At 42.7% G+C, this 121896-nt stretch overlaps 3 protein-coding genes across 5 annotated transcripts; all 3 read right to left on the bottom strand.

The window, feature by feature from the left end:
- Positions 1-382: 382 nt before the first annotated feature.
- On the bottom strand, positions 383-28390 carry LOC134299370 (CD209 antigen-like protein C). 3 transcript variants are annotated; one of them, XM_062982100.1, is made up of 7 exons: positions 28227-28390; positions 26629-26838; positions 24618-24725; positions 12729-12815; positions 8814-8974; positions 7378-7481; positions 383-663 (listed from the first exon to the last, which is right to left on the bottom strand). In XM_062982100.1, exons 2-7 carry the CDS (start codon positions 26834-26836, stop codon positions 498-500), a joined length of 834 nt encoding a protein of 277 aa, XP_062838170.1. In that variant the 5' UTR covers positions 26837-26838; positions 28227-28390; the 3' UTR covers positions 383-497. The 3 variants fall into 3 exon arrangements, with proteins under 3 accessions (XP_062838170.1, XP_062838169.1, XP_062838171.1); XM_062982099.1 differs by lacking the exon at positions 28227-28390 and adding an exon at positions 27880-28114; XM_062982101.1 differs by lacking the exons at positions 12729-12815; positions 28227-28390 and adding an exon at positions 27880-28122.
- Positions 28391-49417: 21027 nt separating this feature from the next.
- Positions 49418-76603, bottom strand: LOC107983591 (C-type lectin domain family 4 member F). The gene is made up of 7 exons (XM_016997774.2): positions 76420-76603; positions 71056-71307; positions 66843-66950; positions 61833-61919; positions 60122-60285; positions 51590-51693; positions 49418-49680 (listed from the first exon to the last, which is right to left on the bottom strand). Exons 2-7 carry the CDS (start codon positions 71303-71305, stop codon positions 49485-49487), a joined length of 909 nt encoding a protein of 302 aa, XP_016853263.1. The 5' UTR covers positions 71306-71307; positions 76420-76603; the 3' UTR covers positions 49418-49484.
- A 5371-nt stretch (positions 76604-81974) lies between these two features.
- LOC100559162 (homeobox protein not2-like) lies at positions 81975-89317 on the bottom strand. Its single transcript, XM_003228097.4, has 2 exons — positions 87918-89317; positions 81975-85107 (listed from the first exon to the last, which is right to left on the bottom strand). Exons 1-2 carry the CDS (start codon positions 88251-88253, stop codon positions 84967-84969), a joined length of 477 nt encoding a protein of 158 aa, XP_003228145.2. The 5' UTR covers positions 88254-89317; the 3' UTR covers positions 81975-84966.
- Between the last annotated feature and the right edge of the window lie 32579 nt (positions 89318-121896).

The following is a 121896-nucleotide window of genomic DNA, read 5'->3' as shown; positions in this document are numbered from 1 at the left end:
CGATCGGATAAGCCTAATAGTCAGACTTTCAATTTTAGACATGAAATCCCCACATCGAAACAGCATTTCCTTCTAGAAAGTTTTTAAAGGGTTCCCAGTCCTTCCTGAATTCTGAAGGGGTTTTTTTGACAAATCTTTTTGTAGTCCATTCTGCAAAAATTGGTAAAACTTGATTCAAAGTCAAATCCTCTATCTGCACTCCTTTCGCTGCACTCCAACTTTTGAATGTTTTCCACACCCAGGCATACAATGCCTTCTGTGATATGATAAGCATGATAGGCATGCCTTCTATCAAGGGGGAAAGCCGGAGAAAGGACCATATTGGCCCAACCCGCCCACTCCTCTCCCTTGCCCTCCAGGCAACGAAGGACCTAAACCTGCACCCAATCGTACATTTATTCTGTGATGAGTAGATTTTCCATGCGGTTTGATATGGAAATGAAAAAAAAACCACTCTGTCGGCTAGTGTCACTTCAGGTCTGAGGGTGAGGCAGGCTTCACAGTCCTTCAACCCTGAGGCTCTCCTTGCAGACCCATTGCTTCAGGTCGTGGCAGTTGGCTTCTTGCCAGCTAGACCTGCTGTGTGAAGGCTCCATGGAAGTGCAATCCTTTTCCTCGCTGCCTGAGATCCTGGAGATAATCGCGTGGCTGCTGGACCAATACCTAAAGAAGACACAAAAAGGTGAAAGGATCTTTTATCCACGCATGGTAGACCTTCAATTTTTGATGCCTGTGAAGGCTCTGAGGATGACTTTTTGTTTTTGTTTTTTAAAAAAATATATTGGTGTTTTCTTAACAATGTGATACACAAAAATATGCACTAAAAAGAATATAAACTAACAAACAAACCAAGATCGGCAACATACTGCAGACCACGTAGTGTCTCCGGTGGAACAAACAACGGTGAAGAAGAAAAGAGAGCCGGAGAAGATACAAAGTAAAAGAAATAAAAAGAAAAAAAACTGAAGAAACAAAGTGGATTAACACTGACTTACACATGATGAATAAATGAATCAATACTCCTACCCCCAGTTGTGCACATAAAAACAGACTTCCCTCTAATGCCTGAAGTCTATCTTTTTTATGTCTACATTGGTTATTATCTGGTAGTATTAACCCAGTCACTTCATTGCCCTTTCTTTGGTCTCTGTGTATCTGTGTATGTTTGTTAAATCACAAACTTGATGTTCACACTCTTCAAATAACTCTTAATTGGCTCCCAGTTTGTTTCTTTTGCTGGTCTCCCCTAATTGTTTGCCAATAAATATGTTAATCTATCCATTTTCATGATCTCGAATATTTTATTGTACCACATGTCAATATCTGAGGATGACTTTTTTGGTGGAGTCTGAGGTTTTTGCTTCTAAAGCTGTTACTTCTCTGAGGGGAAATGAAAGTGTTCCTCTTGATAGTGGGAATGTTTCAGTTAGATCTGTTGTTAGGTAAACATAAAGTGGTTCTCATGAGAATCTGCCAGGGATTGACTCTGAAAGGAATGTGAAAGAGGTGAGAGCTCTGCCTATAACTCAACAATTACAGTTACAAAGAGATAGTGCAAAGCAGAGACAAATTTGTTCTCCCCAGAGGCTAAAAAATAGAAAAGAGAACCCAGGTGTGACAAAGAGTGAAGTCATGGGTAAGATTTAGAATTCTTAATTTGATATGAGTCTGGTGGGAGGAGGCTGATAGTCATGCAGTGGGTGGCTTTCACAATGTTCGACCTTCTTTCTCTCACCGTTAGCAGCAACGTCCCGTCACACATCAGGAGGGGCAATGCCAGCTAATTTGTAGAGTTTATCAACAGGTGTAGGTTTAAGGCATCCTGTAATGATTCTGCATGTTTCGTTCAGTGCTATGTCCACCTGCTTTGCATGGGCAGACTTGTGCCAAACAGGACAGGCATACTCTGCAGTTGAGAAAGACAAGGCCAGGGCTGATGTTCTTATTACTTGTGGGTCTGCACCCCATGCACTGCCATATTATTATTATTAGATTATATCCAAATGGCCAAGCTGACATATAGTAGCAGAGGAAGAAATTATGAAGAATTTGAATGGATAAAACTAGAAAAAAAGACTATTAGATTTGGAAGAATATGAATTAAGATTCGGCTGGCATGCATATGTGTGGTATGATGGAGATAAATTAAACGAAGACTTTAATAAACATATATAATTAGAGAGGGACTCCAGTTTGTCTATGGACCTTTCCAAGCGTGCTTATTTATTTTTATTATTTTTATTACTTTTTTCAACATGTATAGTAGGGACGAGGGGGAGGGAATGTATTATTTATTCATGTTGCTGTTAGTAATTTAATAGATTAGTTTAACAGATTTTAACAAATGTCTGATAAATCATCCCAGTGGTGAGGGGAGTGGTAGGTAGGCAGCCTTTTAAAATGTTATATTGCATTACATTTAGTTTTTGATCTCTATTAACAGAGATCTCTATTGATCTCTATTCATTGTTTACATGACTAAAATTTTTGGAAATTCTGTTTTTTCTATATCAGGCATGTGCAAACTTGGCCCCTCCAGGTGTTTTGGACTTCAACTCCCACAATTCCTACAGCTGGTAGGAAGTCCAAAATACCTGGAGGGCCCAAGTTTGCCCTTGCCTGTTCTATATAATAGAGGGATCTTATTGCTCTTTAAACCTAATTATTGTGTCTTCTTATGCTGGATATTTTATTCCAGTTGGTTATCCTCTTTTCTTTTTTGCTTGAAGATTCTTCTTCATTGTTTCTGTTTGGTTGTTTCTTTTTATTGCTAAACTGGTCTTAGAAAACTATTACTTAAATCTATTTGTTAGTAAGTTGGTATTATAGATACTTATATATACTTAATCTATGGATCTTTTTCAATCACCCCCTCTTTTTTTAACTACACAACCTACTATCCAATATCTTGTATCTGAGGGGTTTAACCACATTAGCCACATTATTTAAAATATATGAGAATCAATACTCAAATCACCAAGTTTACATAACATTCTTCTTGATCTTATATTACCAAATAATTCCTTCCCCCCACCTCCCCTTTCTCTTCCACTCAGTCCCAAAATTTTCTGTTAACAATATTTATTTTATTTACCGTATTTATTTACCGTATTTATTTACTATATTTCTACCCTGTTTTTCTCACCCTGCAGGGGACTCGGAGCAGATTATATGTGTGACAAGATACAATGCCACATTGCAAATATAAATAACAATAAACACATAGAGTTATAAAACAGATAAAATATATAAATACAATTAAAAGATTTAAAAAGAGTAAATCTGTGGTATATCTGTTGTATACCATGCAGCTGTGGACAGGTCTACATAGGGACCACTAAACGAAGCAGCATTTCCCAAACCCAAATCAAAGAACACGAACGTCACTGCAGACTAATTCAACCAGAGAAGTCAGCCATAGCAGAACACTTGATAGACAGGACAGTAAAAAAATAACAACACTCAGAAAACAAGGGAATTCCAGACTGGAAATGGTCAGGGCCAGGTAATATTTCCCAGCAAAGGATTCCCACAGGAAGGAAGCATCCAAGCTTTGAAGCTGAAAGGCCATTCGATGCTAATCAAGGTGGCCAATGGCAACATTTACACTTGCCTCAAACAGACAAGTGTTCTTTCTCCCACCATGGACATCATTCCACAGATATACAAACACCACTTGCCTAGTTTCCAAAAGATCTCACAACCTTGGAGGATGCCTGCCATAGATGTGAATGAAATGCCAAGAGAAAATCCTTCTGGAACATGGCCAGGCAGCCCAGAAAACTCACAGCAACCCAATCGTACATTTACTTCATCCATTAATATATTTATTTTCCTATCCGCAATGTAATCTTGAAGCATATACTCTCCTATATCTTCGTACCACTTTTGTGTGTCCCATTTTTATACTCTTTTCATTCCAGGGAGACCATACCTTGTGCCACAGCTAGCATATATTTTATCATCTCGGCTCCATCTCTATTATTGCTTTTTGCTACCAATTTCAGGGATTAAAAGGTGTTTTTTGTTCAACTTGCCCTAAGATTAGCTCCATTTCACGCATTATTTTCCTCTAGAATTCTTGCATCTTGGCACAATCTCACCACACATGGATAAAAGTTCCAGTCTCCCACATTCATGCCAACAGAATGTAGGCGTACTTTAGTAATATAGGATAATTTTTGGGGGGTTTTATACCATTTAGTCAGTATTTTCCATTATATTTCTTTGATCTGTCTCAAATTGCACTGAATAAGTTAAAGGTCTCTGCAACTGAGGAACAGATTTTGTGAAAAGTCAGACGCCAATTAGAGAGCAAAACAGAATTTATTCAAGAAATAGCCCAAAAACCAACACTAAAAGACCAGAAAACACTGACCCCGGAAGGCTTCGATTTAAGAAGAGGCTGGCATGCCTACATTTGGTATAATAAGATAAAGATAGAAAGAAATTTTTCAAATCATTTCGTGAGAGCCAGCCTCATTAAAATATGGGACCGATACAAGTTAAGATTTTACAGGTGTGGATTTCTTCCCTGGAAGCTTTCCAAAGAAGAGAACTTGGCTGGCAATTATGGCCCACTTATGAAGACTTACTAACAAAACAAAAAAGTCAGATAGAACTAAAAGAGGAACAAGAGATTAAAACTAACTTTCCTAATTGCTCATGGTTTCAACACAGACAAACAAGAGAAGCATTCAGAAAAGATAAAGAAATAGGCTTTGCAGAGAAAACGGGTTTCTGGGATAAGATTATGAGGACAGAAAAGAAGCTAATTTCTAAAATATATAGAAAATTACTAGAGTGGGCGACTGAAAAGGAACAAATAAAAGATTGTATGATTAAATGGGCCCAGAATATTGGCCACCAAATTGAACTCAAATAGTGGGAAAAGACGTGGAACCAAAGACTTAAATATACCTATTCATATGACATGAAAGAAAACTGGTTTAAAATGCAGTATAGATGGTATATTACACCTTATAAAATTTCAAAATGTTTCAAAAATATCTCCAACAAATGTTGGAAATGCGGCCAACTGACAGGCACCTTTTCCCACACTTAGTGGTCTTGCCCAAAAGCACAACAATATTGGAAAGAAATAAATGAAGGCATCCAGAAAATACTCAAACTGAAAATTCGGAGAGAACCGGAATATTTCTTACTAGGAATGCTAGACATAGAAAAAGACAAAAATAAGGAGATTCTATTCAATTTCCTGGCTACTGCAGCTAGAATAGTTTATGCCAGGAACTGGAGACAAAAAGAAATACCGAAAAAAGAAGATTGGTTACACAAAGTGCTAGAGATTATGAATATGGACCGTCTTACATATTGGTTAACGCCCAACCACGGTTTACCCAAGAAAGAAACGAACTGGGACCTTGTAAAAGATTATCTGAAACAGATGAAGATAGACCTCATTTGTTGAAAGAATGCAATCTCAAGGAATAGAAGAAGACAGTGGGGAAGCAGAACTGAAACAAGAATATTTGGACCGGATTTAAATTATAGGACCATCAAAGTAAGAAGGAAGTCAACAAACCATTTTTTTAAATCTTTTTTTCTTTTTTCTTTTTCTTTTTTTCCTTTTAGAATTCACTATTGTTAGATAGAATCTTCATTTTAAATTAACACTTGTATATATCTTTTTTCTTATTTTTTTCCTTTTTTTCTCTTTTTTTAGTCTCTCTTTTCTTTTGTATTCCTATTTTCTATACAACCAAAATGTTCTCACTCTTTCGTTGTAACCTTATTTTATTCTATAAGATTAAAAGCCCAATAAACAATTTTTTAAAAAAAGAAATAGCCCAAAAACTAGTCACAAACATAAAAGATGGCTTAAAACACTTAACCTTCAGTGTTTTAAGGCAGTCTAAACAAAAATATATCAGAAATATGCTTTAACAAATAAACAGGATTATTCAAGCAAATAATCCAGATTAAACTAAAGGTTCTTCAATTCAGCTCAAAACGTTCTGAGTTGGCTTGGAATAAGCAGCCAAAACAAAGCAAAGACTTGGAAACTCCCAAAAAAACTCCCCAAAGTCCCAAACTTAGCAGTTCAAACTTAAAGCCTCAAACAGAAACTCACACTGGGCAAAGGAGCTCCCCAGTGAGAGTAGCTTGTAAACAAACTTGGAAGCTGGTGCAAAAGGAGAGAAAGCGGCTCCAAGTCTTTACTGCAGCCAGCACCAGGCTTTGGGATTTAAAGGGACAGTGCAAGGAGATGTCGTCAAACCAACCCGGAGTCAAAACAGCAGGGGCAGCAATAATCCACTTCAAGAGTGCAGACAATGCCAGGAGCTCAAGGAATAAAGCGAAGAGACGTCGTCAGGTCGATCCAGGGCCAGGAAAGGAGACAGCAGCAAGGTCGGGAGGCAAGCCAGGAGTCAAGAGCCATGGGTAGACACAAATCAAAGAGCGAAGGCAGAAGAAGAGTCGAATTCCAGTCCAAGGTCCAGGGCTTGTAGTGATCAATTCAAGGTCCACGAAACGGAATGGCACAAAGAGCCAAGGCAACAGAGGCAACAGCAGCTAATGCAAAACAGCAATAACAGTGCAGTCCAGGAAAACCCACACAGTTCCAGCCCTCCATTGCAGAACAACCCAGATTAACTTACATCTGAAGCAAAGTCCCACATACAGGAGTCCCAGTGGCGCCCAGCAACACCTTGCCACATGCAAAGTGAAGTGACTAAACATTCCCAATTTATCCCAATTTTCCCTGGGTGTCCAAACACCAACGCCCAAAGAGCAGGTGTCCCAAATCCTTAATCCGAATCAGAACTCCACACAGCTAAAGCTCGTGGGTCGGGCGTGCCTAATTCTTCATCAGAATCCCAATCAACCTGCCCATGCCCAACACCGTGCACACCTGAGGATCCATCCTCACTCCTCCAAGCAGACCAAGTGGGGTCTGCTTCTGAAGACACCCAAGCTTCCCCAGTGTCAGCAGTATCCATGGGCCCCGATTCCTCCCCAGGCATCTCCGGCGCCCATGCCCAGTCAGTGCCCACTTCTTCAGCCACCACCTGTTCCCCAGCATCCATTTCTTCCACAAACTCCCCATCTGAATCTTCCTCAGAAGACTCCCCATTGAGATCCCTAATTCTTTTTCTGTACAAATCTTCCAACGAGCCCTCCTTGCAAGGGTTTTTCCTTCCTCTCCTGATCCCACCACCATCATCCACAGTCCCCAAAGGCGCAGTCACAACAAATTTATTTGTGGGACAATATCCTCATTCCTGCTCCTCTCTGACTACATGTTGACTACTCCAGGGTAAGTGCTGCAAACTATTATTTTTTGTTTCTAGAAAGAACACAAGGATATGCATTTGGACGCATCACCTCCTGCACATGCCTTGGCAGACTCACTGTATGGTTAAACTGGAGCCATCGGTCCATTCCCAGACACCTTCCTCCTCTTCATCCGAAAGACCAATCCAGGTGGAACGGTTGAGTTGAGAGTTGATGTAATTCTAGAAAAAAAGAAAGAAAGCAAAAGTCCACAGCATGCATTTCCTGGCCAACTCATAGTAGTCTTAGGGTTCATCTGCACTGTAAAATGAATGCCGTTTGACCTCACTTTAATTGCCCTGGCTCAATGTCATGGAATCCTGTTACACAAAATATAGAGAACCGATGTGCATTAAGGGCTTCCTTTTGTGCCTTTTCCTGGGTATTTGCTGTCCAGTTTGACAGTGACTTTGAACTGCGATAATTGGTCAGTTACTGTATCCCATCTCCCATCAGCTCTAGTCATGACGTCTAATTATGAGCAAGATAGGATTTGTAGTCCAGTATCTGGGGGGCCACATAAAAGGACATGGAGGGCCACATTCATCCCATGGGCCTTGAGTTTGACACATGTGAAGCAGAGCATCATGTTGACCTTAATATTAATGGTAGGTAGGGAAGACCACCAAAGATCCTGGCTGTCGCATCTCAGCCTTGATTCACCTTGCTCTAACACACAAACTCCACAGCAGGTTTGAGTCGTTTTAGTTTATTAAAGAGAGATAGTAAAAAGTTATTCAAAAAGCAAAAGTCAGTTACAAATATGGTCTTGAGATATAAGTCAGGAACTCACAAGGAATAAACAACATCCAAAGATAGCATGGCAAATTCCAAGGAACATGGATACATGGCTGCAATATAATCCAAAGCACAGCAGAAAAACTGGTAAAAGAAAGTTGCTTTGACAAAAGCTTTTCCCCGAACGCACCCCTTTTAACACTCTTTGCAAAACAAGAAAGCATTTCTCTGCCCCCTCATCTCCCCCCACCTGTCTGCAATTCTCACACTATGCGGTACCCTCAATTCCAAATGCTCAGCTCTATCTAAGGAGCCCATCCCATCAAGGTCAGCTTGCTAGTTATTTTGCTGAGACTCATTAGTATGCTGGGAACCTTCCATCCTCCCTTCTTCCGTTTCCTTGTTAGTGTGCACCTGGTTGGCTTCAGAGGCTTCAGGGTTATCTACTCCAATCCTCCCTGTGGGAAACTGAACCTGCACTCTCTCTTCCTCGTCTACCAAATCTACAGGCCTTTCAGGGAGATTTGGATCCTGAATCCCTCTTTCCTCATCAGAGTCAATCTGAGGTTCAAGCTGAGTCACAACACTGGCTTTGCAGCTCAATTCAGGATGGGAGGGCCATGCTGCAGATTCAGCAGACAGGATAGACTTGCGCTAGGAAGTGATCACGATAACACTTGAAAGATTTTGTGAGATATTGATACAATGGGGAGGTAGAAAGAGCCAAGATTGGACAGGAAAATAGAGCAGACGGGAAAGAGAGCCAGATACCACACCTGTTCTTCTTCACTGAGGATGGAGGCCAAGTGGGCATGTCTGGACACGCAGAAGTTCTCGGCGTCGTACCAGGTCTTCCGTCCCTTTGAAATATAGTAGAGATTTCTCCCAAAAAGTTGCCAGCGTCCAGAAGACGTCAAGCCTTTTTTAAAGAGTAATTCTGAGAATCAGAAAGTAAAAAAAGAGAGAGAAGTCAATGTAGAAGATATTGTATTGTGTCCATGTTGGGAATAGCTAACTTCACATCCATGTTCAGCTACCAAGCAATGAGTCACTCAGGATGCATTCATACTGAAAAGTGTGTGTCTGACCATGCTTGACTTCCTCTTTCCTCTGTATAATAAAATCTAGAAGAACATGATCATTTCCATCTAAGAAACCCGCTACATCCACCCCATTTACCAGTCATCCCTGTTGGTTAGAATCAGATTACTATCACATCTCTCCTTTCTGAATGTGTGGTCATCTGTTCCAGGAAGGCATCCTCAGGTGTAAACTTCCTTGATATACAATGGTACTACTGCTACTTTCCTGTTTGGTCTATTTTTCCAAAATAAGTTACACCCGTCTACTACTACATTCTAATCATGAGAGTTATCCCACCAGGTTTCAATGATGCCAATTATATTGTATTTGTTTTGATGTATTAAGAGTTCAAGTTCATCTTGTTCATTTTCCATGCTTTGTGCATTAGTTTAGAGACACCAAAGACCATGGGCCATCCCCCAGCTGCTTATTTTTTCCTTCTCTTTCTTAAGTTTGTGTACTTCTTGTCCAGTTCTCTCAATAATATTTAAAACTCCTGCCTACCCAAATGCCTTCACCTCCCCACCACCACTTTTACTGCCATGGCACAATACTATGCGATCCTGGGATGTGTAGTTTGGTAAGGCACCAGCACTCTCTGGCAGAAAAGGCTTACGATCTTATAAAACTGCAACTACTATGAATCCATAGCATGGAACCATATCAGTTCTAAGCAGTGTCAAACTGCATTAATTCTACAGTGTAAATGCACCCTCACTATCTTACACCTATGATTTGAATAAATTAGCTGATTCAATGGGTGCTGTCTTTTCTCATGTCCTGAATAAATGTATTATGTATTCAAATCTTTATATGATAAGGCTTCTGAGAAGCACACAAAGCCAGGCTTCAGGGAGACTAAGAAATGAAAGTATCTTAGTGCATCTCGCTGTCGTGTTCTAGTAACTAGGGCAGAGTTTTATCCAACAAACACAGAATGCGCCCAGACCATATTTACATGGATAGAAAACTAAAGCTTTGAGTCTTTCAAAGGGAACAAAGCAGAAATATAGCACATAGCTGCGATAACACAAGCAAGGTCAAAAGTCCAATTAACTCAGAGACTACTAAAAAGCCAGTTCAGGAGCAAGAATAAACAGCCCAGTTTGCAGTCCCAAAGTCAGATGCCAAGAGTTCCAGAATCCAAGAGTACAAACTGTAGCCAAAGTCAAGCCAGGTTAGGCTCCAGAGGTTCAGGGTACAGGGTTCTAATCCAGGGGCAGCAGAGGAAAGATCCAAGACACAAGGACCAAACTACGACATTATCTGCTACCAAAGAGCTATTTCTTCCAAACCCTTTTTTATCCAGAGATCTCAGCTGCTTCTCATTTCAGCAAGCTTACACAGATCATCCCCGGAGCTTTGCTTGGAGCAGAGGTCAGATTAAGCCCTTCCAGATCCTCAGCAGCAGCCGAGCCTGGCCAGACAAACTGCTGGCCATGACACTCCCCAGAATTTGCATTGGTTTCATCCAAGCCATATACACACATATTAAGAATTTCTCGCCATTTTTAAGTCTTTTTTTTAAAATTAATTTGGGTCAAACAAGTAGACCACATTTAACATAACCACATATAACATAACCACATTTTCTTATGAGGAAGTTTAAAAGATAACATAGGCAAAGTATACAGTATAGGTGTTTTAACACTTTAACAAAAAAAAAAAAAGAGAGCAAAATTCATAAGTAATCGCCCTCGTCCTCTACTTGTACCCATCCCTTTTCCATTGTCTTACCCCTTCCTCCTCCCTCCGGGAACAACAGTACATTTCCTTTATCGTTTATTCTATTTGTTAGATTGTAAAGAAGGTCTGGTTTAATTCCTTATATCTTCTGTTGCCCTTTTCCTTAGCTATCATTTTCCTTATATTCCTTCTCATTTCCCCCTGGGGTATCCATTAGTATATTTATTTTTCCTATCCATGATGCAATCTTGAAGCATATGGTCTGCTAAATATTCATATCATTATTGTATATTCAGTTTCTTATGTTCTTCTCATCCTGAGGCAACCATAGCTTGTGCTGCAAGTAACATATATTTCTTTTAGAAGTGGTGTGCATTTGTATGGAATTGCTGTTCATTTTGTTTAGTTTCATTCGTTTCGGCTCATTTTTGTTTCTGTCTCTGCTTCCGAAAACGGGGCACCCATCTGAATGGAATTTTTATCTTGTGTCCAAAAAACCCAAAAAAATTTGGACCGTTGGGAGAAAATAATTATAGTTCTCCTAAGGGCCAGTTTTAGAGAGAGACTGAAAGTTTGAATAGAGACAGGAGCCCAAAAATGTCTTTGCTTTCAAAAATATATGTAATCTATAACAAATAATAAGTACTGTATATACTTGAGTATAAGCCTAGTTTTTCAGCCCTTTTTTTAGGACTGAAAAAGCCTCCCTCGGCTTATACTCGGGTGAGGGTCCTGGTTGGCTTATATTTGGGTCAGCTTATACTCGAGAATATATGGTACATTTATTATTTTTCTCTATTATTATTGGTATTATTACATTTATTATTTTTCTCTATTATTGTTGCTATTATTACATTTATTTTACTCTATTTTTATTATTATTATTAATACATTTATTATTTCACTTTGATCTTATTGTTATTATTATTATTATATTTATTATTTTACTCTATTTATTATTACATGTATTATTTTACTCTGTTATTATTAAAAGGATACATAAGCATATTTACATTGAAGAAGATGAGAATAACGATTTAATCAGAGTTGGACAATCTTATCTTAAATTAGAGCTTTATGTAAATATTCAAAAACATTTAACCTACTGATGCCTCAATTAATGTAATTTTATTGGTATCTGTTTTTATTTCTGAAATTTATCACTCTCGGCTTATACTGGAGTCAATGTTTTCCCAGGGTTTTTTTTGGGTAAAATTAGGTGCCTCGGCTTATATTCAGGTCGGCTTATGCTCGAGTATATACGGTAATAAGTATATTCTATTGTATTTATACAGCCCAGAGGAGAGGGAGGACCAAGCCACAGGCAATATGGAGAGATAGGGAGAAATAAGAGAGAGAAACAGGTTTGATTTCTACACAGAGAAAGGAAGCCCAAGAATTTCTTTCATTTGAATTTTTTTCTTTTAAAAAAAAACACAAGGGGGGAGGAAGAAGCGGGTTTTATACAAATAATAAAGAAGAAAAGCCCCCCACGCACTCCCCAGCCAAACCCACCCCTACCACTTCAAAAATTCCATTCTTTATTATGACTTTTCCCTTCCAGTTTCAAGCTGAAACCCATTTCTTGTTCAACCCTATTTTTGCCCTAATAACTCCTCCATTTCCCCCTTTATTTTTCTATAGGATGTTTGTACCTTGTCACAGTCCTACTACTTATGGATAAATGTTCCTCCCACAAGGATGGTAAAATGATCAAACATCCGGGCGTCCCCCTGGGCAACGTCCTTGCAGGCGGCCAATTCTCTCACACCAGAAATGACTTGCATTTTCTCATTCTTTTAAAAGTCAGGCTAAAAGCCGGAATAGAGTTGTTACCCTAAAGAGGTAAAAGCCACCAATAGAAACCATTGGCATTCATAAATCCAAGTCTAATATTTACAGTAAGTATTAAAAACACTCACGGTACTTTTTTTTCCGTTCCATGTAGAGTTTTTCTGCTTCTTCTACGTGGTAGGGCAATTTCATTACTTCGTCTGCTACCTTGGAGGCTAAAAACATGACTGGTGTCAGACGAATGGCTTCCTCCTCCTCACCCTCCTTGTGCATTTCTATGATTTAAATACTTTTGACATCCAGCCTCCTTATCTCCCAAAAACAAAGCACAAAGTTGAAGGGGAAAAGCAAGAACAAAAAACTCTCCCAAGCTCTGTCCTTTTGTGGAAAGGAGAAGTTGCTGAAGAGACTCCAGGCCCTTCTACACTGCCATATAATCCAGAATATCATGGCAGATTATGCACATTATCTACCTTGGATTATCAGAGGCTCCTTCCAAACAGCTGCATAAAATCCAGCTGGATTATATGGCAGTGTGGACTCAGATATTCCGGTTCAAAGCAGATATTGTGGATTATCTGCCTTGATATTCTGGGTTATATGACTGTGCTAAGAATCCAGAATCTACACTGCCAGATAATCCAGTTCAAAGCAGATAATCTGGATTTTATACAGCTGTGTAGAAAGGGCCTCCCAAGGTCGCCCATTAGGTTTCCACGTCCTTTTTTAAAAAATTATATATAGACTAGCTGTGCCCGGCCACGCGTTGCTGTGGCGAAGTCTGGTGGTATGGGAAATAAAGTATTGAGGAATTGGTGGTAGTTAAGGTAAAGGGTAAAGGTTTTACCTTACATTAACTCCATTATAAATGGGTTATATAGCTGTGTGGAAGGGCCTTGAGTCTACACTGCCATATAATCCAGTTCAAATCTGATAATCTGTATTTTATAGGCAGTGTGGAAGAGGCCTAAGTGAGGCCTAACTCTGCCTGTCCCCTGGGCTGAGTGGGTTGCTAGGAGACCAAGTGGGCGGAGCTTAGCCTTCTAACTGGCAGCAATTGGATGAAAACAATTATTCCCCTCCCTCTAATTAGGACTTAATTTTTCTTTTCTTTTTGTTGTATGAACGTAGAGGCATGGATGAGGGGTTGTGCTGCCAAGTTTAGTGTTTCTGGGATGTGTAGTTTTGTCGTTTTGTCCTAGGCCGAAATTTCATTACCCTTTTATATATATAGATTTATCAGTCAAAATGTATAAGTATACATCCTTTCCCCTTTTTACAATATCTTAAATAAGGGGGTATGACATATTGTATACAATCCAACAGTAAAAAAAATCAAACACACTTTGAGCATACTTCCTTTCAGTTTTTAACTTTCCCCCATTACAACTTATACTACATATACCTCTACTACACACCTTTTATCTACTTGTACATGTTTTATTTCATTATTATTGTTGTTGTTGTTGTTGTTATACCTTTTTCCCCTTTCTCTTATTTCTCCTTCACCAGGACCAACCAACTCATATTGTTTCACAAGTCCAAAGTTTCATTGCTTCTGTTGCCGGCTTGTACCCCTTTCCCTCGTTAAAGATATACCGTATATACTCGAAGATAAGCCAAGTTTTCAGCCCTTTTTTTAAGCTGAAAAAGCCTCCCTCAGCTTATAATGGGGTCAAGGCCGGCAACAGAGCCTGCAGGCTGTTGCTTGCAATATGTGATCTATTTCTCTCTTCTCCTCCCTTATCAGTGTGTTTGCTTTTGCAAAACCTCCCTCGCTCTTAATCAAGGGAAAGTTTTGAAAAGAGAAAGACACCCTTGCAAGTCAGGAAGAAGAAAAATATATATTCATTAATCTTATGAAAGCATTTTCCCATGAAATATTTGTTAAACTCTCCTACAGATATATAGGCATTAACCCCTTGCAAGCATTTGCAATCCTTATGTACCTATATATCTTTAACTATCTATCTATCGCCATTAATTTTATATATGAATTTTCCCCTCATATGTTTGCAGGTCTTTACAAATCCTATATACACATAGATCCATGTATCTGTATTTCTGTAGCCATACGTATACATTATTTTTATATATGAATTTACCCTCATGTGTTTGCAAGTCTCTGCAAATCCTATATAGATATAATTATCTATATAAAGAGAGATGTCTGGATAGATATGGATATATTCTTACCTACCTATATACAGGGCTTGCAAATATTACAGAGGGAAAATATATATAGACTTGTCTAGATTTATATATGTAAATATTGTAGGGGAAATGCATGCGCGTACACACACACACATACACACACACACAGAGAGAGAGAGAGAGAGAGGATTTGCAAACGTTTCAGGGGGAAATGCATATGTGAAATTAGTATCTATAATTATAGATCTAAATCTAGCTCTGCATTGTTTATATAAGCATTGAATGTTTGCCTGTTACTATGTTGTCAGCTGGCCTGAGTCCCCATGGGGAGAGAGGGTGGGATCCAAATGAAGTTTATTATTATTATTATTATTATTATTATTATTATTATTATTATTATTAGGTTATTGTTGATACCATATTGTTTTTGTTGCCCCTAATTTTCCACTTATAGAGCTAGTTTATTGTTTTTCTTTGAAATACGGTAAATATTCAAAGACATTTAACCTACTGATGCCTTGATTAATGTAATTTTATTGGTATCTATTTTTATTTTGAAATTTACCAGTAGCTGCTGCATTTCCCTCCCTCGACTTATACTCGAGTCAATAAGTTATCCCAGTTTTTTGTGGTAAAATTAGGTGCCTCGGCTTATATTCAAATTCGCTTATACTCGAGTATATAAAGTAATAGTACTCAATAAATTTTCCCCATAGTTTCCAAAAATCTGTTTGTTTCCATATTTCTTTTTTAATTTTAATATTGCAAGTCAGCTTGTCATTAATACCTATCTTCCAAATTTCCCTGTACCACAACTGGCATGATAGGAGAAATATCTCGCATTAGATTTTTTTTATATCTCCGCCAAATCTCCAGAAGATTTTTTTAAAAGAGGGTTGTTTAAATTGTTATGCCATTTATTTTTACCCTTTTCTTTATTATCCCTATAAAATATATTCTAATTTCTAGGCTTGAGCGATCCATGAAAAAATTGATTCTAAACTCGCTTCAAAAGTAGGGGGCACTAGCGTTTCGTTTCTGATGTCATTTCCGAATTTTGCCCCTCAAAAATTTCGAAATTTAACGAAAATTCGTTAATTTCAAAAGTAATTCGTTAATGGCGGACGCGCATGCGCAGTGGCAAAAAAAAGCACAGGGGGGGGAGACTTTACAGGTCTCTCCTGCCCTCATTTTTTTAGCTATCTTCTTCAAACTTGGTACAGTGGTAGAACACATTTAACACTGATAGCTTACCAAAATTTAAAACATTTCCCTTATCCTCTGATGTTTGGTGAATTTTTATAGCTTTTATAATAAACCATTTTATAATAATGGCAGAAATCTGTTCCTGGTTTGGAAGTCTTATTTCCTGTTTCATTGGGTTGTCTTTACTTTGAAAGTCATTGTTCTACTTCAGAAACTTTGTTTTTGTGGCTGAAACTTTGTTAAATTGGTGGACTCAGGAAACCATAATGCACTACACCAGGAGTCCCCAAACTAAGGGCCGTTGGCCAGATGCGGCCCTCCAATGCCATTGACCTGGCCCCTGTCCTAAACTTTACACTTAGGGTTGACTTAAGTCTGAAATGACTTGAAGGCACACAACAACAAAAATCCTAATTTTGGACTATTTCACCACAGTCTGGCCCCTCAACAGTCTGAGGGACTATGAACCCCTGCACTACATTACACCATGGTGTCTCTCTCTCTCTCTCTTTTTTTATGAATGCTCCCATGAGAAAATGTATGGATGAACTACAATTCCCAAAAGTCTTGGGTCAACCATCCAAAAAAACCCCTAGGATTCACAGCTGGTGTGTGCCAAGCTTGGTCCAGATCCATCACTTTTCTTCTTATCCCAGATTATCTGCAGAGAGAACTCATATAATCCAGTTTAAATCAGATAATCTGAAACTAGATCCTGGGATATAGGTTTAAAGCGCCCCAATAGCAAGCAGCCAAGCACTCGAGGACGCCCTGACCTCTCTCCGCTCGTTCTCCAAAGCGGATTAAAGCGGCCCAGTGCAAACAGCCAAGCACTCGAGGACGCCCAGACCTCTCTCCGCTCGTTCTCCAAAGCGGATTAACGCGCCCCATTGCAAACAGCCAAGCACTCGAGGACGCCCAGACCTCTCTCCGCTCGTTCTGCAAAGCGGATTAACGCGCCCCATTGCAAACAGCCAAGCACTCGAGGACGCCCAGACCTATCTCCGCTCGTTCTGCTAAGCGGATTAATGCGCCCCATTGCAAACAGCCAAGCACTCGAGGACGCCCAGACCTCTCTCCGCTCGTTCTGCAAAGCGGATTAACGCGCCCCATTGCAAACAGCCAAGCACTCGAGGACGCCCAGACCTCTCTCCGCTCGTTCTGAAAAGCGGATTAACGCGCCCCATTGCAAACAGCCAAGCACTCGAGGACGCCCGGACCTCTCTCCGCTCGTTCTGCAAAGCGGATTAACGCGCCCCATTGCAAACAGCCAAGCACTCGAGGACGCCCAGACCACTCTCCGCTCGTTCTGCAAAGCGGGTTAACGCGCCCCATTGCAAACAGCCAAGCACTCGAGGACGCCCAGACCACTCTCCGCTCGTTCTGCAAAGCGGGTTAACGCGCCCCATTGCAAACAGCCAAGCACTCGAGGACGCCCAGACCACTCTCCGCTCGTTCTGCAAAGCGGGTTAACGCGCCCCATTGCAAACAGCCAAGCACTCGAGGACGCCCAGACCACTCTCCGCTCGTTCTGCAAAGCGGGTTAACGCGCCCCATTGCAAACAGCCAAGCACTCGAGGACGCCCAGACCTCTCTCCGCTCGTTCTGCAAAGCGGGTCAACGCGCCCCATTGCAAACAGCCAAGCACTCGAGGACGCCCGGACCTCTCTCCGCTCGTTCTGCAAAGCGGGTTAACGCGCCCCATTGCAAACAGCCGAGCACTCGAGGACGCCCGGACCTCTCTCCGCTCGTTCTGCAAAGCGGGTTAACGCGCCCCATTGCAAACAGCCAAGCACCCGAGAACGCCCGGACCTCTCTCCGCTCGTTCTGCAAAGCGGGTTAACGCGCCCCATTGCAAACAGCCGAGCACTCGAGAACGCCCGGACCTCTCTCCGCTCGTTCTGCAAAGCGGGTTAACGCGCCCCATTGCAAACAGCCAAGCACCCGAGAACGCCCGGACCTCTCTCCGCTCGTTCTGCAAAGCGGGTTAACGCGCCCCATTGCAAACAGCCAAGCACCCGAGAACGCCCGGACCTCTCTCCGCTCGTTCTGCAAAGCGGATTAACGCGCCCCATTGCAAACAGCCAAGCACCCGAGGACGCCCAGACCTCTCTCCGCTCGTTCTGCAAAGTGGATTAACGCGCCCCATTGCAAACAGCCAAGCACTCGAGGACGCCCTGACCTCTCTCCGCTCGTTCTGCAAAGCGGATTAACGCGCCCCATTGCAAACAGCCAAGCACTCGAGGATGCCCAGACCTCTCTCCGCTCGTTCTGCAAAGCGGATTAACGCGCCCCATTGCAAACAGCCAAGCACCCGAGGACGCCCAGACCTCTCCGCTCGTTCTGCAAAGCGGATTAAAGTGCCCCATAAGCAGTCAAGTAGTCCAGGAGCCCTTTGCAAATGCTTGCCCCCTCCGAAACATTCGACACCATTCGAAAAATTGGCAATCAAGGGTTCGATATCATGGGATACATACGACAGGATAACCTTTTTCTAAACACAGTTCAAAAGTGACAAAACATACGAATTGGATACGACATCAGAAGGATTCGAATTTTTTGCCCAACCCTACTAATTTCATTTCTCATTTTTATAATCCTCTTCTAGCCACTCCGAGCTCTTTTGTTTTGCTAAGCTTTCTACTATATATCTTAATTAGAATGATAATATAAGTTGAGATTTGGAAGTTCAAGACCTCCTTCTTTCTGTGGTTTATACCATAAGCTTTTGTTTATTATAGATTTTTTGTTCCCATCAGAATGGGAGGAAATTAGAATTGAAACGATAACAATGAAGATAATTGAGTATATATATATATATATATATATATATATATTTCACCTTTTATATTGAAAAAAGTAATACTCTAGAAATAAATAAAATAAATAAATAAATAAAATAAAAATAAACAAATTGGAGGGAAAAAATACAAATTTAATATAGAATCCTCAGGAGGTTGTGGATTGGTTGCCGGTTGGGAGAAGAGTGGATCTGCCCCTACCCCTCTGAAAGGCTATCACCGGGGCTGTGGCGCAGACGGGAGAGCAATGAGTCACTGACCAGGAGGTCATAAGTTCGAGGCCCGCTCGGAGCTATGTTGTTCGTCTTTGTCCTGTGTTAAAAAGGCATTGAATGTTTGCCTAATATGTGTAATGTGATCCGCCCTGAGTCCCCTTCGGGGTGAGAAGGGCGGAATATAAATGATGTAAATAAATAAATAAAAGCTACAAGACTCAGGAGGAGGGGAGGGACATTGAGGAAGGGGGGGATAACACAGTGGGGTGTTTTTCTTTACAGGGACCAACCAAAAAACAGAAGAATGCAAACAAATGCTGGGCCAAGTTAGGCTGATATAATGGAACTGCCATGGTCTCGGATCATGCCATAAAAGGAGGAGGATTACAAACCAGATTCTTAAAGCTAAAGGGGACATTATTTTTTTGCAAGAAATACATCAATTAAAAGAGGGCTTAGATTAACAGAAATTAAAAAGAAATATAATATATTAAAAAGCTACGAACACTTTGAAGCAAAAGGGATAGCAATTACAATAGAGAATAGCAGTGGTACAAACAAAAGAGATACGTGATGATTCAGGGATCAATGGGAAAAGAAGATTACACTTTGGTTAATGTTAATGCATCAAATGCAGAACAGAAGAGATTTTGTGATGACTCATGGGCCATGTAGTCCCGTTCCTAGTACTGTTGTGACAGATGAAGAGGAAAACTTGGGTTTCCCACCGTTTCTGCCGGATTTGGAGCCCTTGCAGCTGCAAGATGTTTGCCCACAAGAAGTCAGGCAAACAAGCCTTGAGCAGAAATCTCCCCCATTTTCTCGCCGCCTTTATTATAATCAAGATAGAAGCGCTCGGGAGGCGACTCGCAGGAGCGCCAGGATAGCTGCCAGACAATTAGATGATTAAGTCTGTTTCCCTTGGGAAAGTTTAAGGAGTCCTGCATCTGGACACAGAATAGGTTTCGTTTCTTGTTCCCCAGAGAAAGTGTTCTTTGGCGGGAAAACAAGATCCTATATAGGTGTTTGGCCACTAGGATTCCATGCGGAGTCAATTCGTCAGCTTCGGGAGTAGATTGTGTGTGGACTACGCTACTCCAGTTTCCAGGACCTTGCTCTCGTTCCAGCCCTGCCTTGTTCCCCGGACCCCGCCACGGATTTCGCCACGGACCCTGTTCTTGTTCCTCGTTTCTTGTTGCCTTGAATCAAGCCTCGTTTGCCGGATCTAGTTTGCTCTCCAGCCTTGCATCAAGTTCCATGGACTAAAGGACCTTGTCATTTCCCCTCACTTTGCTTGGCAAAGTGTGTGTTTCGGTTATTGGATTACAACTTTGGACTTTAATATCTCATATTGGACATTGTTTTCCTGGACTATAATTGACCTTTCCTGAAAGGTCTACTTCTGAACTATATTCTACACTTGTTTTTATTGACTTTATATATTTCTTTAATAAAGATATTAGATAGATTCTGGCCTCTGCGTATGGTTATTGGTGCTCTGCTGCCTGGGTCCTGACAGATTTTATGAATTGATTTTTAAAGAGTTTCTAAAACTCAAGAATGCATTATAATACAAATAAAAAATATAGATTAGTTAAAAGATGGAGAATTGATAATAGAGTACTAGAAGATCAAAATAACAGGAAAGATAATAAAAGAATTAAAGGAAATTTGTGAGATAAATAACAATAATCAATATGCTGCCACAATAGTATGGGACACAATGAAGACAGTGGCTAGGAAACTCTTCATTAAAGAACATAATAACTTTAAAAAGCAACAGGAGGCAGAAGAAAAAAATAGAGATAGAAATCAAGGAATTAAAGAGATATACAATAGAACAAGATGGAATGAGTTACGCAAAATTAATAGCAAAGAGGAAAGAATTTGAAAAAAGGAATTGAAAAGGCAGAGAGATCTGATGTATTTAAACAGAAAGTATTTTGAGTATAACAATAGAAACTAAATTATTAGCAAAAGCAACACAAACTAGGAAACACAAAAATCTAATAACTTTGATTAAAGATAGGGATGAAAACAATGTATGAGAATGGAGGATAAAATACTGATCTTTCAGGAATTTTATCAGGATTTATATACAAACAATGAATGCCATAGAACAAAATTTGAAAAGTATATAGATAAATACTGGAAAGTAAAGATCCAAGAAACAGAAAAATTAATTAAGGAACAAACTATATCAAAGAAAGAAACTGAGGAAATTATAGATAATTTAAAACCTGGAAAGATCCCAGGAATTGATGGGTTGTGACCAGATTATTACAAAAAATATATAACAATATTGATACCTAAACTAAAAGATCTATATAATAGAATAATAAAAGGAGAAAAAATTCCACCATCATGGGAACAATCATTGATTACTTTAATTTTAAAACTCAATAAAAACCCTACAGACCCAGGAACGTATAGACTCATCTCATTAATAAACCAAGATGCAAAAATCTTAACTGCCATATTGGATAAAAAGATGAATACATTTATATATACATATATCAAGGAGAGGGCCCCCTGGTGGTGGCGCAGTGTGTTAAAGCGCTGAGTTACTGAACTTGCAGACCAAAAAGTCCCAGGTTCAAATCCTGGGAGCGGAACGAGCACCCGCTGTTAGCCCCAGCTCCTGCCAACCTAGCAGTTCAAAAACATGCCAATGTGAGTAAATCAATAGGTACCGCTCTGGCGGGAAGGTAATGGCGCTCCATGCAGTCATGCCTATGGCCACATGACCTTGGAGGTGTCTACGGACAACACCGGCTCTTCAGTTTAGAAATGGAGATGAGCACCAACCCCCAGAGTTAGATATGACTGGACTTAACGTCAGGGGAAACCTTTACCTTTACCTATATCAAGGAGAATCAGGGTGTATATCTAGCAGGAAGACAAATGTCAAATTTAATGGATAGGGTATTAAACATAATTCATAGTATTAAAAAAGATATTTAGTGACTGGAGTATTAGCTTTGGATATTTATAAGGTATTTGATAGTGTCTCCTGGCAGACATTGAAACTGATACTAGACAAATTTGGATTTGGAGAAAATTTAGCAACCTAATTGATAAATTATATTCAAAAATTATACCTAAGTAATGCTGAATGTTGATTTAACAGGGAAAATAAATATAACATGAGGCACAAGGCAGGGATGTCCCCTTTTCTCAATCTTAATTGTAATGGAATTATTAGCAAAAGTAATAAGAGAAGAGAGTAGTATAAAAGAAATAGGAATAAAAGATAAATATAAAATAAATCTGTTTGCAGATGATACCCTTTTACCAATGGAGCGTCCAATGATACAATGGGAGAAAACTGAGGCTCATCTAACAGAATTTGGATTAATAACAGGTCTACAAATTAATTGAAATGAATCAGAAATGATTATATTTAACTATCAAAAGGAAGAAATAAAAAATAAAACAGGAAGGGAAAATAAAAATAAAAATTAAGAAACAATTAAATTTTTAGGGATAAATATAACTAAAGAACTAAAAAAATAGAAATAAACAATTTAACCAAATTAAGAAAGGAAATTAATAAGGAATTATTAGAATACAGAAAACTCAAATTATCATGGTTTGGTAGGATAGCATTAGTTAAAATGAAGATATACTGTAACGCAAATTAAATTTTCTATTCAGAATGCTGCCTGTAGAAATTTCAGATCAAGAAATTAAAACTGGGAAAGCGGGGGTTTCCACGTCCAAGCCTTGGTCTCTAGAGTCATACTCTGATGCTCAAACCACTAGGCTACATTGACTTTTCTGGGGGTGCATCTCCAGAGATATCATTGCAAATATGCAGGTTCTAGACTGTGGAATGAATGCAGTTTGACACCACTTGCTGCAGCAACTAAAAAAGCCAATGAGATTCTAGGCTGCATCAATAGGAGAATAGTGTTGAGTAGAAGGGAAGCTATAGTCCCACTCTTTTGCTTTGGCCAGACTTTATCTGGAATAACCCTGTGTTCAGTTCTGGGCACCACAAGAATTTGGGTGGCCCATCTGTTGAGAGTGCTTATATTATGTCTTCCTGTCTAGCTGAAGGGGGTTGGACTAGATGGCACCAAGGGTCTCTTCCAAAGGCCCCTTCTACACTGCCATATAATCCATATTATCAAAGCAGATAATCACATTATTTTCTTCAAAATAGAGTCTACACTGAGTCTACACTGCCATATAATCCAGTTCAAAGAAGATAATCTGGATTTTATATAGCAGGGTGGACGAGGTCTAAGATTCTATTATTTTAATTGCTGTATGTCAATGCTATTGAATCATAGCGAGTCTTTCGAGAGATGGAGCGGGGTAGAAATAAATTATTATTATTATTATTGTATGACACAGCAAACAAGATAGATCTGCTGGATTTTGTATCACAAAATCACAAGTCAAACACTTCCCAAGTGTCTAGGACTGTGTGATATATTTTCGGATGATGCGTGCAGATCCCAGCAGGGTGGCCTTTTGCAGTTGGCAGATCGTAATTTTGTCAATGCCTTTTGTTTCCAAATGCCGGCTGAGATCTTTTGGCACGGCACCCAATGTGCCCATCACCACCGGGACCACCTGCACTGGTTTCTGCCAGAGTCTTTGAAGTTCAATCTTGAGGTCCTGAGAGCGGCTGAGTTTTTCCTGTTGTTTTCCGTCAATGCGACTGTCACCTGGGATGGCGACATCAAAGATCCAAACCTTTTTCTTTTCCACAACTGGTGTGTTGTGTTGTGTTCCAGAACTTTGTCAGTCTGGATTCGGAAGTCCCACAGTATCTTTGCGTGCTCATTTTCCAATACTTTTGCAGGTTTGTGATCACACCAGTTCTTTGCTGCTGGGAGGTGGTATTTGAGGCATAAGTTCCAATGAATCATTTGGGCCACATAGTTGTGCCTCTGTTTGTAGTCTGTCTGTGCGATTTTCTTACAGCAGCTGAGGATATGATCAATGGTTTCATCGGTTTCCTTGCACAGTCTGCATTTTGGGTCATCAGCTGATTTTTCGATCTTGGCCTTAATTGCCTTTGTCCTGATGTCTTGCTCCTGGGCTGCAAGGATCAGGCCTTCTGCCTCCTTCTTCAGGGTCCCATTCGTGAGCCAGGTTTTCTCCTTGTCAGCTTTTCCTTCAATTTTGTCAAGGAACTTTCCGTGCAATGTTTTGTTGTGCCAGTTGTCAGCTCTAGTTTGTAGTGCGGCTTTTTTTGTAGGATGATGATGATGATGATGATGATTATTATTATTATTATATTAAATTGACAAGGACTTTAGCCTTCTCTGCCCAAGAAAGCTGGTGCCCCACCAAACCAGAACTCCCAGGATTTCGCTACATTGAGTCATGGCAGTCAAAGTAAATTCTGTTAATTCTAAAGTGTAGATGCAACCTGGGTTTGGCTTCAGACCAGACAGCCTTAGGTCCATGTTATGGGACTCTGGGAATTGTAGTTCGGCAAGGCCCTAGCACTCCTTGGCAGAGATCCTGTTGAGTGACAGCTCCATCGTATTGAGCTATTGCAGTCAAAGTGGGGACCACCCACATTAATTCTACAGTGTAGATGTACCCTATGTGTATGTATGTATATATGTATGTATGTGTCTCTGCATGTCACCAAGCCATTCTTCCCCCTTCCACTTACGATTTTCGTAGTTGAGCTTTGGGCTTCGGAGTCCTGTGGCCATTGTGTTCCTCAGTTTCTGCATGGGCTCCTCCAGAGGGTGACTCTTTTCATCTTCCAACATAACATCTAGAGTGATCAAGGAAGGATAGATGCAGAAAACTCGCAGCTGCTCAGCTAAGCTACCTCTACACAACTAAGGCTGTATCTACTCGTACATTGCCCTATATCCCAGGATCTGATCCCAGATTATCTGCTTTCAACTGGACTATGTTGTTATGGTGGGTTTTTAGGAAACACGCCAAGCCTTACTTGAATTGGGAAACAAAAAATGCAGATTTATTTCAACTGGACGGGCCTCTGGGTGGAATCACTCCAACTCAAATTCCTGAAAACCCCGTGGCCCATTCACAATAAACATTTATACTGTTGGCATACGTTCAAAGCATTCCAAGGAACTATGTAACTTATTGGTTCAGAAAAATCATGTGAGATGGCACATACAGAACATTAACTTTTCTCTTGATTTAAAACTGCTTAAGCCAGCAAAATGGAACATACTATTAATATCCTGATCACATGGCACCCCATGGCGCCTCAAATAACATCACGCCGGCAAAATGTCTGTATGATCTTTCTGGCACCCTCTCAATGGGAGTCTACACTGCCAGACAATCTGGAATAAGAAGATAATGTGGGGTCAGATCCAATCTACGCTGCCATATTGCCATTTGGAAACTGGTTGACTGGTTAATATTAGACTAATACAAGTTAAAGACAAGAGAGGAGCCATCGACAAAGGGTTTTGCAATATTATGGTTTGCCCATAGATGCAACACTGAGCAGTTTAAGAAGGATAAAAACTTTGTTGGATTTGTAACCATCAAACTAGATTTGGAGGGGCGATGAGTGACAGGATGATGGGGGACCCATATTCCAAGGGTGCTATAAATATTCCAAGGGTGCTATAAATCACCCATATTCCAAGGGTGCTATAAATCCCAACAATGAATCTGGACCAAATGTGACACACATACCCATCATGACCAACTTTAAATACAGTAGAGTCTCACTTATCCAACATTCACTTATCCAATGTTCTGGATTATCCAACACAGTCTGCCTCCCACTCGGATCCACAGCTGTTTCTCTAGGCAGCAAGAACTGAACTTTTTATGGATTTAACTTCCGACAATGTTGTTACTGAAAGTTCATTTTCTGCAATTCTATCTTTATTTGTAGTCAATTTGTTAGCTGCCAATTTTTGTCATCAATGTTTTCAATACATTGTGATATTTTGGTGCTAAATTAGTAAATACAGTAAATTACTACATAACGTTACTGTGTATTGGACTGCTTTTTTGTCGATTTGTTGTAAAACATGATGTTTTGGTGCTTAATTTGTAAAATCATAGCGTAATTTGGTGTTTAATAAGTTTTTCCTTAATCTCTCCTTATTATCCAACATTTTTGCTTATCCAATGTTCTGCCAGCCTGTTTATGTTGGATAAGTGAGACTCTACTGTACTGGTGAAGTTTGGGGGCAATGACAAAGGATGATGGGTGTTGTAGTTTAACCACATCCTTATACGTTTTCTAATGCAGTGGTTCCTAACCTTTGGTCTTCCAGGTGTTTTGGACCAGAAATCCCAGCTGTTAGGATTTGTGGGAGGTGAAATCCAAAACACCTGGAAGATCAAAGGTTGTGAACCACTGTTCTAAAGGGACCATTTATAACATCCAAAACCAAACAATGACTTTTTCTAATGAATAGCATTGCAAATGACCTAACCTGGGCTTTACCAGGTACCTCAACTAGTGATAAAATAAAATTCAGTTAGCACTAAAAGTGCTGCTCAGTTTCTTTTATTGCTCTTTCTCCCTATCTCTTTTTATCCACCCATTGGAGTCCTCCTTCAGACTAAAACCCAGGGTAGGTTGGCCTCTTTGCTAACATGGAAGCCATGCCCGGCCCCTGTTTCAATAGCTCCTCTTCCCCAGGGGTGCATTAGTGGATCCAATGAAAACTTACAGAGATAGATCATCAAAATCAAGATGACAGTAGAGATGATTGCAAAAACCACAAGAAGCCCCCATAAGACGCTCGGGGAGACATTCTTACAAGGATTACAAGCATTACATCTCTCTTTGCATGATTGTTTGGGTTTGTCAGGAGGTGGAGGATCTTTGGTCGCAGAAGGAGAAATCCTGACCTTGGAAGGACTACTCTTAGGAGGCATGGCTGGAAGGAGAGAAAAGAAGAAAAGACCATAAAGTTTTCAGAAACAAAGCCCGGTTCTGTCATTGGTTGCTTCAGGGATTTTTGCCACTATACACAGAACCCAAAAACATAAACAGAAAGAAACATATTCAGCATTCCATGGTTTATATGCCATTGGCAATTCCTCCCTTTTCTACACCCAATGGCTACGTCTCATTTTGCAAAGTCAAATCAGGGTTGAGTGTTCCTGTCTGCATGCACATGCCTTCAAGTTGGCTGTCAATTTATAGACAACATCATGAGTTTCACAGCTTTTTTTTAAAAAAAAGACCTGGAATACTCAGAGGCAATTTGCCATGACCTTCCTCGAAAACATTGCATCTCTGGTATGAGTTGGAGGTCTCCCATCCATCTGTTGACCATAGCTGATCGATTTAGCTTCCAGGATCAGACAGGATCTGGTGCCTTCAGGAAGGACATTTAGACCTAAAACAGGGATGGTTGTTGTGTGCCTTCAAGTTGTGTCCAAGTTATGGCATCCTAAGGCAAGCCTATCACAGGGTTTTCTGAGACTAGGAGTGTATGACTTGCTCAAGATGGGTTTCCGTGGCTCCTACACCAATTGCTATGCCACATAGCAATTCATACAAGAAAACATAGAAATGCCTTTAAATTACATCAGGTTGGAAAGGAGCCAATCCTAAAATCTTTTCAGTGTGTTTCCAAATGTTCTTGGAGGATGAGAAGAAAAGAATCGAAGCTCCCAAAAGGGAAGCATTGGTAAGGTGGACCTAAAACTTATAGTGACCCTGACCAAGATTTATGCAGAGAAGGTCTGCCGCTGCCTTCCTCTAAGGCTGAGAGAGTGTGACTTGCCAAAGGTTACTCAGTAGGTTTCCATGTTGGAACAGGGATTCAAACCCTGGTCTCCAAGTGTCCTACTCCAATCCTCAAACCACAACTCCAAAGAGGAGACTGGGGTTAAATATTCAGTAGTTGCCCACGGAATGTCACTCAATGGAGGCTAATTTACTGCAATAAAGGGACAGCTTAGTGGAACACCTGTTTCTTGTCGGAAGTCAACGACTGCTAGCCAAATATATCCTTTCGTCTTCTTCTGGGTCTGTTCCACTTCACTCCAGCTTTATTTCTTCTCTGTGTCTCCCATAGTCTCTTGTGAGTGACGTCCTCCAGTTGGCCTGCTCCTTGCTGCCTCAACATTGCCTATATGCCTCCCTTCCAGTAAATCAATCTGCTTTCTGATTGGCTAGATGCCTATTGACCTTGGTCAGTATTCACAATAACTGGCACACCTGCAGCTGAAAGGGAAGATGCATTGTGATGGCGCCAGGAGTTAGAAGCACTGAGGCAACGGCTATGGCACACCAAGGCACACACAGGAAGACTACCTTGCTCTGCTGACAGCCATGGTATGTTGAAGATGCCCTGGATAAAGAGGAATCACAGCAGGTTGTAGGTTGGATTCCATCAGCATGGTGACCTCCAACCTGTCAGGATTTTGCTAAGAAGCCAAATGTGACAGCATATCCAGATAGCTAGATCAGGATGACACTGCAAATTTGAATGTATGACACAAGTCCATGAGGTAGTGTCTAGGCACCAGAGATGATGCAACACAATGATGCAACACAATAAGTGATTGGCTGGGTTTTGTCTAAATGTGGAACAGCCAATATGTTACGTGTTGGTGTTGTTGTTTGCTAATCGTTGATTGACTTTGAAAGAAAGAGAGGTCTATGTGGGATTGCATCCGAGAATTGGCTGAGAGTAAGATAAAGAGAGACTGTGATATTTGTACAAAGTTGTGTGTATTTTTGCTACTGAAATCTGCCAGATAAAAGCCTTCCTGATTTGGAATGATAAATTCTACTATGTGCTGTTCTAACCAGGTACCTCAAGATTACTGAAAGGTTAGAGCTTTCCTTGTTCATAGATTGATATAATATTCCCAACATGTTGGTCTCTAGCTTTCATGAGCATGATGGTCTCTAGTTTTCATTACCATAGTGGTCTCCACCTTTCATGAAAATGGTGGTCTCCAACTTTCATGATCGTAGTGGCTTCCATCTTTCAAGAGCATGGGGGTCTCCAATGATCATAAGTATAGTGATTTCAGCTAAGACCATGGATAAAGAGGTCTGTGCCTGGGGAGCCTTCGCTAAACCAGATCAGCCAGGATAGTGTCACACCTCAGGTTATGTCAAGAGTCAGACGCCAGTTACAAAACAGAGTTTATTCCGAAGATAAGCCAAAAAATAGCATAAACACAGGAAATATCCTTGAAACACTTCACTTATCAGTGTTTCGAGAGTAGATTGGACAATAGTAACTCAAAAACGAGCCACGCTAATTTCCCATGCTGGCATTCAATAAAAAACTAAATAACGATTCAATTCAGCTTTGGAAAACAAATAGAGTTAATTGCTGGAAAATAAACAAACTAGAAAAGCAGTAAAACTGCTTCCACGGTGCAGCTAAGCCGAGAGCCTCAAAGGGATGATGAATAGCCGTCGTCAGAAGAATCCAAGGTCAGGTCAGGAGGCAGCAGAAATTCCGAAAGACAAACCAGTAGTCAGAAGCCGGGAGAAGTAGTCAGTCAGAGGGCGAAGACAGAAGCCAGGTCAAATACCAATCCAGAGTCCGAAGAGGGTGCAGTCATCCAAACCAGGTCCACGAAAAGGCACAAAGATGGTATCAGCAGATCCGAATCACAGTCCAAGTCCAGTCTTCACGAAAGCACAGAGATCCCAATGGCGCCTCAGCAACACCTTGCCACACACAAAGTGCAGTGGCCAAACATTCCCATTTTATTCCCCTTTGTGATGTCTCATGGGCCATGTAGTCCCGTCCCTAACACTGTTGTGACAGATGAGGAGGAAAACTTAGGTTTTCCTCCGTTTCAGTCAGAATTGGAACTTTCTCAGCCAGAACTGGAACCCTTGCACCTGCAGGAGATTTGCCTTCCAGAAGTTTGCCAAACAAGCCCTGAGCCAAAATCTCCCCCTTTTTCTCGCCGTGATTATTGTCAACAACAGAGAGGAGCTCAACAGGCTAATCGCAGAAGCCTGAGAATCGCGGTCAAACAAATGGTTGATTAGCCTGCTTCCCATGAGAAACTTTAGGGAGTCATGCATCTGGACCCAGAGAATGGCTTTCGCTTCTGGTTCCCCAGAGAATCTGCTCTTGGCGGGAAACCGAGACCCTACTTAGGTGTTTTGCCCACGAAGGAGTCTTGCGGAGTCAATTCGTCAGCTACGGGAGTAGGTTGTGTGTGGACTACGCTACTCCCGCGGTCGAGTTCTTGTTCCTGTTTCCAGCCCTGCCTTGTTTCCCAGGACCTTGCCTTGCTCCACGGACCTTGCCTTGTTTTTGGACCTCGCCACGAATTTACCACGGATCCTGTCCTTGCTCCACGTTCCTTGTTGCCTTGAATCAAGCTTTGTGTACCAAGAATCAAGTTATTTCCTTGCCTTGCCTAAGTTTCATGGACTAAAGGACCTTGTCATCTCCCCTCACTTTGCTTGGCAAAGTGAGTGTTTCGGTTACTGGATTACAACTTTGGACCTTACTATTTCATATTGGACATTGTTTTCCTGGACTATATTTGACCTTTCCTGAAAGGTCTTCTTCTGAACTATATTCTACATTTACTTTTATTGACTTTACATATTTCCTTAATAAAGATATTAGATAGATTCTGGCCTCTGTGTATGGTTATTGGTGCTCTGCAGCCTGGGTCGTGACACCCTTCCTCCTGGGTGACCAAACACTCACACCCAAACACCAGGTGTCCCAAATCTACTCAGAGTCTGAGCTCCACACAGCTAGAGCTCGTGGATCTGGAGTACCTAGCAATTCGTCGGAGTCCCAATCATCCTGCCCACACTTAGCCCCATGAACACTTAAAGAACCATCCTCCCTTCTCCAAGCATCCCAATTGGGATCAGCTCCTGCAGAAACCCCAGGTTCAGAAGTATCCATAGACCCCAAATCCCCAGACATCTCCGGTGGCTGTGCCCATTCAGTGCCCGCTTCCCCAGCCACCACCTGTTCCTCAGCATCCATCTCCCCATCTGAATCTTCCTCAGAAGATCCCCCATATAGCTCTCTAAGTCGCTTCCTGCGCAACTCCTCCAGTGAACCCTCATCACGAGGGTTTTTTCTTCCTCTTCGAATTCCATCACCATCAACCATAATCCCCAAAGGCGCAGTCACAACAGGTTAGCTTCACCTTGCTATATATATACTCTGAGCCCTGTGGGAGTGTTTTTAAGATTTTTTTTCTTTTAAGATATTTTAAAGATGTTTTTAAATTGTTAGATTTTAGCCTTTCTTGTAAGCCGCCCCGAGCCCTAGGGGAGTGGCGGCATATAAGTTTAAATAATAAATAAATAAATATACACCAAACTGCACACAGGTTCAAGTCTTTTCAGTTTATTAGAAAACAGAAGATAAAAAAGTTCTTTAAAAACAAAAGTAAAGTTCCAAAAGTTTGTTACAAAATAAAGCCTTAGAGAATAATCCAAGAAATCGCAAGGAATAAACAAAGTCTGATTAGAGCATGACAAAGTCCCAGGATCATGAACACAAAAGGTGCTTCAATTCAGCTCTAAACAAACTAAGTTGGCTTGGAAAAGCAGCCAAAACAAAACAAAGACTTGGAAACTCCCAAAAAACTCCCAAGAGTCACAAGCTAGCAGTTTTAACACAAAGCTCTAAACAGAAACCAAAACCGGGCAAAGGAATTTGTAAACAAACTTGGAGCCGGTGCAAAAGGGAAGGTATGGTTCCAAGCCCTTACTGCGGCAAGCAACAGGCTTTGGGGATTTAAAGGGACAGTGCAAGAAGATGTCATCAAACCGGTCCGGAGTCGAAATAGCAGGAACAGCAGCAAACCGCTTCGAGAGTGCAGGTAATGCCAGGAGCTCAAGGGGCTCTGTTAACATAACAGATATTATGTTAAATTTCAAAGTTTTTAAAATACAATTTCATTGTATGGACATTTGCACAATTTAGATATCTCATTACTTTACCTTCCCTTACTACAATATCTTTCCTCTCTTCCTCCCCCCGTAACATGACTCCCAAACACCATTAACTTGCAAAGCATAGAACAGGCCTAAGTGGCTCTGTCATAGAAAATGGTTCTAAAAAGGGCTCCATCAATTTGGCAGTAGGCCAAATAAGTTTGGGAACCACTGATATAAACAAAAGCTGGACTGAGGAGCAGGCTTGGCACTTCTTTTGTTTGTAATAGCTCGCCGTGCATTTATCTGATCAAATAAACACACTGTAATGGAGATCTCCTGTCTCTAGTGACTATTTTGGGACTTGGATACTAGAGATCATTACAGCTGGAAAACAGGATCTGGGCAATTTCATCTCAATAACCTTATTGACTCTATGGACTTCCTACTGTAGCAGACCAGACCAGACCACAATATTCTAACTAAAATACTAGAATCTTCCAGGATTTGTACTCCCTGATCCTCCTGCATCCTAAGACTGAGCACACACAATACACAGAGTGCCATTGATAGCGGAGACCCCCGCTTTTAAACTCATCTGACCGGTGGCGGGGAGTTCCACAGATCCGGATCGCCAGCGAAGTGGGAAAGTGTTCAGACCGCAACAAATTATTATTAAATTCTTTTCATTACTTTCCCCAGCCCTAACATTTTTTTTTACATTTTTATTGGGTTTTACATTCATAATTCATAACAACACTACTTCCCTTTTTTAACATCTGCCAATATTTTTTCCCTCCCTACCACCCACACCCTCCCTCCTCAACCACAGTATGTTTATATTAATCTTGCAGATCCAGCCACAGGTAAAGTCTTTGTATTTTTTCTTTAATGTACTCGTTGGCTCCTCCATTTTTCACCCAGTTGAAGTAGTCTTTCCATCTGTTTGTAATGTCCTTTTGTTTATTCATTCTTGTTACTTGGTTAGTCATAATTCCTGTAATATCTAACAACACTTGATCATACAAATAATCATTCCAATTATTTAACGTCCATTTCGATTTGTCTCTCCATCCTCTAGCAATCACAGCATGTGTTGCTCTTATTGTTACTTTCAATAACTCTTGGCACTCAGTTTTTATACTTGGATGATCCAGCACTCCCCAAAGTAACAAATCATTATTAATTTGTATTGTTATCTGTAATAAGTCCTGGATTTTCCCTTGTATCATTAGCCAAAAATTTTTTAATTCAGAACACTCCCACCACATATGTGAATAAGTGCCCTTTTCTTTATTACAATGCCAGCACTTTGAATTCTTCCCTTTTATCATATAAGACAGTTGTTCCGGAGTTCTATACCATCTTAATACCATCTTTTTTTCTAATTCATTATATTTGTCTGTTTTTATTTTATTTATGTTCCTAATTATTTCGTCTACTTCTTGTGTGCTTAATATTTTAACCCCATTCCATTTGTTATGTATTGCTCGGATCATAAATTCCTTATCTTCTACCATTAAATTGTATATTTTTGCCACTGTTCCTTTCCTTGTTTTTTCTCTTGCATTTAGCAATTTATCTACCTTCAGTTCTTCAGTGGGCTGTGCACCCTCTTTTTTTACTTTTTCCCAGATCCCTCTTAATTTTAACCAATATTCTTTCCCCCCTTTTTTCCAAAAGGTCTAGCCAGTTAATTATCCCTCCATCTTGTTTCCACATATCTTTTACCCTCCTTAATCCTTTTTCTTCTAAGGTATTTACCAACCTTTCAGGGAGTCCCATGCTCTTAATTGGGGTCTTTCCAGAAATTTTATTTGCCCATAGTTTTTGCCATTTTTGCCAACATTCAAACTCAATCTTTCTTGGACCTTCTTCCCCAGCCCTAACATTGTAACAAATTCCTAAATAAAAGTATCCTTTCTTTTAACTTGAAATCCTCTCAAGTGGTTATTTTGTATCCCTTTCCTGACTCCTTTGCATGAAATCCTCTCTCCTTTCCTCCACTAACCCAGCCGCGCTCTCCCTGCCATTGAGTAACATGGCGGACGGGACAATTTGACCCATAACTTCATCAAAAACATTCCCAGCATGCCTATCTTTTATATCTAACACTTTTTGAGGCTCCTGGTTCCGGGACAACCAACAGCGCCCGAATCGGTCCAGTTTGAAGCTCCGAATCAGCTGACTGTCAAAAAGCCGGTTCCAATTGCTCTTTCTCAGCTGCAGCCGCTCCTCGGCTTTCGCGGCTGGTGGGCTGCCTCCGAAGAACATGGGCTTTTCTCCAGGGCTGCTGGTGGTGGACTGCCATCCCCCCTGGGAGGGAGGTGTAGTTTCTCCAAGGACCAGCTGTGATCTCTACAGTAGCAAGAGCTCCCGGATGGATTTCTTCTGTTCATTCATTCATTTTTATGAATGAATGGATTCTTCATTCATATACTTACCTACAGTTTCATGAATTGCTGGGCTCCCAAGGACAGAAATCAACTTGAATTCTTTCACTTTATTATTTTTATGAACTCCCAAGTGCCTGAGCTGCTTATGAACTTTCCATGAACTATGAACCACATGTCTATGAACTCTGTGCATGAACTTTGATTATATTATGAATTTGCTGGTACACACACATTGAATTCCCCAAATACTTTACATGAACTTCCCCTCGGTGAATGTATGGCATATCTTAGATATTATTGTTACTTTAGATATCATTCCCTGGTATATATTAATCAATGGAGGCATAGCCTGAACTCTAGTTGACCCCAAAAATTCCCGCCTTCCCTCACCCTATATTTTGGGCTTCACACACAAAAGAGGATAAACTGTCACCATAAAATTTAATCTATGTTGCATCTGCATGGCCCATAGCGAGAGATTGAGCCACCCCAGATTGGAGCAGTCCCCCGGGTGATAAAATCTCTTATGGTAATGTTGACCACTAACTCATCCGGACCCCTGGGGAGCCGTAGGAAGGCCCCCCGCTGGTCCTGCCACCATAATCCCATAGTGTCAATGTTTGCTGTCACCTCCGCCACACCTTAGGTGTTCATGAACTGTGTATGTGCGTTTAAACCCCGGACATTCCAAATGGCCCTATTCAAAACAGCAATAATCTTAAGATTATCTTAGAAGGCGCTAGCCTCAGGTAATCGCTTTGCATAAGATAACTCCAATGATTCATTTATCAAAATCCATTGTCTAGCTGACTCCCGCCTCCCCCAACCTGATTGGCCCTGACAGAGATGAAGGTTGTTCCTCATTGGCCAAGGCGCAGGGCGGGAAACCAAGCTCCCGCCTAGTGTGGCGCCCTCAACCTATCAGCAGCCAGATGGGCGGAGGGACGGGGCGGGAAATTCAAGCAGACTTCAAACTTGAAAATGTATAAAATGGCTTTATTTTCACTGAATTGTTACATCTCGCATGTCGAACTATCGCGGCTTGATGTCCTTTTCAGCTGAATCGCTTTAATAAACACTTTGACGGTTTTTTCCTTCAACTTGGCAGAGCCTTTTCTTTTCGGTCTCAGGTAAATTATATTCCGGGTTATTTTCTACTTTTCGGTCGGCTCGCCAAGGTTCGTTCCCTCATCTGAGAGACGGATCAGATCTCCCTCACGGGGCTGATCCATACTAAATCTCGCTCGATAACACCATGTTCCTTGCTCCTAGTGCTGTCATGTATACTTTGTAAACATTTAAAAAGTTCTTTTATTCTGTATCCAGTGCGACAGAGTATATCAGGAATTTTACAGAGAAAGAAGGAAACAAACAGACTGCATATAGCTACATTGGTTACACAAACAAAGGGGATACTGTATTTTCCTCAGCATTCACACACATATACTACATTCATTCTTCATGCATACATTCCCATTTATTTATTTATTTATTTATTTATTTATTTAATTTACATACTGCTCTTCTCCCCCAGGGGGACCCAGAGCGGTCTTACATAATGGCAAGATTAATGCCACATATAATACAAAATATAGTAAAACAAACGATCGTAAAAACACACTTAAAAACCAATATCATACCCCATTTAAAACAGTAAAACACTGTGTGGCCATTACAACAGGGCCAGTAGCATTGGGCCAAAAGTCAGAGCCAGTCTGTATTCAATTACACATTAATTCAGCGAATCTTCCTGCTCCTGGAGAACAGACCCGACCATGGGCCAGATTGCATTCCCTGCAAAGCTGACATTCTGCTGAATATTTATTTATTTACCCTATTTATACCACACCTTTCTCTACCCCAAAGGGGACTCAAGGCGGCTTACATATGGCAATTATTCAATGCCTTAAACGCGTACAAAACATTGAGCTTAAAATAAATTGATTTAAAATTAATACATATTAAACCTTTAAAAATTGCATTCAATATTAAAATCACGCCATCCAAAAATCGTAGACTTAGGTCATTCCATAATCATTGCACATATTCCAAATCTATTATTGCACTTCACTATTCTCTGAATGCACCATTTTTGTCCATCCCTTGGAGATGTCAGGGGTTAATTAGCTTCGAACCACCCTGATTTATTGGTGAGTCAGGCCTCTCACCAATCCATCTTCCATCAGACCGCTTAAGCAACTGGCTACAAGCAGCACTGACAAACAACACCACAGTCGTAATTCAGCTGATCACAGCGGTTCCAAGGCTTTATTATATACAAACTATATACAACTACAAAGTCCATCACTCATAGGACCTATGCTTCCCTAAGCAAGGGCAAAGCATGTCCTCTCTCTTTGCCGATCATCTGCAAAGTTCTTCTGCCAACAACTCCCACATTCCATAGCAGAATGACGAATGTCCTGTCCACACTTCTGAGACCAGAAGGCTTGACCTATTGGCTAGGCAGGCTATCACTCAAGCTGGCCTGCCATTAACCTGTGTGCTGCTGGAAAGCACGCCGGAATACACAGTTGCAAAAAAACCAACAGCAAAAACACTTGATTCAACATTTCACACATACACCAAAATACACCAACAGGAGAAAGAGGCAGCGGATGACCAGACTCTACATTCCCCTGAAGTCTGCCACAATTTTGGAAATTAAGAAAGTCTTTTATATAGGAAATTTCTTGCTGCTGTTGTAAATGACTGAAAGTCCGTTTTTCAACCAAAACTTGCTAATTCCATTAGTTCCCAACAGATATTGGCTTTTCTTTCTTAATTAACGTAAGAAGCATTGTCTGACTTCTTTAACTTAAAGAATCATTGTTTGTTTATTTATTTCGGGTCAAAAGCATTGCATAACAAATTGTGACACCCCTGGCTGCGACAGCACTGGAAACCAATACACCGAGGCCAATAAACAATCTAATATCTTTATTAAGGAAATGAAGAAATGAAATAAAGACAAGCAGAAGATATAGTTCAGCAATAGACCTTTTGGGTGAGGTCAAATATAGTCCAATAATATATTGTCCAATGTCTGATATTAAAGTCCAAAGTTTGTAATCCAAAAGCCGAAACGCACTCAAACTTCCAAGCAGTTTGAGTGGGGAAATGTCCAAGTCTTTTTCTAGAGTTCAAAGACAAGTCCAAGGCAAGGAATTGAAGACAAGGCTGGATACACGAAATGACAAGGCAAGACTGGAAAACACGGCTAGGCAAGGTGAGGAACACAGCTAGGCATGGCACAGCAAGGCAAGGCAAGGTAGTGAACTCAAACACGGTCCACACTTGGCTGGAAGAGAAGTTAATCCTCCAACTGACACGTTGACTCCGCGCTGACTAGCCAGCGCACAGAACTTTTAAAGAACTTTGAATCTTCCCTCAGAACAGGTGTCTCAAATGCTCTTTTCCCAAGGGAAAAGAGCTAGAACAACATCTTGGCCAGATGCAATCCTCCCTTAGGATTCTCAGGAGAAAATAGGTTAATCAGCAGATTCCTTAGCTGCTAATTGCGCGCTTCGTCTCCTGCCAGCTTTCTCCTGTCTGTTAGTTTCCACAAACATCCTTCTATCAAAGGGAGGGGAACTGGGAAGAGAAGACTCCGTTTCAAGGGCCTTTTTAATGAGCGTTGAACTAGAATTGTCAATAGGGAACACCTGGAACGGGGCAGAGTCTTGCTGAATCGGCACAAAACTTATTTCCTCATCACTGTGGTCCACAATGGAGTCAGGTTAATGGCCCAAGGGTCCATGGGACATCACACAAATACATTTTTAAAATGATGAAAAAAAATAGAGGAAATCACAAAACAACTAAATAGTTTTAGACCAAAAGCGGGCAACAGCAACTGCATTGTCCGTAGCTTTAAGCAACTCCTCCTCTGTACATGAGGTAGGACATTGTGGGCAAGCATACATATGCGGAGTTGTTTGTTCTGCTCCACAGTCACACAAGGTGGAGGATTCCTCCAGGTAGTGCCACCTTGCCAAGTTGTCTTTAGATCTGCCCACTCCACTTCTGAGTCTGTTCAGGGACTTCCAAGTTGCCCATTCCTGGTTTGCCCCTGGAGGAAGGAAGACCCTCATGGGGGGCCATCCAGTTAGAATTGCCAGGTTTAGCTGCCCAGAGGGACACCCTTGCTGCTGCTGGAGGAAAATCAAGAGGAGTGGTAGTTCTCATGAAGCCCTTCCTTGATTTGAGTCTGGTGGGAGGAGGCTGATAGTCATGCAGTGGGTGGCTTTCACGATGTTCGACCTTATTTCTCTCACAGTTAGCAGCAACTTCCCATCGCATGTCAGGAGGGGCAATGCCAGCTAACTTGTAGAGTTTATCAACAGGTGTCGGTTTAAGGCATCCCGTGATGATTCTGCATGTTTCATTCAGTGTTATGTCCACCTGCTTTGCATGGGCGGACTTGTGCCAAACAGGACAGGCCTACTCTGCAGTTGAGAAAGACAAGGCCAGGGTTGATGTTCTTATCACTTGTGGGTCTGCTCCCCATGCACTGCCAGTCAGTTTACACAGGATGTTGTTGTGTGCAGCTACTTTGTGCTTGGTGTTCATGCAGTGTTTCCTATATGTTAGTGTTCGATCTAAGGTGACACCAAGATATTTAGGATGGAAACAGTGTTCGAGCTCTTGGCCTTCCCAAGTCACTTTCAGTTTCCTGTTGGCTTCATGGTTACGTAGATGGAAAGCACACACTTGTGTCTTGGAAGGGTCAAAAGCATTGGATGAAAGAATCATTGTCTTTGACTGTGTAAAGATGTTGTTTTCAACCACAGTTCCACAGGTCAGCAATGTCAGCAGTTCATGAATTCTTCACCTCCGTTTGCAGTTTTCCAGGTTTCAATCTTCTTCGGATGGTGTCCTTGTCAGGGGTTCAAATCAGCATGAAATTCCCTGTTGTATAGCGGAAGGGACTGTTCACTCCTGTTAGAGAGCCAAATAGCTTATTGCAGTGAAGTGGTCTCGCTCCTCAGGAATAATAATAATACTTCATTAATAACCCTCCCTCTCTCCCCGAAGGGACTCCAGGCGGCTTACAAAGAAAAACAAACAAAATAGAAATAAACAGCAGTAAACACAATTAAAAATTCACAAGATAAGGTAAAGGTAAAGGTTTCCCCTGACGTTAAGTCCAGTTGTGATCGACTCTGGGGGTTGGTGCTCATCTCCATTTCTAAGCCGAAGAGCCAGCATTGTCCATAGACACCTCCAGGTCATGTGGCCGACATGACTGCATGGAGCGCCGTTACCTTCCCGCCGGAGCGGTACCTATTGATCTACTCACATTTTGCATGTTTTCGAGCTGCTAGGTTGGCAGGAGCTGGGGCTAACAGTGGGCGCTCATTCCACTCCCGGGATTTGAACCTGGCACCTTTTGGTCCGCAAGTTCAGCAGCTCAGTGCTTTAACACACTGTGCCACCAGGGGTCCCAAAAATTCACAAATAACACAATAATTGTTAAAAATTGTTAAGTTCCATAAATAACATAGTGGATTAATAGAATCAACATGAGAAATGAATAATAAAAATGTGGCTGTGCAATGAGTTAGGGCAAAATGTTCTCAGTCGGCCTCATCAGGCAGAATAGAAGCATAAGAAATTAATAAAAGGTAATCATCCTCCTCTCCGAAGGCCAGTGCACAGAAGTGTCTTTTTAATTGCTTCTCAAAGGAGAGGAGTGATAAAACTGTTCTTACTTCCCAAGGGAGGGTGTTCCAGAGGGAAGGGGTGGTCACAGAGAAGGCCTCCTCTCTCGCTCCCACCAACCGTGCTTGAGTCGGGGGTGGGACCGAGAGCAGGGCCCCCTCTGATGACGGTAGTGTCCATGTAAATTTATATGCAGAGATGTTGTTAGTTAAGTAACTTGGACTCAAACTGTTCAGGGCTTTATAGGTAATAACCAGCCTTTGTATTTAGCCCGGAAGCAAATTGGCAGACAGTAGAGCTGCCATAACATGAGAGTTGTCCGTTCCCCAAACGGCGCTCCAGTTAGCAACCTGGCTGCCGACCTTTAGACTATTCAGAGCTTCCGAACTATCTTCAAAGGCAGCCCCACATAGAGAGCATTGCAATAGTCCAGATGGCATGTAACTGTCAGAGTGATAGTTTGTGTAGTGCAAAATGTTCACTCATTGTTTAAAGCAAGTGTGTGCAATGCTTCGGTAAGCATTCCGGTAGAGAAATGGATAATGCATAGAGTTTGTTTATTTATTTATTTATTTACATCACTTTTACCCCACCCTTCTCTCCCGTAGGGACTCAGGGCAGCTTACAACAGTCGGCAATTTACATTGCCCAAAACACATTCAATAAAACAATAACAAAATCAATAAACATTAGAACAATACCATATCAATTAAAAACTCTATTAAACTCTATTAAAACATGAATTATAAAATTTTAAAATGCATATGTAATTAGATTCGTCCACTGGCACCTTTCCCTTCCCAGCTCACAAACGTAACTTCAGTGGTTATGGAGTTGAAACAGAAACTCAGCCAATGACAGATATCGCTTTCAACTACATAACAACCGAATTTGGAGCTGAAAGAGAAATCCAGTTACATAACTTCGATAGCCATGTAGTTGAAAGAGAGAGCCAGTTAAGTAACTTCAGTGGTTATGGAGCTGTACAGCCATGAAACATTGATGGTTATGTAGTTGGAAGGAGAAATTCAATTACAGAACTCAGGTGGTTATGTAGTTGAAACAGAGATTCAGCCAATGAGGAGTTTCTCCTTCAACGACACAACCACAAAACTTTGGTAGTTATGTAGCTGCAAGTACACTAGTTATGTAACTTCAGTGGTCATGTAGTTGAAAGAGAAATCCAATTATGCAACTTCGGTAGTTATGGAGCTGAAAAGAAATCCAGCCAATGAAGGTTTTCTCTTTCAGACACATAACCAATTTTTTGTGTTTCTGTGGCTGAAAGAGAGAGCCACTTAAGCAACTGTTATGTAGATTTACTTCATAGAGTGACATTGTGTAGCTTCCCTTATGTAGTCACTGAAAAGGAATGTGGGCAGTGACAAGTTTTACAGATAAGGTTCTTCGCTGGTCGCCATCAATCTTGCCAGACATATGAATTAGCTTCTCTGGCTGCACTTATGTAAATAGCTGTAAATTAGAACAATAAAAGTTCTGAACCATCGTGTGGATGTTCGTCCATGCATCTAAGCAGATGCTAGATTGCCGATGGAGGGGAGATTGAGACGAAGAGCTGCATGTGTCTCAATTTAACCCTCACACCGACAGTAACTAACTAGAGCATGAACTACCATGACCAGATCTGGTGTCTCGAGGTATGGGCGCAGCTGATGCACAAGTTTTAACTGTGCAAAGGCGCTTCCAGTCGCTGCTGATACATGGGGTTCCAGGGTCAGCTGCGAGTCCAGGATCACTTCTGTGTCTTCAGAAGGAGTGTGACCCCATCCAACACAGGCTGTAATTCTATACCCTGTTCTGCCTTCCCACTGACCAGGAGTACCTCTGTCTTGTCTGGATTTAATTTCAACTTATTAGCCCTCATCCAGCTACTGATGACAGGCACCGGTTTAAAACCAGGATGGCATCCTTGGCATTTGTAGAAAGGAGTAATAGAGTTGGGTGTCATCAGCATAAATTTGACACCAAACCCCAAAACTCCGGGTCGTGCCTGCTGCTGCTGCACACTGAAACCTGGAGGACAAAAACAACACAGAGGCACAAAGCTGTTTGTTCCAACTAGAAGGCCTTTCTTTCTTAAGTTGCAGTAATAGTACAGATAGTACAAATACTAACACAGTTTTTACAGTATTGCAAACTCTTACTCTCTTATCTTTATCCACTAACCTCAATGCACCAATCTCCAACCTTCATCGACTCAACACAAGATTACAGCAAACTTTTAGGCAACAGCAGTCAGCTACCACACCCCAATGACAGTAAACCTGTAGTTAATCCCAAAGCACTTATTCTGTTAGCATTTAAAGAAATGATGAGTAATTTACCCGTTCTGACTGTCTTCAGTCTTATCCAGACTCCAGTCATACACCTTTCGTACAACTTCATTCAATCCACACATATCACACTGCCCAAGGACCACAGCAAGATCTACCATAGCAAAGCAAGACCAGCCCCCAGGAGAATAGGAAAAGATCCAGGGATTCAAAGCATGTGGATAGAACATTCAGCATCAGGAAATGTATCTCTCAGAAATCAGAAATTGCAAATAGTGCCCATATTTAGCCTCACAAATCAATGCATACCGTACTACACTTTGGCAATGAAAATGAAATGCACAGGTATCAGATGGGTAACACTTGGCTTGAAAACAGTCCATGTTGAAAAGGACCTAGGAGTCTTAGGAGACCACAAGCTGAACATGAGTCAACAGTGTGATGTGGCAGCAAAAAAAGACAATGCGATCTGGGCTGCAGCAATAGGAGTGTAGTGTCTAGAAGCGAAGTAATAGTCCCGATCTCTTCTACTTTGGTTGGACCTCACGTGGAATAATACTTTGTCTGGTTCTGGGAAAAGCAATTCAACAGAGATATTGACAATCTGGAACATGTCCACAAAAGGATTTAGGATATTATTTTCGGAACGCCTTAGAGACAATTTATAATAAACAAACTGCTAGAATAATAATAAACGGCCAACAATCAAAAGAATTTAAAATCGATAAAGGAATGAGGCAAGGGTGTCCCCTTTCACCCTTAATCCTTATTTTTGCAATAGAAATATTAATTAGAAATATTAGGCAAGATGATCAATTGAAAGGACTGAGAATAAGAAGCCATGATTTTAAAATCCGCGCATTTGCGGACGACATAATATGCATAATCGAAGAACCTAGAAATCAAATACAAAAGCGGATCCAGAAAACTGAGATCTTCGGACAGCTAGCAGGATTTTACATCAATAAAGAAAAAACAAAAATGCTCGCAAAAAATATGAGTAAGAAAAATCAGGAGAAATTACAAGAGATGACAGGAATAAAAGTTGTACCAAAAGTCTCACTTATCCAACACTCGCTTATCCAACATTCTGGATTATCCAACGCATTTTTGTAGTCAATGCTTTCAATATATTGTGATATTTTGATACTAAATTCGTAAATACAGTAATTACTACATAGCATTACTGTGTATTGAACTACTTTTTCTGTCAAATTTGTTATATAACATGATGTTTTGGTGCTTAATTTGTAAAATCATAACCCAATTTAATGTTTAATAGGCTTTTTCTTAATCTCTCCTTATTATCCAACATATTCGCTTATCCAACGTTCTGCCGGCCCGTTTATTTTGGATAAGCGAGACTCTACTGTACTTAGGAATTTGGATCACAATGAAAAATGCCAAATTATTGGAGAACAATTATTTTGTAAAATGGAAAGAGATAAAGATCTACAACAATGGCAATTTCTAAACATTTCGTTATTAGGTCGAATTGCAATTATAAAGATGAACGTGCTACCTAAATTACTATATTTATTTCAAAATTTACCGATAATCAGGAACAATCTTTTTAAAGAATAGAACAAAGAGTTAATTAAATTTATTTGAAAGAATAAAAAGCCAAGAATTAAATATACTATTTTGACTGATCTAACAAAAAGAGGTGGTTTTGGTTTACCAAATATGCAATTATACTTTGAAGCCAGTGCGCTACATTGGATTAAGGATTTGACAACTTTAAAAAATGAAAGTATACTAGCACTGGAGACAGAGCCATCCCTAGGAAATTTTAAGGAGTAGGCAAGAGATTTGTTGCGCGCTCCCCCCCAGTACATGTTGCGCGGCTCTGCCCACCATGTTGCATGGCTCCGCCCACCACGTCACGTGACGTGGTGGGCGGAGCCGCGCAATGTGGTGGGTGGGGCCACGCAGCCTGGTGGGCGGGGCCAAGCCATGCAGGCCAGATGGCGGCCACAGCCTGGCCCAGATCATAGCGAGAAGGGCCAGGTCGCAGCGGGAAGGATCTTCATTGCGCGACGTGGTGGGCGGGGCTGCGCGGCCTGGTGGGCGGGGCCAAGCCGTGCGGGCCGGATGCCGGCCACAGCATGGCCCAGATCGCAGAGAGAAGGGCCAGGCTGCGGCGGGAAGGATCTTCTCGCTGCGGTCTGGCCCTTCTCGCAGCGAACTGGGCCCACGGCCTCCATCCGGCCTGCACGGCTTGGCCCCCGCCCATCAAGCCGTGCAGCTCCGCCCACCACGGTGGGCGGCCTGGTGGGTGGAGCCGCATGGCCTGGTGGGCGGGGCCAAGCCATGCAGGCCAGATGGCGGCCGCGGCATGGCCCAGATCACAGCAAGAAGGGCCAGGCCACAGCAGGAAGATCCTTCCCACTGCAGCCTGGTCCTTCTTGCTGCGAACTGCGCCTGCGGCCGCCATCCAACCCACACGGCTTGACTCTGCCCACCATGCCACATGGCTTCACCCACCACATTGCGCAATGTGGCATTGTCCTTCCCGCCGCAGCCCGGGCCTTGCCGCCATGCGGCCTGTGCAGCCCCAGGAAGGACCAGGCCGCGGCGGGAATGACCGGCCCCAAGCCAAAGGAGGCGGGGGTGGCGCTCGAGGGTGCCCCCGGGATGATGGCGCCACAGGCAATTGCCTCCCTCGCCTGGCGGGTGGACCGCTTCTGACTGGAGGGAATGGATCTACGCCGAGGTTGGCATGCATATATTGGCTATGAAAAAAGAAAAATTGAAAAAAAAAATTAGTAATCATTTTATTAGATTGGCCTTAATAAAAATTTGGGAAAAATACAAGGTACACTTTTATAGTAATAAGATCCCACTTTGGATTTCATCTCTGGAAGCTGACCAAAGAAATATATTAGAGTGGACAAAATGGCCAAAATATAAGGACATTTTGATTAAAAAGAAAGATGGATATATATTAAGACCACAAGAAGAAATAAAAGAGAAATTTCCTGGTACCTCCTAGTTTCAATTTGCTCAATTAAAGGAACAGTTCAATAAGATTAATAAAATTGGTTTTAGTGTGGTAGACAATTTATGGGACAAATTAATGATGAGTAAGAAGAAAACAATCTCCAAAATCTATATTAAATTATTAGAATGGGCAACAGAAACAGAAGAAATTAAAAATTGTATGGTAAAATGGGCTAAAAATATTGGTCGTTCGGTCAAACTAACAGAATGGGAAGAGATCTGGAATAAAAAGTTGAGATATACATATGCCTCTAACCTAAAAGAAAATTGGTTAAAAGTATTTCACAGGTGGTACATGACACCAAAAAAAATAGGCTTAATGTATAAAAATTATGATAAGAGATGTTGGAAATGTAAAACTCAGGAAGGCTCGTTTTATCATCTATGGTGGTCATGTGAAAAATTTTAAAAAATTGGAAAATGATTCATCAAGAAACACAGCTAATCTTACAAATAAATTTCCCACTTAAACCAGAATATTGTCTATTAGGAATCTTAGATAATGAGACTAAATTTGATTTTAAAAAAAAGATTACATTTTATATACATATTGTGCTACAGCCACTAGGATGACATTTGCGAAAATGTGGAAAATGGAGGAAATTCCGAAAAAAGATCCTTGGATGTACAAGCTCGAAGAAATACAAAATATGGACAAACTTACGTTCCCTTTCCCTTTTTCCCTTTCCCCACTTCCCCTTTCCTTGTTCTGTGTTTTTCTTCTCTCCCCCTATGTTTCTCGCACCTATCCCCGTTTTTATAATGTGCACTGTATTTGAAAATTATAAATAATTAAAAAAAAAAAGGCCATCTAGACCAGGGATCTTCAAACTTTTAAAGCAGAGGGCCGGTCCACGGTCCCTCAGAGTGTTGCGGGGCCGGACTATAGTTTGAAAAAATATACAAACAAATTCCTACGCACACTGCACATCTTCTTTGTAATGCAAAAACAAAAAATGATGAAAGAACAATACAATATTCAAAAATAAGAACAACTTTAACCAACATAAACCTACCAGGATGCCAATGGGAAGTGTGGGCCTGCTTCTTGCTGATGAGATAGTCAAGTTAATTAGGATTGTTGTTATTTTTGTGTGCTTTCAAGTCATTTCAGACTTAGTCTAAAACTGAGGGCAGGGGCCAGATAAATGACCTTGGAGGGCCACATCTGGCCCCCGGGCCTTAGTTTGGGGACCCCTGATCTAAACAATCTCATAAGTAAACTCCAAAGTAAACTCCAAAAGCCATCTAGATGGTCTCATAAGGCCGTAGCTAAGCAAAGAGACCTTCAAAGACCATCTAGACGATCTCATAAAACCATAGGTAAGGAAAGTGACCTCCAAAAGCCATCTAGATGGTCTCATAAGGCCGTAGCTAAGCAAAGAGACCTTCAAAGACCATCTAGACCAGAGGTCCTCAAACTTTTAAAGCAGAGGGCCGGTCCACAATCCTTCAGACTGTTGAGGGGCCGAATTATCATTTGGGGAAAAAAAACCAAACAAATTCCTATGCACATACCTTATTTGCAGTGCAAAACAACGACAATAACAATGAAAGAACAATACAATATTTAAAAATGAAAATAATTTTAACCAACATAAACCTATAAGGATTTCAATAGGAAGTGTGGGCCTGCTTCTGGCCAATGAGATAGTCAAGTTAATTAGGATTATTGTTGTTGTGTGCCTTCAAGTCATTTCAGATTTTGGGTGAGCCTAAGTCAAAATTTATTTATTTATTATTTATTTATTTACTACATTTATATCCTGTCCTTCTCAGCCCGAAGGGGATTCAGAGCGGCTTACAATTTATATCTATATACAATATATTATATTATTAGAATAGAACAATATTAGCATTATACCACTATATTGTAATATTATTAGTAATATTACATGTAATATATAATATATAATTAATATTATTATATGGTATTATTATTAGTATTACATTGTAATATTTCTATCAATATTATATGTATATACAATATTATATTATTAAAACTGATATAAAAATATTATATTATAAAACTGAGGGCAGGGGCCAGGTAAATGACCTTGGAGGGCCGTATCCGGCCCCTGGGCCTTAGTTTGGGGATCCCTGATCTAGACGATCTCATAAGCCATAGGTAAGTAAAGAGACCTCCAAAGACCAGGTAGACTGAAGTCAACCCTAAGTCTAAAGTTTAGGACAGGGGCCAGGTCAATGACCTTGGAGGGCTGCATCCAGCCCACAGGCCTTCGTTTGGGGATCCCTGAACTTGATAATCAAGAGTCTAAGATACAGATTGCAAGGAGTCAAAGCACAAGAAGGTTCAGCAAGGTACATCACAAGATTCCAGGATACAGGTTGGGAATAATACCATCCAGGAAGCTGGGGAAAACCACAGCCAGCATCCACAGCCAAGTATGACGGACACTTTTCTCCCAAGGGCCATCTCCAACTAGGCTCTTTGTATGCAGCTGATCACAGTTGCATCTATCTCTGCAGGCCTCTTCTCTGATCGTTGCTGCCTATAAGTTCTTACAGACAGATTGTGATCGAGGTGACCCCCCCCCCCAGGACTTTGTAAAAGATAGTTCAAAAATCAAGACTTTATGTTCTATATTTCATAATTTATAGTAGAAGGTGATTGAGACTTTTTACTGGAGTTTACTGTGGATTATCCCTGCACTCTGAGGCAAGAGATAACAACTTCATGAATTGTAAAATCATGCTGCTAAAACTCCACTTTTATGAATTTCCATGCTGGGTTCTCCAGATGTTATGAACTTTGTTCTTATCAAATATTTTTAATTGTTTATATCATTCATGATTCCCTTTTATGCAATGTAACTCACTTTTATGAATTCTCCCTTATTTCCATGAAATCTATCTATCTGCCTATATGTATTTGTACTCTTTGGGATCCCCGGAAAATATGTATTTTTCCCAGCATGGTTTATATTCCAACTTTATTTTATTTTTCATTTTATTTCATATAATTGCCAAGTCATGAAATCAAATAGGAAATATTTTGAACTCAACCTGAACCCCAGAACCTATCCCATTTCCTATGACCTAGGCTTCCCTTCCCAAAAACAAAAGGATAATCTGCCACCGCTAAACCCAATCAAATTCAGATTGCATGGACAATATAGGGCTTGAGTCGCCGAATTCGGAGTATTGACCTAAAGGTGATTCGCCCCAAGGCAAACATTGTCATATCTCATCCAAAGGAAAAACCAGGACACCTCAGGAAGGCGCCCTGCAGAGCCTGTCAATATGGCTCATCACCACCCATCTTTACTTCCACCTCTGACACCCCAAGGCATATCTAAAATCTGTATATGTGACAGAAACCCGGACATCCTTGATTGCTGCCATTAATCCCTTTAGAAATCGGTCTAGCAGGAATTAATCCGATATTTCCTGCCCTGTCACTTCATTGTTTCAATAACTCCCGCCTTCTCCTTCCTGATTGGCCCGAGTAGAGACAAAAGGCAGCTTCCTATTGGGCCAACGGAGCAAGGCGGGAAACGAAAGCCCGCCTCGTTCAACCTTCTAGCCTATCAACGATCAGATGGGCGGGGGAGCGGGGCGGGAAATTCAAAGGGCTGTCAGACTGAAATTTTGTATAAATATGGCTTTATTTTGATTATATGGTACCCTAGTAGACTGAATGATCGCTACTAGAGTCCTCTTCAGCTGAATTGCTCAATAAAGACTCCTTGGCGGAATTTTCCTTCAACTTTGGCGGACCTTCTTCATTTCGGCTTCAGGTTGTATTGCGGCTCATATTTTCCTATTGGCTCCGCCAAGGTTCGTTCTCTCAGGACCGGATCGGGACTCTCCTTAAGGGCCCGATCCCCTAAAGCGCGGTCGACAACAAGATCATTCTGACCTTTAGAACCAGGAGGGAGATGAATCCCTTCCATAGCTTTTGCAACATCACCAACCTGCTAATCATGATCCTATATTACCCATCACCAGACTGCCAGGCATTATATATAGTAACTAGTGCCACCCATTGCAAGGCATGCCAACAACCACCATCAACTGCAGCACATGACAGTTTGCAAGACCTGAACCAAAATATTTGTGACGATGACTATTGAAGATCTCTCATTCATTGGGTTGCTATAATCCGTAAACCAACATTAACAGTCACCCCTATCCTGAGTGAAAGGACAATCAACCACACACAGAAGACTGCAACATTCAGCAAGTGTCACCCATTCACCCATCTTTACAAAGAAATAATGCTTGTAAGAGATAGAGGTATTCCATGTTTACTCTGCGATGTCTAGATTTCCTGCTAGAACAGCTTGCTACCTAGGGCATTATAGTTCTGGCATGGGGCGGGTTTGGCCAAGGGGATAGTCATTATCATTATCCAGGCTCTCTTTGCAAACCCATTTTTTCAGTTCAAAGCAGTCGGCGTCATTCCAGTTGTTCTTCCCTAACGAGGGATTGATGAAAGCGCAGTCCATATTGGTGCCGTTCTCATGGGTTCTGGGATGTCCTTGGGCCCAAAACCTGGGCAAAAAGGGAAAGAACTGAAAGAACTTTGTCGCTACAGGAAAAAAAAAATTTGTCCCTACACACCCCTCTTTAGGGCCCAGATAGAGCGTTTCTGATATGTTATTGGGCTCTTCTGGGCCATTTTGGGCCCAAATACCTTTTCTCAAAACAGGAAATAATAATAATAATAATAATAATAATAATAATAATAATAATAATACTTTATTTATACCCCGCCACCATCTCCCCAACGGGGACTCGGGGCGGCTTACATGGGGCCATGCCCAGAACAATACAATATAACAAAATATAAAAGAACAACACATCATAACACATTAAACAATACAATCGATAATAATATACATTACAACGCAAAATTAGGGAAGCATAAAAACAAGGGCGGGCCACATGAACACTAAGTTAAAACTCGGGGTGAGAAAGAAATAAGAATAAAAACCATAAAGAACAGGGTCATAAGATAGTGGTACAGTCTAGAGGATAGATATTGGAGGGGAGCAACAGAAAAGAAGTATATGGTAGTTACTCTCCAAAAGCACAACGGAAGAGCCATGTTTTCAAGTCTTTCTTGAAGGCTAGTAATGTGGGGGCTTGCCTAATCAGACATGAATTATCAGACATGACCTCCAGTTTATTGCTGATTTTTATTTTAAAATCCCTTCTGGACCTAAAATGACTGGAAGGTGCTAAAATGTGCCTTGGTTTAATGATGCATCTACACAGCATAATTATTCTAGTTTGACACCACTTTATGCCATGGCTCAGTGCTATGGAATCCTGGGAGTTGTAGTTTGCTCTTTGAAAGAGAAGGCTAAAGACCTTGAAAAACTGCAAGGCCCATGATTCCATGTACAGGCACCCTAAATTTCATGTTCATTTTCCAGGTAAACAGGAAGTGACATTTTAAGAAGTTTGAAACACCTCATTCTAGCTTTGCAACTGTTAACCAAAGTGCCTCTAAAGAGAAAGTTACTGTAACCATTAAGCTTTGTGCCAGAATAAATGTGTTATTGTTCTTTTAAACATCTCAGCTTCTGTCATATATATATTACCATCAAAAACAAACAAGAAGAAGAAAAACAAAAATTAAAAGGTCTCCTCTCTAAGTAGCTAGTGGCTATATCTTCCCATAGTGGTGGCAAGCGTGGATAATCCCTTTTACATCTGGTGGCCGCATAATAAACATCTTTACAATTGGTGGCAGCAGTTATAATATAATAATATAAATTAAATAAACTTCCGACGTCTCTTCTCCGCATTCGTATTCTCCATAACTGGAGGGGAAGCTTCCAGAGAAGGGGTTGCATGTTTAGAACCTCAATTGACAGGCGCGACATGGGTTATGGGCCCAGCTGTCCAGGAGAAACATGAAGAAGGACTCTATAGCCCAGAACTACTAAAGACATAAACTTTCAAGTGTTTTGTTTGGTCAAGGAAAAGCTTGAAAACATGTCTCAAAGTGGAAGTGGCAGTTTGCCACTAGAGAGACTAAATCCTTCAAACTACTCATCATGGGCAGTGAAATTAAAGTATTTTCTCATTAGGGGAAATTTATGGGACATTGTGGAAAGCCCTCCGGCAGATGGGGCGAATGCAGCTGAACTTAGAACTTATGAGAAATCTAAAGCCAATTTATTCTTTCTGTTGAGGACAGTCAGCTCATTTATCTGAGGAATGCTACAACAGCTAGGGTTGCAAGTTTAGAACCTCAATTGACAGGCGCGACAAGGTTACCCTAAGGTTCCGATAAGTCGATCCATATACGTGAGAGAAATGTTTCCAGCATCCTTTGGAGAGACGATAATGTCCAACAGCCACCCACTCTTACTCTAGACACTATATCTGATTTTGCACAAAATGGTTCAGGACCACCCTCCCCTTCTAAAGCAAGCCTTTGTGAACTCACTTCGTTAGCACAAGGGAGCCGTCGGACCAAACCCAGTCACCTTCCACGTTTTCATCTGTAAGACCGATCCAAGCAGGCTGACCGAACAGATTGCCGATGAAAAACTGCAAGAGAGAGAAAGAGGAGCCACAGGATGTCAGGTTCTGTTAAGTAAGTAAAGTAAGGACAAAGGGGGAAAAGAGGCAGGAGGGTATTTTAAAAGTAGCTGAAATAGTTGAGAGATTCGCCTGAAGTGTTCCTGCCACATCGGAATAATTGGAGCGTCTGCAGTAGCAATTCCTGTAGAATCCTGAACTCATAAAGTGGAAAGCAGTGCCCATTAGATGCTAAAGAAATGACACAACAACAACAACAACAACAACAACAACAACAACTTTGTTTGTATTCCACCCTCTCTCCCCGAGGAGGACTCAGGGTGGATTCCAACACAAAATCGACCATGGTATCCTTCTGGACCACCTTGCGGAAATGGGACTTGGAGGCACTGTTTTGCAGTGGTTCCGGTCCTTTCTAGAGGCTCAGGTCCAGAAGGTAGTGCTGAGGGACTCCTGCTCGACCCCATGGCCTTTGTTCTAGGGGGTCCTACAGGGTTCAATTCTGTCCCCCATGTTATTTAGCATCTACATGAAACCGTTGGAAGAGATTATCCAGAGTTTTGGAGCTTGGTGCCATCTGTACGCAGATGACGCCCAACTCTACTACTGTCAGACCCCTGGCAGCAGGGCACCAAGAACCATACACAGAGGCCAATCTCTATCTAATATCTTTATTAAGGAAATGTATAAAAGTAATAAAAACAAGTGAAGAATATAGTTCAGAAGCAGACCTTTCAAATGAGGTCAAAAATAGTCCAAAAATGCATTGTCCAATAAATGATATTAGAGTTCAAAGTTTAAATCCAATACCGAAACACACACTATTGCCAAGCAATAGTGAGGGGAAATGCCAGAGTCTTAGGAGTCCAAGGAAGCTTGACAACAAGGCTGGAAATAATCTTGGTTCTTTAACAAGGTCCGTGACAAGGAACAAGGCAAACGGTGAATCTTGGAACAAGGTCCGTGACTAGGAACAAGGCAAACAGTGAATCTTGGAACAAGGTCCGTGGTTAACAGCAAGGCAAGGCAGTACTTGAATTCTTGATCCGGGAAGCAAGGAACTGGGGTTACGAAGTCCACACACGATCTTACTCCTGAAGCAGCTCTGTTGACTCTGCAAAGATTCTCCCACGTCAGGCACCTATATTGGGTCTCGTTTTCCCGCCAACAACCTCTTTCCCTAGAGAACGGGAAGCGAAACCCAACTTTGTCCAGATGCAAGACTCCTTAGAATTTCCCTAGGGAAGCAGGTCTAATCAGCCTGTTGTTTGGCTGCAATCCGTAAACTCCTGCGATTCTGTTCCCTGACTCCTCTGTCAGCACAATAGGATTCTCTCCTAGGGAACGGAGGCGAGGAATGTCCAAGGTCTGTTTTACTGAATTCTTGGTTACAAACATCAACATCCGGCATGTGAAAAGACTCCGGCTCTTGTTGAACCGGCGAAAACCCCATGTTTTCGTCTTCATCAGCCTCGATGGCATTAGGAACAGGACTACAAGGCCCATGAGGCATCACAACTACTCTTTTCCACCTAATGCCAAGGATGCTGTCCTGACCTTGAACCAGGGCCTGTCGGCTGTAATGGACCGAATGAGGTTGAACAGGTTGAAATTGAATCCAGACAAGAAAGGAGTACTCCTGGTTAGCCGTAGGGCTGATCAGGGTATTGGGTTGAAACTTGTGCTGGATGGGGTCCCACTCCCCCTGAAGGCACAGATTCACAGTCTGGGGTCCTCCTGGACTCAATGCTGACCCTGGAGACCCAGGTGTCAGCGGTGGCCAGGAGGGCCTTCGCACAGTTAAAACTCATGGGCCAGTCTAGCCATTATTATTATTATTATTATTATTATTATTATTATTATTATTATTTATGTTCCACTCCCATCTCCCCCAGGGGTACTCGGGGCAGCTCACATGGGGACAAGCCCAATATCAACATACATTAAAAATACAGTAGAGTCTCACTTATCCAAGATAAACGGGCCGGCAGAACATTGGATAAGCGAAAATCTTGGATAATAAGGAGGGATTAAGAAAAAAGCCTATTAAGCATAATATTACATTACTAGCTGTGCCCGGCTGCGCGTTGCTGTGGCGAAGTCTGGTGGTATGGGAAATAAAGTATTGAGGAATTGGTGGTAGTGAAGGTAAAGGGTAAAGGTTTTCTCCTGACATTAAGTCCAGTTGTGTCCGACTGCACACTGAAGTGGATTATACGGCAGTGTGGAGTCAAGATAATCCAGTTCAAAGCAGATAATATAAGATTATAAATGGGTTATATAGCTGTGTGGAAGGGCCTTGAGTCTACACTGCCATATAATCCAGTGCAAATTAGATAATCTGTGGAAGAAGCCTAAGTGAGGCGTAAATCTGCCTGTCCCCTCGGCTGAGTTGGTTGCTAGGAGACTAAGTGGGCAGAGTTTTGTCTTCTAACTGGCAGCAATTGGATAAAAACAATGATTCCTTTCCCTCTCATTAGGACTTTATTTTTCTTTTCTTTTTGTTGTATCAACCTTGAGGCATGGATGATGGGTTGTGTTGTCAAATTTCGAGGTTGGGGAGCCTGTAGTTTTGTTGTTTTGTTGGTCACCGTGATGCCATCACTCTTTTATATATATATAGATGATTTTACAAATTAAGCACCAAAGCATCATGTTTTACAAGAAACTGACAGAAAAAGCAGTTCAATACACAGTAATGTTATGTAGTAATTACTAGGCTTGTCCGATCGATGGAAAAAATGTTTCAATTCTCGTTTCTAAAGTATGGGGTGCCGGCTCTTCGATGTAGAAATTATTTCTTAATGTTTCACCCAAAATTTTCGGATATTTCCGAAAATTCGTAATGTTTCTAAAATGTTTCTAAAATGGCGGACGCGCATGCGCAATCGCCAAAAAACAGGAAACCGGGGGGGGACTTTTCTGGGGGTCTCCCGCCCTCATTTCTTGAGCTATTCTCATCAAATTTGGTACAGTGGGAGAACACATTCCACACTCTTTGCTCAACAAATTGCACAATGTTTCCTGTCTCCTATGATTTTTGGCGAATTTTCATAACTTTTTATAATACACTATTTTTCAATATTATAAGAAACCTGTTCCTGGTTTGAAAGTCTTATTTCCTGTTCAATTGGGTTCTTATCACTGTAAAAGTCCCTCTTCTACTTGTGTAGACTTTGGATTAGAAATGCAGCACACGCCAAGCAATGCCTTGACAGGATTGGCAACGTCCTTTGGAAACTATATATTGCTGTGGACCCTCTATTGAATCAAATCAATGTCTGACTTTGTGATTGCAGAAATAAAACTCAGCCCAAGGCTTGGGAATAGAAGTGGAGCGTGAGGGAAGCAATGCCTTGGCGGGTGCCCCACGTCCTCTGGAAACTATTTCTTCCAATGTACCCTTTAGGTTTGAAAACAATGTGTGTCTTTGTGATTGCTGCAATAACACTCAGCCCGGGGGCTTGGGATTACAAACGGAGCAGGAGGGAAGCAATGCACTTGCAGGAATGCAGACGTCCTTTGGGGAAAAAAACTTCCCTAAAGCCAGCCACAGCAAGGACTCTGCCCCAATTTCCCTAAAAAAAAAAACACAACATCGAACCAGCAACAACAGAAACACTCTACCCCCAGTTAGCCCTCTCTCCCCCAAACAAGCAAGCAGCAGCTTCCCAGCGTGTGCCAAACACCCTCTCTCCTCGGTATCCCAACCCAGAATGGCTTGGGTCGGCTGCGGTTGGGGATTTTGGACACGGAGGACGCTAGCCCCCACCTTTGGCAGCCATCGTGGAAGACTCTGATTGGCCAGGCAGCGGCCATGTTAGGCTGCGCTAGGCTCCCATTCATGTTAGGTTGCAGAAACAAAAAAATAAATAAAAAATAATTTTTAAAAAATATTTAAAAAAAATTTGGAAGGAAAAAAATTAACGAAAATTTTAAGAAACAATTAGAGAATGGGCCAATGACGGTTCGAATTACATTGCCAGTTGCACCCAGGGAAAACGTTTCAATACTCGTTTCAAAAAACGAGAACAATCCAAAATAATTACAAAACGAGAAACATAACGAATATTTGGACAACCCAAGTAATTACTGTATGTACGAATTTAGCACCAAAACATTGCAACATTTACTACAAAAACAATGACTACTAAAAGGCAGACTGCGTTGGATAATACAGAACCTTGGATAAGTGAAGCTTTGATAAGTGAGACTCTAGTGTAGTCATAAATTAAAACCAAGATAAACAATAAAAACACATGAACAACAAAAACAGTGTAAAACATAAAACATATCAAGTCCTCTGAGTCTGAACATAGTGCCAAATATATAAAGGTAAAATTATACAGACTCCATGTAAGGCTCAGGGTTAAAATCAACAAAGGAGAAAACATTGATAAAGTGCAGTGGTTGCGACAAGTGAATATCTAACTGGAACTATTCATTCGAAAGCACTTCAAAATAGCCACATTTTAAGGTCCTTCCGAAAAATGGACAGGGAGGGTGCCAGCCTAATCTCCCTGGGGAGGGAGTTCCAGAGCCAAGGGGCCACCACCGAGAAGGCCCTCTCTCTCCCTCGTCCCCACCAACCGCACCTGAGACAGAGGCGGGAGCGAGAGAAGGGCCTCCCCACAGATGATCTCAAGGTTTGCATGAGTTCATAGGGGAGGAGGCGGTCACGGAGATAAGCAGGTCCTGAACCGTTTAGGGCTTAATAGGTAATGAACTGCACCTTGAATTGGGCCAGGAAACTTATTGGAGCGGCTTTTAAAGTAGGGTTGACCGTTCCCTATAGCCAGCTCCAGTTATCATCCTGGCCACTGATCTTTGTATCAACTGTAATTTCCTAACCGTCTTCAAAGGCAGCCCCATGTAGAGCATATTGCAGTGATCCTGTAACACCCCTGAGTGGCGCAAACACTGGGAACCAACACAGTAGCCAATAACAATATAATATCTTTATTAAAGCAATAAAAGTTCCAAATGGAAATACGCAGTAAAGTAGAAGTAGCAATTCACCTTCCAGGAAAGATCAATTTTAGTCCAATAATATAAAGTCTTATGTCCGGTATTAGAGTTCAAAAATCCAGAATCCGAAACACACTCAAACTCCTTCTGAGTTTTGAGTGGGGAAAAGAGCAGGGAGCAAGAGGAGTCCTTCAGAAAAAATGTTCCAAACAGGGTTTCAAGGCAAGGCAAACTGGAAGTTCAGGAGCTGAAACGCAGTCCCAACATGGCAAGAAGGTAAACCAACACTCCGTCTACTCCAGAGTAAGCGCACCGTCAGACCGCTTGGAAATCAGGAACAAGAGGCGACGATGCTTCTTAGTCCAAAGTTAAGTTGACACCGCACAGAAGATTCTCAGTTCATAGCTCCCCCAAAACAGGTGTTAAACTCCCCAAAACTTCCCAAGAGAACTGAGCCTCCAAAACATCATGCCAGGTGCCTGCCTCCTTAATTCTTCCCAAGAGAACTGGTTTAGCCACAATCGCCTCGCTCTGCTAATCTGGCACTTCTTCTTAAACTTTGCCTTTGAGAGCGGTCTGTTTTCAAGAAAGCCCTTCTATCAAACAGTAACCCCTCCAGGGAGCCGGGAAGAGCCGGCTCCTTCTCAAGGGCATCTGTAATTGCCTCTGGCATGGAAATGTCAACAGGAGGCATCTGGAAAGCAATTGAATCCTGCTCACTTGGGAAAAAACCCAAGTCCTCTTCAGTTTGATCAGCAATGGCTGCAGGGTCCGGGGCCAAAGGTGCCTGAGACATCACAAATCTAGTCTAGAGGTAACTAAGGCATGGACCACCATGGTCAGATCTGACTTCTCGAGGTACGGTCGCAGTTGGCGCACAAGTTTTAATTGTGCAAAGGCCCTCCCGGCCACGGCCGACACCTGAGCCTCAAGCGTCAGCGCTGAGTCCAAGAGGACCCCCAAGCTGCGGACCTGCGCCCTCAGGGGGAGTGCGACCCCGTCGAGCACAGGTTGCCACCCTATGCCCCGATCGGCCAAGTGACTGACCTGAAGGACCTCTGTCTTGTCAGGATATAAGTTTCAGCTTGTTAGCCCTCATCCAGTCCATCACAGTGGCCAGGCACTGGTCTAGGATCCAAGGGGCTTCCTTGGAATTCGGTGGAAAGGAGTAGTAGAGTTGAGTGTCATCTGCGTAGAGATGGCACCGAACTCCAAAACTCCAGATGACCTTGCCCAACAGTTTCATGTAGGCTGGGCTGTGGTGTAGGATGGTTTGCAGCCAGCTGCAACAAATCACTCTGACCATGAGGTCATGAGTTCGAGGCCAGCCTGTGCCTGCGTCTATCTCTGTCTCTGTTCTATGTTATAGCATTGAATGTTTGCCTTATACATGTGCAATGTAATCCGCCCTGAGTCCCCTTCGGGGTGAGAAGGGCGGAATATAAATACTGTAAATAAAATAAATAAATAAATATTAAAGAGCATGGGGGACAGAATGGAACCTTGTGGGACCCCACAGGACAATGGCCAGGGGTCCGAGCAGGAGTCTCTCAGCTTCACCAACTGGGAACGGCCCTTCAGGAAGGAGTGGAGCCATTGCAAAGCAATGCCCCCAATACCCATTCTGGAAAGCCGACCCAGAAGGATACTATGGTAGTACACGCTTTAGTCACATCCAGGCTAGATTACTGTAAGGCGCTCTACATGGGGTTGCCCCAGAAGAGTGTTTGAAAACTTCAACTGGTTCAGAGGTCAGTTGCTAGACTGCTCATGGGAATGCGATATTGTTGTGACTCAGTTGGGGTCTCAGAGTGACTCTAATGGGAATTATAGGATTGAGGTTCAGAGTGTCCCTGCTGTGAGAGAAGAGGAGCAGGGAGGCGTTCCCATGGCAAGGAATGGTGTTGATGATATTGGAGTTGATATCGAAGCTAGCCAGGTGCAAAGGGAGGATAGCTCCCAGTTAGATAGCATGCAGGCATAGCCTGCTGCTAACGAGCTGCCCGGCCTTGACAAAACGGCATCTCTGGATCGAGCTGGCTGTTTGGAATTTTGGGTTCGCAGGAGTGTCAGAATAGCAAAAAAGAAAGAGGTCAGAGGCTAAAGAAATGTGTTCATGCTATGCAGGGAATATTAAAGGGTGTGCTGAGAGAGAAAACTTTGTCAAAAGCAATGTTTTGTTTGAGTTAGAAGCAGCTCTTGCTTTTTTGGATTATCCTGCAGTTTTGTGTATTCAAGTTCATGGGACTATGCCATGTATTAATGGAACCTTGTTTTAAGCCTAAGGATTTCTTGGATTATTCTTTATAGCCTTGGTTTTGCAACAATCTTTTGGATCTTTACTTTTGCTTTTTAAGGACTATTTATTTTCTATTTCCTTATAAACTACAAAAGACTTCAATCTGTGTACAGCCTGGTGTGTTCAGCAAGGTGAAACTAACCTGAGCTGCGATAGATATAGAGAAAGAACGACTCCGCTCCTGAAGCAGCTACACTGGCTTCCAGTTCATTTCCGGGCACAATTCAAAGTGCTGGCTTTAGCCTACAAAGCCCTATACGGTTCAGGCCCAGCCTCCTTGAGGGACAGTATCTCCTTCTACCAACCCACTCGAGCCCTGAAAACTTCAGGAGAAGACCTTCTCTTGGTCCCACCACCATCGCAGGTGCATTTGATGGGAACAAGAGAGAGAGAAGGCCTTTTCGGTGGTGGCCCCACAGCTCTGGAACTCCCTCCCTAATGAGGCATGATCAGCCCCCTCCTTACTGGCCTTTCGTTCACCCCACTCCCAGATTTGAACCACCGACCTTTCGGTCAGCAGTCCTACTGGCCCAAGGGTTTAACCCAGTGGTTCCCAAACCTATTTGGCCTACCGACCCCTTTCCAGAAAAAATATTACTCAGCGCCTCCTGGAAATTAATTTTTTTTTAAATTTTAATAGCAATTAAACAGAAAGATGTATGTATTAATGTTTCTACCTTTTTTGTAAAATATAGTAAAGAAAGGTGTCAATTAGAAACATTGAAGTTTGAAATTATGAAACTATTTTTTGAACTCAAAATAGAAAGGTAATACAAAAAAAGTTAAAAGCAGTGACCATCACCGCCCCCCTGGATCACTGCAGTGCCCACCAGGGGGCGGTAGTGCCCACTTTGGGAATCACTGGTTTAACCCATTGCCTCACTGGGGGATCCATATTAGAAATCAAAACAAGAGGAATTTATTGATATAGAAGTATAGAGGGGTTAAAAATATGCATAGACTCTTCAAGAATCAGTGACTGAAGCTAAGGTGGTGGGTTGCACTGGGGACGGGATGTGGGATAATTGTATTGTGGCTGGTGGGATGTCTATGTGTGTGCATGTGCTTGTGTACATGTGTATGTGTTTGTGTTTTGTGGGTGTATCATAATTTTAAAATACAAAGAAATGTTTAAAAAACTCCAAATATGAGAGAGGAAAGGTTTCAGACCTGCTCTTTTTCATTTAAGATGGAAGCCAAGTGGGAATCTCGGATCTTGCAATAGTTCTCCGCATCAAACCAAGTCTTCTCTGTATTGGAAATATAGTAGATGTTCTTCTCAAAAATCTGCCACGTCTCAGCCGACCTCAGTTTTCCTTTTCTGTAGATGATTTCTAGGAAAGAATGTGGAGAACAAGAGCAAGGTCATGGACAAAGGGGAGCCTGTTCTAGGACTTTCGAGATCAGGATTTGTAAAGTTAAACAACATTCCTTTAAGTGGCAACAGGATCCGTGTTTCAGTCTTGACCACAGATGTCATTGTTATTGGGGTGTGATAGCTGAGTGCTGAGACCATTATATATAGGTTGTAGTAACCCTGTAACTGTGGCGCAGCGGGTTAAGCCACTGAGCTGTTGAATTTGCTGACCGAAAGGTCGGAAGTTCGAATCCATGGAGCTGGGTGAGCTCCCACTGTTAGCCGCAGCTTCTGCCAAACCAACAGTTTGAAAACATGCAAATGTGAGTAGGTCAATAGGTACCGCTTCGGCAGGAAGGTAACAGTGCTCCATGCAGTCATGCCAGTGGCCACATGACCTTGGAGGTGTCTACGGACAACGCCGGCTTAGAAATGGAGATGAGCACCAACCCACAGTCGGACACGACTAGACTTAATGTCAGGGGGAAACCTTTACCTTTTAACCCTGTATCAGTTTGATGTGGGTTGGATGAGGGTAGGAGTTGGTGGACGAAGAGAGAAGAGAGAGAGTTTGTTGTACATACTGCAAATACTCTGTTAGTATTTGTACTGTTTGTACTGTTGCTGGCACTGAAGAAAGAAAAACCTTCCAGTTGGAAAGAACAGCTTTGTGTCTGTTCGTTCTTGTTCCTGAGGAGACCACTTCACTGCAAGAAGTTATTTGGCTCCCTATCAAAAGTGAAGAATCTCTTCCACTGTACATCAGGGAATTTCAAGCTGTTTTGAACCCCTGATGTCGGTTATGGGCCCAGAGTACTCTGCATAACCAGTGTGAGCAGTGCAACTGGTGAAAGGACTCTAAATTCTTGGACCGGGCTGTGGCGCAGCTGGTTGGTAGCCAGCTGCAATAAATCACTGCTGACTGAGAAGTCATGAGTTCTAAGCCAGCCCGGGTTGGAGTAAGCTCACGACCATTAATAGCCTAGCTTGCTGTTGACCTATGCAGCCCGAAAGACAGTTGTATCTGTCGAGTAGGAAATGTAGGTACTGCTTTATGTGGAGAGGCAAATTTAACTAATTTACAACACCATAAAACCTTCCAGCAGCGTGCGGAAGAATGAGGAAGTACTCCATCAAGTAGATGGTGAAGGGACAACTCCCCCTTGTGGCTGGAATCGAGCATACCCTCATGAAGCTAGAAGCTGAAAATGTTAAATTGCCTCTGTCTATATATGTCATATGTCTAATGGCATTGAATGCTTCCCATGTATTTGTGCATTGTGATCTGCCCTGATTCCCCTTCGGGGTGAGAAAGAAGGGCAGAATAGAAATACTGTAAACAAACAAACAAACAAATAAAGATCAGTATCCCTGTGAGTGTTGGAGAAGGCTAAGTAGTGTAGCACCACAACACAATGGTTAATTCCTACTGAAGGTGTCCACTCTCGGAATTTCAAGGTCCTCCGCCATGACTCTGTGGCCCGTGCCTTCACCTCCCTATGAAAAGATAGCGAAGTTACTTACGGTATTTTGCTTTCCGTTCGTTGTAGTCATTGTTAGAGTCCACTATGTACTTCGGCAACTGCACTACATCTTGTGCTACTCTGGCATCTAAAAACATAAGCAGAGTTGGAATTTTCTTCACTGTTTAGGTTTTTTTTCTTCATAGATATCCCTTATGTATGTGGTTGCAATAATTTTGGGCCATGGTAAAGACACACCTGGCTGAAATAGATTTTTTTATTATTAATTGTTAGAGAATGAAATCTGCAAATAGTCACTTTAAAATGTTGGTTTGGTAACACAGCAGAGATGGGAGGGGGAGTTGGTAAGAGTAGGTAGGGTGGAAAGCGAGAGTACGTTTCCACATCAACGGGATATTCTGACCCAAGATTTCAGCTTGTAGAGGCAGCCAAAAAAGATAAGATAGTGGGAACTGGAAAGCAATTACTTCATTGGGTGGAGAATGAACCAGAAGGGAGGTAGAGCTGAAGGAGGGACGAGAGCAGGAGGTGGAACTTGGAGGAGCATGGGGTGGAGTGAGCAAATCTTAGTGTACAATGTGTGACCAAGTGAAAACTATATAAAATAGGACCAGTTTTGCATTGATTCGTCGGCACAAATGCACCCATAGTCACCCACCGCAGCCCCAAATCCCCCTTTTAAAATCTCCTCCTGCTGCAAGTCCATGCAGCACATACATTTCACAGACAAAAACCAGAATGTGGCTGAGATAATATCCAAATGTGGACAAGATGGCCAAAATTGTGTTATCGAAGGCTTTCATGGCTGAGATCACAGGGTTGCTGTATGTTTTCTGAGCTATATGGCCATGTTCCAGAAGTATCCTTTCCTGACGTTTTGCCTGTCACACCTTGCTGAACACACCAGGCTGTACACTGGTTGAAGTCTTTTGTAGTTTATTAGGAAATAGGAAATAAATAGTTCTTAAAAAGCAAATGTAAAGATCCAAAAGATTGTTGCAAAACCAAGGCTATAAAGAATAATCCAAGAGTACATAAGGCATAAAACAAGGTTCCATGAATGCATGACAAAGTCCATGAACTTGAATACACAAAGCTGCAAGGAATCCAGGAAATCCAGGAAAGCAAGAGCTTGCTTCTACACTCAAAACGAGATGTTGCTTTTGACAAAGGTTTCTCTCTCAGCACACCCTTTCATATTCTCTGCACAGCATGAATGCATTTCTTTGGCCTCTGACCTCTTTCTTGTTTGCTATTCTAACACTCCTGCAAACTCGAAATTCCAAACGGCCAGCTCGATCCAGAGATGCCATTTTGTCAAGGCCAGACAGCTCATTAGCAGCAGCCTCTGTCTGCATGCTATCTAACTGGGAGCTGTCCTCCCTTTGTACCTGACTAGCTTCAGTATCATCTCCCGTATCATCAACACCATTCCCTGTCATGGGAATGCCTCCCTGCTCCTCATCTCTCACAACAGGGACACTCTGAACCTGAATCCCATAATTCCCATCAGACTCACTCTGAGACTCCAGCTGAGTCACAACATCGCCCACATTTATGGCAAGCATCCTCAGAGGTTGTGAGGTATGGAGAAAACTAAGCAAGGAAGGTTTAAATATCTGTGGAAAGTCCAGGGTGAGAGAAAAACTCTTGTCAGTTGGAAGCCAGTGTGAATGTTGTAATTAATGAAGCTATTCAATGCTAATTAAGGTGATTAACTACAACATTCACACTGGCCTCCAACTGACAAGAGTTCTTCTCCCACCCTGGACTTTCCACAGATATTTAAACCTTCCTTGCTTAGTTTTCTCCATATCTCACAACCTCTGAGGATGCCTGCCATAGATGTGGGCAAAACGTCAGGAGAGGATACTTCTGGAACATGGTCATACGGCCCGGAAAATATACAGCAGCCCCATGGCCAAAATTACTAATGAAGAAGATGCACCCACCCCATGTTTTAGGCTTGAGGATCCTTGCTACTTGCCAGTTAATCTGGATTCTTCTTGAGGTTCTATTTATCAGCCTCTGGCCACCTGAAGACCCAATTCATGCTGGTAGTTAAACACTGTTAATACAATAGAGTCTCACTTATCCAAGACTCGCTTATCCAAGCCTCTGGATTATCCAAGCCATTTTTGTAGTCAATGTTTTCAATATATCGTAATATTTTGGTGCTAAATTTGTAAATACAGTAATTACAACGTAATATTACTGCGTATTGAACTACTTTTTCTGCGCGGGAGGTGAGGCCAGGGCAAGGTGGGAAAGTCCTTCCAGGCCACCGCGAAGGCCTGGAAAGACTCCTGCCGCAGCCTGAGTGGGCCAGGCCGGCCGGGCCACGGCGCACGGCGTGGAAGGCGGGGCCAAACCTGGCCCCACCTCCTGCACTGCACTCCCTGGCCCCACCTCCCACGCTGCACTCCCTGGCCCCGCCTCTCGCGCTGTGCAGGTGGCGGAGCCAGGGAGTGCAGCATGGGAGGAGGAGCCAGGGCGCGGGAGGCAGGGCCAGGTCTGGCCCCGCCTCCCGTGGGGCTCAATAGCGCCCCCGCAACATGGCGCCCAACGCGGGGGCATGGTCAGCATCCCGTGTTGGGCCGGGCCTGATTCCAGGTGAGGCCTGTCCAAAGCACCATAGCGTGGGACTTTTTTTTTTCGTGTCAGGAGCGACTTGAGAAACTGCAAGTTGCTTCTGGAGTGAGAGAATTGGCTGTCTGCAAGGACATTGCCCAGGGGACGGCCGGATGTTTTTGATCTTTTACCATCCTTGTGGGAGGCTTCTCTCATGTCCCCCCATGGAGCTGGAGCTGATAGAGGGAGCTCATCTGCGCTCTCCCTGGGTGGGATTCAAACCTGGCAGCCTTCAGGTCAGCAACCCAACCTTCAAGTCACAAGGCTTTAACCCACTATGACTTCCCTCGATCTCGGCACTATGTTCCTAGTGATGCCGCCTAGAATCAGAGGGCTCCATGAGAAAAGGATTACAGGGGAAACCTTAGAATCAGTTCGAGGCCTGGATCGTGTTTATAGAAACCAGAGACTGGCCTCAAACAAATTTTAGAATCTACAATATCTGTGGTTTCACAATTTTGGAATTGGGGGTTCCCACCTCTTCCCTCCTGAAACATTTGCTCTTCAATCTTCAGGGGTTTGTTTGTTTTTTTAAAGAGAGGGGATGCCAATCCCCTCTCTTTAAAACCAAAGGGACTGAAGGGACCATAAGCCAGAAAAACCAAGGGGACTGAAGGGACCATAAGCCAGAAAATAGTAAACTTTTGCCTCTGTGGCTTTGCCTTTGCATATGCCCCTCCCTTCCTGTGAGCTGGTGCCTTTCTCCAGAAAGTTCCAAGACCAAAAGTTAGCTTGAAATCAACAAGTGAGGTCACAGGTATTCCTTATGCCAAGTGGGTGTGGAAGGTGAGGAAAACCCTCAGCCATTGGTCAATTTTAGATAAGCCAAAGGTATATATTCTTTGTTTGCTGTGACATGCGGGGCGGTGGCCATTTCCATGATACAGCCCTTTGGGGTATGCATGGCTGTTTGCCTTATCATAGCTGTGATAATGTGGTCGGACCCAGGCAATGATCTGCGTTTAGTCAAATCTGACCTGCAGCGATGAGTTCCGCAGATCAGGAAGAGTCACGCTGAGACCAATTTGACTGTGCAAACATGCCCAGCAACCGCTTAAAAAATGTATCTTTTGCTTCCTCTCTGTGCCTTTCTAAAACCCTGGACTTTGTAACCCTCTCAAATAAGAGCTATTTTGTATCCCCTGTGGCATGAGAGCATGAATTCCTTCTCGCGGCTCTGCCCTCGTCCCTTTCCTCCCCTCGCTGGGCGAGTCACGGAACAACAGGCTACCCTCAGCTTCTATTTCTGGCCATATCTTTTTTGTTTTGAATCCTAGCATGTTCATCTTTAATATTCTTTTCTAAAAACGCCTCACCATCAAAAGGAGACCACCCGCTCACAAATTGACCCAGTTTTCGGAGGCAGATCAGCTGATTGTCAATCTGTCAAAAAAATGTCAAAACGGAGTTCCCTTGCATTGCGGCGCGGTTTTCTCTGCAAGGGCAGGCTTGCCGAAGTTCGGACTGCATGCGGGGGCCACCCAGAGCCCCTGCCCCCATCCATGAACTGCCCCCATCCCTGGAGTGCCCCCTCCCACTGACCTTTTGACCCGGCGGGGTTGCTTCACCCAGAGAGCCACAGATTCAACTCCTGTGGACTTTTATTTTATTTCATGAATTCCACACCATAAAAGGCTTGGGAAATGGAGGGAAAATATTGTTCCTATGTATGAATTATGTACCCTACCTGTTCCTTTTCTTTATTCTTGTGAAAAATGTCTTATATTAAAGAATGACCGAGACCTGACCTAGGAATTAAATGGACAAGTTGCAACACCCCAGAGGGAGATAATTCCTCACACCAGGAACCTGTCAGATTCCCCTTGCATGGACAATAGATTAGGTTTTTTCCCATTAAGACGTCAGAGCAGGGCCATCTTTTGGGAAATCAGCCGTACGGATTCCGGAACCATTTAACAACAGGGACAATCAAGGCACGATCACTTCGGCTGTCAACATGGACAGGACACTTTTCAAAAACAAATACAGCACCATGGTCTGGCAGAGCCTGCCAGACAAAAATGTATATTTACACCCCAAGAAGCAGTCTAGAAACCCCTTCTGGACATTTACTCAATGACTCAATCATAATCCCTCATTAATCCCCGGCAAATCCATTGTTCCTAGATAAGCCTGCCTCCTCATCCCTGATTGGTGGGGGACCCCGAGGCGTAGGGAGCCCTCTGATTGGACGAGGGTTCCCGCCGCCATTTTAAGGACCAGGATCCTCAGACTCACGCCCGAGAGAGGAGCAGGGGATTCCCTTCAAGAAGGAAATCCCTAACTAAAAGAGCTCGCTATCAATAACAATAAAAGGCTTGTTTTATCACTTTCTTGGAATGCTCCCTTGTACTTCCCCTCTGAATGCGCTGGACAAACAAGGTCAGTCTCTTACAGGACTGGTTTGCATTCAACTTACGGTTTGCGTGCTTGAGTTTTGGGTTTTTTAGCCCTCTCGACATACTTTTCCTCAATATGACTAGTTTGGCCTCAGCAGGATTCCTTTTTGCTAAGGCCAGCTGAAGGTCTGAAATGGTTAAGACAAAAACAAACTGGTTTCCATTGACATTCAGGATGGTGGTGAAAGTGAGTTAACATTAACACTGCACTGAAGCATTCTTAAATATTGGCATCTCAGGATATTTACATGGAAAATGAGTGTGTAGAATGGAGATCGAATGGATGCAGTTTGACACCACGTTCACAGCCATGGCTCAATGCTATTGACTCCTGGCAGCTGTCATTGTACAAGGTCCTTGGCCTTCTCTGCCAAAGAGTGCTGGTGTCATACTGAACTACAACTCCCGGGATTCCACAGTATTGACCCAGAACAGTTGAAGAGATGTCAAACTGCTTTTTAAAGTCCCTTTACAAGCCCTGCTTGCACCACAAGATCAGCTCCTCGTATCCCAGACCTGTGCATAATCCGAACACCAAACATGCAGGTTTTGCGAATTATGGGGTTGATTCCTTTATGTGTAGCTGCCACTTCCCGGGTGGCAATCCCCTAACCAATGGCCCATTTATTGGTCTCCGACATAGATGTACATACAATGAGTACATCCGTTGGAAATGACAACCTTCTTCAAGCCTTCTCTAGTAATCTGTTTATCTATGATCCTATTGCTTACTGTTTCCTGTATGTATGTTCTGGCACGCAGCTTTTTTTTATTCTATGGTTCCTGTGGAGTTTTAAAAAGGGGCCGCAGGCCACATGCTCTCTCTTTTCTCTCTTTCTCTCCTTTTGCCTATGTGACCTGTTGTTAGAGAGATGCCCTGGCCAGATGGCACAGAGAATTATCTCAAACATATCCGAAACTGGGCTGGTAAGTTTTTGTACCTATGGTGGCGAAGTGTGTTAAAGCGCTGAGCTGCTGAACTTGTGGACCAAAAGGTCCCAGGTTCAAATTCCGGGAGTGGAATGAGCGCCCGCTGTTAGCCTCAGCTCCTGCCAACCTAGTAGTTCGAAAACATGCCAATGTGTGTAGATCACTGGGTACTGCTCCGGCGGGAAGGTAACGGTGCTCCATGCTTTCATGCTGGCCACATGACCTTGGAGGTGTCTATGGACAACGCCGGCTCTTCGGCTTAGAAATGGAGATGAGCACCAACCCCCAGAGTCGGACATGACTGGACTTAATGTCAGGGGAAAACCTTTACCTATGCTGAACACATGAAGGTATCAAATCAAATATGTTATATCTATCCAAAGTCTACTTCGTTTTTGTCTCTTGACTGCATGACATAAAACAAGTTGTTTTATGGGAGAGTATATATAATATATTTGGGCACTGAAAAACACTTCTAAAGCTCTGCTGTTTTTATGCACTGGCAAATCTCTGTTTTCCTAACAGATCAGCCATAACAGGTTATTCAGTCTAACAACTGAAACCATTGCCTTGCATAATTGTATATCTGGTTGTATACCACAAGAGAAGATTCTACTGTAAAGAGCTTTCTTTTGCTCTTCTCTGAAAGGTTATTTATTTATGTATTTATTTACAGTATTTATGTTCCTCCCTTCTCGGGGCAGATCACAAAACATACATATGCGCCAAACATTAAATGCCATTTTATACACAACTAGACAGACAATTATATATAGACAAGATATATATATATATTGGTTTTCCCAATTTTTTTCAGCATCTTGGAAGATGTTGTGCTTGATTCTGGCTATGGGGGGGGGGGGGGTGCTGTCCATCTCCCTGCCGAAGAGCTAGTTTCTAACTCCCTCCTTTGAACTGAATGACTGGCATTCCTTCTGGGTGCCTCAGAATACCTCACCCGCTTTTAAAATGAGCAATACCTGTTTATCTAATCACAATTTTGTTTTCGAACCGCTAGGTGGGCGGAAGTTAGGCTAAAGGCCAGGAGCTCACCCCGACCCAGCTTCAAACTGGCAGCCTTTCAACTGACAAGATTGACTACAGCTGGTGTTTAATGTGCTGTGCTAAAGCTGGCCCTTTGCTTTTCTAAAAAGTGTTATGAATGCCATTTCCCAAAAGCATCTACACCAGTGGTTCCCAAACTTATTTGGCCTACCACCCCCTTTCCAGAAAAAATATTACTCAGCACTCCCTGGAAAGGGGGGCGTGGCTTAGAGGGGTGGGCGTGGCTCCTGCTCAAGAGGGCGGGGCTGAGCCTCTCCCCTAGTCCAAGATGCAGGGCTGGGAGGGGGAGGTGGGCGGGGCCACAAATGGGCGGCCAGGACCGGGATGGGGTGGGCGGAGTTACGAGCTCTGAGGCAGGGCTGAGCTTCTATCCCTGTCCTGCGGCGCCTGCCAGGGCACAGGGGGCGGGGCTGGAGGAGGGGGCGGGGCCTCTCCCCATGTGTCTGATGGGGCTGATCCTCTATACCCCGCCCCCGTATTCTCACGAGCGCCTCAGGGGAGGTATAAAGAGGCTCAGCCCTGTCTCGTGCTCTTGGGAAGAGGCCCTGCCCCAGCCCCGCCCTTTAGTCCTAAAAGGCCTTTCAAGATAAGTATAGAGGCACAGCCCTGTCTCGGGCTCTTGGAAGGAGGTCCCGCCCCCTTCCCTAGCTCCGCCCTCTGTGTCCCAACAACCACCTCAGGAGAGGTATAGATCTCAGCCCTGTCTCAGGGTCTTGGGAAGAAGCCCCGCCCACTCCTCTAGCTCCGCCCCCTGTGTCCTAACAGGCGCCTCAGGTGCTCAGCCCTGTCTCCAGCACTTGGGAAGAGGCCCCGCCCCTCCCCTGGTCCTGCCCCTGTGTCCTAATAGGTGCCATCACCGCCCCCCCTGGATCACTGCAGCGCCCACCAGGGGGTGGTAGCGCCCACTTTGGGAATCACTGGTGTACACTGTCGAACTGAATGCAGTTTGACATGTCTTTGACATCCCAGGGCGTTTAAGTGGTTCCGAACAGCATTCATTCAACAATGTCCATTTGCATGTTCACCAACCCACGACACTTATGGAGCATGACTGGGGAACACATGGTCAGGCAGCATGCTCAATTTTACCTCTTTTGCTGGGAACATGGAAGAGGGGATTTGTCTGAAACCAACACCCCAAGATCTCTCTGCATATGGCAGGAGAAACAAGGAGACCTAATGCCAGGCTCATGGGTCCTGCTATACTTTTAAACCATGCTTTGACTGTCTTTGTGTACTACATGATGGAGTGTGCCACATTCTCTCGGCAGACTAAGAAATGTTTATTGTAGGCTTCCAGGCTTGTGCAGGGTTGAACTGCTTGCATTTAAAATATACTGTGTAACAGCAATATTGTTCAGTCCTAACAACACCTCTGTGTGGTGATCAACTCTTAATTTCTCATCAAAGCTTTAGATCAGGGGCCCCCAAACTAAGGCCCAGGGTCCGGATGCGGCCCTCCAAGGTCATTTACCCGGCCCCTGTCCTAAACTTTAGACTTAGGGTTGACCTAAGTCTACCTGGTCTTTGGGTCTCTTGGTTTACTTATGATCTTATGAGATCGTCTAGATGGTCTTTGAAGGTCTCATTGCTTAGTTACGGCCTTATGAGACCATCTGGATGGCTTTTGGAGCTCACTTTTGTTAACTATGGTCCTATGAGACCGTCTAGATGGCCTTTGAGGACCCCTTTCCTTACTTATGGTTTTATGAAATTGTCTAGATGGCCTTTGGGGGGCCCTTTCCTTACCTATGGTCTTATTAGATTGTCTAGATGGCGTTTGGGGGTCCCTTTCTTTATCTATGGTTTTCTGATGGCCTTATGAGATCATCTAGATGGCCTTTGAGGGTCCCTTTCCTTACCTATGGTCTTATGACACCATCTAGATGGTCTTTGGAGGTCTCTACTTACCTATGGTCTTATGAGATTGTCTAGATCAGGGGTCCCCAAACTAAGGCCCTCCAAGGTCATTGACCTGGCCTCTGTCCTAAACTTTAGACTTAGGATTGACCTAAGTCTGAAATGACTTGAAGGCACACAACAACAACAATCCTAATTTTGGACTCTTTCATCATAGTCCGGGCCCCCAACAGTCTGAGGGACTGTGAACCGGCCCTCCACTTAAAAAGTTTGAGGACCCCTGCTTTAGACTATTAGAGGTTTTGTTTTGGGACCTGGAGTTATCCCGTACGTTACATCTAAAGGGGACTTCTCAGAATGAAGTAGAGGTGGACTTACAGAGGACGAGTAATATTATGAAGAGGATGAAAAGCAAGATGGTTAACGTGAAGATGCACCACGCTATGAACTTTGGAGGGATTTTCTGAAATATTGATTTCTTTGGGGGCTTTGCTGCGCCCTTGGCTGGATCGGGGCCCTTGGCTGGATCGGGGCCCTTGGCTGGATCGGGGCCCTTGGCTGGGTCCTTTGCGGCGTCTGCTTTGGCCGGTGGTTTCGCAGGCTCTTTGGGCTTGGGCTTGGGAGCCATCTCTGGAAGGAGAAGGAGGCAGAAAAACCCAACAAGGCGTTAGAGCAAGGATCACATTCGCCGCCACCCGCCCTCTGCTTTCTGCCTATTTTCTGGGATTTTTCCACTACAGCAGTGGTTCCCAAACTTATTTCGCCTACCACCCTCTTTCCAGAAAAAATATTACTCAGTGCCCCCTGGAATTTTTTTTAAAAAATTTAATAGCAATTAAACAGAAAGATATATATATTAATGTTTCTACCTTTTTTTGTAAAATATAGTAAAGAGAGGTGTAAATTAGAAACATTGAAGTTTGAAATTATGAAACTATTTTTTGGACTCAGAATAGAAAGGTAATACAAAAAAGGTTAGAACATTCAAATTCACCTGTGGCCATCACCGCCCCCCTGGGTCACTGCAGCGTCCACCAGGGGGCGGTAGCACCCACCTTGGGAATCACTGCACTACAGGAACGCTACGGAGAGGCCGGCACTGAGATTGGCCGGTTCCTAACACCTTTTTGGCTGTTCTGAAGACAAACAAGTCTGTTGCGTGCTTAATCTAATGAATCCTAGGATCATGGAATCCTAGAGTTGGGGTCATCCAACGCCATTCTGCCTGAAAGGAAGACACCATCCAATCCCTCCCGGCAGATGGCTTTCCAGCCTCTGGTTAAAAACCAATGGAGAAGAAGACTCCTCCTGCCAGCCCAGGCAGCAGTGTATTCCACTGTCAACAAGAAAGTCCTTGCTAGGAGTTTAGAACAGGGGTTCTTAGACTGTGCTCCACGGAGCCCTTGGGGCTCCACGGGTGATCGTGAGGGGCTCCGTGGCACCCTACTGCTTCCCACCTCTTTCCTCCTCCTGAAAAATGCAGGGAAACTAAAGCTTTGAACTGCCGAAAACAACAGCACCAGCAACGTCTTCCCCAGACCGTTCCTCTCCGTCTCCCTCCCAGTCCAGACTCTTTTTCTCACCACACAGACTCTCCCAGTCCTGCTTTCTTTGCGTCTATAACCCTATTTCTCGTCCATCCCTAACCAATCCCTGGCCTTAGATGAAGGGTTAGAAGGCATGGTCATCAAGTTTGCAGACGACACCAAACTGGGAGGGAGAGCCAACACTCCAGAAGACAGGAGCAGAATTCAAAACGATCTTGACAGACTAGAGAGATGGGCCGAAACTCACAAAATGAAGTTCAACAGGGACAAATGCAAGATACTTCACTTCGGCAGAAAAAATGGAAATCAAAGATACAGAATGAGGGACGATGCCTGGCTTGACAGCAGTGTGTGCGAAAAAGACCTTGGAGTCCTTGTGGACAACAAGTTAAACATGAGCCAACAATGTGATGCGGCAGCTAAAAAAGCCAATGGGATTCTGTCCTGCATCAATAGGGGAATAGCTCCCCCTCTTTCTATTCTGCCTTGGTCAGACCACACATGGAATCACACTGTGTCCAATTCTGGGCACCACAGTTGAAGGGAGATGTTGACAAGCTGGAAAGCGTCCAGAGGAGGGCGACTAAAATGATCAAAGGTCTGGAGAACAAGCCCTATGAGGAGCGGCTTAAAGAGCTGGGCATGTTTAGCCTGCAGAAGAGAAGGTTGAGAGGAAACATGATAGCCATGTACAAATATGTGAAGGGAAGTCATAGGGAGGCGGGAGGGAGCTTGTTTTCTGCTGCCCTGCAGACTAGGACGCAATGGAACAATGGCTTCAAACTCCAGGAAAGGAAGGAGATTCCACCTGAACATCAGGAAGAACTTCCTCACTGTGAGGGCTGTTCAGCAGTGGGACTCTCTCCCCCGGGCCGTGTTGGAGGCTCCTTCTTTGGAGGCTTTTAAGCAGAGGCTGGATGGCCATCTGTCGGGGGTGCTTTGAATGCGATTTCCTGCTTCTTAGCAGGAGGTCGGACTGGATGGCCCATGAGGTCTCTTCCAACTCTACTATTCTATGATTCTATGATTCTATGATACAATGCTTTGATTGTGTGTTTCCTGCATGGCAGAAGGGGGTTGGACAGGATGGTCTCTGGGGTCTTCCCCTAAAATACTGTTTATGTTGGTAAAATATATATATAATCTTATATTATTTGCTTTGAACTGGATTATATGAGGCCCTTTCTACACAACTGTATAAAATCCTCACTGAACTGGATTATATGCCAGTGTGGATTCAAGATAACCCAGTTCAAAGCAGATACTGTGGATTATATCTGCCTTGGCATTCCGGGTTATATAGCTGTGTGGAAGGGCGTTGAGTCTACACTGTCATATCATCGAGTTAAATCAGATAATCTGGATTTTATCAGCAGTGTGGAAGAGGCTTAAGTGAGGCCTAACGCTGCCTGTTGCCATTGAGGCTGAGTGGGTTGCTAGGAGACAATGGAGGCGGGGCCTAAAGGGGGTGGGGCTTACCCTTCTGAGCGGCAGCCAGGGAGAAAACAGCTGTTCCTCATCCTCTAATTTGGACTTTATTTTTCTAGGTTTTTTTATTGAAAGACATAGACTGGATGACTATGTCTTTTGTGGCCAAATTTGGTGTGATTGGATTCAGTGATTTTGCTGTTTACTCCATATTAAAACAGCACATTATATATATATATATATATATATATATATATATATATATATATGCATACATACTAGCTGTGCCCAGCCACGCGTTGCTGTGGCGAAGTATGGTGGTATGGGAAATAAAGTATTGAGGAATTGGTGGTAGTTAAGGTCAAGGGTAAAGGTTTTCCCCTGACATTAAGTCCAGTCGTGTCTGACTCTGGAGGTTGGTGCTCATCTCCATTTCTAAGCCGAAGAGCCGGCGTTGTCCGTAGACTCCTCCAAGGTCATGTGGGATGACTGCATGGAGCGGCGTTACCTTCCCACCGGAGCAGTACCTATTGATCCACTCACATTTGCATGTTTTCGAACTTCTGGGTTGGCAGAAGCTGGGGCTAACAGTGGGGGCTCTCTCCGCTCCCCCAATTCAAACCTGCGGCCTTTCAGTCCAGAAGTTCAGCAGCTCAGCGCTTTAACACGCTGCGCCATCAGGGGATATTATTTCCTAAAGGTTGTGAATATACAATATTTCTGATTGATTTTTTGTGTTTGTTGGAGGCAAGTATGAATGCTGCAATTAGGAAAAATGATTAAGATGTAATGGCCTTGCAGCTTTAAAGCATGGCTGTTTCCTCCCTGAGTGATTTTTTTGTTGGGAGGTGTTAGCTGGCCCTGATTGTTTCCTGTCTGGAATTCCCTTGTTTTCAGAGTGGTGTTGTTTGTGATATTTTATGTGCTTCTACTGTCTGTGGCCCTGAGAAAACAGAGGATTTTCCAGACTTTGATGATGGAAATAGTTTGTTGGGAGGTGTTAGCTGGCCCTGATTGTTTCCTGTCTGGAATTCCCTTGTTTTCAGAGTGGTGTTGTTTGCGATATTTCATGTGCTTCTACTGTCTGTGGCCCTGAGAAAACCGAGGATTTGCCAGACTTTGATGATGGGAATACTTTGTTGGGAGGTGTTAGCTGGCCCTTATTGTTTCCTGTGTGGAATTCCCCTGTTTATTTACTGTCCTGGTTTTAGAGATTATATTGTTCTGCATTATTCTATCCCAGTAATTATTTCATATTAAAGAAGAATCTCACTTATCCAACATTCGCTTATACAATGTTCTGGATTATCCAACGCAGTCTGCCTTTTTATAATCAATGTTTTTGTAGTCAATGTTTTAAATTCATTGTGATATTTTGGTGGTAAATTTGTAAATACAGTAATTACTACATAGCATTACTGTGCATGGAACTACTTTTTCTGTCAAATTTGTTGTCTAACATGATGTTTTGGTGCTTAATTTGTATAATGATTACCTAATTTGATGTTTAATCGGCTTTTCCTGAATCCCTTCTTATTATCCAACATATTCACTTATCTAGCGTTCTGCCGGCCTGTTTATGTTGGATAAGTGAGACTGTACTGTGTATTTATAATCTTATATTATCTGCTTAGAACTGGATTATATGAGGCCCCTTCTACACAGCTGTATAAAATGCACACTAAAGTGGATTATGTGGCAGTGTGGAGTCAAGATAATCCAAAGCAAATAATGTAAGATTATAAATGGGTTATATAGGTGTGTGGTGGGCCTTGAGTCTACACTGTCTTATAATCCAGATAAAATCAGATAATCTGTATTTTATAGGCAGTGGGGAAGAGGGCTAAGTGAGGCCTAACTGGACCTGTCCCCTGGGCTGAGTGGGTTGCTAGGAGACCAAGTGGGAGGAGCTTAGCCTTCTAACTGGCAGCAATTGGATAAAAACAATTATTCCTCTCCCTCTAATTAGGACTTTCTTTTTCTTTTCTTTTTGTTGTATGAACGTAGAGGCATGGATGAGGGGTTGTGCTGCCACTTTGAGTGTTTCTGGGATGTGTAGTTTTGTTGTTTTGTCCTAGGCCAAAATTTCATTACCCTTTTATATATAGAGATAGATTTATTGGAGGTCCATGAGAAACTTTTGCTTCAAAAAGGGCTCCATAGATGAAAATGTTTGAGAACCCCTGGTTTAGAATATGGACTCTCTTTTTTTCTGCCATTTTAATCTGGTGCTCCATTGTGTCCTAATCTCTGAAACATCTCCAATATTATCTCTTTCCAAATACTATGTCTCCTCTTAAGCTTCTCTTCTCTAGGCTAAATATCCTCACCTCCCTTCATTTTTTCCAGACCTTTGATCCTTTCAGTCACTCAGTTCCTCAGAACTTGACGCATGATGATTCCAGGTGAGATGTGGCCACAGCTGAATACAGCGGGACTATGACTTCCCTCCACCCAGACACTGTCTTCCTATTAATGCTGCCTAGAATTGCACCAATTTTTTAGTCTGCCACATCACACTATTGAGTCACGTTCAGCTTGTGGACTCCAAGGTGCCTTTTGCATGTATCCTGTCAAGCCAAATGGCACCCATGCAATATCTCTGCATTTCAGTTTTTCTACCTAAATAGAATATAGATAGGCAATGAACACATCCCAGGAGGATTCATGGAAGGCAAGAATGAAACAATCCCAATATTGAAGGATTGCCTTGGGAAATGTACCAAACGGAAAGACATGTGGCAGGAGGCAGACTGGCTGACCGTACCTTCTACTTCTGATTCCTCTTAGAATCTCAAGTTCCTAATTGAGTATTTTCCTTGCTCTCCTGGGTCTGGTCGTCTTGACTGTCTTGACTACTTCTCTTCTGCCTCCCCCATGGCCTCTTACGCCTCCCTCCGGCTGCTCTGTGTGTTTCCTTTCTCTGCCCAGCATGGCCTTTATGTGGCTCAAGCCGCTTGCTGATTGGCTGGACAGCAGCTAACCCCGGGCAACATTCACCTCTGGATGACAGGTAAAGCGCATTGTGATGGCGCAAGGAGGAAGGAGCACTAAGGCAACAGGATGTGCCATGACAAGGCGCACAATGGAAGGAAGGGCCACCTGAGAGTCACCGTGGGTCAAAGACACCCTCATTAAAGAGATTATAAAGTTGGCTTTCTGTGGCACCAAGACCTGAGCAGAAGGTCATTCCAGATAAGGTTTGACCAAAGCAGAAGCGAGTGGGACTAGGACTTCCCTCGATCTGGACACTAGACTCCTCTTGACACAACCTACAATCATCAACCACAATTTTATTTTTGTACCCCATCTCCATCTCCCTGAAAAGACTTGGGGCGGTGAACATGGGGCCAAGCCCAGGCAATTACAATAAAACAAAATAAAAAGACATACAAGACACATACCGTCATCGTCAGGTAAAAATGCTCCCTTCAAATTTGGCACTGTCGGCACAAATAGTTAAAATCTACCAAGGTTCAAAGCTAATTACAGTAGAGTCTCACTTATCCAACGTTCTGGATTATTTTTGTAGTCAATGTTTTCAATACATCGTGATATTTTGGTGCTAAATTCATAAATACAGTAGTATTACTGCGTATTGAACTACTTTTTCTGCCAAATTTGTTGTCTAACATGATGTTTTGTAAAATCATAACCTAATTTGATGTTTAATAGGCTTTTCCTTAATGCCTCCTTATTATCCAATATATTCGCTTATCCAACATTCTGCCAGCCCGTTTATGTTGGATAAGTGAGATTCTACTGTATTAAAAAAAAAAGGTCTACCTGAATATGCTTGTGAAGAGTATCACCTGAAAGACTACATGACTGATATGTTTTTGTTTTGCAATGCGACCATTAAGTACCCATTTGCTCAGGACAAAGTATGTTATATTTTGCGCACTGATGCATTATGCTTTATGCACCCTCACGGTCCTGCTAGTTACTGCATGGCTATCAGATGTGGCTCCTGCACGAATGATGATGCTAGTTTCATTGCAGTATAGAACATATATACAGGATTTCCATTTACTAGCCATTCTTCCACATTTAGCCTCAACTCTACTAGACCCCAAAAATGTCACCCTGTCAAATGTCGTGTGCACATGGACGGAACCCCCCCCCCCCACACACACACACACACACAGATCATGGGCTCCAGATGAGCAACCACTGCAGTCAGAGACCCCACACCCCGAGAAACCCAGTCGAACCCCCAACCGGCACCACAGCCAAATCTGAACCAAATTGGAGACATGATGGTGGGAAGGTTTACATCACTTGGCATGGAATGGTCCTGCTCTTCTTCAACGATACACTAAAACCACAGATCTAAACACCACCTGCTCTTCCAATACTTCTTTGTAAAGCCAACCCACAATCTGTCGCACGTCAGGCTAGCTTCACCTTGCCTAAATACACCAGACGGCACACAGGTTCACGTCTTTTTAGTTTATTAGAAAATAGAAGGTAAAAAGTTCTTAAAAAGCAAAAGTAAAGTTCCAAAAGTTCATTACAAAATAAAGCTTTAGAGAATAATTCAAGAAGTCACAAGGAATAAACGAAGTCCCATTAGAGCATGAGAAAGTCCCAGGAACATGAACACGTAGGCTGCAAGATAATCCAGGAAAACAAGAGCTTGCGTCTTGGTTGAACAAAAGTTGCTTTGACAAAGATTTGTCTCCAAACACATCGCTTTAATACCCTTTGCAAAGCATGAAAGCATTTCTCTGGCCTCTAACCTCCCTCTTGTTTGCAATTCTCACACTCCTCCAAACCCTGAACTCCAAACGGTCAGCCCAATCTAAGGAACCTGTTTCGTCAAGGTCAGCCTGCTCGTTAGTTTGTTGAGCCTCCTTATCAGACTGGAAACTGTCCTCCTTTTCCGAGTCCATTGGCACCTGGCTAGTTTCAGTATCATCAACATCATTACTTGCTGTGGGAAAATGAACTTGCACTCTCTATTCCTCATCTTCTACAACAGGGACATTTTGAACCTGACTTTGAACCTGAATCCCATCATCCTCATCAGAGTCAATCTGAGGTTCCAGCTGAGTCACAACACAATTACATATTCTTGTTCATAATATTTTTTTAAAAGAATTCAGCTATTTACCCAGCCCCATCCTTATGCCGAGTCACGCTTTGTGCCTTCATGGATATTATCTCGTCACCGAAAACACCACCTCCCTCAATTTATTATTGTGTTGGTGTGCCTTGCCTTCGTATTGGCTTTTTTAGCTACCGCATCACACTGTTACTCACCTTCAGCTTGAGGAATTCATTTTGTAAGTTTTGGCCCTGTTCCCAGTTTGGTATCATCTGCAAATATGATCAGTATATTGCGCCAAATTGCTATGTGTGTGTGTAAAGAAATCCTTGCAAAGTTGCTTGCAAGCCACGCCTCAAACAATGTATCGGTTTGCTGGCAGATGGCTGGGTTTGTCAGTTGGGAATCTGGGCTTGCTGGGAGAGCACAGAAAAGAGAAGCTCTCTAGCTACGGTCAAGTAGCAGTTTGAATATGCTATGCTGTAAATAGAATGCTGATGTTATTGCAACTACATGGACATTGTACGATTGCAGAACTGTTTTATATTTCAACTCAACAAGCAAGAGTAACGTTCTTTTGTTCTTTCAGTTCCTCTGCCAGGTGTGAGTCTTTTGCACATGGTGTTAACTGGACGCTGCTGGATTCCGCTATTCTCGTTAACACAGTATGCCTCCTATTCTGTCATTCAAGTCATTCAAGGAAAGGGCCTGAAGCTGTTAGGCAGGGGTCCTCAAACTAAGGTCCGTGGGCCGGATGCGGCCCCCCAAGGTCACTTACCAGGCCCCTGTCCTAAACTTTAGACTTAGGGTTGACCTAAATCTACCTGGTCTTTGGAGGTCTCTTTACTTACCTATGGTCTTAGGAGATCATCTAGATGGTCTTTGAAGGTCTCTTTGATTAGCTATGGCCTTATGAGACTATCTAGATGGCTTTTGGAGGTCACTTTCCTTACCCATGGTCCTATGAGACTGTCTAGATGGCCTTTGAGGGTCTCTTTCCTTACCTATGATTTTATGAGATTGTCTAGATCAGGGGTCCTCAAACTTTTTAAGCAGAGGGCCGGTCCACAATCCTTCAAACTATTGAGGGGCCAAATTATCATTTGGAAAAAAATACAAACAAATTCCTACGCACACTGCATATGCCTTATTTGTAGTGCAATACAACAATACCAATTAAATAACAATACAATATTTTAAAATGAAAACAATTTTAACCAACATAAACCTATCAGGATTTCAATGGGAAGTGTGGGCCTGCTACTGGCCAATGAGATACCCTGTTTCCCCGAAAATAAGACAGTGTCTTATATTAATTTTTGCTCCCAAAGATGTGCTAGGTCTTATTTTCAGGGGATGTCTTATTTTTCCACAAAAAAAAATTCACATTTATGGTTGAATTATTTAAAAAATGAACATTTATTATCTACTGTACAGTAGTTGTCATCACAAAACAGCATAACCAAACTGTGAATCCTTTCAAGAATGTCTATATTATATTTTATTGCTATACTGTTTTTAAATTACTGTTTTAAATTTCTGTTCATATGTAAATTTATGTTGTTGTTGGACTTGTCCCTGTGTAAGCTGCCCTGAGTCCCTTCTGGGAGATGGAGGTGGGATACAAGAATAAAGTTATTATAATATTATTATTATTTCTTGTTACTACCTTTATTTCCATGTACAACAATCTATGGTATGTACATTTACCAATCCTGCATGCTTCCAAACAAAAACTTTGCTAGGTCTTACTTTCGGGGATGGCCTTATATTTAGCAATTCAGCAAAACTTCAACTAGGTCTTATTTTTTGGGGATGTCTTATTTTCGGGGAAACAGGGTAGTCAGGTTAATTAGGATTGTTGTTGTTGTTGTGTGCCTTCAAGTCATTTCAGACTTTGGGTGAGCCTAAGTCTAAAATTATATATTTATTTATTTACTACATTTATTTACTACATTTATATCCCACCCTTCTCACCCCGAAGGGGACTCAGAGCAGCTGTATGTACATACAATATATTATATTATTAGCATAGCACAATATTAGCATCATATGTTACTATATTGAACTATACCACTATACTGTAATATTATATGTAATATATAACAAATAATTAACATTATTATATGGTATTATTATTAGTATTATATTGTATAACATTATAATATATTTATCAATATTATATGTATATACAATATATTATATTATTAAAACTGATATAAAAATATTATATTATAAAACTGAGGGAGGGGGCCAGGTAAATGACCTTGGAGGGCCGCATCCGGCCCCCGGGCCTTAGTTTGGGGACCCCTGGTCTAGATGGCCTTTGGGGGGCCCTTTCCTTACCTATGGTCTTATGAGACTACCTAGATGATCTTTGAAGGTCTCTTTGCTTACCTATGGTCTTCTGATGGTCTGATGAGATCATCTAGATGGCCTTTGAGGACCCTTTTCCTTATCGATGGTCTTATGACACCATCTAGATGGTCTTTGGAGGTCTCTTTGCTTACCTATGGTCTTCTCATGGTCTGATGAGATCATCTAGATGGCCTTTGAGGACCCCTTTCCTTATCGATGGTCTTATGACACCATCTAGATGGTCTTTGGAGGTCTCTTTGCTTACCTATGGTCTTCTCATGGTCTGATGAGATCATCTAGATGGCCTTTGAGGACCCCTTTCCTTATCGATGGTCTTATGACACCATCTAGATGGTCTTTGGAGGTCTCTTTGCTTACCTATGGTCTTCTGATGGTCTGATGAGATCATCTAGATGGCCTTTGAGGACCCTTTTCCTTATCGATGGTCTTATGACACCATCTAGATGGTCTTTGGAGGTCTCTTTGCTTACCTATGGTCTTCTGATGGTCTGATGAGATCATCTAGATGGCCTTTGAGGACCCTTTTCCTTATCGATGGTCTTATGACACCATCTAGATGGTCTTTGGAGGTCTCTTTGCTTACCTATGGTCTTCTCATGGTCTGATGAGATCATCTAGATGGCCTTTGAGGACCCCTTTCCTTATCGATGGTCTTATGACACCATCTAGATGGTCTTTGGAGGTCTCTTTACTTACCTATGGTCTTCTGATGGTCTGATGAGATCATCTAGATGGCCTTTGAGGACCCCTTTCCTTATCGATGGTCTTATGACACCATCTAGATGGTCTTTGGAGGTCTCCTTGCTTGCCTATGGTCTTATGACATCGTCTAGATCAGGGGTCCCCAAAATAAGGCTCTCCAAGGTCATTGACCTGGCCTCTGACCTAAACTTTAGACTTAGGGTTGACCTAAATCTGAACTGACTTGAAGGCACACAACAACAATCCTAATGTTGGACTCTTTCATCATAGTCCGGCCCCCCAGCAGTCTGAGGGATTGTGAATCGGCCCTCCAGTTAAAAAGTTTGAGGAGCCCTGTTGTTAGGAATTGTGGGAGTTGAAGCCCAAAACCACTTGGAGGACCCGAGTTTGCCCATGCCTGTTACAGAAGAAAGGGATCCATCGATCACTTAATAGTTTTGTGCAGCACTTGTGAATTCCGGATCTTAAAAGTTAACACTTTAACTCTTGTCTTTCTTAAGTTTTACACTCCTGGTCTGTAACCCTCATAATAAAATCCATCCATTCATTCATTTTTCTAGAAACTAGATTTTAATAAGGTACACAAACACAAAAAATAATAATAATAAATTACATTTCGGATGTTTGGCTTTAATAACAAACTACATACGTCTAAATAAATAAATATCCTTCGGCGGACGATTTTACCATGCTGTACTTTCAGAGGCAGGAAAAGGGAGAAGAGCGGAAGGAAGAAGGGATTTCCCTGAGATTACAGAGTCGCTGGACCTTTTCAAAGAAATGCAAGGAGACCGGGGAGAAAGCAGGGATGCAAGAGATTTTTGCAAGGATTTCCCAAAAAATCTAGAGCAAGATCCCATATACGAAGTTGCTCAGCCAAAACCCATGCACATCCAGTGTGCATTTCAAGGGTGCATCCACACTGCACTTTCACCACACTTGCACCTTTTTTCATGCCGGGAGCGACTTGAGAAACTGCAAGTCGCTTCCGGTATGAGAAAATTGGCTGTCTGCAAGGACGTTGCCCTGAGGACACGCGGATGTTTGATGTTTTTACCATCCTTGTGGAAGGCTTCTCTCATGTCCCCGCATGGAGCTGGAGCTGATAGAGGGAGCTCATCCGTGCTCTTCCCAGGTTGGATTCAACTGACAACCTTCAGGTCAGCAGTCCTGCCGGCACAAGGGTTTAACCCACTGCGCCGCTGGAGGCACTGACATGGCTCAAGCCTATGGGGTCCTTGGAGTTGTAGTTTCAGTCAATTAACATGCCTTAAAACACATAAAAACTATTAAAATAATCAAATATCCTATAGCACCACCACTCCGGCTCGTACATAAGAACTTTCTTTATTCTTTTATTTTGGTGAGGTCCAACAATGGAAGTTTAAAGTGTGTTGTCGAAGGCTTTCGTGGCTGGAATCACAGGGTTGTTGTGTGTTTTCCGGGCTATATGACCATGTTCCAGAAGCATCCTCTCCTGACGTTTCGCCCACATCTATCTATGGCAGGCATCCTCAGAGGTTGTGAGGTATATTGGAAAAACTCAGCAAGGAAGGCTTATGTATCAGTGGAAGGTCCAGGGTGGGAGAAAGAAAGAACTCTTGTCTGTTGGAGGCCAGTGTGAATGTTGTAATTAATCACCTTGATTAGCATTGAATGGCCCTGCAAACTTCATGTCCTGGCTTAAAAACTCTAAAACAGTAAATTAATTTAATATCCAGTATTTATATTCCGCCCTTCTCACCCCGAAGGGGACTCAGGGCGGATCACATTACACATATAAGGCAAACATTCAATGCCTTTAACATAGAACAAAGACAAAGACAAACGCAGGCTCCGAGCTGGCCTCGAACTCATGATCTCTTGGTCAGAGTGACTGGTCTCAGCTGGCTGTAGCTGGCTGCTCACCAGCTTGCGCCACAGCCCAGGCTGAAAAAAGAAAATCTGAAAACAGAGAAATTCCAGACATGATTCAATCAGGGGCAGGTAGCACCTCTGAACAAAAGATTCCCCCAGGCAGGAATGAAGCTTGTAAGGCCATTATTGCTAATCAAGGCAATTAATTACAACATCCACACTGGTCTCCAACAGACAAGAGTTCTTTCTTTCCCCCACCCTGGACACCATTCCACAGACATATCAACCCCTCTTGCCTAGTTTTTTTTTTCAAATATACAGTAGAGTCTCACTTATCCAACTCACTCATCCAAGGTTCTGGATTATCCAAGCCATTTTTGTAGTCAATGTTTTCAATATATCGTGATATTTTGGTGCTAAATTCATAAATACAGTAATTACAACATAACATTACTGCGTATTGAACTACTTTTTCTGTCAAATTTGTTGTATAACATGATGTTTTGGTACTTAATTTGTAAAATCATAACCCAATTTGATGTTTAATAGGCTTTTCTTAATCCCTCCTTATTATCCAAGATATTCGCTTATCCAAGGTTCTGCCGGCCCGTTTAGCTTGGATAAGTGAGACTCTACTGTACCTCACAACCGCTGAGGATGTCTGCCATAAATGTGGGTGAAACGTCAGGAGAAAGTGCTTCTGGAACATGGCCAGACAGCCAAAAAAACACCCAACAACCCTGCAGTTAAAGTGGTTTCGAACTGCATTCCTTCTACAGCGGAGATGCACCCCAAGGGACCTTGCACAGAACACGGACCCAATGCAGCAAAGGCTGGGGGATTCTGAGAGTGGCCGTCCAAAAGGAAGAAGAGCTTTCCCAAAGCCCATGAATCCCAGCGCTGGAGGCTCCATTTCAGAGGAAGGAACTGGCCAAAGTCTCTGCCTTTAGCAAACCCATGAAACTTAGGGTGTTGCCATACGTCTGATGGAGGAATCCAGATGGGACAAGCACTCCAGGGACCCCATTGCTTGGAGCCTGGTGGAGAAGGGAGAGATTTTTTTGACCCTCCAAGGTTGTGCTGCAGAAGGATAACAAGGTCTCTGTCTCTCTCCATTTCCTGAGTTTTCAACTCACCTCTCCGTGGTTGAAGACTTCATTGAAAACAGTGAGCAAATAAGACCACTCAGAAGAGGTAGAGGCGCATACACGGCATGCAGAAATCAGCCTGGAGTCCGATCCCCGGCATTCTCCAGGAATTCGTGTCAAGAGACCCACTAAGACTCCCCAGTTCTGTCCAGTCGCAATCCAGGACAAAGATCAAGGGCTAATCCACAACTTCTATGTCGTTTTCGCCACCTGCAACTGTTGTTGGTGTTGTTGTCCCTCGAGGCGCCCGCTTCGCCTCCTTCTGCTCCAGGCTTTGCTTGCGCCACTTGATGCGCCGGTTCTGGAACCAAACCTTCACCTTCCAGGAGGGGAAAAAAACATAATAATAACAATAATAATAATGATAATAATAAACCAGTACAAGAAAACCGCACTACAAACTAGAACTGACAGCTGGCACAACAAAACACTGCATGGAAAGTTCCTTGATAAAATTGAAGGAAAAGCTGAAAGGAGAAGACCTGGCTCTGGCTCACGAATGGGACCCTGAAGAAGGAGACAGAAGGCCTGATCCTTGCAGCCCAGGAGCAAGACATCAGGACAAAGACAATTAATAATAATAATAATAATAATAATAATAATAATAATAATAATAATAGAAGACCTGGCTCTGGCTCACGAATGGGACCCTGAAGAAGGAGACAGAAGGCCTGATCCTTGCAGCCCAGGAGCAAGACATCAGGACAAAGGCAATTAATAATAATAATAATAATAATAATAATAATAATAATAATAATAATAGAAGACCTGGCTCTGGCTCACGAATGGGACCCTGAAGAAGGAGACAGAAGGCCTGATCCTTGCAGCCCAGGAGCAAGACATCAGGACAAAGGCAATTCAGGCCAAGATCGAAAAATCAGCCAATGACCCAAAATGCAGACTGTGCAAGGAAACCGATTAAACCATTGATCATATCCTCAGCTGCTGTAAGAAAATTGCACAGACAGACTACAAACAGAGGCACAACTGTGTGGCCCAAATGATTCATTGGAACTTATGCCTCAAGTACCACCTCCCAGCAGCAAAGAACTGGTGGGATCACAAACCTGCAAAAGTATTGGAAAATGAGCACGCAAAGATACTGTGGGACTTTCGAATCCAGACTGACAAAGTTCTGGAACACAACACACCAGACATCACAGTTGTGGAAAAGAAAAAGGTTTGGATCATTGATGTTGCCATCCCAGGTGACAGTCGCATTGACGAAAAACAACAGGAGAAACTCAGCCGCTCTCAGGACCTCAAGATTGAACTTCAAAGACTCTGGCAGAAACCAGTGCACGTGGTCCCGGTGGTGATGGGTACACTGGGTGCCGTGCCAAAAGATCTCAGCTGGCATTTGGAAACAATAGACATTGACAAAATCACGATCTGCCAACTGCAAAAGGCCACCCGACTGGGATCTGCGCGCATCATTCGAAAATACATCACACAGTCCTAGACACTTGGGAAGTGTTCGACTAGGGATTTTGTGATATGAAATCCAGCATGTCTATCTTGTTTGCTGTGTCATAATAATAAAATAATAAAAATAAAATAATAATGATAATAATAATAATAATAATAACAATAAACGTTATTTATACCCTGCCACCTTCTCCCCGTAGGAACTCGGGAGGCTTACATGGGGCAAAAGCCCAAACAACATAATTGAACAACATAAATAACAACATAAACACAATTCACAGTATAAAAAGATAAAAATAGTAATACAATGTAAAATGAGAATATTATAACAGTTAATATAATATAACATGAAGCAACATGCAGCTACACCAGGCAAATCTTGGCCCTCCAGGTGTTTTGGACTTGAACTCCCACAATCCTAACAGCCTCAGATCTCTTCCTTTTTCCCCTCAGCCTCTTAACCCAGTAGATCCAGTTTTAAACCGAGAAATACGTTACGAAATACGAAATACGAGAATCCCTTCACTTCCAAAAAAATGACCCAGCTTCTAAGTATAGTACGAACTGCCTTATTTGGTACTGTAGATCCATCCATAGATCAACACGAAAGGTAGATAGGTAGACAGACAGGTAGACACAGGTAGACAGATAGGTAGATGATAGATAGATGGAAAGATAGATAACAAATTTCCTCTCACTTTCAAAAAAATGACCCAGCATCCAAGCATAGTACAAGCTGCATTATTTGGCACTTTAGATCCATCCATAGATAAACATGATAGGTAGGCAGGTAGGAAGGTAAGTAGATAACAGATTTCCCTTCACTTTAAAAAAAAGATCCAGCCTGCAAGCTGCATTATCTGGCACTGTAGATCCAGCTATAGATCAACATGATAGGTAGATAGACAGGTAGACACAGGTAGACAGACAGGTAGATGATAGATAGATAGATAGATAGATAGATAGATAGATAGATAGATAGATAGATAACAAATTTCCCTTCACTTCCAAAAAAATGACCCAGTATCCCAGCATAGTACAAGCTGCCTTATTTGGCACTTTAGATCCATCCATAGATAAATGTGATAGATAGGTAGCTAGGTAGGTAGACAAGACAGGTAGACAGACAGGTAGACAGATAGGTAGACAGACAAGACAGACAGACAGACAGATGATAGAAAACAGATTTCTCTTCACTTCCAAAAAAATGACCCAGCTTCCAAGTATAGTACAAGCTGCATTATTTGGCACTGTAGATCCAGCCATAGATCAACAGGATAGGTAGGTAGACAAGTAGACACAAGTAGACAGATAGGTAGATGATAGACAGATAGATAGATAACAAATTTCCCTTCACTTCCAAAAAAATGACCCAGCTTCCAAGCATAGTACAAGCTGCCTTATTTGGCACTTTAGATCCAGCCATAGATACATACGATAAGTAGATAGACAGATAGATTAGGTATTGACAAGGCTTCCTCATATAGGATCTGGAGAACAATTTTTAAAGCCTGTCTCTGAAGAAGGGGGCCAACACACAGCCCTCAAGGCCAGCTTTGTGGCCACCCAAAGACCCCATAGAAGACCCACAGAAGCAGCCCCCAAGCACACCCTATCTTTCCTCTCCACTAAAACATGCCCGAAGGATGCCAAGGCAGGAGGAAGGCAGCTTTGGGGCATCCGAGCTTCCCGTTGGCTCACCTGGGTTTCCGTCAGGTGCAGGTTGGCGGCCAGGTCCACCCGCTCGGTGCCCACCATGTACTGCTGCTTGAGGAACTCCTTCTCCAGGCGCTCCAGCTGCTCCGGGGTGAAGACGGTGCGGACCCTCTTCATCTTGCAGGGCCCCCCAGGCCTCCACGGCAGGGGAGACGGCAGGGAATGGTGAGCGAGGAAGCAGCCAGGCAAGTCCAGGCCTAAACGCCCAAAGCAAGACACACCGCCGTCAAACATGGGAGGTCCTGCTTCCCCTTGCAGTTCCCTTAGGATGAGAAAGGGCCGGCCCTCAGGTGGGACCTGACTTGGGGGGCAAAAGACCATCCCATAGTGGGCATAGGTGGCCCAGTTTGCACCAGTCGAGGTGGCAAAATCTGGCGATGATTAAGAACGTACAAGTGTCCACACTGTAGAGTTAATGCAGTTGGGCCCCATGTTAACTACTGTGCTTCAATGCTATGGGATTTGTAGTTTGGTGAGGCCCTAGCACAGGCATGGACAAACTTCAGCCCTCCAGATGTTTCGGACTCCAACTCCCACGATTTCTAACAGCCTAACAGTTGTTGGGAATTGTGGGAGTTGAAGTCCAAAACACCTGGAGGGTTTAAGTTTGCCCATGCTACCTTCGCACCTTGACACAAGGCTAGAGGCCTTGCAAAACTACACATACCACGATTCCATGCCATGGAGCTGTGGTAGTTAGAAGTGGAGTCAAACTGCATTAATCCTACAGTGTGGATGCACCCTTGAACCGCCATGGTTCAATGCTATGGAATGATGGGAGTTGCAGTTTGGTGAGGACCCAGCATTCTTAGGCAGAGAAGGCTACAAACATTGTGAAATTACAACTCCCAAGATTCCATAGCATTGAGCCATGGCGGGGAAAAGTGGTCTCAAACGCCATTCCTTCCACCATGTAGATGCAACCCAAAAACCCCAAAACTGTTTCCACGCTGCAGAATGAATGCAGTCTTCACTGCCTTGGCTCAACGCTGTGGCATCTGGTGAGGAGTAGTTTCGCCAGGACGTTTGCCTTCGCTGCCAAAGAGAGCTGGTGCCTCGGCAAACTACAACTCCCATTATTCTATACCTTTGACAAAATTTTACTCTGATATCACTATGTAAACAAAAACTGGGGGGGAAATCTGTTCCTGGTTTGAAAGTGTTATCTCCTGTTTAATTGTGATGTAATTGCTTTGAAAGTGGTTGTTCTACTCCAGACACTTGTGGTTTTCTGGCTGCCACAAAATAGGTTAAATTAGTTGAGACTCCAGCCCAGGGGTCCCCAAACTAAGGCCCGGGGGCCAGATGCGGCCCTCCAAGGTCATTTACCTGGCCCCTGCCCTCATTTATAATATAATATTTTATATCAGTTTTAATAATATAATATATTGTAGATACATATGATATTGATAATAATATTATCATGTTATACAATATAATACTAATAATAATACCATATAATAATATTAATTATATGTTATATATTACATATAATATTACAGTATAGTGGAATAGTTCAATACAGTAATATATAATGCTAATATTGTGCTATGCTAATAATATAATATATTGTATATACATATAATATTGATAATAATCTTATGTTATACAATATAATACTAATAGTAATACCATATAATAATATTAATTATATGTTATATATTACATATAATATTACAGTATAGTGGTATAGTTCAATATAGTAATATATAATGCTAATATTGTGCTATGCTAATAATATAATATATTGTATCTATATATATAAAAGAGTGATGGCATCACGGCAGCGGACAAAACAACAAAAGTAAATACCCCACAACCTCAAAAATTGGCAGCACAACCCCTCATCCATGCCTCCAGGTTGATACAACAAAAAGAAAAGAAAAATAAAGTCCTAATTAGAGGGAGAGGAATAATTGTTTTTATCCAATTGCTGCCAGTTAGAAGGCTAAGCTCCGCTCACTTGGTCTCCTAGCAACTCACTCAGCCCAGGGAACCCTTTACCTTAACTACCACCAATTCCTCAATACTTTATTTCCCACATCACCATACTTCGCCACAGCAACGCGTGGCCGGGCACAGCTAGTATACATATAATATTGATAATAATCTTATGTTATACAATATAATACTAATAGTAATACCATATAATAATATTAAATGTATGTTATATATTACATATTATATAATAGTATAGTGGTATAGTTCAATACAGTAATATATAATGCTAATATTGTGCTATGCTAATAATATAATATACTGTATGTACATACAGCTGCTCTGAGTTCCCTTCGGGGTGAGAAGGGTGGGATATAAATGTAGTAAATGAATAAATAAATAATTTTGGACTTAGGCTCGCCCAAAGTCTGACATGACTTGAAGACACACAACAACAACAACAATCCTAATTATCCTGACTATCTCATTGGCCAGTAGCAGGCCCACACTTTCCATTGAAATCCTAATAGGTTTATGTTGGTTAAAATTATTTTCATTTTTAAATATTGTATTGGTCTTTCATTGTTATTGCTGTTGTTTTGCACTACAAATAAGATATGTGCAGTGTGCATAGGAATTTGTTCGTTGTTGTTTTTTTCCAAATGATAATTCGGCCCCTCAACAGTCTGAAGGATTGGGGACCGGCCCTCTGCTTAAAAAGTTTGAGGACCCCTGCTCCAGCCCATTCCACACAGATGTATAAAATCCACATTATTATATTATATGACAGTGTAGACTCAGACAACCCAGTTCAAAGCAGATATTGCGAATATCTATCCCTGCATGGCAAGGGGTTGGACTAGATGGCCCATGATGTGGTCTCTTCCAACTATTATTCTATAATTCTGTGATCTGACTTGATAGGAGTCGTGGTGGTGCAATGGGTTAAACCCTTGTGCTGAATTGCTGACCTAAAAGCCAGGTTGCTGGGTTCAAATCCGCGAGACGGGGTGAGCTCCCATCTGTCAGCTCTAGCTTGCAGGGACTTGAGAGAAGCCTCCCAGCTAACACATCTGGTTGTCCCCTAGGATGGCCAATTCTCTCACACCAGAAGCGACTTGCAGTATGTTCCCAAGTCACTTCTGACATGATTTTAAAAATCGTGATATTCTGTGTGGAAGAGTTATTAATTTACACCACCATATAATCCAGCTCAAAGCAGATAATCTGGATTTCAGACAGCTGTGTAGAAAGGGCCTGAGTCTCGACCCATTCAACCTACAGTAGAGTCTCACTTATCCAACATTCTGGATTATCCAACGCATTTTTGTAGTCAATGTTTTCAATACATCGTGATATTTTGGTGCTAAATTCGCAAATACAGTAATTACAGTAGAGTCTCACTTATCCAATGTAAACGGGCCAGCAGAACGTTGGATAAGCGAATATGTTGGATAATAAGGAGAGATTAAGGAAAAACCTATTAAACATCAAATTAGGTTATGATTTTACAAATTCAACACCAAAACATCATGTTAAACAACAAATTTGAGAGAAAAAGTAGTTCAATACACAGTAATGCTATGTAGTAATTACTGTATTTATGAATTTAGCACCAAAATATCACGATATAATGAAAACATTGACTACAAAAATGCGTTGGATAATCCAGAATGTTGGATAAGCGAGTGTTGGATAAGTGAGACTCTACTGTACTACATAGCATTACTGGTTCCTAAGACCATCAGAAATACAGTAGATTCTCACTTATCCAACATAAACGGGCCCGGCAGAACGTTGGATAAGCGAATATGTTGGATAAGCGAATATGTTGGTGTTTTGGACTTCAACTCCCACCATTCCTAACAGCCAGTAGGCTGTTAGGAATGGTGGGAGTTGAAGTCCAAAACACCCAGAGGGAGGGCCGAAGTTGGCCCATGCCTGCTCTAGAGCCCAAAACAGTTTGCCATTCCTAGAATCCTTGAGTTGGGAGAGACCTGATGGTCCATCCAGTCCAACCCCATTCTGCCAAGAAGCAAGGAAAATCACCTTCAAAACACCCCCAACAGATGGCCATCCAGCCTCTGCTTAAAAGCCTCCAAAGAGAGTTCAATGAGGCAGAGAGTTCCACTGCTGAACAGCTCTCTCTCACAGTAAGTTCTTCCTGATGTTCAGGTGGAATCTTCTTTCTTTCCTGTAGTTTGAAGCCATTGCCTCATAGTCTCCAGGGCAGCAGGAAACAAGCTTGCTCCCTCCTCCCTAGGACTTACATACAGTAGAGTCTCACTTATCCAAGCTAAACGGGCTGGCAGAAGCTTGGATAAACGAATATCTTGGATAATGAGGAGGGATTAAGGAAAAGCCTATTAAACATCAAATTAGGTTATGATTTTACAAATTAAGCACCAAAATTTCATGTTATACAACAAATTTGACAGAAAAAAATAATTCAATATGCAGTAATGTTATGTTGTAATTACTGTGTATTTACGAATTTAGCACCAAAATATCATGATACATTGAAAACATTGACTACAAAAATGGCTTGGATTATCCAGAGGCTTGAATAAGCGAGGCTTGGATAAGTGAGACTCTACTGTAGTCAGGGCCCTAGCCAGAAAAAAATTTCGGGAGGGGTTTTGAAAATTTCGGGGGGGGGGGGGGGTTGAACCCCTAGCACATACCCCTCCCCGCTACAAACCTGTCAATATCTGCTTGAGATAGTGCCTGGAGGGACTCTTAATGTTTTGCGTCTCATAGACTTAGCATGGGGATTTGGTTAACCAGTTAAAATTCATGAGTAAACGAGATTTTTTTTATAACTTGAAAAATTTGGGGGGGGGGGGGTTGAACCCCTAGCACATACCTCTCCCCGCCTCAAACCTGTCAATATCTGCTTGAGATAGTGCCTGGAGGGACTCTTAATGTTTTGCGTCTCATAGACTTAGCATGGGGATTTGGTTAACCAGTTAAAATTCATGAGTAAACGAGATTTTTTTTATAACTTGAAAAATTTCGGGGGGGTTTGAACCCGTAAACCCCCCACCCCACCCCCTCGCTACAGGCCTGACTGTAGTTACATCTTGTCTCCTCTCAGCCTTCTCTCCTGCAGGTTAAACATGCCCAGCTCTTTCAGCCGCTCCTCATAGGGCATGTTCTCCAGATCCTTCATTCTCCTCTGGACACCTTCCATCATAGAGCCAACATCTCCCTTCAACTGCAGTGCCCAGAATGGGACACAATGGGATTCTAGGTAAAGTGAGAAGAGAGAGCTAGCATGGCTTCCTTGGATCTAGCCCAGGTATGGGCCAACCTGGGCCCTCCCTCCAGGGGTTTTGGACTTCAACTCCCACCATTCCTAACAGCCTATCGGCTGTTAGGAATGGTGGGAGTTGAAGTCCAAAACCCCTGGAGGGAGGGCCCAGGTTGGCCCATGCCTGGCGTAGCCTCTGCTTGGCTCCCCTGGGGCGGACTCCTCACCTGGGCCGAGGCAGGCGGGCAGGGCGGCGGGGCGGAGGGCGCTGGCGGGGCCCTGGGCCAGGAGGAGGCCGGCGCAGCCCAAGGGCCAGGCGGGCAAAGGCCGTCGGGGAGGGTCCGGTCCGGACAGCAGGGACTCGATGTCGAAGCGCCGCTTGGCTTTGCAGGGAGATGAAGAAGAAGGAGCGGGAGGAGGATGTGGGCCCGGCCCCAGGGCCCGACCCTGGCCCACATCGGGGGCGGAGAGGAAAGTCCTGGAGTCGGGCATGGCGTCGGGCGGGGGAAGTCGGGCTGGGCTCGGGCTTGGGCTGCCGGCCTTCCTTTATGGCCCCGGGGAGGGCGGGGGCGGGGCCCCAGGAGGGTCGCCCCCTTGCCCCCCGCCCCTCCGCAGCCACAGAGACCCCTCCTCGCCCCTGGGGGTGCGACTTAGACGAAGGGCGAGAAGGCACCATCATCAAGTTTGCAGATGACACCAAACTGGGAGGGAGAGCCGACACTCCCGAAGACAGGAGCAGAATTCAAAACGATCTCACAACCTCTGAGGATGCCTGCCATAGATGTGGGCGAAACGTCAGGAGAGAATGCTTCTGGAACATGGCCACACAGCCCGAAAGACATACAACAACCCTCTGATCTTGACAGACTCCCCAAACTCAGGCCCGGGGGCCGGATGCGGCCCTCCGAGGTCATTTACCTGGCCCCCACCCTCAGTTTTATAATATAATATATTGTATATACAGTAGAGTCTCACTTATCCAACATAAACGGGCCGGCAGAAGCAAATATGTTGGATAAGCGAATATGTTGGTGTTTTGGACTTCAACTCCCACCATTCCTAACAGCCAGTAGGCTGTTAGGAATGGTGGGAGTTGAAGTCCAAAACACCCAGACGGAGGGCCGAAGTTGGCCCATGCCTGCTCTAGAGCCCAAAACAGTTTGCCATTCCTAGAATCCTTGAGTTGGGAGAGACCTGATGGTCCATCCAGTCCAACCCCATTCTGCCAAGAAGCAAGGAAAATCACCTTCAAAACACCCCCAACAGATGGCCATCCAGCCTCTGCTTAAAAGCCTCCAAAGAGAGCTCAATGAGGCAGAGAGTTCCACTGCTGAACAGCTCTCTCTCACAGTAAGTTCTTCCTGATGTTCAGGTGGAATCTTCTTTCTTTCCTGTAGTTTGAAGCCATTGCCTCATAGTCTCCAGGGCAGCAGGAAACAAGCTTGCTCCCTCCTCCCTAGGACTTGCATACAGTAGAGTCTCACTTATCCAACATAAACGGGCCGGCAGAACATTGGATAAGCGAATATGTCAGATAATAAGGGGGGGATTAAGGAAAAGCCTATTAAACATCAAATTAGTTTATGATTTTACAAATTAAGCACCAAAACATCATGTTAGACAACAAATCTGACAGAAAAAGTAGTTCAATACGCAGTAATGTTATGTTGTAATTACTGTATTTACGAATTTAGCACCAAAATATCACAATATATTGAAAATGTTGACTACAAAAATGCGTTGGATAATCCAGAACGTTGGATAAGCGAGTGTTGGATAAGTGAGACTCTACTGTACATTTAATATTGATAATAATATTATAATGTAATACAATATACAGTAGAGTCTCACTTATCCAACGTAAACGGGCCGGCAGAACATTGGATAAGCGAATATGTCGGATAATAAGGAGGGATTAAGGAAAAGCCTATTAAACATCAAATTAGTTTATGATTTTACAAATTAAGCACCAAAACATCATGTTAGACAACAATTTTGACAGAAAAAGTAGTTCAATACGCAGTAATGTTATGTTGTAATTACTGTATTTACGAATTTAGCACCAAAATATCACAATATATTGAAAATGTTGACTACAAAAATGTGTTGGATAATCCAGAACATTGGATAAGCGAGTGTTGGATAAGTGAGACTCTACTGTACATTTAATATTGATAATAATATTATAATGTAATACAATATAACACTAATAATAATACCATATAATAATATTAATTATATATTCTATATTACATATAATATTACTAATAATATTACAGTATAGTGGTATAGTTCAATATAGTAATATATAATGCTAATATTGTGCTATGCTAATAATATAATATATTGTACTAGCTGTGCCCGGCCACGCGTTGCTGTGGCGTTGTCTGGTGGTGTTGGTGAGAAATTGTTGAGGTAGTGGTGGTATTGAATGTCTGTTGTATGGTTGTCTTTATGTTTAGTATGCACACTGAAGTGGATTATATGGCAGTGTGGAGTCAAGATAATCCAGTGCAAAGCAGATAATATAAGGTTCTAAATGGATTATATAGCTGTGTGGAAGGGCCTTGAGTCTACACTGCCATATAATCCAGTTAAAATCTGATAATCTGTGGAAGGGGCCTAAGTGAGGCCTAACTGTGCCTGTCCCCTGGGCTGAGTAGGTTGCTAAGACACCAAGTGGGCGGAGCTTAGCCTTCAAACTGGCAGCAATTGGATAAAAACTATTATTCCTCTCCCTGTAATTAGGACTTTATTTTTCTTTTCTTTTTGTTGTATCAACCTAGAGCCATGAATGATGGGTTGTGTTGTCAAATTTCGAGGTTGGGGGGCCTGTAGTTTTGTTGTTTTGTCCGCTGCCCTGATGCCATCACTCTTTTATATATATAGATGTACATATAATTTGTAAGCCACTCTGAGTCCCCTTTGGGGTGAGAAGGGTGTGATACAAATGTAGTAAATAAATGCAGTAAATAAATAATAAATAAATTTTAGACTTAGGCTCACCCAAGGTCTGGAATGACTTGAAGGCACACAACAACAACAACAACCCTAATTAACTTGACTATCTCATTGGCCAGAAGCAGGACCACACTTCCCGTTGAAATCCTGATAAATGCATGTTGGTTAAAATTGTTTTTATTTTTAAATATTGTTCTTTCATTGTTCTTGTTGTTGTTGTTTTTGCACTACAAATAAGACATATCCAGTGTGCATCGGAATTTGTTTGTATTTTTTTTCAAATGATAATCCGGCCCCTCAACAGTCTGAAGGATTGTGGACCAGCCCTCGGCTTAAAAAGTTTGAGGACCCCTGGACTAGAGAGATGGGCCGAAACTAACACAATGAAGTTCAACAGGGACAAATGCAAGATACTTCACTTCGGCAGAAAAAATGGAAATCAAAGATACAGAATGGGGGACGATGCCTGGCTTGTCAGCAGTGTGTGTGAAAAAGACCTTGGAGTCCTCGTGGGGAGGAAGGGGAACAGGAGCCAGCAATGTGATGCGGTGGCAAAAAAAGCCAACGGGATTCTGTCCTGCATCAATAGGGGAATAGCGTCTAGATCCAGGGAAGTCCTGCTCCCCCTTATTCTATTCTGCCTTGGTCAGACCACACCTGGAATCACACTGTGTCCAATTTTGGGCACTGCAGTTGAAGAGAGATGTTGACAAGCTGGAAAGCGTCCAGAGGAGGGCGACTAAAATGATTAAGGGTCTGGAGAACAAGCCCTATGAGGAGCGGCTTAAAGAGCTGGGCATGTTTAGCCTGCAGAAGAGAAGGCTGAGAGGAGACATGATAGCCATGTACAAATACGTGAAGGGAAGTCATAGGGAGGAGGGAGGGAGTTTGTTTTCTGCTGCCCTGCAGACTAGGACACAATGGAACAATGGCTTCAAACTACAGGAAAGGAGATTCCACCTGAACATCCGGAAGAACTTCCTCACTGTGAGAAAGGCTGTTCAGCAGTGGAACTCTCTGCCCCGGACTGTGGTGGAGGCTCCTTCTTTGGAGGCTCTTAAACAGAGGCTGGATGGCCATCTGTCGGGGGTGCTTTGAATGCGATTTCCTGCTTCTTGGCAGAATGGGGTTGGACTGGAGGGCCCATGAGGTCTCTTCCAACTCTACTATTCTATGATTCTATTCTCGGGCGAACTAAAATGTGGGATGTGCCCACCGCACGGATCCACCTGAAAGGCGCCTGGAGTGGGTCTCCTTTCCTGGCAGAAGGGGCGGACTAGATGGCCTCTGGGGTCCCTTCCCACTCCAGGAGTCTCCAGGAAGAACTCTTGTCAGTTGGAGGCCAGCGTGAATGTTGCAGTTAATCACCCTAATTTGCATTGAATGGCTACATCTACTAGATGTAGATGTAGGGAAGAATTCTTCTCTCACCCTGGACTTCCCACAGATATATATAAACCTTCCTTGCTTAGTTTTTCCATACCTCACAACCTCTGAAGATGCCTGCCATAGATGTGGGCAAAACGTCAGGAGAGAATACTTCTAGAACATGGCCAGACAGCCCGGAAAACATACAACAACCATGTAGCACTTAGTTTAAGTTTTAATTCGCAACTTATACTGTGCACTTTGCTGATCTACTATTACAGCCTCACTGTTTTTAATTCTATGTTTTAATAAGTGTTTTTTAATTTTCTGGTTAATGTGCAAATGCTACTACTGGTCATGTTATTGTTTGTTGATGTATTGTATATTATAATTGTTTTTGTATCTGATATTTTTGGGGGAGATAGAGGCAGGATACAAATAAACTTATTATTATTATTATAAATGAGCCGACAGAACGTTGGATAAGCAAAAACGTTGGATAATAAGGAGAGATTAACAAAAATCCTATTAAATGTCAAATTAGGTTATGATTTTACAAATTAAGCACCCAAAACATCATGTTTAACAACAAATTTGACAGAAAAAGTAGTTCAATACTACGTAGCAGTAATGCTACGTAGTAATTACTGTGTTTACGAATTTAGTACCAAAATAATATATAATAATAAAACTTTATTTTTATTCTGCCCTATCTCCCCAAGGGGACAAAACAAAGCCTATTAAATGTCAAATTACATTATGATTTTACAAATTAAGCACCAAAAACATCATATTTTACAGCAAATCAACCGAAAAAGCAGTTCAATACATGGCAACGTTATGTAGTAATTACTGTATTTATGAATTCAGCACCAAAACATCACAATATATGGACAACATGGACTACAAAAACATTGGCTACCAACAAATTGACTACAAATAAAGATAGAATTGCATAAAATGAACTTACAGTAGCAACACTTTCAGAAATTAAATTCATAAAATGTTCAATCCTTGCTGCCTAGAGAAGCAGCTGTGGATCGGGAGGGAGGCAAACTGCGTTGGATAATCCAGAACGTTGGATAAGCAAATGTTGGATAAGTGAGACTCTACTGTATTATTATTCAGTAATATTTTCTCTTTTTTATTTGTATTTTTATTATTCTTTAAACCAGGGGTCCTCAAACTTTTAAAGCAGAGGGCCGGTCCATAATCCTTCAGACTGTTGAGGGGCCGAATTATCATTTGGGGGAAAAAACCGAACCAATTCCTATGTACACTGCACATATCTTATATGTAGTGCAAAACAACAATAATAACAATGAAAGAACAATACAATATTTAAAAATGAAAATAATTTTAACTAACATAAACCTATCAGGATTTCAATAGGAAGTGTGGGCCTGCTTCTGGCCAATGAGATAGTCAGGTTAATTAGGATTGTTGTTGTTGTTGTGTGTCTTCAAGTCATTTCAGACTTTGGACGAGCCTAAGTCCAAAATTATTTATTTATTCATTTACTACATTTATTTACTACATTTATATCCCACCCTTCTCACCCCGAAGGGAACTCAGAGCAGCTGTATGTACATACAATATATTATATTATTAGCATAGCACAATATTGGCATTATACTATATTGAACTATACCACTATACTGTAATATTATATGTAATATATAACATATAATTAATATTATTATATGATATTATTGTTAGTATTGTATTGTATAAAATGATAATATTATTATCAGTATTATATGTATATACAATATATTATATTATTAAAACGGATATAAAAATATTATATTATAAATGAGGGCGAGGGCCAGGTAAATTACCTTGGAGGGCCGCATCTGGCCCCCGGGCCTTAGTTTGGGGACCCCTGCTTTAAACAAAAGAAAAACAATGATATACATTCACAAACAAAGAGCACAACATACAACAACAACAATAACTTTATTCTCAGGAGCCCCCTGTGGCGCAGTGGGTTAAACCACTGAGCTGCTGAATTTGCTCACTGAAAGGTCAGTGGTTCGAAACTGGGGAGTTGAGAGAGCTCCCGCTGTCAGCTCCAGCTCCTGCCAACCTAGCAGTTTGAAATCATGTAAAGGTGAGTAGATCAATAGGTACCGCTCCGGTGGGAAGGTAACGGTGCTCCATGCAGTCATGCTGGCCACATGACCTTGGAGGTGTCTACGGACAATGCCGGCTCTTCATCTGAGTCCACACTGCCACATAAGCCAGTTCAATGTGGATTTTATACAGCTGTGTGGAAGGGGCCTCCGTGGACCACAAGCTGAACATGAGCCAAGAGTGTGATGCAACAACAAAAATAACAGCAATGTGAAAATAGGCACTGCCAATCTGATATTTTTATAATACTTGACGAATAACTTCAGTGGCTAGAGGTTATGGATATCTTTAATATGGTGCTTGTTGTGAGTTTTAAAATTGTTTTATTTGATATCTTAATTGATTTTTAATCGGGATATGATGTTTTAATTTATTATGTATTGCTGTTCAATGCATGTGTATGAATTTTATATGTTGTACCCTTTGAACCCTTTGAATCCCACCTATGGAAGAAAAGCGGGATAGAAATGAATAAATAATAATAGTAATAATAATGAGATTCTAGGCTGCATCAGAGCATCCGGTGGTGCAGTGTGTTAAAGCACTGAGCTGCTGAACTTGCAGACCGAAAGGTCCCAGGTTCAAACCCAGGGAGCGGAGTGAGCATCCGCTGTTAGCTCCAGCTTCTGCCCACCTAGCAGTTCGAAAACATGCCAATGTGAGTAGATCAATAGGTTTGATATTTCTATATTTCCAATAGAAGTAGGGCTCAAGAATAAAATAAAGGAAAATAAGAATGTTATTATCTCAAACATTGAAATGTAAATTCAAATCAATACACAACAGCAAAGAAGTAACATCCACCCACCAGATATAAACTCATTTGAGCAAAAAATCCTCTTAGATGCCAAAACATGATGTAAATTTTAATTATTTTTCCCACTGTCGGAAGAATAACAGAACTAGACCTGGAGACCTTTCACAGTACACAATTATAACACTACGATTCCATCTTAATTGCCATTAAAATTGGGATGAAATTAATCCCGGGGCATCCTAGGACTTGTAGTTTGTAGAGGCACTGGCGCTGAGGATCCTGAATGTCCTTCCCTTACTGGCAAATCCCAGGATTCCATAGGATGTTCCATGGCAGTTTGAATTGAATCATAGTGTTATAAATGTGTGTGTGAAAGGGCCCAGCCTGAGTCCCTTGACAGGCAGTTCCAAAGCTTTGTGGGGAGATACTCAAACTGCATATTCCCACCAATTGTACCTCTGATAGTAATGGACTAGAGCAGGGGTCCTCAAACTTTTTAAGCCAAGGGCCGGTCCACAATCCTTCAGATTGTTGAGGGGCCGGATTATCATTTGAAAAAAAAAATAAAAACAAATTCCGATGCACACTAGAATCATAGAATCATAGAATAGTAGAGTTGGAAGAGACCACATGGGCCATCCAGTCCAACCCCCTGCTAAGAAGCAGGAAATCGCATTCAAAGCACCCCCGACAGATGGCCATCCAGCCTCTGCTTAAAAGCCTCCAAAGAAGGAGCCTCCACCACGGCCCCGGGGAGAGAGTTCCACTGGTGAACAGCCCTTCTCACAGTGAGGAAGTTCTTCCTGATGTTCAGGTGGAATCTCCTTTCCTGGGGGGTGCAAGCTAGGCGTGAAATTTCTCATGGTCCACAAGCTGGTGGGCACCTGTGGGGCAGGCAAAGCCCAGCCGGGGCCTGCAGGTGTGGGGCGGAGATGGGGCAGAGAAGATGCAGGGGCGTCTTTGTCCGCTTGGGATTGTAAACAGCCTCCCCTCTCCTGCCAGGGCTGTGGGGAGCCTTTGAAGTCCTTGGGGACTTTGTCCTCCTTCCTTCACTCCCCAGCTGCAAACCCAGCTCTGGGGCTTTCATCTCTTCTCAAGGGGCAGGAATGTTAATGCCAACACTCCAGAAGAAAGGAGCAGAATTCATAACGATCTTAACAGACCAGAGAGATGGGCCGAAACTCACAAAATGAAGTTCAACAGGGACAAATGCAAGATACTTCACTTCGGCAGAAAAAATGGAAATCAAAGATACAGAATGGGGGACGATGCCTGGCTTGACAGCAGTGTGTGTGAAAAAGACCTTGGAGTCCTCGTGGACAACAAGTTAAACATGAGCCAACAATGTGATGCGGCTGCTAAAAAAGCCAATGGGATTCTGGCCTGGATCAATAGGGGAATAGCGTCTAGATCCAGGGAAGTCATGCTCCCCATGCTCTATTCTGCCTTGGTCAGACCACTTTACCTGGAATCACACTGTGTCCAATTCTGGGCACCACAGTTGAAGGGAGATATTGACAAGCTGGAAAGCGTCCAGAGGAGGGCGACTAAAATGATTAAGGGTCTGGAGAACAAGCCCTATGAGGAGCGGCTTAAAGAACTGGGCATGTTTAGCCTGCAGAAGAGAAGGCTGAGAGAAGACATGATAGCCAGGTACAAATATGTGAAGGGAAGTCATAGGGAAGAGGGAGCAAGCTTGTTTTCTGCTGCCCTGCAGACTAGGACACAATGGAACAAGGGCTTCAAACTACAGGAGAGGATATTCCACCTGCACATCAGGAAGAACTTCCTGACTGTGAGAAAGGCTGTTCAGCAGTGGAACTCTCTGCCCCAGACTGTGTTGGAGGCTCCTTCTTTGGAGGCTTTTAAGCAGAGGCTGGATGGCCATCTGTCGGGGGTGCTTTGAATGCGATTTCCTGCTTCTTGGCAGAATGGGGTTGGACTGGATGGCCCATGAGGTCTCTTCCAACTCTACGATTCTATGATTCTAATGCTCCCCTTTCTTGTCTTTGGGGAGGGGGCCAGGAAATGCCTGGAACTGTAGGACCCATTGCTCTGCCTTTCTCCACTTTGGACACCCACAGATGCAGGATGCCAGGGGTCCCAAGCAGAAGGGGCCACGGCCCATGCCCTTCCCCAAACGAAGCTCCCACTTTCCTAAGGAGACCCCCCCCCCATTTGGTCTGAGAGGCTGGTGTGAGATTTCCCAAGTCATTACTGGGGGCAACCCCCCCATTGGGGACCCATTAGTGGTGCCCACCCCATAAGGCAAGGGGTCATTCACAGGCCTAGGGGTGCCCAGTGGGGATGGTCTTTGCTCACCTGCTCTAGACTTTCAGAAAGGATCCCCACGTGCAAAAGGACACTGGTCAGTGACCCTCTTCTCCTTGCCCCCCCCCCAAAAATAGCAGCTTAACTTTAATGGAAAATAATGGGGTGACCCTTGGTGGTCCTTTTGTCCTTCTCTCCCACCTAAAGTGATTCAAAATGCAGCATTAAAGCAGTCTGGCCCTGTGTCCAGCCTTTAGCATCCTAGGAGTTATACTCTGGGGTGGGGGCAATTATTGGTCCATTTCCTGTTGCCTTGTTGCCAAACTACATATCTCAGAATCTGAAACTATTTTCAGAGTTGGCTTTGCCAGTTTGCTTCTTAAACTGTGGGTCCGGACCCCAAACAGAGTCTCCTTAAGTCAATGTTGGGGCCCTGGCCTTGTTTTCCGGACATAATAATAATCTATATATATAAAAGTGTGATGGCATCACGGCGACCCACAAAACAACAAAACTACAGGCCCCCCAACCTCGAAATTTGACGACACAACCCATCATCCACGCCTCTAGGTTGATACAACAAAAAGAAAAGAAAAATAAAGTCCTAATTAGAGAGAGAGGAATAATTGCTTTTATCCAATTGCTGCCAGTTAGAAGGCTAAGCTCCTCCAACTTGGTCTCCTAGCAATCCAATAAAAAATAATAAAAAACACTAAAAATTAATACAATAAAATACTATAATAACAGAAAATAACTAAAAATAATACAAGAAAATAATAAAATATAATAAATAAAAATATAACTTACAATAAAATTTATTTTAAAAAATGCAAATAACGTCAAATAAAAATTACACAACAATTTTTAACCAATACCACCACCACTTTGCCACAGCAACGTGTGGCCGGGCACAGCTAGTATAATAATAATAATAATAATAATAATTTTATTTTTATACCCCGCCCCATCTCCCCGAAGGGACTCGAGGCGGCTTACATGGGGCCAAGCCCAGACATCAGACAATATAAAAACATAGCAATAAAACAAGTCAATCAACAATAAAACAAATCATAAAACAAATGAGGTCACATACAATAAATATACTGATAAAATCCTGGGTTGGCATCACCTAGTGTCTGTTCTAGACGCTGTTCTAGTGTTTTATTTTGTTTTAACAGTGGTCCCTGCAGAATATGCTTTAGCTGTGCTTCATTAAAAAGGAAAATCAACCTGTTTAGCAAGCCTTGCAAATGCTTGCCTCTGAAGATGCCGTAAAGCCACAGACGCAGGCAAAACGTCAGGAGAGAACGCTACTAGAAAACTCGGAAAACTCATGCTGGTTGGCTATCAGCAAATGCTTGATTTTTAGACCTATTGTGTACAATACCTATATACCCAGAGTCGTGGAAAAATGCCTTTGGCCAAAAAGGGTCCCGGATGACAAAGGCCCCTTCTACACTGCCATATAAACCATGGTTATCAAAGGAGATAGTCCACATTATCCGATTTGAATTGGATTATATGAGTCTACACTGCCATATTATCCGTTTCAAAGCAGATAATCTGGATTTTATATGGCAGTGTAGAAGAGGCCAAAATTTCAGAAGCCCTGGTCTATAGTATCTGAGATTCATTGGCATCTCCCATCTAAGTCCTAATCAGGTCTGAACCTGCGTACAGGCAGCGTCCAATGCCTTTACTTACTTTAGTTACTTACCTACTTATATAGATCAGTTACTTACACAGGTATACAGATCCTATTAGCAGCCATGATGCTTTATGGCAGTGTTTCTCAACCTGGGGGTCGGGACCCCTGGGTGGGTCGCCAGGGGGTCTCAGAGGGGTCACCAAAGATCATCAGAAGACACATACAGTAGAGTCTCACTTATCCAACATTCGCTTATCCAACATTCTGGATTATCCAACGCATTTTTGTAGTCAATGTTTTTAATATATCATGATATTTTGGTGCTAAATTCGTAAATACAGTAATTACTACATAACATTACTGCGTATTGAACTACGTTTTCTGCCAAATTTGTTGTATAACATGATGTTTTGGTGCTTAATTTGTAAAATCATAACCTAATTTGATGTTTAATAGACTTTTCCTTGATCCCTTCTTATTATCCAACATATTTGCTTATCCAATGTTCTGCTGGCCCGTTTATGTTGGATAAATGAGACTCTACTGTATTTCTGATGGTCTTAGGAACCCAAATCCCTCCAGTATTTTCTGTTGGTCACGGGGGTTCTTTGTGGGAAGTTTGGTCCAATTCTATCGTTGATGGGGTTCAAGGAGCTTCTTGGTTGTAGGTGAACTATAAATCCCAGCAACTGCAACTCCCAAATGTCAAGGTCTATTTTCCCCAAACTCCACCAGTATTCACATTTGGGTATATTGAGTATTGGTGCCAAGTTTGGCCCAGATCCATCATTGTTTGTAGTCCACAGTGCTCTCTGGATGTAGGTGAACTACAACTCCCAAACTCAAGGCCAATGCCCACCAAACCCTTCCAGTATAAATCCCAGAAACTACAACTCCCAAATGTCAAGGTCTATTTTCCCCAAACTCCACCAGTGTTCACATTTGGGCACATTGAGTGTTTGTGCCAAGTTTGGTTCAGATCCATCATTGTTTGTAGTCCACAGTGCTCTCTGGATGTAGGTGAACTACAACTCCCAAACTCAAGGTCAATGCCCACCAAACCCTTCCAGTTGATCATGGGAGTTCTGTGTGCCAAGTTTAGTTCAATCCCATCATTGGTGGAGTTCAGAATGCTCTTTGATTGTAGGTGAACTATAAATCCCAACAACTACAACTCCCAAATGGCAAAATCAATCCCAACCCCGAACCCCACCAGTATTCAAATTTGGCCGTATCGGTTATTTGTGCAAAAATTTGGTCCAGTGAATGAAAATACATCCTGCATATCAGATATTTATACAGTAGAGTCTCACTTATCCAACACTCGCTTATCCAATGTTCTGGATTATCCAACGCATTTTTGTAGTCAATGTTTTCAATACATTATGATATTTGGTGCTAAATTCGTAAATAAAGTAATTACTACGTAGCATTACTGAGTATTGAACTACTTTTTCTGTCAAATTTGTTGTACAACATGATGTTTTGGTGCTTAATTTGTAAAATCATAACCTAATTTGATGTTTAATAGGCTTTTCCTTGTCTCTCCTTATTATCCAACATATTCGCTTATTCAACGTTCTGCCGGCCCGTTTATGTTGGATAAGTGAGACTCTACTGTATTATGATTCATAACCATAGCAAAATGATAGTTCTGAAGTAGCAACGAAAATAAATGTTGTGGTTGGGGTTGTTGTCTTGCCATTTTATACCGTACTTTATTGTCCAACTGTGAAATTTCCTTTTCCCATTTCGTATCACTCTGCACTTTGCCTGGGATCTATGAATTAGTCTCCTGTTTTTAACACTGTATCCTGCTTGTTGATTTTAATGATTGTTTTTATTGATGTTGATGTTTTTTACTGGGATAATTGTTTTATTGCTTTGTTACTGTTTTGTTTGTTTTATCGGGCCTGGCCCCATGTAAGCCGCCCCGAGTCCCTTCGGGGAGATGGGGCGGGGTATAAAAATAAAGTTATTATTATTGACACAACGATGTTGTATGACACAGCAAACAAGATAGACATGCTGGATTTCATTTCACAAAACCACAAGTTGAACCCTTCCCAAGTGTCTAGGACTGTGTGATGTATTTTCGGATGATGCGTGCAGATCCCAGCAGGGTGGCCTTTTGCAGTTGGCAGATCGTAATTTTGTCAATGTCTATTGTTTCCAAATGCCGGCTGAGATCTTTTGGCACGGCACCCAATGTGCCCATCACCACCGGGACCACCTGCACTGGTTTCTGCCAGAGTCTTTGAAGTTCAATCTTGAGGTCCTGATAGCGGCTGAGTTTTTCCTGTTGTTTTTCATCAATGCGACTGTCACCTGGGATGGCGACATCAATTATCCAAACCTTGTTCTTTTCCACAACTGTGATATCTGGTGTGTTGTGTTCCAGAACTTTGTCAGTCTGGATTCAGAAGTCCCACAGTATCTTTGCGTGTTCATTTTCCACGACCTTTGCTGGTTTGTGATCCCACCAGTTCTTTGCTGCTGGCAGGTGGTACTTGATGCATAAGTTCCAATGGATCATTTGGGCCACACAGTTATCCCTCTGTTTGTAGTCTGTCTGTGCAATTTTCTTACAGCAGCTGAGGAGATGATCAATGGTTTCGTCAGCTTCCTTGCACAGTCTGCATTTTGGGTCATCAGCTGATTTTTCAATCTTGGCCTTAATTATTATTATTATTATTATTATTATTATTATTATTATTATTATTATTAAGGGGTCGCGTCATTAGGAAGGTTGAGAACCACTGCTCAGTTGGGTTTCCTATTCCCATTATTGGGGGAGTTGGAGGGTCCCAAGTCCCGCTCCCCAAATGCCTGACCTAATTGTGTCCTTCTTCTGCCCTTCCCAGAACTCTCCCTCTCTCCTGCCCTTGGCAAAGGGAAGGGTGTGAAGTGTATTTCTCCACTAATGGCCCTTGACAGGCGCAGACCCACACCTGGGAAGGGGCTCCTGGTGATTATCGGGTGCTAATGATGATCAGGGAAGGTGTGGAAAAGACCCAGGGCTTCCTCCTCATTATGACCAGCCATCAACCTTGACAATGGCGGGCACACCCACGCAGGCATTTTACACACATACTTCACATCCCTGAAGATGCCCCGGGTGTGTGGATTGAGTGTCTGGAATCCTGGAGAGGATGGAGGAGGGACGCCTGGAGCACCAAATCCTTGCTGAAGGGCCCACTTGAGCCATTGCCTTTGTCGGGCTGCTAAAAGCATCATTAGGAATGGAGAAATGCCCTGCAAGGTGGTGATTCCCCTTCAAATGCAAAGCAGGAGACTCAATTAAAGTGGTCAACAAAAGGGCAAAAACAGTCCATGGGGTGCAAATGAGATTTGAAAGGGACAGATAGATTCCTCTGGCTCAGAGTAAAGGGGAGGAAATGCCTTCCTCAAGTTGTTTATGATTGATGGCAATCCAAAGGCAAGCATATTGGCATGAATTGTTCAGAGGGAGCATTTGCCATGATTACCTTCTACACTCTAAGGCAGGGGTCCCCAAACTTTTAAAACAAGGGGCGAGTTCATGATCCCTCAGATCATTGGAGGGCCAGACTATAGTTGGCCAGGTGGTCACTGAGCAATAATAATAATCATCATCATCATTATCATCATCATCATCATCATCATCATCATCATCATCATCATCATCCAGCATATCTATTTGTTTGCTGTGTCAGACTGTGTCATTGTGTCAATAATAATAATAATAATGATAATAATAATAATAATAATTTAGCCCAACCCCTTTCTGCCTTTGTGGACCAAAGCACCCCTGACAGATGGCCTCCCAGCCTCAATGATAATAATAATAATAATAATAATAATAATAATAATAATAATAATAATAATAATAATAATTAAAAAAAGAGGGTTGGAAGAGAACCCTTGGGCCATAACCCAATCCCTTCAGCCTTTGTGCCAGGGGGGCCGAATAAATGGCTTCAATGGGCCGCACGTGGCACCCGGGCCGTAGTTTGGGGACCCCTGCTCTAAGGTCTGAAATCCAAAAATCCCTCTGAGAAGAGAGAACTGAGTAGGAATTATTATTATTATTATTATTATTATTATTATTATTATTATTTTATTATGACACAGCAAACAAGATAGATATGCTGGACTTCGTTTCACAAAACCACAAGTCGAACTCTTCCCAAGTGTCTAGGACTGTGTGATGTATTTTCGGATGATGCGTGCAGATCCCAGTAGGGTGGCCTTTTGCAGCTGGCAGATCGTAATTTTGTCAATTTTTCCAAATGCCGGCTGAGATCTTTTGGCACGGCACCCAATGTGCCCATCACCACCGGGACCACCTGCACTGGTTTCTGCCAGAGTCTTTGAAGTTCAGTCTTGAGGTCCTGAGAGCAGCTGAGTTTTTCCTGTTGTTTTTCGTCAATGCGACTGTCACCTGGGATGGCGACATCAATGATCCAAACCTTTTTCCTTTCCACAACTGTGATGTCTGGTGTGTTGTGTTCCAGAACTTTGTCAGTCTGGATTCGGAAGTCCCACAGTATCTTTGCACGCTCATTTTCCAATACTTTTGTAGGTTTGTGATCCCACCAGTTCTTTGCTGCTGGCAGGTGGTACTTGAGGCATAAGTTCCAATGAATCATTTGGGCCACATAGTTGTGCCTCTGTTTGTAGTCTGTCTGTGCGATTTTCTTACAGCAGCTGAGGATATGATCCATGGTTTCTTCAGCTTCCTTGCGCAGTCTGCATTTTGGGTCATCAGCTGATTTTTCGATCTTGGCCTGAATTGCCTTTGTCCTGATGTCTTGCTCCTGGGCTGCGAGGATCAGGCCTTCTGTCTCCTTCTTCAGGGTCCCATTTGTGAGCCAGAGCCAGGTCTTCTCCTTGTCAGCTTTTCCTTCAATTTTGTCAAGGAACTTCCCATGCAATGTTTTGTTGTGCCAGCTGTCAGCTCTAGTTTGTAGTGCGGTTTTCTTGTACTGATTCTTTGTCTGCTCTGCTTTGAGGAGTCTCTGATTATTTACTTCAAAGCAGGTTCTTCACTTTGCTTTACATATTCTGCCAGGGCATGTTCTTCTTCTTTGACTGCTTGTTTTACTCATAAGAGTCCTCTGTCCCCTGATCTTCTAGGCAGATATAGCCGGTCATGTTGACTGGCTATATTATTATTATTATTATTATTATTATTATTATTGTATGACACAGCAAACAATATAGACATGCTGGATTTCGTATCACAAAACCACAAGTCGAACACTTCCCAAGTGTCTAGGACTGTGTGATGTATTTTCGGATAATGTGTGCAGATCCCAGTAGGGTGGCCTTTTGCAGTTGGCAGATCGTAATTTTGTCAATGTCTATTGTTTCCAAATGCCGGCTGAGATCTTTTGGCATGGCACCCAGTGTGCCCATCACCACCGGGACCACCTGCACTGGTTTCTGCCAGAGTCTTTGAAGTTCAATCTTGAGGTCCTGAGAGCGGCTGACTTTTTCCTGTTGTTTTACGTCAATGCGACTGTCACCTGGGATGGCAACATCAATGATCCAAACCTTTTTCTTTTCCACAACTGTGATGTCTGGTGTGTTGTGTTCCAGAACTTTGTCAGTCTGGATTCAGAAGTCCCACAGTATATTTGCGTGCTCATTTTCCACAATTTATTTATTTATTTATTACAATATTTATATCCCGCCCTTCTCACCCAACAGGGGACTCAGTGTGATTCTGGCCGCTGCGCTTAAATGAAAGAATATTTTGTCTTCATTTTTGTTTAATTTTGAATTTGTGAAGCCTAATACAGTAGGTACATTTCTGGTTCCAATTTGAATTTCATGTCTATAATTTCTTGTGTCATTAAGTGTATTGTCTTCCAATATTCTTTAACTTTTTCACAAGTCCACCACTGGTGGTATAGCGGTGAGCATAGCTGCCTTCCACATTGGCCTTTTTCCGCAACCTCAGGAGCGGCCAGGGCTTTAGACCCCTGAAAGCAAGACAAAGGGCTTTGGCCAACAAAGCCAGGCCTGGCTTTAATGACCCTCGCAGGCAGCTCTCTTCCTTTGCTGGGCGATTAGGGGCGAGTGAGCGAGCGGGCATTGTTTGGGCCCAAAGATAAGCCCTGGTCCAGCAGCCCCGTAGCCGATGCGATTGAGTCCCCTCCCAATTTGCCATCCCATTGTGGCTGCTTGTTTTGGGTGTTAACGGAAGGGGAGTCTGGGAAAAACCCCGGGAAGCTTCTTCTGCTCATTAGCATCCCAATTAAGAGAAGACAGGGCCGAGCGGAAGGCTACTTAAGGCTGCCTTGATTTGGGATTACGGCTCACTCACTCACTCCCAAGCGTGACCGCCCAGCCAAGGCTTGCTTTGTTGGCAATTCCCAATTAATTAAAACAAATTAAGTCCTGGGGGAGACAGCAGTAATATTCCTTCTCCAATTAAAATGCTGGAAGGGCCACAATCAGGTTTCCTCTAATGACCAGGTGACTCCAATCCAATTCTGAAAAGAAGCAACAAGAGTGGAGTCTGCACTGCATAATTACTGCAGTCTGATACCACTTTTACTACGATAGTTCTAGCATGAGAGGAAATATGCACCAAGACTGAAAGCATCACTATTACAACAACAGCAACATTGTATCCTATATTGTTGTTCTGTTGGGTTGTTGTATGTATTCCGGGCTGTCTGGCCATGTTCCAGAAGCATTCTCTCCTGACGTTTCACCCACATCTATGGCAAGTATCCTCAGAGGTTGTGAGGATGCTTGCCATAGACATGGGTGAAACGTCAGAAGAGAATACTTCTGGAACATGGCCAGACAGCCCGGAATACATACAACCCTGTGATCCCGGCCATGAAAGCCTTCAACAACATGTTGTTGTGTTGTCGAAGGCTTTCATGGCCGGGATCATAAGGTTGTTGTGTGTTTTCTGGGCTGTATGGCCATGTTCCAGAAGTATTCTCTCCTGACGTTTCGCCCACATCTATGGCAAGCATCCTTTTATACCTCACAACCTCTGAGGATGCCTGTCATAGATGTGGGCGAAATGTCAGGAGAGAATACTTCTGGAACATGGCCAGACAGCCCAGAAAACATACAACAACCAGCAGCATAAGTATCATTATACAATTTGTAGTCAGTAATTTTACAATATATAAGTTATACCGTTAATGCAGCAATAAAACTAACTTCCCTGTCATTGAAGAAGAAGAATAATTTTTAAAGGACTTTCCACTTAAAAGACATATGATGAGAATATTATCGTCATCCTGCTAACACAATGACCAGCCACTGCCAGAACGAACAAAGAGTTTCATCTATGCTGATGATTGTGCTATCGCCGCCCAAGCAGGGAGCTTTGAAATGGTTGAATAGAACCTCTCTGAAGCTTTAGGTGCTCTTACTGCCTATTACAGGTAAAATGAGCTGATTCCTACTCCATCTAAAATGCAGACATGTGCTTTTCATCTTACAACAGACAAGCATCTCGGGTTGTGAGCATCACTTGGGAAGGAATTCCACTGGAGCATTGCAGCACACCATTGGAGGCACTCTGAACCATGCTCTTACTTATAAGAAGCACTGCTTGACTATCAAGCAAAACGTGGGTGTTAGAAATAACTTCATATGAAAGTAGACTGGCACAACCTGGGGATCACAACCAGACACAGTGAAAACATCTGCCCTTGCACTTTGCTACTCTGCTGCTGAATATGTATGCCCAGTGTAGAACACATCTCACCACATTAAAACGGTGGATGTGGCTCTCAGTGAGACATACCACATTATCACAGGATGTCTACACCCTACACCACTGGAGAAATTATACTGTTTAGCTAGTACTGCACCACCTGATATTCATCAGAAAGTAACAGTCAGCAATGAAAGGACCAAGACATTACATCTCCGGGCTGTGGCGCAGCTGGCTAGTAACCAGCTGCTATAAATCACTACTGACCGAGAGGTCATGAGTTCGAAGCCCGGGTCGGGTTAAGCCCCCGACCATTAATAGCCCCAGCTTGCTGTTGACCTATGCAGCCCCGAAAGACAGTTGCACCTGTCAATTAGGGAAATTTAGGGACGCTTTATGCGGGAGGCTAATTTACAACACCATAAAACTGCCAGCAAAACACAAGGAAAGGAATGAGGAAGTACAGCCACTAGTGGACGGTGAAGCAACAGCTCTCCCTGTGGCCGGAATCGTGAAGCTGGAAAAATGTTTAAAATGTCTCTGAGTCTGTCTAATGTATGTTGTTTGTCTGTTGGCATTGAATGTTTGCCATATATGTGTTCATTGTAATCCACCCTGAGTCCCCTTTGAGGTGAGAAAGAAGGGCGGAATATAAATACTGTAAATAAATAAATAAATCTGCGGCCCATCCTCTGTTCAGATATCCGACACCATGCCAATGTCTTAAATTAAGAAATAACTTTCTAAGATCTACAGAGATACTCGCAGGAATGCCCCAGCAAGCGAGAGTCCAAAAGTGGCAGGCTAAAACCGAGAACCTCAATCCCAGGCTGAGACCGGATGAGAGACTCCCTCCTGGGCAGACAGAAGACTTGGAAGGTGCTGGACAGACTGCAGTCTGGCACCACAAGATACAGAGCCAATCTTAGGAAACGGGGCCACAAAGTGGAGTCCACGACATGCGACTGTGGAGAAGAGCAAACCAAAGACCACATACTACAATGCAGCCTGAGCTCTGCCACATGCACAAGGGAGGATCTTCTCACAGTGACACCAGAGGAACTTCAAGTGGCCACTTTCTGGTCAAAGGAAATTTAGTATAAGGTCAAATTTTTAAAAAATGTTTTTAAAAAATGCATTATAGCTGTACCCTCAATTTGCTTCTGATATAATAAATAAATAATCTTACTAACAACAACCACAAGTTTTCCCTTGTTCGGTAAATGGTTGGAGAGTTCTGAATCCATTTGTTTCCAAATATTGGTCTTAAATGGGTCTTTAGGAAGGAGTTCACAAAAGCCAAAACACATCAGGACTTTATTTGAAAACTTACAAGTTAGCCATCTTTTAAGCATCCCATGCCTTTCTACAATGGATCACATTGGATTCAAGTGTTGGATTTATTAGATTTTCCAGGCCTGGGTGCAAACCTCCAGCTTGCTTATTTATAGGACAGTGAATTTCATCTCAACTCTAAAAGGATTTGGGAATAGCATTCTCTACCTTTGACAACTGCTTTGAAGCCTGGAAGAAAAATCTTTAAACAACGGTCCCTACTCAGGCTAAAAGATGAATTTCAACAGGGAAAAATGTATGGTACAGTAGAGTCTCACTTATCCAACACTCGCTTATCCAACGTTCTGGATTATCCAGCGCATTTTTGTAGTCAATGTTTTCAATATATCGTGATATTTTGGTGCTAAATTCATAAATACAGTAATTACTACATTGCATTACTGCGTATTGAACTACTTTTTCTGCCAAATTTGTTGTCTGTTAGTTTTGGTGCTTCATTTGTAAAATCATAACCTAATTTGATGTTTAATATGCTTTTCTTTAATGCCTCCTTATTATCCAACATATTCGCTTATCCAACATTCTGCCGGCCCGTTTATGTTGGATAAGTGAGACTCTACTGTACTACACTTTGACTATCTTAATGAAATGCACGGATATAGGATGGGTGACCCCTGACTTGGAAACAGTCCATGCAAAAGGGATATAGGAATCTTAGCAGACCACAAGCAGAATGTGAGCCAACAGTGTGATGCAACAGCTAAAAAGGCTAATGCAATTCTGCGGCATATCTAGAGACCATGGAAAGTTATAGCCCTACTTTGTTCTGTTTTGGTCAGACCTCAGCTGGAATAAGATTTTATCCAAAGCATTAAGGATAGAGACTAGTGGAAAGTCTCCAGAAAAGGGCATCAAAACGGTCAAACGTTTGGAAAGCAAGCCCCGTGCGGAGCAAGTTATTTCAGGTTACAAAAATGAAACGAAATATCGATAAATGTAAGTTAAAACATGCAAACAAGATACTGTTACATGCAATTAAAGTATCCATATAATTCAAGCCTCTTAAAACAAAGCCATGATACAATGTGAAAAGAAGAGCACGCTGTTAAAAGTGGTAATAATCACAAAAAATAGAAAGGAAAGAAGGGAAGCAAAGAGCAGCAGGCCACTCCGGGGAAGGAGTTTCAGACTCTGGTGTGACAGGCAGGGCACTTTGTTCTGTGTATATTTTGCAAATGGGTAAACAAGGCTTTGAAATGAGTAAACAACAGCATATTGTGATGTAGAACTCAAGTGTGATGTAGAACTCAGGAGTAAAAAGCCAATTGGGTTTGTGTCAGATAACAAGAAAGAGCAAGCTTAAGCCCATATAATGCAGTTGAATCGCATTGAGCTGCATTGTGTGAGTCTGCACTGACCATATTATGCAGTTCCAGACACAGGCAAAGAATGAAGATCTAAATAGAAGTCCCGATCCCATCCAAATAAAAGAGAAAAGGAGAGGACCACCTACCCAAATACCATACAGCGCAATGCTTATTGCCACTCTATGGGTGCATCTCCACTACTGAAGCAATACACTTCAACTGCCCTAGACCAATGCTATAGAATCCTGGGAGTTGTAGTTTCAAAAGGTCTTTCGCCTTCTTTCCTGGGATGTCACCAAACTATATGACTGAGATTCCCGAAGCATTGAGGCAATTAAAGTGGAGCCAGATTGCATTCTTCAGGAATGCCTGTTAGGAGATGCAGAATTCTTCAACAGATGGTTATATTTTGGTGCTCTGCAAGATGCTTCTTTCCTTACAATCCATGAGAAGTCATAGCTCTACTTAGATCTGCTTTGGTCAGACCTCAGCTGGAATAAGAGTGCATTAGAATGCATCTACACTGTAGAATTAATGCAGAGTCACAGAGACATAGCGTTGGAAGCAACCCCAAGGGCCATCCTGTACAATACCCCTGCCAATGCATGACTGCAGCTCGACTGGCATGGCTCAAATAATAATAATAATAATAATAATAATAATAATAATAATAATAATAATAAACGTTGCATGGAAAGTTCCGTGACAAAATTGAAGGAAAAGTTGACAAGGAGAAGACCTGGCTCTGGCTCACGAATGGGACCCTGAAGAAGGAGACAGAAGGCCTGATCCTTGCAGCCCAGGAGCAAGACATCAGGACAAAGGCAATTCAGGCCAAGATCGAAAAATCAGCTGATGACCCAAAATGCAGACTGTGCAAGGAAACCGACGAAACCATTGATCATCTCCGCAGCTGCTGTAAGAAAATCGCTCAGACAGACTACAAACAGAGGCACAACTATGTGGCCCAAATGATTCATTGGAACTTATGCCTCAAGTACCACCTCCCAGCAGCAAAGAACTGGTGGGATCACAAACCTGCAAAAGTCTTGGAGAATGAGCACGCAAAGATACTGTGGGACTTCCGAATCCAGACTGACAAAGTTCTGCCACACAACACACCAGACATCACAGTTGTGGAAAAGAAAAAAGTTTGGATCATTGATGTTGCCATCCCAGGTGACAGTCGCATTGACGAAAAACAACAGGAAAAACTCAGCCGCTATCAGGACCTCAAGATTGAACTTCAAAGACTCTGGCAGAAACCAGTGCAGGTGGTCCCGGTGGTGATGGGCACATTGGGTGCCATTCCAAAAGATCTCAGCTGGCATTTGGAAACAATAAACATTGACAAAATCACGATCTGCCAACTGCAAAAGGCCACCCTGCTGGGATCTGCACGCATCATCCGAAAATACATCACACAGTCCTAGACACTTGGGAAGTGTTTGACTTGTGATTTTGTGATACGAAATCCAGCATATCTATCTTGTTTGCTGTGTCATAATAATAATAATAATAATAATAATAATAATAATAATAATAATAATAATAATAGTAATAATTTTTTGTACTCCATATCCCCATCGGGACTCAGGGCGGCTTACACATACAGAACAAAAGTACAATAACATCAAGTCATCAAGTACCGAACAACGTGCAAATGAAAATTTAAAAAGACATAAATAAAATGACAACCATTAATAAAACACAAGTTAAAATACAGCAATAGAATCAAAGCAATGGGATTTGTAATTTTATCAAGTTAGCCTTCCCTGCTAAAAAGTGCTAGTTCTTAACCAAGAACTCAAGGGATACAGGAGGCTTGCATGGATTTGGCACAGACCTTTGTAAGCGGGTGCTATTATTGAGCAAATTGGATCCGCAAAAGTAAATTGCAACGGTGTCTTCCCCTGCGATTGCCATCAGGAATCCAGGCGCAGGGCTGAGGAACCATTAAACAAGATTACACCCCAAGAGACAGAGCGGGCCATTGTCCCGGCCAATCTCCTTCACAGAGATGTTCCCAAGGCTCTTGCCAAGGGCGTCCCGGGCTCCCTCTCCCCGGGCAAAGTGGGAGAGGAATGCAGAGCCAGAGGCCTCGAAATTAATAATCCAATTTGGGGAGAGGGACAGGGCAATGGCTGGCCCCATCCCAGACAGAGAGGGCAAGGCGATCCCAGACAGAGAGGGAGAGGGCAAGCGATATTAAAAACCTTTTTATGGACAGCCAGCTGCATCAGGCCAGGGGCTAGATCCTGGACGGAGGAGCAAAACGTCAGACGTACTTGGCGCCCAAACAGCCCCGCCAGTGGGCTTCTGTGATGTTTCAGACTGCTACATCAAAGAGATGAGTGTCATTTTTGTTCATGTTTGTTAGTTAATTGGCCACCTTGGTTAGGAAACAATCGGGGCTAGCTAACAACACCCAATAAAGGATCCCCAGGCAGGAAGCAGCCAGGTTTTGAAGCTGCAAGGCCATTCGATGCAAATCAAGGTGTCCAATGGCAACATTCACACTTGTCTGAAACAGACGAGATTGATGTGTTGTCGAAGGCTTTCATGGCCGGGATCACAGGGTTGTTGTATGTCTTTCGGGCTGTGTGGCCATGTTCCAGAAGCATTCTCTCCTGACGTTTCGCCCACATCTATGGCAGGCATCCTCAGAGGTTCACAACCTCTGAGGTTCATAACCTCTGAGGATGCCTGCCATAGATGTGGGCGAAACATCAGGAGAGAATGCTTCTGGAACATGGCCACACAGCCTGAAAGACATACAACAACCCACAGACAAGATTTCTTTCTCCCACCCTGGACATCATTCCACCAATCTATAAACCACCTGCCTCGTTTCCAACAGACCTCAGAAACTCTGAGGATGCCTGCCATAGATGTGGGCGAAACATTAGGAGAGAATGCTTCTGGAACATGGCCAGACAGCCTGGGAAACTCACAGCAACCCAGTGATTCTGGCCATGAAAGCCTTCGACAAAACAATCTCCAGAAACTTTGTTTTTGTGGGTGAATTCATTGAAGAACTATAGCAAAATGTGCTGCAGGATGTCAGACAAAAAAGTGTTTGCAGTTTAGTAAACCTTTTCCATGTTTTTAGGATAGAACTAATTAGGAAATGACATTTATAACAATCATGTTATATGGTGTTATATTGACTTGCATGGCAGGGGGTTGGACTGGATGGTCTTTGTGGCTTCTTCCAACCCTTGGATTCTATGAATCCTGTCCATGCTTCCCCATTCTGTGTATTAAGGGAGATATCACTCCACACCTCCTTCTCAAACATCTACACAAAATGACCCTACAAGGGCAGGTCATGTGGAGAGTATGGCTACTACCTGCCCATGCCAACTAATTCGTAACCCACTTCGCAATCGCTCCCTCTACTTGGACCCTGTGAGTTAGAGACGGTTTTGACCCAAAATGCAGAAGACAAAAGAGAAAGCAAGCCAGACTACAAAGCCATCAAATGCCCCAAACCTTTCGATCCATCTACATCACCCCTCTAGAATGATCTCCTCCATTAAGACTGAGGACTTCAGGTTTTTGTCATGCCATTGCCCAGTTTAAATTACTTTTGTGAAAAAAGCACAGGAAAATTGTCACACCTCAGGTTAGCTTCACCTTGCCATATACATCAAACTGCACACAGGTTGAAGTCTTTTTAGTTTATTAGAAAATACAAGATAAAAGGTTCTTCAAAAGCAAAAGTAAAGTTCCAAAAATAGTTACAAAATAAAACCTTAGAGAATAAATCCAGAAATCACGAGGAATAAACAAGGTCCCAATAGAGCATGACAAAGTCCCAAGAACATGAACACGAAAGCTACAAGATAATCCAGGAAAACGAGAACTTGCTTCTTGGTTAAACGAAAAGTTGCTTTGACAAAGGTTTGTTTCCAAACACATTGCTTTAATGCCCTTTGCAAAGCATGAAAGCATTTCTCTGGCCTCTAACCTCCCTCTTGTTTGGAGTTCTCACGCTCCTCCGAACCCTGAATTCCAAACGGTCAGCTCGATCTAAGGAACCTGTTTCGTCAAGGTCAGCCTGCTCGTTAGTTTGTTGAGCCTCATTATCAGACTAAGAACTGTCCTCCTTTTCCAAGTCCATTTGCACCTGGCTAGTTTCAGTATCAACAACATCATTCCTTGCTGTGGGAAAATGAACTTGCACTCTCTATTCCTCATCTTCTACAACAGGGACATTTTGAACCTGACTTTGAACCTGAATCCCATCATCCTCATCAGAGTCAATCTGAGGTTCCAGCTGAGTCACAACAAAAATGACCTTTCCAGTCATGTTCTTCAGCCCACTAGTTTTGAGTGATGCCTATGGAATCATATTGATCTTCCTGTGTTAAGGTTTCGGGTTCATCTCATTTCCAATGCTCTTTTCTTAATCCATTGCCAAGTTTAAATTACTGTCCTGGAAAAAGCATGGAAAAGTGACCTTTTTCTGGACTATATTAATGGGGAGCCAGAATCCTCCATTGGGGCTGCATAACATAACTCCTATTTTGTCTTTCAAGAACAGCCTTAAGACACTGTGGTAAGTAAATGAAAACTGCTTTCCTTCAGCAAAACAAAAAGTACAGTACACTCAGTGAAATAATGCAAAAGAAAGCCAAGTCTTACTTCAGACAAAGAAACAGGCATAAATCCATATGCAGACATGGAGCAGGCACACGGAGAATGAAGGCATTAGAGTCAGTTTGTTACCAGCAAGAGCTGGCTGCACCTGCTTCGGCTTTTCTAGCCCTGGGTCCCCACACAGCTGCTAAGGCAGTTCCTAATTACTCAGCCTCATTTCTGGCAGCTAATCTAGCTGAACAACGTCTCTGTTCTGTTTCCTTTCGCCTCTCCTGGAATGAGGGTACTAGCAAAGTCTCCTCCTCAGACTCCAACTCGCCCTCAGATTCTTGAACACTTTCCTGCTCCCTCTTCTGAAGAAGAGGAATCCCTGACACTCTATGTGTAATTACACTTTGCGCAATGCAGCCTTTGTGCTAAATGGCAATATCATGGAAATAGTTACCTCTATGCAGATACCCACACTGAGTGACTTTGCAGTTTCATTGCAATTCAAGCTTGCTAATTGCAACATTCACACTTGCTTTAACCAGGAAAATAATAATAATAATAATAATTATTATTATTATTATTATTTTATTTTTATACCCCGCCCCATCTCCCTGAAGGGACTCGGGGCGGCTTACATGGCGACAAGGATTGGGGATTCTGGGACCTGAAGTCCAAAATACCTGGAAGAGCAGAGTTTCGGAAACACTGGAACAGAATGGGTTTCAAGCAAACCTCTCAACCTGCGGCCTCCAGGCGTTTGGGCCTCCAGCTCCCAGAAGTCCCTATCGGCAGTTTGTCCAATGGCAGGGAATTCTGGGATCTGAAGTCCAAAACGCCTGGAGGACCAAAGGCTGGATACTACTGAACTAACGGATTAAACCGCTGAAATGCAACAGTTCAAAACAGTGATTCCCAAATGTTAGTCCTGCAAGTGTTTTGGTCTTCAATTGGACAAGGATCGGGGATTCCGGGACCTGAAGTCCAAAATACCTGGAAGAGCAGAGTTTCCAAAACACTGGAACAGAATAGGTTTTAAGCAGACCTCTCCAACCTGCAGCCTCCAGGAAAGGGTTCTTTCTCCCACCCTGGACATTATTCCACAGGAATATATACACTCCATCTGCTTCACTGCCCACAAAACCTCTGAAGATGCCATTAGCCACAGATGCAGGTGAAATGCCGGGAGAGAATGCAGCTAGAACATGGCCATACAGTCCGAAAAAACTCACAACAACAACCCAATCACGGAAATGGATGACACCAAATGTGCAACAGGGTGCATGACTAGTGCATCCATACCCTTCCATGCAAAGTGGCACCAGATGCATAATCTTCATCGATTCCCTTCTGCAATCTTGAGCAGAATGCATATCTCCGCAGTAGACAAAAGTCTTGGGCAATTTCTGCAGGGAGATTTGCACCTGTGTAAGAAGCCTGCAGGAATCCAGGCCCTGCGACTCCCTGCCAGTCCGGCCGTGCTGTTTGGGAAATTCCAGAAGTCGCTGCCGGAAAACAAATTCCCAAATTCCGGTCCTGGGGATTGTGGTATGTGGAGCGGGCATGATTTGGGATTACACGCACTGAGCTTGTAGGGATCCATTAATCCCGGCTATTAAGACAGGAGGAAATGCCCGAACCAGAGGGAACAATGGCTGGGCCAGGAATAATCCCCGGCCTCATCAAAGTGGGAAGGGAAGGCGGCCCAATTGGATTACGGGGAGGACGGGAGGAAGGATGGGAGGAAGAAGCCCCTCTGCCTTTTGTGCCAGGATTATCCCCGGCCTCAAAGGGGCCGAGTCAAGCCCATCCCTTCAGGTGCTGGAGCCAGATCTATGGGATGCCGGCCACAACAAGGATTTGGGGGACATATGACAGAGGGGGGGGGGGGAGCGAAAAAGATCCACAGGTCTTCATAGAGAATTGATAGGGCAGTAATTGGGGGGATTTTGTTTTGAAGGGGCATTGAAACAGAGGCAGGATGGGAAACCCTTGGGGAAGTTTTAGTTGTGGGTTCTTACATGGCACAAGGTTAGACACAAGATGATGATGATGATGATCATAATAATAATAATAATAATAATACTCACGAATGGGACCCTGAAGAAGGAGACAGAAGGCCTGATCCTTGCAGCCCAGGAGCAAGACATCAGGACAAAGGCAATTCAGGCCAAGATCGAAAAATCAGCTGATGATCTAAAATGCAGACTGTGCAAGGAAACCGACGAAACCATTGATCATATCCTCAGCTGCTGTAAGAAAATCGCTCAGACAGACTACAAACAGAGGCACAACTCTGTGGCCCAAATGATTCATTGGAACTTATGCCTCAAGTACCACCTCCCAGCAGAAAAGAACTGGTGGGATCACAAACCTGCAAAAGTCTTGGAAAATGAGCACGCAAAGATACTGTGGGACTTCCGAATCCAGACTGACAAAGTTCTGGAACACAACACACCAGACATCACATAAAGCCACCAGAAGACCATTGATAAGGAAAGGGAACCTCAAAGACCATCTAGATGGTTTCATAAGACCATAGCTAAGGAAAGGGACCCTCAAAGGCCATCTAGACAGTCTTATAGGTCCATAGGTAAGGAAAGTGACTTCCAAAAGCCATCTAGATGGTCTCATAAGGCCGTAGCTAAGCAAGGAGACCTCCAAAGACCATCTAGATGGTCTCATAAAGCCACCAGAAGAC

This window comes from Anolis carolinensis, chromosome 5, assembly GCF_035594765.1.
Source record: "Anolis carolinensis isolate JA03-04 chromosome 5, rAnoCar3.1.pri, whole genome shotgun sequence".
Classification (NCBI taxonomy): Eukaryota; Metazoa; Chordata; class Lepidosauria; order Squamata; family Dactyloidae; genus Anolis; species Anolis carolinensis.
The sequence above is the reverse complement of the archived record's forward strand: the minus strand, read 5'-3'. Positions and strand labels throughout refer to the sequence as shown.

What these genes read in the sequence shown, in the direction of transcription:
- LOC134299370 (XM_062982100.1), bottom strand. Translation starts at nt 26,836, where the DNA reads ATGCCTCCTAAGAGTAGTCCTTCCAAGGTCAGGATTTCTCCTTCTGCG. An exon ending in GGAACGGAAAAAAAAGTACC is followed by an intron (nt 8,975 to 12,728) that starts GTGAGTGTTTTT and finishes TCTGATTCTCAG; the next exon opens with AATTACTCTTTAAAAAAGGC. An exon ending in TCCTCAGTGAAGAAGAACAG is followed by an intron (nt 7,482 to 8,813) that starts GTGTGGTATCTG and finishes CTTTTTTTCTAG; the next exon opens with AATTACATCAACTCTCAACT.
- LOC107983591 (XM_016997774.2), bottom strand. Translation starts at nt 71,305, where the DNA reads ATGGCTCCCAAGCCCAAGCCCAAAGAGCCTGCGAAACCACCGGCCAAA. An exon ending in CATAATATTACTCGTCCTCT is followed by an intron (nt 66,951 to 71,055) that starts GTAAGTCCACCT and finishes TAACCATTTCAG; the next exon opens with ACCTTCAGCTGGCCTTAGCA. An exon ending in AAAACTCAAGCACGCAAACC is followed by an intron (nt 61,920 to 66,842) that starts GTAAGTTGAATG and finishes TTATGTTTTTAG; the next exon opens with ATGCCAGAGTAGCACAAGAT.
- LOC100559162 (XM_003228097.4), bottom strand. Translation starts at nt 88,253, where the DNA reads ATGGTCTTTTGCCCCCCAAGTCAGGTCCCACCTGAGGGCCGGCCCTTT. An exon ending in TGCACCTGACGGAAACCCAG is followed by an intron (nt 85,108 to 87,917) that starts GTGAGCCAACGG and finishes CCCTCCTGGAAG; the next exon opens with GTGAAGGTTTGGTTCCAGAA.